This window comes from Rhinoraja longicauda, chromosome 5 (genome assembly GCF_053455715.1).
Source record: "Rhinoraja longicauda isolate Sanriku21f chromosome 5, sRhiLon1.1, whole genome shotgun sequence".
Taxonomy (NCBI): Eukaryota; Metazoa; Chordata; class Chondrichthyes; order Rajiformes; family Arhynchobatidae; genus Rhinoraja; species Rhinoraja longicauda.
In genome coordinates, this window is record NC_135957.1 from 26,112,283 (window position 1) to 26,256,461 (window position 144,179).

Consider the following 144,179-nt stretch of genomic DNA (forward strand, 5'->3'; position numbering starts at 1 on the left):
AGAACTGAAAATATAACAGCAATAAGAGCATAAAGAAGGGATTGGCGTTACAATTCAATCACGGTGAAAAAACGTGTACAGCTGAGCAAAACGCCAGGCCAGTTACAATCAAAGTTTAAACCAAAGTGAGGGGAGTTAATCAGTGCCTTAGGTGGAGTCCTGAAACAATAAAATCTGCCTTGTGTTCAGACCACAACATCCCTGATCAAAAGGAAAGACCATGAGGTGGAGGAGTGGGGAGCAGGGGTGGGGGAACTGAAATGTCATGGTCATGTCTTTGATGATTATATAATATTTTATGCATTTACTGGATGCCTTGTCTGTAGGGTATGTTATGCTTTAAGCTTATGGCATGCTTGCTTTATGATTGCACATCTGCATTATTGTTGGGGTAGTTTTGAACATGATTTAAATTGGGAAAATTCCTTTGGCTCATGACCTGGAAATACCATGTAAAAAAAAAGGTAATTCCTGAATATCGTAAATTTATATAACAGCATGAATATGTTGAGTATGTTCACTTTAATTTAAGTTTGCACATCTACAAGTGAGGACTAATTATGGTTATCTGCAATTTACATTTTCATAGAGGAAGACAGCACAGTCAAAAAAATTGTTTTAGTTTATGGAGTTTAGTTTAGTTTAGTTTAGAGATACAGCATGGTAACTTGCCTTTTCAGCCCACCAAAATCAAGCTGACCATTGATCACCTGTTCGCACTAGTTCTCTGTTATCCCACTTTCACATCCGAGACACTAGGGCCTATTTTACAGCAGCCAATTACAAACCGGCACGTCTTTGAGATGCAGGAGGAAACTGGAGCACCTAGAAAAAGCCAAGCGGTCACAGGAAGAATGTACAAACTCAGTACAAACAGCACCCTCAGTCAGAATTGAACCCGGGTCTCTGGCGCTGTGAGGTAGCAGCTTTACCAATTATGCCACAATGCCATTCTTTAACTTCTGGCCATTTTCCATGATCCTGGATTACTGTAGAGGTCTTGACAAGGTGGGAGATGGCCACTCCCTGGTTTGTCTTGTTTTCTGACTTCAAAGAGTGGTTGAAGGCCAGGACCCAAGCCGATTATTTTCAAGTCAATTAACATCAATGAAAGACAATTATAATTGATGGAGTAAAATTTATTATTGAAACTACTCCTGAGTGAATTATAAATTGTCGCTGGCCTGTTGTTTTTGTGACTGTAACAAGTAAGGCATCGAGTAGCAGGGATCAAATGAGATTTTGGTGCTAATGTTAATTGGATTGAAGATAAAAAGCAGCCCTGCTGAAACTTTGCAATGTGCTGGCTGTCATGTTGTTTTACTTCACAATTATAGGGAAGATGGAATATAAAGAAATTATAAAGTTGCAAGGCCTGGAAGGGTAAATGATCAAGTTACGAACCTACCTGCCAGCCAATCTATTCTTCATGTAATTAACTTTCAGTAAATATTACTTGTGCAAGTGATTGCATGAAAACTGACTGCACTCTCAGATTCAGAGGACTGGCATATTGTGGCACTGTGGAGCAGTAGGTGAAACTGCAGCCGGCTTCAGTTACCCGGGAGCACTCCTGACTGTGTGAAGTTTGCATGTTTTCCCTGTGACCGTATGGGTTTTCCCCAGGTGCTCTGACTTCCTCCCACATCGCAAAGAAGTGCAAGTTTGCCGGCAATTTGGCCGATAGAAATTCCCTTTAGTGCATGGGTGAGTGGTATATTCTTGGGAGTTGTTGACAGTAATGTGGGAAGAATAAAATGAGATTGGTTCAGGATGAGTAAATACATCTGGACAGATACGTGGATAGGAAAGGTTAAGAGGGATATGGGCCAAAGGCAGACAGGCAGGCAGGCAGGCAGGCAGGCGGGCAGGCAGGCGGGCGGGCAGGCGGGCGGGCGGGCGGGCGGGCGGGCGGGCGGGTGGGCGGGCGGACGAGGATACAAAGAATCACCTGCACTCTAGATCCTAGACAAGCAGTCATACCAAGCCTAGAAGCTTCTCAGAGGCAGGTGACCTGGGCTACAGTATTTGTAAGGACAACAAACTGTCTCGGGGCGCTACATGACATAGAAACATAGAAAATAGGTGCAGGAATAGCACCTATTTTGGCCCCTCGAGCCAGCAACCGCCATTCAATATGATCATGGCTGATCATCCAAAATCAGTACCCCGTTCCTGCTTTCTCACATTATCCCTTGATTCCGTTAGCCCTAAGAGCTATATCTGGCTCTCTCTTGAAACCATCCAGTGAATTGGCCTCCACTGCCTTCTGTGACAGGGAATTCCATAGATCCACAACTCTCTGTGTAAAAAGTTTTTCCTCATCTCAGTCCTAAATGGCCTACCCCTTATTCTTAAACTGTAATCCTTGGTTCTGGACTCCCCTAATATCGGGAAAATGTTTCCTGCATCCAGCCTGTCCAATCCCTTAAGAATTTTATGTTTCTATAAGATCCCCTCTCATCCTTCTAAATTCCAGTGAACATAAGCCCAATCGATCAATTCTTTCATCATACGTCCGTCCCTCTATTGCTCCATCATTTTTTATGACTCTGCAGTATCCCCTTGAGGTGGATTTATGCAAGATTATGCAAACACAACTGATGGAGAACTTTCTCATTGAAACACGGCCACGTACTTAAAGTATGAATTGAATTGGTCTGATATTTCTTTGTCTATGTCCCAAACGACCCTGAAGAAGGGTCTCGACCCGAAACGTTACCTATTCCTTCTCTCCAGATGCTGCCTTACTCCAGCTTTTTGGGTCTATCTTCGACCCTAACTAAGTTCTACAGATGCACCATAGAAAGTCCCTTGTTTCTGGGTGTGAGGGACCAACATTTGGCTTCAGTGATTTTTTCCCCCTGCACATCTATGGACATTTTCACAGTCCATTACATCCCCTGCAAGTTTACTCTTGTACTGTATTTTTTTCTTTCTAATCACTTAATATTCGGCTGAATTATAAACTGCTCCCGATCCTCGGGTTAGTTACTTTTTTGTCTTTTTTGTATTTTGGATCTGTGCCGGTTGGCACAGTGGCACAGTGGCACAGTGGCACAGTGGTAGAGTTGCTGCCTTAAGGGCCTGTCCCTCTTAGGCGATTTTTTAGGCGACTGCCAGCAACTCTCAAAGTCGTAGCAGATCGCCGAAATTTTCCTTTACCCTACGACAATGACCACGACAATGCCAGGTCAGGTCGATACAAGTCACTTTTTTTGTGAAACTAGCACCTGGCTAAGAGATTACACTGTCTTTGGAAACATCGCAAAATTCCCACGCTTACCTGACCGTCAAACTACCTGTCAAATGTCCTGACGGTAAATAAATTGGTTAAACACAGGTATTTTATGGTATCTTCAAATTACTTTACTTAATTTAATATTACGTGCTTCTAAATGCATCTGCAACAACCTAGCAAACCTGGGAACAGCATGTGACAGCGCCTGCAATAAGCAACGATACCTGGCGACAAGCCAGCTGTCGCCGAAATAATTCACTCCGGTTGATTTCTCAGCGATGCGCTGAGATCCACTACGATTCTTGAAAAACTCCTCATGATCATGCCCGTCAGCGACAGCCTAATCGCCGGCAGTCGCCTTAAAATCGCCTAAGTGGGACAGGCCCCTTTACGGGTGCTGTCTGCACGGAGTTTGTATGCTCTCCCTGTGATCGAATGGGCTTTCTCAGAGTGCTCCGGTTTTCTCCCACATTCCAAAGACTTGCAGGATTTTTAAGTCAATTGACTTCTTTAAATTATGCTAGCGAATAGGATAGAACTAGTGTGCAGATGACAATGGTTGGTATGGACTCAGTGGGCTGCTGGGTCTATTTCCACACCGTATCTCTCAAAGGTAAACTAATTTTTTGGACTTCATGGTTGAACAACAAGATGCCGCATAAGAAATAACCTTGCCAAATAAAATGTCAAATTAAGTACAGAATCTGTTAAATAACAGTAACACCTGTGCATTGTTTAATGTTAAGTAATGCGCAGTAGATGAAATCCTGCATAACAATACCCTGGCAATGAGCTTAACTGCCTGCCCCGTGCCACATTCTTTCGCCCTATTAGTTCCACCCATCACCCTCTCTTGCCTTCTTTGCGACCCAGACTAACTAATTTCTCTCTTTCTCAGTTGCGATGAAGGGTCTCAGACCTGAAACATGAAACCATTTCTCTCTCCACAGATGCTGCCTGACCTGCTAAGGTCTTTCTGGCAATTTCTGTTTTTATTTTAAATTTCTCCTGCATTTTCCAACCTGAAAAGTGGTGGTGTCTGTCTTTTCTTCCATGCACACTTAACAACTCGTCATCGTGAAATCTGTGCACGCTGAAAGTTATGCCGTGCTGTGCAATATATTGCACAGCAGAGTATGACATCAGGCAATCACTGTAATAGGTGCATGTCAAACATTATCATCAGCCTTTAGCATAATCTAAAGCAAATGCTTCTCGTTCCATTGACAACGTTTGCAGATGTAATTGACTGGGTGAAATATTTCCAGGCCCTCATTCATATAAGGGAAGAATATTTGTGCAAGCAAAAAATTCCTCAAGAGAGGTCATTTCACACAAGATGATATCCATATATAAAAAAGAACTGAAAACCCATGTGCAGCATATGGCTCAAAATTCATTCCCCATCATAATTCACTGGGAATACTCTCAGGTTCGAGATTGAAATAGGAGCTGGCGAGAAGGAAGGTTGGTGGGAGGGGGTGGGAGCAAGCCATGTTTATTGCCATGTGCACAAGTACAGCCAGATGTATACATGACAAAAATCTTGCCTGCTGCAGCATCACTGGAACATAGACCAGGCAATGCAGTAAATATATATATATCACTTACAAATTAATTTTACAAGACATTGGAAAGAAAAAGACTGTGCATGAAACACAATATTATTGCAAAACACAATTAGAAACACAAGTCCAGGCATAGCCTGTTGTGTTGCATTGGTGAGGTAGGATTAAGGGTCGTGCAGGTCAGTTCAGGAACTTGAACTTGATATCTACAAGAAAGTAGCTGTTCTTGAACGTGGTGGTGTGGGACCTTAGGCTTCTGTACCTCATGCCCACTTGGTGGCAGTGAGAAGTAGGCATGGCCTGGATGGTAGGGACCTGCAACTTGGTGCCAAGACAGAAACCTCTCCCTCAATGTCAGCAAGACAAAGGAGATAGTGATCGACTTCAGGAAGCAAAGTGGTGCACTCCAGTCTACAAGGCGCCAAAGTAGAGATGTTTGAAAGCTTCAAGTTCCTCGGAATAAATATCCCCAGCAATTTATGCTGGACCAGCCATATCGAAGCTATGGCCAAGAAAGCAAACAATGTTTCTACTTCCTTAGAAGGCTTAGGGAGTTCATCATATCCCCAACAACCCTCACTGACTTATACAGATGCACTTTAGAAAACATTTTATCTGAATGTATCACAACTTGGTGTGGGAACAGCTCCATCCAAGACTGCAAGAAATTGCAGAGAGTTTTGGATGCAGCCCCAACCATCGTGCAAACTAACCTCCCTTCCATTGACTCCATCTACACTTCACGCAGCCTCGGCAAGGCCACCAGCATTGTCAAGATGCTCACCAGGGTCTCACCCTGGCCACTCTTCTCCCCTCTCCCATTAGGCAAGAGGTACAGAAGTGTGAAAACGCATTAGTCCAGATTCAGAGCCAGTTTCTCCCCAGCTGTTATCAAGCAACGGAAAGATCCTCTCGTCAGCTAGAGTGTGGCCCTGACCTCCCATCTACCTCATTGCAGACCTTTGAACTTTAATCTGACTTTATCAGATTTTATGTTCCACTAAATGTTGTAGCCTTTATTCTGTATCTGTGCATTGTGAACCTCTTGATTGTATTCATGTGTAGTCTTTTCTTTGACTGGATAGCATACAAAGAAAATATTTCACTGCACCTCAGTAAACGTGACAATAATAAACTAAACTAAACTAAACTAACTAAACTCTTGGTTTCGATGCATGTAGATGCTTTCAATGGTGGGCAGGGCTGCACTGTAATGGACTGGGCTGAGTCTGCCACTCTCTGCAGCCTCTTGCATTCCTGTGCATTGGAATTGCTGCACCAGGCCATGATGCAGCAAGTGGGATATGGGGACTGTCTAGCTATGGTTCCCAAAGCTTCTTTTGTCATCAGTATTATAAACAATCTAACATTACCATGCTGTCCAAGTCAGTTCCTGCTTCCCACCATTATCTTTGTATCTCACACACTAGTGACTGGGCTTCGTCCTCTACAATGTTTTGCTGTATTGGATGGAACTGTTCCCGGACCAGGAAAACTCAGCCTGAAAAGATGGTAGGGGACGGGTTCATCATTAACTTCTGAAATGGAATTGGACCAGTACCCATCCAGGATCCCTGACAGTCCTTTCACATGAGGCAGAGTTTCACTTTCACCTCCTCCAACCTCTTCTACTGTATCCGTTGTTCTCGATGTGGGCTCCTATATATTGGTGAGATCAAGCGCAGACGGGGTGATCGTTTCACTGAACACTTACGCTCAGTCTGCCTGGGCCTACGTGATCTCCTGGCTGCCAAATATTTCAACTCCCCTTTCCATTCCCATACTGACCCTTCTGTCCTGGGCCACTTCCACTGTCAGTGTGAGGCCATATGCAAATTGGAGGATCAGCACCTCATATTTCGCTTGGACAGCTTTCAACATTGTGTGAACGTTGATTTCTCTCATTTGAAGTAACCCCTGCATTCCCTCCCTCCCTGCCCCTCCCCTACCCTACTGGTCCTACTAGTTCTACTGTTCACATCCTTGTATCACTTCATTATCACCTCTTCCCCAGCCAACTATAGGTCATGATGGGCTCCACCCTTCCTTGGCCATCTTTTGCCAGCCCTGCTTTGTTCTGGCCTTTACTTCCAATTCCCTCCCCTCTACTGAAGATAGACACAAAAAAACTGGAGGAACTCAGCGGAACAGGCAGCATCTCTGGATAGAAGGAATGGGTGTCGTTTTGGGTCGAGACCCTTGAAGATTCCTTCTCTCCAGAGATGCTGCCTGGCCTGCTGAGTTACTCTAGCTTTTTACATCTATCTTTGGTTTAAACCAGCATCTGCAGTTCCTTCTTCCACATTCCCTCCCCTCTACTTTGAAGAAGGGTCCCGACCCGAAACGTCACCCATCCTCTTTCTCCAGGGATGCTGCCTGATCCGCTGACTCACTCCAGCACTTTGTGCCTCTCTTATGTATGGGTTCAATTGTCCACACAGAAAGGAGTTTATTATTCTTGCAATGGCTGTTGAGCATGCCATTCAAATGCTGTTTTTCTTGGGAATTATTTGGAACATGTGAATGTCAAAATGAATTGTAGGCTAGTTGAGGTAGAATGAGCTTGTGGTCGGGGTAATGTGCCTACAATGTTGAGCAGACGCTGTGAGGAGCTTGTCTTTCAGCAGTAGCACATGCGAGTCATAAAGCACCATCTGCAAAACTCTGCCAGCCAATCTACATACCGAGCATCAAATATAATACAAAGCAGGAACGGCTCAACACATCAATGGCAGTATTCTCAATCAACTGAGAAACATATTAAGCATTAAAGTGTAACGTGAGACCTCTTTTCCATGATCGTAACAAGGAACATTTTTTATTCCCTCATTGTTTGCTCGACAGATCCTATTGAACCATGCTGAAGGCATCGGTAAACAAAATGTGCTCGCCTGCCTTTTGTACTGCACTGTTGATTCTGTTCAATGTGTTCATTAAACACCATTTGGGAGTGATTATTCAGTTTAATCTGGGTTTCCTATCCGGCTTCATGGGAAACCCTACAGAGCAGATAATGTGGCAGTGTTCTGTCACCATAGACGCACAACATTCCCATCAGCGTTGCCATCGGCTGAAGCCATTCGTCATCTGAAGTAATAATAAAAAGTCCTTTGAGTGTAACCAAACAAATATTTCAGTTGTTTTAAGCGAACCCATTATTAAAAATTGATTAAATAACAAAAACATCTTGTTAAAGAGTTAAGAGGAAGTTAGGGATTTAGGGTTGAGTTGATGTTGAGGCTGCCAATTGTAACAGGGGATGGCAAAGGCCTTGCTTGTGATCACTACTCCGGCCTGTGTAACGAGAGGGAAACCCATTAATGACATGTGTAATATGTGTGCTTGAGTGAATTAGTTTCTTTCTGCCATCACACACAAATGCACATCCCAACACACACCAACATACACACTCACAAACACACGCGCACGCATGCATGCAAGCAAACACACACACACGCAGGCGTACACATATCCATTGTAAGAGTCAAACGTGCCTTGTTATGATTTGGACACTAACATATAACATAGAACAGTATAGCACAGGACCAGGTCCATTGGCCCGCAATGTCCATACTGAACATGACACCAGGTTAAACTAATCTCCTCTGCGTGTACATGATCCATTGTCATCTATGCCTCCACCACCACCCTTGGCAGCACATTCCAGGCACCCAACACTCCCTGTATAAATAAAATTTGCTCAGCATGTCTCCTCGATCGGCATGGATTTGGTGTACTGAAGGGCCTGTTTCCACACTGTATCTCTAAACTAAACCTTAATTATACCTCGACAACGGATCTATACCTCGACAATGACCACCTCTTGCACAACTATGGACAAGTTTTCCAATTATATATTTTTGCACCAAAGTCTTGTTTTGTTGCACTGTCTTTTCACTGTCTTGTAGAATTCATGCTGCTGCAAGTAAGTAAGTAAGAATGTCATTGTTCCGTTCCAGTTTGTATGACCATAAAACATTGAGCCACTCTAGAGACCAGCAGCAATACCCAGAGAGGCAGCACCTCCTTGTACAATGCCAAAGAGAAGCTCTGCTCCAGAAAACCCTCTGACAGCGTTGCCAGCTGGCTAAGCCCCAGCTTTACTGGCTGTCAAAGCCAGAACAGGAACACAAGTAAAAAAAGTTCCCGACCCAAAAAGTCACCTATTCATTTTCTCCAGAGATGCTGCCTGACCCGCTGAGTTACTCCAGCATTTTGTGCCTATCTTTGGTACAAACCAGCACCCGCAGTTCATTTTTATTACAAATAAAAAGCTAATGGTCAATATGAACACAATCATAAAACAATCAGTGAATGCCTGAGCTACATAACAAGGACTACTTTCCTATTGTTTAAAATCATGTTTATTACAATTATTTAGCATTTAACAATAAATTATTTAGTACAATACAGTTATTAAAGTTAATAAAGCTACTGAAAAGAAATACGTCCACTGAATGTCGTACACATTAATGCTGTTGGTAGGAATTTCCACAGTGGGAATGTGGTTGAACGTTATCTTGCATGTAGTTTCATTTTTGCAACCTGTCTTGTCAAGCAAAGCTCGTTTCTGGAAGTCGAAGACTAATTTTTGGCCTTCTACCCATGGCTTAAATCAAGTATAAATTCAATTGATCAAATAAGTTAAGCAGGAGAACTTCGAAAACCTAACCACACAAAAAATAATTACACATGCATAGGACGTGGCACACGCAAAACGTCATGAGAACTGTATGAGATTTTTCAACCAGAACATTTACTCCAACGTTGCCAGCACTTGAGTATTTTTGTCTTCGTTTAACATGTAGAACTTTTTGCAGTCTGTTCAGAAATCTTGGATATTCTGAAAAGAAAAGCAATTGTGTCAGTGCATTATTCTCAAAAACGCTGAATCAGATCTGAACACAGCTGCTGAAATAATGTTTCCACCCAGCGAATACGTCTTGTAGGGCTGTTTTGCTGTTAAATAAGTACATTTGCAAATATCACTTGAATGCCTGCTGTAATCTGACCTAAAATACTGTTCTGTGCCAGTGTCAAGAGTGCAACTTTGACCCTAAGACATTGGAGCAGAATTAGGCCATTCACCCCATCGAGTCTACTCTGCCATTCAATCATCGCTGATCTATTTTTTCCTCTCAACCCCATTCTCCTGCCTTCTCCCCATTATCTCTGATGCATTACTATGCAAGAACTATCAACCTCTGCCTTAAAAATACCCAATGTCTTGGCCTCCACAGCTGTCCGTGGCAATGAATTCCACAGGAATTGTCGGAATAAAATCTGGTTTCATTGTTCACTGAGGCAAGCAACAAGGGTAGAGTCGCCAGCAAAAGATCTTCTCTTGAAGGCAGTGACTGGTGCAACAATGTATCAAAAGTCGTAGATAGACACCAAATGTTGGAGTAACTCAACGGGTCAGGCAGCATCTCTGGAGAGAAGGAATGGGTGAGGTTTCTGGCCGGGACCCTTCTTCAGACTTAAAGTGGTGGGGAGGGAACTGGAGGTAGGAAAGGGCCAATCAAGTCATACCACAAGGTCCCACACAGTTCTTAACACAAATATTAAGGAAAGAACCTACTGCAGGAACATGTTGATAATCTGCATTGTTGTAGAAACCCCGACAGCTTGTCATCCGGAGGTGGTCCCCGTGCTGCCCTTTAACCTTCCCGGGAGTCCATTCTCGCACTCTTAATAAAGCAATGGAACACTGTTCCCACCCTTCTCAACCCACTGAAGCCTTGTTTGCAGCACTCTTTTTAAACTCACGGGGTTTAGTTTCCTGCATTCTCTTTGAAGTCCCAACGGTGCAACATCTCGACAAGGTGAATTAAAAGTGTGGTAGGCTAAAATTCAACATGTCTGTACTATCCATGTCAGGAACTGGTAATTCCAAAATAAACTCATAACTCTCCAGATATTTAAGTACACTGGATTAACATATGCCTTCAAGACTTCTTAATAATACCTTTGTAAGAGGCGTCATGCATTGTTATTGGTGCCAGCTGAAAGGCATCTGATCCCTTTACCTCCCCCCTCAACTTCATCCAAGGACCCAAACAGTCTTTCCAGGTGAGACAGAGGTTCACCTGCACCTCCTCCAACCTCATCTATTGCATCCGTTGCTCTAGATGTCAACTTCTTTACATCGTCGAAACCAAACGCAGGCTCGGCGATCGTTTCGTTCAACACCTTCGCTCAGTCCGCCTTAACCAACCTGATCTCCCGGTGGCTGAGCACTTCAACTCCCCCTCCCACTCCCAGTCTGACCTTTCTGTCACGGGCCTCCTCCAGTGCCATAGTGAGGTCCACCGGAAATTGGAGGAACAGCACCTCATATTTCGCTTGGGCAGCCTGCAACCCAGCGGTATGAACATTGACTTCTTCAACTTTAGACAGTTCCTCTCTTCCCTTCCCCCTTCCCAGTTCTCCCTTTATCTTCCTGTCTCCACCTATATCCTTCCTTTGTCCCGCCCCCCTGACATCAGTCTGAGGAAGGGTCTCGACCCAAAACGTCACCCATTCCTTCTCTCCTGAGATGCTGCCTGACCTGCTGAGTTACTCCAGCATTTTGTGAATAAATACCTTTGATTTGTACCAGCATTTGCAGTTATTTTCTTACAATACAAAGACACTAGATTATCCCCTCCCACCCCCCAAACAAAAAAACCCTTGACCCCCCTTAGGGAAAATAAAAGCGCTTTCTAAAGGAAGAACTGAATATCTACCTTGTTTGTTCATCAAGATATAATAATTTCACAGTTTCATCCAACCAGCTACAGATCATTCTGCTCCATTTCTATCAAGCCCCATTTATCTCAGTAGCGATCAGAGGAGTATAGCTCTTGCAGCACATCAGCCTGAATCCTTTTCAGACTGAACAAAGAATGTGATCTGTAATTACTGTTTATTTTTTCCAATTGATGCGTGTTCAATCGAGCATTGCCTATAGGTCAACATTGGTAAGGAATAATACAAACTATTTCCTTTTTAGATATTCAGCTCTACTCTGCCAAACCTACACAATAAATGATTTATGGGTAAATTAGTTAGTGCACTGCAAACACAATTATTGCATGAACCTCGTAGTAAAGAGCAATTAGTTTTATATTCCGTCATGCCTCCAAGTTCTGCAAGGTAGAGAGCAATAATTACACAGCTCTTGAAGCTGTAAGAGCCCATCTGTGCTGATGCTTTTTTTATTCCAAAAAACATCTGTACATATTTATAACTAAATATACTTGACATAATAGGCTCCTCCTGCAAATCACTCTTCTGACAATAGTGAGAATGATGATCAGCCCATAAATAAACAGATCTAGTAATGTGACTGCTTTCACACTGTATTGATTAGCCTGACATTGATTGATAGAAATAATGTCTGGCCTAAATCTAATAGTAATTCTGTTACCACCTCAATGTATGATGTGAAAAGGGTTTCAACCAACATTCCCATAAACCCAGCTGGTAGCAAAATAAAGTTTCGCTTGTGAGGCAACCCCACGACAGCTTTGTTCAGAAATATTTAATTACAGGCTGAAGAAAGGTGATAATTGCTTACCTTGTCTTGCATAAGATGACAGTAATGACAACCCCTAAGACCAAAGAGACCACGCAGACATAGGTAAGCGCACATATTGTTATACCTGGGGGGAAAACAAGGATGCTAGATTAATGTTCTACTTCGTGCCATGAATTTTTGTTGCCATTGGAATTTTAAATGTCCGAAGAAGGATTCCAACCTGAGACGTCACCTTTCCTTGTTCTCCAAAAATGCTGCCTGACCCACTGAGTTTCTCCAGCACTTTGTGTCCTTTTTGTGTCCTTTTTCTGAGAATTTCAAGGGATGCGTCACACATGTAAGGTCTCTGACATGGTCATTTTGGAAATACCTTTTAAGTTTCACATGTGGGATGGCATCGACTGTGTGATTTTTTTTCCAATGCGAAGGAAGAATAATGCAATTAGTGAGAGCAAGGAAATTATATTACTGTTCGTTAATGGGCCATTCAGTCCTGTAAGTTCAGAGGCCTCTCAATCCCTTGGTCTACCCATAATGAAGACAGTGAAATTGTCTGTTACTTTGGCATAGTGAATAGGTATCATATGCCATCACCTTTTGACCTTTTCCCATTGCCTTCAGGCAATGCAATCCACTTAAAGCAAGAATGCTTTATAAAGATAATAAATTGTCAGAAAAATGATTATTTAAAAGGTAGTAAAACTGAAAAGAAGATGGAACAATATTAGGTTCAAAGTAAACAGCGCTGTGATTTATCTTTGGCCTGTTTTAATTCCTTATATTTAAGATTGCTGTCTTTTACAAAGACTCCCTTCTCCTAAGTGACAGAGTTTGGGCAGATTGCCACCGAGGCAGTTTATTTCATAGTTTACAGACTTGTGCGAAAATGACAAACACCTGGTTTAACTTTTTCTAACCCCTCTACAAGGGCTTCTGAAAGGCCTTTTTCATTAGAGTTTTATTGGAATTCCATATGCAGTTAATAATAAAAAGATCATTAAAGAAATAATGGCTGCATCAACCTGGTTAAATTCTATAGTGTATTTTCCTTTAACAGTGAACAAAGGCAGAAATATTCTCAGGCATGCTGGCCTAGATTTGTGTTCAAGGCAAACATTTAATGTATTTCTTCATTGCATATTGTTGGGAAAAGGCTGTTTTCAAGAATAATCCTCTGACTAGAAAAACATACACATCTGGTCTCCTGCTTCCATTTTCTAAATGGAGAGAGACAGGGCGATCTAGGTTTTACATAGAACAGTACAGCACAGGAATAGGCCATTCAGCCCACAATGTCCATGCAGAACATGAATCTAGTTCATGAATCACACCATTTTAAAAGGAAGGTGTCATGAAGGCAAATGGCATGTTGTCCCTTATTGCAAAATGGTTGAAGAATAGGGAGATTTTGTCAAGTTAAGTAGATTTTAGTTTAGATCAGTTAAGCTTACTGTTGTCATACTGTTGTCGGTTGTAAATTTTCCCGGTGTGGGACGAATAAAGGAATATATTATTATTATTATTATTATTATTATTATACAGCGAAAAGCTGCTGTTGAAATAAAGATTTAAAAGTGGAACGATTGTAATGTATGAAAGCACATCATCTTCTGGGAACAGCAGCAAAGAGGCATAATGTTCCAGCACCATCTTCAAGATGAACTTTTGCACTAGTATTGTGGTTACTGATATTTTGAATTTCTTTAAAATTATATATTATCTTTGAGTATTGTGTTTACCCACTGACTGCATGGTGACCTCCCATTTACACGAATCCTATATTTTAATTTCTCTCCACATTCCCATCAAATCTCCCAGATTCTACCTCATACCTACATATTCGCCACAATTTACAGTGGCCAATTCACCCAATAGCCCGCATGTATTTAGAATGTGGGTGAAAACCGGAGCACGGGGAGGAAACCCATGAGTTTACAGGGAGAATGTGTAAACTCCACACAGTTAGCACCCAAGGTCAGGATTGAACCTGTCTCTGGCACTGCGCAGTTGCAGCTTTTTACTCACTGCTGCTATGCTACCTCTGCTATTCTGCTCCAGCATAATCAAGGAATTTCAATTGATCTCGATACTGGGAATACATCTCACAACATCAAGAGCATATTACAAGTAGTTAGAAATGACATGCCTGTTTTTATGAAGAGACATTACAAGGAGAGGATGTTAATGATCTAGAGAAGGGAATTGAAGACTTGGTGGCAATGTTTTTGGATGATACAAAGAAAGGTGGAGGGGCAGGCGGTGTTTAGGAAGCAGGGAGGCTGCAAGAGGATGGACAGGTTGGGAGAGTGGGCAAAGAAGTGACAAATGAAATACAGTGTAGCAAAGTGTACAGTTGTGCACTTTTGTAGAAGGAATTAAGGCATAGACGACTTTCTAAATGGGGAGAGGATTCAGAAATCGGTGCAAAGAGACTTGGGAGTGCTGATGCCGGATTCACAAAAGATTTATTTGCAGGTTGACTCAGTGATAAGGAAGGCAAATGTAATGTTAGCTTTCATTGCGACAGGACTGGAATATAAAAGCACGGATGTAATGATGAGGCTTTATCAGTATTGTGAACAGTTTTGGGCCCCATATCTGAGGAAGGATGTGCTGGCTTTGAAGGGGGTCAGAGGATGTTTATGAGAATGATCCCAGGGATGATTGGGTTAATATGTGATGAGCATTTGAAGGCTCCAGGCGTGCAGTTGCTGGAATTTAGAAGGACAAGGGGAGATCTCACTGACACTATCAGATAATGAAAGACCTAGATAGAGTGGAGGTGGAAAGTATCTCTCCAGTAATGGGAGAGTATACTGTAGAACCAGAGGGCACTGCCTCAGAATAAAATTATGTAACTTCAAAATGGAGATGAGGAGGAATTAATTTTGTTAGAGGGTGGTAAACCTATTGAATTCATTGCCATAAATGGCTGTGGAGGCCGACTTAGGGTATTTTTAAGACAGAGATTAATAGGTTTTTGATAAGTAAGGCATCAAAGGTGACGGGAGAAGGTAGGAAAATTGGGTAGAGAGGGAAAAATAGATCAGTCATGATTGAATGGTGGATTAGACTCGATGGACCGAACTGACCTAATTCTACTCCTATGTCTTATGATCTTATGGTCTTATGAAGAGAACTGAGCTTTGAAGAACTAATTCATTAATTCTTCTGACTTTTCCATGCGTTCAGTAGAGATGCACCTGGTAGAGATGCTGCCTCACATCGCCAGAGATCCAGGATCGATCCTGACTTTGGGCGCTGTCTATGTGGAATTTGCATGTTCTCCCTGTGACTCCGTGGGTTTCCTCCGGGTGCTTCGGTTTCCTCTCACATCCCAAAGGCATGCAGGTTTGTAGTTTAATGAACCGCTATAAATTGGCCCTAGTATATAGGGAGTGGATACAAAAATAGGATGACATAGAACGAGCATGAACGATGGTCGATGTGAACTCAGTGGGCTAAGGGGCCTGTTTCCGTGCAATATCTTTCAATCAATCAATTCAATCAATCAATCTAAAGTTATGTCTGTTTTCATTCTCTTTAGACCGTAACATTCAAGGCAAACAAGATGTAGAAATAGCAGATTCAATTTCAGGTTCTTCGTGTAGTCTGGTGCTTCAGATGTGGTCTGAGAAATCACATTCAAATACTTCACGTTTCTGATTTCAGTGATGTAAAATTTGGCTTTGGAAAGCTGAACCAATTTAGAAAATATGGTTAGGATTAGGAATTGGCTTTGGATTGTTCAATGGCCTGAAGCAGCTCATGTGCAATAAAGGATGATGATCTGGAGGTCTGCCGCCCTGTTTGAACAGCAATCTACATTTATGTAGCCTCTTTAAAATAAGGCATGTTGCAGGCAACATTTTATTGAAGGCATATGGTAAAGGAAGAGGAGACAGAGGAATCCGAGTATAGATTCTCAGAATAGATTTAGATTCTGAAATCTTATAGATTTAGCAATAAGAAGAGTTGGACAAACACGGGATTGTTTTTTTTCTGGAGCGTCGGAAGCAGAAGGATGACCTGATAGAGGTATATAAAAAATATGAGTGGCATAGATAGGGTCAGAAGTCAAAACCTTTTTCCCAAGATGGAAATGGCAAAGACCAGAGGGCATTTAAGGTGAGAGGAGCAAAGTTTAAAGGAGATGTGCAGGGCAGGTTTTTTTGTACAGAGAGTGCTGTGTACCTGGCACCACCACCAGGATTGGTGGTGGAGGCAGATATAACAGTGGCATTTAAGAGGCTTTTAGATAGACATGTGGATATGCAGGGAATGGAAGGTTATGGATATGTGCAGGCAGAGGAGTTTAGGTAAACTCGGCATTGTGTTCAGCATGGACATTGTGGGCCAAATGGCCTGTTCCTGTACCTGTACTGTTCTATGTTTTATGAATATGAGGAAGAGAGATTTAAAACTAAGGTATCATGGACAAAGGTAATTGAGAGATAATGGATGAGTGAGTAATGAATTTACTATCTCAATCAAGCACTCAAAGCACGACCTTAGTATCAAAATTAAATACTTCTGTATCTCCCCATTCATTTCCTTTCTTTGTAACTGATTGTCATCAGTGGATGTAGTGTAGTCACCCTCACATACTGCAACAAAAACACTTATGGGTTAAAGAAGTTGCTAATTACAGCAAAGTAAACAAAGTACTAAAAATGAACCATTATCCTTCTGTGAACTGCTATCACTGTTTGGTGCCTTGGGAAAGATTCCTTCTTAGATTACATTTGCTCAATTTCACCCTCAGTTTCAGATGTTATGTTGCAAAATTTTGGCACACTTTGGATTTCTTTTGGGATTTGTACAGATACATATTTAATAGGTTGTTTCTGTGCTGGATGACTCTGCGGCACTCTGGGAGTCCTCTTGGTTTGCTATTCATCTTCAGAAAGCAGTTGCTGTCAAAACAAGACTGTTGCATTGGAAAGTCTCCAACTGCTGTTTCCAGGTTTTAGTTAGCAAATTCCTAGTGATTCAGTGTGTGCTGTGCACCCGGTATCTCAAATCATGCAAACATAGCACGTTTAAATGTGAAAATTCACTGAAAATGTTTATCTTCACTGAATCCAGAGTGAAGAAAACATATCCATTGCACACTGCCTTTTTATCCCAGCCTATTGCCTCAATAATGAACTATCTTGTTCCAATCAGGATAATTCTCCTTGATGAAGACATCTCTCAGCAAAGAGATTAGAAAGGTAAATACAGAGAAGGCGATAAAGTGGAACGAGGAGAGGGTGTGGAATATGATTAGGACTATTCACAAGAGAAGTTTTAGTGCTGGAAAAGACAAAGTGCTGGAGTAACTCAAGCAGGTTAGGCAGCATTGCTGGAGTACATGGCTAGGTGATGTTTCGGGTCAGGATCCTTTTACAGGCTGATTTTAGTGCGGGGAGAAAGTTGGAAAAGAGTTGGGGGATGGACAAAGCTTACTTTTCTAATCTAATTTAAACTTTTCATATAGAGTCATAGAGTCATACAGTATGGAAACAGGCCCTTCAGCCAGCTTGCACACATTGACCAAAATGCCCCATGTACATTAGTCCCACCTGTCCATGTGTGGCCCTTATCCCTCTAAACCTTTCCTACCCACATACCTGTCCAAATGCCTTTTAAATGGTGTTATAGTTTCTGCCTTAACAATCTCCTCTGGCTGCTCATTCCATATACAACTGTGTGAAAAAGTTGCCTCTCAGATTCCCATTAAATCATTCCCCTCTCACCTTAAACCTATGCCCTCTGGATCTTGATTCCCCTACTCTGGCTAAAAGGCTTTATGCATCTACCCTATCTATCCCCCTCACGATCCTACACACCTACACAAGATCACCTCTCATACTCCTACACTCCAAGGAATACCATCCTAGCCTGCCCTACATTTCCTTATAGCTCAGGCCCTCAACTCCTGGCAATATCCACACAAAATATAGTTTTAACTAATATTTTACTACAAAATATTAACCTCAGTAAATATTACAGCTTTTCAGCTCCGTTTTTCACTTTCTCTGTCCTCAACACACATACATTTAGTCTCAGCAATTGTCCGTCAGTCTAGATTTCTGATCTGATATTTAGATCAATAGAAGGTTAAATAGTTAGCTGAAAAACCAATTTCCGTAGTCTCATATCATTCTCTACGTTGCAAGTATTCAATTATCTACGTGGATTTCCTCCCACTTCCCAAACACATGCAGGTTGTTAAGTTAATTGGCTGCTATAAATTTCCCTTTTGTGTGTAGGTGAGTTGTAGAATCTAGGGGAAATCCATGTGAAGAGAGGAGAGATGTGGGGAGAATAAAGTGGGATCAGTGAAGGGGCCGTGTAAGTGGGTGATTCATGGCCCATGTGAAGTCGATGGGCCAAAGTGCTTGTTTCTATTATGTTACGCCTCTGTGACTCTATGCCTGATTCTGCCGTTACTGTTGACTCCTGCTTTAGACTGCTCTCTTTATACTTGACCCAATTTTCATCCCCTCTCACTTTGCATCATTGTCCCTTTTTTCTATTTAGTTTCCCTTGTCTTCCACTAGATCTCGGATCATCACTTCCATTCTTTTCTCCTTGCAGCCCCACCTTCCCTGCCTCTGTACCCGTCTCAGTATCTATTGCATCTCTAACCTTTTCAATGTCATTTAAAAGCCACTGATCTGACCACATTATCTTTGCTTCTTTTATTCACCATTGATGTCTGACTTACTGAGTCTTTCCTGCAGCTCCTGCTTTTATGTCAGTTTTCCAGCATCTGTGGCACATTGTTTTTATATCGGTGGATGCACGGAACACTCAAAACTGATGAGAAAAATCAATTACTAAAAGTGGAAGGAGAGGGAAATCAAGTTCTGCCATTCGCAGGATTGAATGTATATTTGTAGTTTGGGCTTGTGAAATTAATGATGACATGGGAGCTCATTCCTATGTATGGATGCCCATAAGTTAGACATTCGGAACCCAGGGGTAGGCCTGCACATTCTGTATATGGAAACGAGTGACAAATGGATGTGAATAGCTTAAGTTAAGTTAATGGGCAAAACTACAGTGCGTGAAGTTCAAGATGGGAAGATCAAATTGCACTATTTTCTGACTTGCAGTGTTCAGGCAATGGGGAGGAGAAAATGGATTTGTCTACCCAAGAAAGATTACCAGGATAGAAAAATCAAATACTGCAGGGCAGAGCTTTAAGATGAGAAGAGCAAAATTTACATAGGTGTGCGGGGCAATTTGTTTTAACAGAGGGGGTTATAGGTGCCTGGTACATGATGGTGGTTGAGGCAGATATGATAGTGGCATTCAAGAGACTTTTAGATTAGGCATACGGATATGCAGGAAATAGAGGGGTATGGATTATGTGCAAGCAGATTAGAATTGGTCTTGGCATCATGTTTAACACATGCCTTGTGGGCTGATGGGCCTGGTCTTCTGCTGTACTGTTCTATGTTCAATCTTCCATCTTCTATGTACTACATTCTAAGGACAGAAATTATTCACCAGTGTTATTCTTGATGTGAAAAGGTCATAAGAAATAGGAGTAGTATTAGGCCATTCGGCCCATCAAGTCTACTCCGCCATTTAATCATTGCTGATCTATCTCTACCTCCTAACCCCATTCTCCTGCCTTCTCCCCATAGCCTCTGACACCCATACTAATCAAGAATCTAGCTATCTCTGCCTTAAAAATATCCACTGACTTGGCCTCCACAGCTTTCTGTGGCAAAGAATTCCACAGATTCACCACCATTCCTTCTTTACTTGCAAGCTGCGGGTGCTAGTCACAGTAGATGAGGCAACAAGTCGGTCCTGGGATGGTTTCATGTCATCCATCTCCGAACATGGACAGCAGCACTGTGTGGTGGGGCTGGAAGATGAAGCAGTGAGCGAGGGGGCCTGGAGGTCATTGGAAGGAATACCGCTTGCAATTGGCACTGATCTGGGAATTGCTGTCTGCCCAATTATCCACCAAGTTCTGTGATACAGCATGGAAACAGGCCCTTCAACCCACTGAATCCACGCCGACCATCGATCACCTGTTCACACTAGTTCTACATTCCCGCTACATTCTACAACTTGCGCTGAGTTACTCCAACATTTTGTGTCTATCTAGTTCTGCATTGTGCTTTGTGTCCACTCCCTACACGCTAAGGGCAATTTACGGAGGATCAATTAACCTACAAACCCGCATGGCTTTGAGGTGTGGGAGGAAACCGCGGCAGCTGGAGGAAACCCACGCGGTCACGGGGTGAAAGTGCCAACTCCACACAGACAGCACCTGAGGTCAGGATCGAACCGGGGTCTCTGGCGTTACGAGGCAGAGACACTGTGCCACTGTGCTGCCTCAAATATGCAAGACCCTGGATCTGAAATGTTAACACTTTCTCTCTCCATGGATGCTGTTTGGCCTGCTGAGATTTTCCATTACTTTCTGTTTTTATATATAACCTCTTATTCCTGTCACAGTTTGTGCCAGTCATTTTTATGTGGAATTCTTTTGATCTGAAGCCCTGAACTTACAAGCAAACACCGTGACCTCTAAATCACCCCAGGAGCTTCCCAGATGTTCAAATTACCTGGATCGGGTTACTTAGATCATATCCTCACAGGGTCACTACAGCGGTACCTTGAGGGGTTAGGAGAGATTAGCAGCTAAAATCACAACCTGTGCTCTACACCCCAGGCAACCAGCTAGGGCCACGCAGCAACAACTGTTTGATTCTTTTTTAAAGAAAGATTGGAATGATTTCAAGCTTGCAATCTCCCTCGGGGATTCGGGTTAAGAGATATAAATTACTCTGGTGGTTTATGACATTATTTGAACCTCACAATGAGATTACAATCATGTAATCGTTTCCATATAGCCTTTATCCTTTGTACACAGCAAATGTAAGATAGCAAATTGCTAATTATCGCTCTGCTTTATATGAGTTTAAATGTATTAAATCAATGAGATGAGGCAATTGTTAATGGCATTTCAGATTGCTGAAAATGGCTCTGAAACTTAATCACAGTCAATACCCAAATTCATTTATTTATTGTCGACGTACTTTAAATTATTTAATCGCAATATAGTATTTCTTAGCGTGAGTTCGGCATTTTAATCCTGGGATCTGCAGCCAAGGGAGTGGGATTGAAGATTTCAGAACTGGCCTTGGGGTTTGGAAGGGAGCAAGTGCACCTGTGATAGCCAAGAAAGGATGAAAAAGTAAACAGGGAACCAAAGATGAATTAATCAGACATTGGCAGTGGGGAGAAAGCTAGAATCTGGATGTGAATGCGGGGCATCCAGCGAAACACTCCACTGGGCAAAGTCAACGGGGATGTGTGAAAGGGAACTCACGTAACTAATCTGCTATTTTTAGACACACAAAGCTGGAGTAACTCAGCGGGACAGGCAGCATCTCTGGAGAGAAGGAATGGCTGACGTTTCGGGTCGAGACCCTTCAGTCTGAAGAAGGGTCTGAAGAAGGGTCTCGACCCGAAACATCACCCATTCCTTCTCTCCAGAGATGCCGCCTGTCCCGCTGAGTTACTCCAGCTTTTTGAGTCTCTCTTCGGTTTAAACTAGCATCTGCAGTTCCTACACATTTAATCTGCTATTTTTCTTGGATGTTCTACTCGGTAGACAAACAAGAACTGGAATTCTCAGAAAGCTTAAGGTACTGCAATTAACGTCAAAAAAGAAAATTACCCGCCATATGTTTTGTGGGTAAAATTATAGCAATAGGAAACATAGCGATGGAATAAATAGAACACAGAACAGGCCCTTCAGCCCACGATGTCTGTGCCAAACATTAGGCCAAGTTAAACTAATCGCCTCTATCTCGATGTAATCCATATCCCTCCATTCCCTGTATATCCATGTGCCCATCTAAAACCCGCTTAAATGCCACTATCATATCTGTCTCCACTACTACTCCCTGGCAGTCGTTTCAGGCACCCACCTCCCTCTGCGTAAAAAAACGGTCACATCTCCTTTGAACTTTGCCCCTCTCATTTTAAACTGTGCCCTCTAGCCCTTCTCACTCTGGGTAAAAGTTTTCAAATGTCTTCCCTGTCAACAGGGCCGTTTTTACAGCATTATGGGTCCCCGGGCAAAGCAGTGTACTGGGGCCCCTACCGTTACTCTCCCCCACTCCCCTTTCCCTACCAGCCCCCCCCTGTCGTGCCGGCAAAAAGCACTTATCGAAAAGCACTTAGCGATGGACTTAGGGTGCTACATTGTTGTGAAAAGCACTTACAGATCGCTGTGAGAAGCACTTAGTGACCGAAAATGTTGCGAAAAAAGCACTTATTGAACCTACATTTTTAAAGTAGTATTTATTTATTGCAAGTCACTTAACATACACAGATCAGGCCCATGCGTTAAGACGGCCCTGCCTGTCAATGCCTCTCATAATTTTATTTAGTCTCATAATTTTATCAGTCTCCCCTCAACTTCTGGCGTGCAGAAGAAAATAATTCAAGTTTGGGGTGTTGTTGACCTGTATGGATGTAGAGGCCAGTTGTAATGCACCCAGGTTTGATGAAGATGTAAATATGGGTTGGGCAGCATACTTGAGGGGAGTTGCAAATAGACTGCAAGTGGGTGTAAAATACAAAGTGCTGGAGTAACTCAGCTTCTCGAGGGGACATCAAAAGGTGAAGAGGACCTGAAGAACCCGCAACGTCGTCTATCCATGTGCTCCACGGATACTGCCTGACCACTGAGTTACTGCAGCACTTTGTGTTCTACGCAAGATACCAGCATCTGCAGTTCCTTGTGTCTACAGGTGGGTATAGATTGGTTAAGATTGATCAAGTAGCATTTGCCTGCTACTTGTGACTTCCTCCTGAGGAAAAATAATCTGTTTGGGGACACAAGTCCAGAGACTGCAGTTGCTAGAATCTGCAACCACTAACTATCTGCCAGCGGATCTCAGCATCCGTGAAGGGGAATGGAATTATCAATATTTTGGCTGGAAATCCTCTATTAGGACGTGGGAAATCCCGCTGTAAGAGCATTCCTCTTCTAGCTTTCTTTTCCCCCAAAAGCTTTGCATCTCTCGAGAGGTAAAGCATGTCTTTCCACCTTTAAATTGATACACTGGCCTTCTCAGAGAGTTGTTAATCAGTGAAATTCACTGCCTCAGAAGGCAGTGGAGGCCAATTCTCTGAATGCATTCAAGAGAGACCTAGATAGAGCTCTTAAAGATAGTGGAGTCAGGGGGTATGGGGAGAAGGCAGGAACGGGGTACTGATTGAGAATGATCAGCCATGATCACATTGAATGGTGGTGCTGCCTTGAAGGGCCAAATGGCTTACTCCTGCACCTATTGTCTATTGTCTATTCAGTGCAGCATCAAAGATTAGTTTAGTTTAGTTTAGTGATACGGCATGGAAACAGGAACTTTGGCCCGCTGAATCCATGCCGACCAGCGATCCATAGCTAAAATCAAACCTTTCCTCCAATTCGACGACACAGAAAAAATCATTCACGCTTTCATTTCCTCCCGCCTAGACTACTGCAACTCCCTATACACTGGGATCAGCCAATCTTCCCTGTCCCGCCTGCAACTGGTCCAAAACGCCGCAGCGAGACTCCTGACGGGTACCCGTAAAAGGGACCACATCACCCCGATTCTGGCCTCCCTCCACTGGCTCCCTGTACGGTACAGAATCAACTTCAAGCTCCTCCTATTCACGTATAAAGCCCTAAATGGACACTCCCCCCCCTACATCAAAAATCTTCTAACCCCCCTCTTTAACTCCAGGTCCCTCAGGTCGGCCGACTTGGGGCTACTCACTATCCCGCGGTCTAGGCTTAAGCTCAGGTGTGACCGCGCTTTTGCGGTTGCAGCTCCTAGACTGTGGAACAGCATCCCTCTCCCCATCAGAACTGCCCCCTCCATCGACTCCTTTAAGTCCAGGCTCAAAACTTATTTCTACTCCCTAGCGTTTGAGGCTCATTGAGGAGGCGCTGTGAACTGTTTGCGTGCTACTGTATGTTTCATTTTTTTTTTTTCCCATTGGAACCTAATCAGATGTACAGCACTTTGGTCAACGTGGGTTGTTTTTAAATGTGCTATACAAATAAAATTGACTTGACTTGACTTGACAAACGCTATCCTACATACACTAGGGACAATAATACAGTTTTACAAAGCCAATTAACCTACAAACCTGTTCGTCTTTGGAGTGTGGGTGGAAACCAGAACTCCTGGAGAAACCCATGCAGGTCATGGAGAGAATGTACAAACTCCGTACAAACAAGCACCCGTAGTCAGGATTGAACCCGGGGTCTCTGATGCTGCGCCACCATGCTGCCCTGATGTTTGCTTGTTACTCATGTAACTCATGTTCTGCTTCTGTCACTTGTTTAGTTCATAAAGATGTAGGAGGAGGCTATTGAGCCCATGGAGTCAAAGCCAGCTCATATTCGGCTTCAGTAGCTAATAACCCAAATGTATGAATATTGGATTCTCCAATTTTAGGTACCTCTAACTAACCCCCCACCAGCTAGCTCCTTCTTCTGCACATCCTCGTTACGAGCTTGTGATCACCTGTAACTAACATCGTAATGGACCTTCTGATACGCATCAGATAATTACAGTTAGCAGGCAGGGACAATATTAGTGTCTACAGTGCAATCAATCAGGGCTGATTTTGGTCTTCTTCTTTGCCCTCCCAGCACGCCAACACTCATTTTTTTGAGTGCAAACTGATTCCTATACTGCTGATTGCTATATACACTCCCATACAAAGATCCACAACTAAGGTTCTGTAGTAAGGCACAGCTTAGTTTACTAATCTAATCGTGCTCTGTATAGATAGGAAGGACTGGTAGGAGGATCGCTGATTGAATCCACATACCACTTAGTTTCATCTGGGTCCTTGTTACACTGAGTTCTTCTTCCATTTGACTTGCTTCTGCCTCAACAGCTGGGCTTGAAACCTGAGCTGTAATTAAAAGATAAAGGCAAAAGTTGTAGGGCAATTGTTAAAAATCAAATAAGCATTTACTTCTATTTTCATTGAGAGCAATTGGCTGTTATGGGCCCATGGTACAAATCATTTATTCCAAGAAAAATAATAAAATCTGCAATTATTCTTTAACGATCAGAGATCTAATATTGCCCAAAGGTTTAATGATACAATTATGTTGATGATACGTTGGCCATTTGAGGAGGAAAAGAGCACACTTAAAACAATTGTTGCTACAACCTTTGATGTGGCCAGCAAAAGTATTCATCTCACACTGTGATATATACTGTACATCACAGTGTGAGATGAATACTTTTGGTGGTTTCCAGTTTGTACAGCATGCTATTGGAAATAAATTGGATACTGTTAAAAAAAGCCTTTATCCGAAGTTGTTTTATTGCTAATGAGTTAACACTGTATATCAAAAATAAATTGCTTGAAACACTTTGTTTCACTGTTTACACTGATATCCCTTTCATCTGCTGTCTCGTAGTGTTATGGAGTTATACAGCACGGAAACAGGCCACTCAGCCCAACTCATCCATGGCAACCAATATGCCTCAAGCCCCACATTTGGCCCATATCCCTCAAAATCTATACCTTTTTTCTCTGTTCTTTTATCTCTGTTCTTGCACCAGTTCTCTTACTTAAATTAAGTGAATGAAATGATTTTTGGAAGCAGTGTAGGATCATAAGGCATAGGAGCAGAAATAGGCCATTCGGCCCATTGAGGCTGTTCCACTATTCCATCGTGGCTGATCTATCATTCCTTCTCAACCCCATTCTCCTGTCTTCTCCCCGTAACCTGTGACACACTTACTAATCAAGAACTTATTAATCTTTGCTTTAAAAATATCCCCAATGACTTAGCCTCCACAGTTGCAATGAATTCCACAGATTCACCATGCTCTGGCTAAAAAAATTCTTCCTCATCTCCAATTCTAAAGGCACGCCATTTTATTCCAAAACTGTGCCCTCTGGTCCTAGGCTCTCCCACTAGCGGAGACATCCTCTTCACCACATTCACTCTATCTAGACGTTTCATTATTCAGTAATGTGTATAACACAAAAACATGACCACATGGTGCATTTAACATAATCGTTGCAGGAATGACTTGCGAGTCAAATCTGCTTTAAGTGTCAGTCTGGAGCTTAATATCTATGAAAGCAACCTGAGGCGTCCCTTGGGCTCCCAGCAGGATGTAGCACAGTGGCACAGCTGGTTGAGCCACTGCTTCATGGCACCAGAGTGCTGGGTTCAATCCGACCTGGGGATACTGGCTGTGTGGAGTTTGCATGTTCTCCCTGCGACCAAGCTCGTTTCCTCCATGTGCTTTGGTTTCTTTCCAGGTACCAAAGATGTGCAGATCGGTTGGTTAAATTTGCACTGTAAATTTCCACCATAAATTGCCCCTAATGTGCAGGTGAACTTGAGCACATTGGTCATCTGATTCAGGAACAAGCCGTGGCTGACATCACTTTAACCTAGCTTAGTTTCTTTAGTTTATTGTCACGTGTACCGAGGTACAGTGAAAAGCATTTGTTGCGTGCTAACCAGTCAGTGGAAAGACAATACATGATTATAATTGAGCCATCCACAATGTACAGATAAATGATAAAGGGAATAATGTGATTAACGTTTAGTGCAAGATAAAGTCCAGACTTTCTGAGTTCTGACTTATTTATGTAGGTTAATTGGCTGGGTAAATGGCTGGGTAAATGTAAAAATTGTCCCTAGTGTGTGTAGGATGGTGTTAATGTGCGGGGATCGCTGGGCGGCACGGACTTGGAGGGCCGAAAAAGCCTGTTTCCGGCTGTATATATATGATATGATATGATATGATATTTATGATGAATAAAGTTCATGATGACCATTTTGTAGCTCTACCATCCCAACTGTCACAGACTGCGAGAGTCCCCAACAAAAATCCCCTCCATATTGATTTAGAGAGAGTTATGAAAATGATTAAATAGAAACAATATTTGAGCAGAAAGAACCTAGCTCTAGGATGAATGGATTTAATATTCAAACATTTCTCTGACCCTTTATATCCTGGCTTAGATGCAGAAGAAAACTAAAAATGTGACCATGGAGTTGAGTAAATCTTAGTTTGCTAATGCAACGAAAGAAAAAAATCTGCTGGGCTAATACTTTTCTGACTTAGTTATATTGCTATATCTCCATTTTGCATAATGACTTTTTCCAATCTATTGAATTTCAAGGATTATTGATATACATAATTTACAACCAAGCGATTATTTGATCAAACCAAAATGTCAGACACATGAAATTAAAGTGCTTACACGAGCTTAATTCTTAATTTCACAAGTGCTTGATTGTTAAGTAGAAATGTATTAATGGAAGTATTGGATTTCGTTCCATCCACAAGAAAGCCATATAATAATATCATTGCAAATAATTTGGAAAAAAAAAATGCCTAAAACAAAATAACAAGTGATATTGATCAAAGAAACATCAATGATGGCTTTTACTTTAAAACTCTGATATGAAAAATGCATTATCGTAAAATAAATGGCAGAGGGATCAGGTAGCAGAATAAATCATTGAACCTTGCAAAACAGACATAAGCCATTTGTTACTGTGTCAGCTCTTTGATAGAGCTGTCCCATTCCTCTGCCCTTTATCAATAGCCCTGCAATCCTTTCCTATCAAGTAAATATCCTTTTACTTTTGATTGTTGGTGTATAAACCATGGCCCCCAAACGTTTTACATCAGAATAACGTGCTGGAAAATAACGTGAAAATTTTGGATCCTTTCCCATTGCCCTAATCCTTTCAAAGCATTAATTGTCTTTATTAAGTCCTCCTTTACCTTCCTAATTCTAAACCTACTGCAGTGAGTTCCCCTGCATATACTTTCCAGCATTTCCTTCTCCGTCCTGGTCTTATTCCGCTAACATCAGCCCCTCTCGCTCCACCCTGACCCTTGAAGTTGGATGCAGTTTTCCAGTTGAGGCCAGCCTGTGTATGAGGAAACATTCACCCTTTTAGACTGACTCAAAGCCACTTTTGATTCCAGAGGACATTGCGGGAAACTAGCGAGGAAATTGCAGGGGCCCTGGTTGAAATTTACAAGTCGTCCTTAAATACAGGAGATGTGCCAGAAGACTGGAAGGTGGCATATGTGGTGCCTCTTTTCAAGAAGGGCTGCAGGGAAAATGCTGGGAACTATAGGCCGGTGAGCTTAACATATGTAGTTGGAAAGTTACTGGAGAGTATTCTGAGGGATACGTTATACAGGCATTTGGATGGGCAAGGGCTGATTAGGGATAGATGCGTACATGGATTTCAGTAAGGCATTCAACAAGGTTCCACATGGTAGGCTGCCCTGGAAGGTTAGATCGCATGGGATCCAAGGAGAGATAGCTGAATGGATACCAAATTGGTTCCATGGAAGGAAGCAGAGGGTGATGGTGGAAGGTTGCTTCATGGACTGGAAGCCTGTGACTAGTGGTGTGCCTCAGGGTTCAGTGCTGGGCCTGTTACTGTTTGTCATCTACATCAATGATTTGCATGAGAACATACAGGACAAGATTAGCAAGATTGCTGATGATACAAAAGTGAGTGGTTTTGCAGATAGTGAAGATGGTTGTGAAAGATTGCAGCAGGATCTGGATCGATTAGCTGGGTGGGCGATGGAATGGTTGATGGAATTTAATACAGAGAAGTGTGAAGTGTTGCATTTTGGGACCGAACAAGGGCAGGACCTACACAGTAAATGGCAGGCCTCTGGGTAGTGTTGTAGAGCAGAAAGATCCAGGAGTACAGGTGCATGGTTCCTTGAAAGTCGAGTCGCAGGCAGTTAAGCTAGTCAAAAAGGCTTCTGGCACTTTGGCCTTCAATTGTCAATAGACAATAGACAATAGGTGCAGGAGTAGGCCATTCGGCCCTTCGAGCCAGCACCGCCATTCAATGTGATCATGGCTGATCATTCTCAATCAGTACCCTGTTCCTGCCTTCTCCCCATACCCCCTGACTCTGCTATCCTTAAGAGCTCTATCTAGCTCTCTCTTGAATGCATTCAGAAAATTGGCCTCCACTGCCTTCTGAGGCAGAGAATTTCACAGATTTACAACTCTCTGACTGAAAAAGTTTTTCCTCATCTCCGTTCTAAATGGCCTACCCCTTATTCTTAAACTGTGGACCCTGGTTCTGGACTCCCCCAACATTGGGAACGTTTCCTGCCTCTAACGTGTCCAACCCCTTAATAATCTTATATGTTTCGATAAGATCCCCTCTCATCTTTCTAAATTCCAGTGTATACAAGCCTAGTCGCTCCAGTCTTTCAAAATATGGCAGTCCCGCCATTCCGGGAATCAACCTAGTAAACCTACGCTGCATGCCCTTAATAGCAAGAATATCCTTCCTCAAATTTGGAGACAAAAACTGCACACAGTACTCCAGGTGCGGTCTTACTAGGGCCCTGTACAACTGCAGAAGGACCTCTTTTCTATACTCAACTCCTCTGGTTATGAAGGCCAACATTCCATTGGCTTTCTTCACTGCCTGCTGTACCTGCATGCTTCCTTTCAGTGACTGATGCACTAGGACACCCAGATCTCGTTGTACGTCCCCTTTTCCTAACTTGCCAATCCCAAGATGGGAATGACAAGCTAATCCCATTTGCCCATGCTTGGCCCATACATCTCTAAACCGTTCCTATCCATGTATACACCTTCCCGATATACTGTTATCAGGGAATGGGAGGAGGGAGGGGGAAGGAGGGGGGAGGGGAGGAGGAGGAGGGAGGGGGAGGGAGGGAGGGGGAGGGGAGGGGGAGGGGAGGGGGAGGGGAGGGGGAAGGGGAGGGGGAAGGGGAGGGAGGGTGGAGGGGGGAGAGGGGAGTGGGGAGTGGGGGAGGAGAGGATGCTGCACCAATGCAGGAGAGGTGTGTATACACACCTTCCCGATATACTGCTATCAGGTCTCCCCTCAGACCCCGATGCTCCAGAGAACAATCCAAATCTGTGCAACCTCTCCCTGCAGCTGATACCCTCTCATCCAGGCAGCATTCTGGCAAACCTCTTCTGCACTCTCTCCAAAACCTCCACATCCTTCCTGCAATGGAGTGACCCAAACTGTAAGCAATTCTTCAACTGTGGCCAAACCAAAGTCTTATAAACCTGCAACAAGAAACATTTTGACAAAAAAAGTTGACATGAAAATTGGAATGATCTCACTGTGGTAATACAGGGATCCTGTATCACCTCGTTAAGTTGCAGCAAATGCTTTAACCTGGCAGCAATTGACTGGGTATACTTGATGCAATGATTACACAGCACGGAATGGCTATATTTTTATTGTCAGCATGTTCAGCCGTTCTCGTGACAGAACAGAATCTAATTTTCTTTAGAATGGAAGTCATTATATTGTGAATGGAAAGAATGTTATCTCATGACGAACTAGAAGAATATTCATCCCCTGCACTATCTCAGGACCACCTGAGTTATTCCTACAGTGTTTCTTATGTGTTCAATGTTTTGAATGGCATAAAATTGCCAGGGTGTTTGGTAATCATTCATAACCAAGGCTGGCGTAACCAGGAAGGTGGCAAAGCCAGGCGACTCTTTGTGTGTTGGTCCCAGAAGTGGATCTGCTATCATTCATTACAATCACTTCACTCTTTAAAATCTTTATTTGAACAGCAGCATTTCTTACACTAAATGTTGTCTTATTTGTCCTTTATCTGTATCCTGTGGACGGTTTGATTATAATCATAGTCTTTTCTTTGACTGGATAACACCCAACAAAAAGCTTTTCATTGTACCTCGGTGACCACATGGCATTAATAAACAAAACTAAACTAACAATAATTTACTAAACTAAAGTTATTTTTGTGTAAAGAATTCTGCACATCCCCATTAAACATTCCCCCGCTCACCTTATAGCCATGCCCTCTAGTGTTGGATATTTCCACTCTGGGAAATAGGTTCTGACTGTCTCCCCTATTTCTGCCTCTCATAATGGGCCACTCTTTACAGTGGAGAGGAAATGGTGCATGGGACCCAGGTACGTACATTTACTAATTTTTGTAATTCATTGACCTAATTTAAATGTTTATAATTCATTTTCAATGTTTCAAGTTTTTAAAACACGCCACCTGTTTTAATACTCATTCTTTTGAGGGAGCTGAGCATTTGACGGCACTGGGCCTGTACTTGCCAGGGTTTAGAAGGATGAGGGGGACCTCATTGAAAAGTTAAGAAAAGTGAAAGGCTTGGATAGAGTGGATGTGGAGAGAATGTTTCCACTAGTAGGTGAGTCTAGGATTAGAAGCCATAGCCTCAGAATTAAAGGACGCTACTTAAGGAAGGAGATGAGAAGGAATTTCTTTAGTCAGAGGGTGGAGAATCTGTGGAATCTTTAGCTACAGATGTCTGTGGAGGCCAAGTCAATGGATGTTTTTAAGACAGAGAAAGATGGATTCTTCATTAGGACGGGTGTCAGGGGTTATGGGGAGAAGGCAGGAGAATGGGATTGGGAGGGAAAGATAGATCAGCCATGATTGAATGATGGAGTAAACTTGATGGGCCGAATGGCCTAATTCTGCCCCCATCACTTATGACCTTATGACCTTATAGGTTTCTAGTCACCCAAAACATCCGCTTTATCTAATGCTCACTTGTGCCTCTTACGTAGATTATTATCATTCCTTCCAGGTCACAGTGGCGCAACAGTAGAGCTGCAGCCTCACAGCACCAGAGACCTGGGTTCGATCCTGACCTCGGGTGCTGTCTGTACTATTTGTAGATTCTGACCAGGTGTGTTTCCTCCAGGTGCTCCAGTTTCCTCCCACATTCCAAAGACATGTAGGTTTGTAGGTTAATTGGCTCCTGTAAGTTGTAAAAAATGTCCCTACTGTGTAGGTTAGTGTTAGTGTACGGGGTGATCGCTGGTCGGCGGAAGGAGGGGGGGACTCGGTGGCCGAAGGGCCTGTTCTTGCGCTGTATCTTTAAAGTCTAAAGTCTGTAAATTGCCCTGAGTGTGTAGGATGCGAAAGTGGGATAACATAGAACTTATGTACATAAGATCAATGATCGGAATGGACTCAGTGGGCTGAAGTTCCCACACTTTATTTGTAAAGTAAACTACATTCTTAAAGGTATTGTAATCTTTTGTTTTTGACTCCCAATCAGTGGCCAAATTTCACTGATGGGCATTTTAAGCTGAACTATTTCAAGCTTAAACCTAAGATGGACAAATGATTCCTACTTTTCTCTTTTCATCAGAAATGATTTCTGCAAACATATTAACTATCACACAGTTGTTCCTCATAAGATGAATCTGTGAATACACTGTAGTGTCAACAACTTCAGGAGGGAGGGATGGAATGGTCGTGGGAATGTAGAAATAATTACAGTATGACTTACTGAAACACACTTGATGATTTAGCATGTGCTGGAATAGTTCACAAAACGGTTGGTCATCTCTCGTGACACCATTGCACGTACATTGAACCTGGAGAAGAGTGCCTTGGGTACTGATGTATGCTGCCATGCACTCTGCATCAGCCTTGCAGGTCCATTCATTCCAGCTGAGCCCTGAAAGGCAGCTCAGATCATATTCTTGACTGCACATTCCTGTCAAATGGCCCCAACACTTTACTTGAAACAATTCATATCTTGATCTGAAAGCACAAATAACATGGTTATAGAACATAGTGCATAGTGCAAAGTGCATAGTGCATAGTGCATGGAACATAGAGCATAGAGCAGAGTGCATAGTGCATAGAGCATAGTGCATAATGCATAGTGTGTAGAGCATGGTGCATAGTGCATTGTACATAGTGCATCGTGCATAGTGTGTAGAGCATGGTGCATAGTGCATTGTACATAGTGCATCGTGCATAGTGTGTAGAGCATGGTGCATAGTGCATAGAACATAGAGCATAGAGCATAGAGAGTGCATCGAGCATAGTGCATAGTGCATAGTGCATAGTGCATAGAACAGTACATAGTACATGGAGCTTAGAACATTGTGCATAGAACAGAGCATAGAGCATTGTGCATAGTGCATAGAACATAGAGCATAGAACAGTAGAGCACAGGAACAGGCTCTTCAGCCCACCATGTCAAGGTGATGCCAAGATCAACTCTTATCTGCCTGCACATAATCCATATCCTTCCTTTCCCTGCATATCCATGTGCCTATCCAAAAGTCTCTTAAATGCCACTGTCATATCTCTGCACCATCCACCATCCCTGCAGTGCATTCCAAGGACTCACTAACCTCTGTGCAGACAATTTTGCCCCGCACATCTGCTTTAAACTTTGCCCCTCTCACTTTAAAGTTATGCCCACTAGTATTGGATGTTTCCATCCTGGGAATAAATGGTCTTGGTTGTCTACCCTATCTATGCCTCTCATCATTTTATATACTTCTACCAGGTTTCCCCACAACCTTGTGCACTTTAGAGAAAATAATCTGAGTCTGTCCAACCTCTCCCTGTGGCTAATACCCCTTAATTCAGATATCATGAGCAGAACAAAGGGACTATCTTTGATAGGGACCAAATAAGTTGATGGAGCAATTCAGAGCAGTCTGAAGAGGGGTCCCGACCATAAATGTCACCTGTCCATGTTCTCCAGGGATGCTGGTTGACCCGCTGAGTTACTCTAACATATTGTGTCTTTCCTATATTTCACCTTACTGACCTTTCATCAGACTCTGATGAAAAGTAATTGAACCTGGAACATCACTTTATTTTTTCACAGATGCTACTGAACTGGGCACCTGCTGTTTTCATTCCACATTTGAGGCAACATTCAGTAACGTCCTGGACAGATACCTTTTTAAAGGTGAACTAACCTGCAAATATCCTCGGAGAGGCACTTCTCCCTCAGTTGTAGGCACGTAGGAACGGTGTCCATGTGATTGGCACAGGAGTTGTTGTGAAGGGTTTCCTTTGCCTGCAGACAAAGATCATCGGACGGATCGCACCCACAGAACACTAACATCTGAGCGAGGTCTGGCGAGATCTTGGTGTAAAAGAATCGAATGGCTCTGTGACAATCCTCAAGGTTGCATTGCTTGCGGGCTTGAGGGCACGCTTTCTTCTGAGGAGTTAAATGCCTGTTGCACACGTCTTGATCCTTGATGCATTGCTCAATCACTTTCAAGCAAGACACGGAATTATTGTGGTCTAGATGCAAAGGGACCACAGTCACAGGCACATCATTAACGCTAGCATTTATGTTGAGAGGACTAGAATATGAAAACAAGGATGTAATGTTGAGGCACTGGTTAGACCGCATTTGGAGTATTGTGAGCAGTTTTGGGTCCCATATCTGAGGAAGGACGTGCCAAGTCAATGGATATTTTTAAGGCTGAGATTGATATATTCTTGATTAGTAAGGGTGTCAGGGGTTATGGGGAGAAGGCAGGAGAATGAATTTGAGAGGGAACGATAGATCAGCCATGATTGAATGGTGGAGTAGATTTTGGGCCGAATGGCCTAATTCTGCTACTATAACACTAACTTATCAACAGAAGGCTGGACTTGAGATCTAGGCTTCACTGTCCAAATCAGCGTTTATTGCCCAACCCAAGATCCCCTTAGAAAACAAGTTGGTTTAGGTAGCAGAGAAGGTGGGGGAGAGATGGGTAGAACAAAGGCACTGTTATTATATTTACAAAAGTCTTCAATGCAAAATTTTTTTAAAAAGAAATAAAAGTGATATCTGTAATGTTTTGACACTGACCAATTTCAGAAAATGGCTCTTTGTTATTTTACCTTTTGGCTTTCCTTAGCTATAGTCTACGTATTAATCAGGTATAATCAATGCTTTCTTCAATTAAACACAAATTAGATATGAAGTAATCACTGTGCTCAGTGGCACACACTTTTCTGACACAAAGGGCTGTGCCTGCTACATTTTTAAAGATGTACATGTGCAAAGCTTGTGGATGAACAAGAGTTTAAAGAGTCTTAGCATCTGAAATTGAGCCCAATTTCAGTTACAGAGTCATAGAGTCATAGAGTGATACAGTGTGGAAACAGGCCCTTTGGCCCAACTTGCTCACACCGGCCAACATGTCACAGCTACACTAGTCCCACCTGCTAGCATTTGGTCCATATTCCTCCAAACTTGTCTTATCCATGTTCCTGGCCCAAATATAAAACGTGTTCACCCTGTGACACCATTAGACTTCATTACTCAGCATTCAAATCAACAGCCCTTAACTTAACTACTGAAGCACTTTGATAAAGGTTCCTTGTTAAGGGACCGGAAAAAGCAACAGACTAGTTTTAATTTATCTTAGTTTATTGTCATGTGTAAAGAGGTACAGTGAAAATTTTTTTTATGGTATCCTATCCAGTCAGCAGAAAGACTATACAAAATTACAAACAAGTCGTCCACAATGTACAGATACAGGATCAAGGGAATAATGTTTAGTGCAAAATAAAGTCCAGTATGACCCGAAACGTCACCCATTCCTTCTCTCCAGAGATGCTGCCTGACCCGCTGAGTTACTCCAGCATTTTGTGTCTACCTTCGATTTTAACCAGCATCTGCAGCCCCTTCCTACACATAAAGTCCAGCAAAGTCTGATTAAAGATAGTCTGAGGGTCTCCAAAGAAGTAGATGGTAGATCAGGACCGCTCTCTAGTTGGTGATAGGACAGTTCAGTTGCTTTTTAACAGTTGGGAAGAAACTGTCCCTGAATCTGGAGGTTCCTTATTAAGGGACTGGAAAAAGCAACAGTCTTCTTCAGACATAAATCTGCAGGATGATACTGCCACCGCTCACTCACTTGATTCCCACCTATCCTTGGCCCATATCCGTGCTGGTCCATCCCTGTTGATGCGCCTCCCCAGGACACAATCAGAGCCCACAGTTCTGAGGTAGAAAACTAATGAGTCTGCTGAGCAAATATTTCACTGCCTTGCTTGGAGCCTTATCAGATGGAAGCAACATGCATTGCTTTGATCAAACCACAGTCTAATCTCTGTATACTCAATTAAATCATCAATCAATTCCTAACCTCATGGGAACATCAGCTTGATAAGTACAATTTCTCCTCATGATTTATTTTATTGAACCCTGGAAGCATTCTGGCTGGCCTGTGGTGTACCTCTTCTAAGGACCGCATATAGTCTATTGGGAACTGTGCTTAATAAGTGTGTAGATATGGCCAACCAAACAGACTTATAGAAAGTCATAGTCAAATCTCTGCAACCAAACGTTAACTTCCCTCTTTTTCAATTCCTACAAACAGTAGCTTTCTGCTGTAGAAACAAGGAAATGCAGATGCTGGTCCACAAAGCAAAACACACTAAGTACTGGAGTAACTCAGCAGGTCAGGCAGCATCTCTGGAGAAAGTGGGGAAGTGACTTTTCAGGTCTGGACTTTTCTTCAGATAGTGTGGGAGGCTGGGGGGGGGGGGGGGGGGGGGGGGAGCAGTGAAGAAATCTATAAGAGAGGAGGGGCAGGACAAAGTGTGACAGGTGATAGGTGAACATAGGCAGGGGAGGAGGGAGGGAGGGAGGGAGGGGGGGGGGGGGGGGGGTGGTGATAGGCAGATGTTTGGACAAAGGCCAGAAATGAAAAGAAGTGTGAGACAAAAGTATTGAAGAGTTGCGAATTGTGAAGCTTGAAGAAGGAATGTAAGCGGCGGGGAGGGAAGTTTTCTTCCGTTCTTTTGAATTGATTCTTGTACCAGTGTATCAGCCTTTAATGATTTCTGTACCAGAACATCCAGACCTTTCATGGACGAGGAGATGAAGCTTTGGGCAGATCAGCCCGTGACTGTACTGAATGGTAGGGTAGCCATAAGGGATGTGGCCTACTCCTGCTCTGATTTTCTTATGTTCTCATGTTACAGAATGGATAGATTTGCAATCCTTGAGAAATCATTTTGTCCTTTCCAAACCGCCCACATTAAAAAACTGCTCGGGCTTTATCCTTTGACTTGATCTATCCATGTCCTTTGTAACCTTACTCATATATTTGCAATGAATTGCATTTGCTCAGTAATATATGAAACCATTTATTGGTGAATTTACCCCCCCCCCCCCCCCTCCCTCTGTGTCAATGCTGCATCTTTCAGTCAATCATTTAAAAATGGGATGAGCAAGGGCAAATAATACTTATGCCACAATAAATGACAAGTGATGACCATCTCCAATGAGTGAGGTGGGGGAGTTGAAGGCTATCAGAATCCTGGATGCTACCACTGACCAAAACATAACTGGACCAGCCACGCAAGAACCATGGCGACACGAGCAGGTCAGAGGCTTGGTACTCTGCAGGGTGTGACTCCCAACGCATTTCCAACATCTACAAGGAGCAATTCAGAGGGGCAATGGAATATTGTGCACTTGTCTGCATCTATGCCATTCTAACAGCTTTCAAAATGCTCAACCACCCACATCAAAGCAGCCCACTGAAGAATCAAGAGATTGCAGATGCTGGAATCTTGAGCTGGGGGAACTCCCAATGTCATGAAGCATTAGAGATAATGGAGGGAAACAGCATGGAATAGTCCCTCTGGCCCACCTTGTCCAAGCCGATCATGTTGGCATCCTGGTTGCATCCGATTTGCCATATCCCTCTAAACCCTTCCTATCCATATAATCCGTTCAAATATCTTTTAAAAGTCATCATTGGATCAACTTCTATAGTTTCCTCTGGCAGCTCATTCGAGATACAGATTACCCTCTAAATGAAAAAGTTGCTCCTGGGGTCCCACTTAAATATTTCCCCTCTCACCATAAGTCTATGCACTCTAGTTTTAGAATCCTCTACCCTGGGCAAACGATTGCAAGCATTCACTTTAGTTAACAGCATTGTGGAGGGAAATGGACAGATGGCATTTCAGGGCAGGACCTTTCTCTAGGTTGACCTGGATTGACACTCCATGGACCATTCTCATGATTTATTTCAGCACTGGCACACAGTGGCTGCTGCACAAAACACATTGCTGGTACTCATCCCGGCTGCTGTAACAGCAGCTCCCAAAGCCGTGATCTCTACCACCAAGAGTCCATACACTGCAAACCTTTACACTGTAAATGGCTTGATTGCAATCATGTATTGTCTTTGCACTGACTGGTTAGCAGGCAACAAAAGCTTTTCACTGTACCTCGGCACACTTGGCAATGACGAAGGGCAAGGGTAAAAGGCACATGTGAATGCCACCATATTCAATTTCTCACCCAGGTCACACACAACCTTGACCTGGATACGAATCATATTCCATCATTGTCTCTGGATCTAAATCCTGAATTTCCATCCCCAACAGTGTGGTGGGAATGCCTCACCATTGTGATCAATGCAATCCAACAAGACAGCTCAGCGCCAAGACAGGCATTCGGCATTGGGTAATGAAAGCCCGTTTTGCCAGCAATGTCCAGTCCCCCATATTTTTGTTGTTAAATTGTTTTAAGCGGCAGGAAAGATTAAGTTACACAAATACATTACTGCATCAATTTAAAAGGAAAAATCATCCCGAGATCACAAGGTTGCATAAATAAACAAAGAACCTGCGTCGAATTAAGAGCAAAAATTTACATCCAGCATTGGATAAGTGATATGCCATTTAGAACTGGAATCAGGAGAAATTCCCCTCAAGGGGGTGAACCTGTGGAATTCTATAACACAGGAGGCAGTGGGGGGGCCAACCCAATACATTCAGGGAGGAGAAGATGTATTTCTTAATGTGAAAGGGAGCAAAGGACAAGGGGAGAAGCAGGAACAGGTGTAGCATGTTGAAGCAGGGCCGAATGGCCAATCACCAGTCCTGTACTCTAGGTTTTTATTTCTATCAGAGAGTGTAGGTTGATATCTGAGGTAAAATAGCAGAGACATGGAGTCATACAGCATGGAAACAGACCCTTCGGCCCAGCTTGCGCATGCTAACCAAGGTGCCCCATCTACACTACACCCATCTGCCCATGTTTGGCCCTTCCCTAAACCTTTCCTATCCCTGTACCTGTGCAAATGTCTTTTAAATGTTATTATAAAACCTGTCTCAACTACCTCCTCCGGCAGCTCATTCCAGGCAAGAAGGTTATGCTCCGCGTGAGATATAAATTTATGTAAATGCATGTTGGTGTGTATTCACTGGATTACTCCATTGGAGACATAGAACATTTCCAACACACAAGTTGTTATGATTGCAAAAAAAGCAGCCTGATTTATCTGCTATGTCTTGGACATCCAACTACATATCCAAGGGCTTCTTAAATACAGTGAGGGCTTCTGCCCCATCACCCAGTCAGCTCCAAAACCTCACCACCTACTGATTGTAAGGTCTTTCTTCATTTCAGGAGTAATCCTACCTCTTACTTTAAAACTATCCCCCGTTTTTTGGCTCATTGCATAATGGAGATAAGTCCTCCTCATTTACTCTTGCCCCAGGCCACCTGAAAATGTATACAGCTCAATTCAGCTCCAAGGGAATTAAGCTCAACCTATCCGATCTCTCCTGATAATTAATATTTTCCAACAGTCATTCTCTAGACTGTTGTTAGTTGAGAGCTAAGATTTTGAGGTCTCATCGAGTTAAATAGAGTTGGGCCTGGACATAGAGTGGGGTGTAACCGATGCACCACAACATAATTTCATTTACATTGTGAGTGTGCAAGAGCTTTGCAGGGTCAATCAGACCATGTGATTTTCAATGCTGATTCCAGTAAAAAGCTGTTGCTGCGTTGATTGCAAAATGCAAGGTTCAGCATCTGGTTCACCAGCAGCCAGCTTTACTCTCCCTTTACCTCTAGGGCCCTGGTTCCTGCATTTCCTTTAACACACTGGGGCCCAAGTTGCTATGACTCTTTAACTGACTGGGCCCTCATTTCCACACTTCCTTGCAGCTCATCAGGTTCTAGTTCTCAGACTTTATTTAAACCTGCTAAGCTCACTAAAAATAATGTATTATATTGCTGTCTTTTTTTAAAAATGAATTAAAACTGTGGAGTATTAAGCAGAATCATATCCAAAATATACTAGTTTGATGCTGCCAAAGACTCAAGTATGCTAGATTATTGTGGTTTTAATTTGTAACCTTTATTCTCATGAGTAAAGAGGGTCACTGGAAATCAATACGGATATTTACTCAACACTGGTGAAACTGCATAGTAATGATTGATTTACAATCATGGTTCTGAAGGCACACCAACACAATGGCAGCACAACTTTCAAGATAGATGGACTTTCATATTGGTTTAAAAAAAAAGAGAACTCAGAGTCGTACAACACAGAAATGGCCCCAGCACATCCATGCTGACATTTTTTGCCCATATACACCAATCTTATTTCCCCACATTATGACTGTATCCTTTTACTTCTTGCTTATTTAAGTATCTGTTCAAAAGTCTCTAAAATGTAGTAATTGTAATTGATTCCACCAAGTCCTCTGGCAACGCTTTCTAGACATCAACCATTCTCTGTGTAAAAAAAACAGTTCAGATCGTATTTAAAACTTTTCCCCCTCACCTTAAATCTACACTTCTACCCAGTGAAACTCCTATCATGAGAGAAAAAAGGTTCCGACCAATCCCCTATCTATGCCTCGTACAATTTTATACACCCGATGAGATCACCCCTTAACCTCCTTTGCTCCAGAGAAAACAAGCTAAGCCGATTCAATTTCACTCAATAACAAGTTTGTCAAAGCAGGCAGCATCCTCGTGAGATTCCACTGCACCCTCTCCAACTCCAAGGTGTAGTCTCACATCATCTGACTTTGGTGCCAAGTGTTTGATACTTGAAAACTATTCTGAAGCATAGCTTAAAAGTTGTAGGCAGCTCAATGAACTAGCTGGGATCAGTTTGTGCATTATCTTCGAGACCCCAAGTGTCAGCAAGACCTAACTAACTCCCTCTCAGCAATGGAATTTCAATGACTGTAAGCTGGTGAGCAAAGAGCTGAGTGAAATGCTCTGACCATGATTATAGAGTGATGAGAATCCAATGATAACATTTTGATATGTCACCTACACAATGCACTATTGGACTTTTAAGTTAATCTGTGAAATCTGCCAGTAAAACTAGCAATGCCGGCTCTAGACAATTAAAGTTTGAGCTTACAGCCAAACAACGTAAAGTCGAGAATCTAGAGGGGTTGTCTTGTCATTGATTACGGGATATTTATGTGCCGTTTCCGAATGTCTGCTCTTGACAGGCAAGGTGCTTATTTCCCTTACTTTCACTATTGTATGCGACAAGTGTGGTGGACTCTGCGGCTGATTTCCTGCCTCTCATGAACTCAGCTGCACCTGCAAGAGAAACAACAGTGAAAAGAACATAATGCACAAAAGGTGGGCCAGAAATGAATAGCAGACTCAAAACATGAAAGAATCAATGCTCAAAGGGATGGAAAGCATTGATGCCAATGCATAGTGTCCCCACCAGGAATATTCACTTCTTTTCCTTCATCGCTGCTTGTGTTTAACCTTGCAATTTGTACGCAGGCATTGTTGGCGAGGCTGGTCCGTATTCTGAGGCACTTTAATCTCCCCTGCCTTGAACAGTTGCAGCCAGCGAGCTTTGTGCGTTGCAATGCTTGCCAAGCAGTTAGACACTGTTGCCCTGCAGCTGGGATGCTGCAGTTATATTTTTTGTGCCGGCACATCTTCTTAAACCTTGCATAAACTGAACTGCAATTTGGGGATCTCAGACAGCTGTGTTTCGCTGACTGGCAATCATTGTCCTTCCTTGTGCTTTTATTTGTGCTCATCATCCTTAAGCGTCTTCTCCATTCTGGTGGTACTCCCGAGCTAAGGGAAGGTGCCCTGGATCGCTCTATGTGGAAGAGAGTAAATGTTCAAATGCCAAAGGCCATTAAAAGCTTATCCAAAACACATGAACACATCTCAGCAATAACTTTGATGCACCTGTTTAAACTCTTAACTCTATCGGCTAAAAGGTTTCTTTTTGATTTCCACTTCTAAAAGGCAAATTCTGCCATAGTTAAGGAACAGGAAAAGGACATTGTGCAAGAAAGTTAGCCTGTTTTTAGTTAATCCCAATTTTACCTCTCAATCCTTCTTTTCTTCAAAACTTGTCCTTTTAACAATGACCTTTTGCTCATAACTTGTTCCATATGTTTATTTATTGCCTTTAATGTGAAATAGCCTTAACCAAATTCCCTATTTACTCTTAACTGCACAAGGGTTTGAGCTGTGGGGTACTTTTTTGCTGATTGGTACTGTTCCAGTGTAAATACTTAACAACGCTTCTGCCAAGTTTGCTCTGCAATTCACAAACAGGTGTTAATTCTGGGTGAATCTGTCACCTTATTTTTCCATTGCTAGAGGTTGAAGAATGATCAAACATCAGCCTGTTTGCAATTTCATTGATCCCACCTCATTATACACTTGCATATGCTGCATTTACCTTCTTGGCTGCTGCACTGTGTTCCAAGTTGTCTGAAAAAGTCGCATGATTTATCTTCAAGGCAGCTGCACTCTCTAAATGCTGGGTAACTGTTGGCTAAGTGCTGAATGGTTATGTTACAACTGCTGTGATCCTTTACTGTGCAAGCGTCACCTGCAATGCATTAGAAGAATAATATATTTTAGTTTTTTTTTTGATTCGCCAGAATTCGGATGATTTAGTATAGTCTGAATTATTCAAAGCAACCATGGTTCAAATTACAGCTATGGAAATGACCCAACCAAGTCCATGTTTCAATTTTTACCGGTTCTGTGAAGTTGCCTTCAGAAGAGTCTTTCCATGTGAAATATCTCTTTTGGAAAAGGTTCTATGGCTTTCTTACTTTATTGTTTCCATCTCCGAATCAAGAACAAGCCGGATAAAATGCGATCCATTTCCCCACCCTGCTACTAAATTAGCTCCAGTCAAGCCTTGTCTGAACAAATGTAGAGAGATTGCAAAGTTAGTTCTTTTATTTTAGTCAGATACCTCAGCAATAGCTGAATCCCTCTGTCGATTTTAACAGAACTTCAGGTGTGTGAAAGATGTTTGCTCGGGGTTAAAAATCCACCCACATTCTTATCAACTCTCCCAGATTTTATCATTCACACCCACCAATTCACACATAACCATGTAATAACCATGTTTACTAGCTTTGACTGCAACCACAGTGATTATTGTGATACTCAGTTGTTGTTTTCAGTTTATGGAGAGATCAAACACTCTTATTCTGCTCCAGTCGTAGATTTAAGACAGCACACTGGTGCAGCTGGAAGAGCTGCTGCCTCACTGTTCCAGAGCTCTGTGCTCGCTCCTGACCTCCGGTGCTCCTTTCTCTTGCACCTTCTCTCTGTGACAGAGTGGGTTCCTCCGGATGCTCCAGTTTCCAATCACATCCCTAAAATGTGTGAATTAGTAGGTGCGAATGATAAAATCTGGGAGAGTTGATAAGAATGTGGGGTGGATTTTTTAAATGGGATAAAGCATAGGATTACAGTAATTGGGTGATTAGTCAGGACACACTCGGGGGGCTGATGGGCCTGATTCTGCACAATTTCTTTCTGTGAATTATTGTTCGAAAGTCCTGCAAAACTCTGCAGCAAGATAAATTCTGAAGACCTTTCCCAATGACATTCGGCATTTAGCGCTATCTTGGCAATGCTCTTGCTAAGGAAGGCACAAATAATCTCCCAAAAATACTAGGGGACCGAGGATCTAGTGGCAGGGAGGAACTGAAGGGAATCCACATTAATTAGGAAATGGGGTTAAGTAAACTGTTGGGACTGAAGGCAGATAAATCCCCAGGGCCTGATGGTCTCAAGGAGTACTCAAGGAGGTGGCCTTAGAAATCGTGGATGCATTGGTGATCATTTTCCAATATTCTGGATCAGTTCCTGTGGATTGGAGGGTAGCCAATGTAACTCCACTTTTTTAAGAAAGGAGGGAGAGAGAAAACAGGGAATTATTGACCAGTTAGCCTTACATCGGTAGTGGGGAAGATGCTTGAGTCGATTGCTAAAGATGTTATAGCAGCGCATTTGGAAAGCAGTGACAGGATGCACTGACATTGACAAGCAGTCAAAGTCAGCATGGATATATGAAGGGGAAATCATGCTTGACTCATTTTCTGGAATTTTTTGAGGATGTAACAAGTAGAATGGATAAGGGAGAGCCAGTGGATGTGGTGTATCTGGACTTTCCAAAAGCCTTTGACAAGGTCCCACACAAGATATTAGTGTACAAAATTAGAGCACATGGTATTGGGGGCAGGGTATTGACATGTACAGAGAACTGGTTGGCAGAAAGGAAGCAAAGAGTAGGAATTAACGGGTCCTTTTCAGAATAGCAGCCTGTGACTAGTGGGCTGCTGCAAGGCTCGGTGCTGGGACCCCAGTTATTTACAATATATATTAACGATTTAGATGAGGGAATTAAATGTGACATCTCCAAGTTTGCTGATGTTCCAAAGCTAGGTGGCAATGTGAGCTGTGAGGAGGATGCAAGGATGCAGGGTGACTTGGACAGGTTGGGTGGGTGGGCAGATGCATGGCAGATGCAGTATAATGTGGATAAATGTGAGGTTATCCACTTCGGTGGCAAGAACAGGAAGGCAGATTATTATCTGAATGGTGTCAGATTAGGAAAAGGGGAGGTGCAACCAGACCTGGGTGTGCTTGTACATCAGTCACTGAAAGTAAGCATGCAGGTACAGCAGGCAGTGAAGAAAGCTAATGGCATGTTGGCCTTCATTGCGAGAGGATTTGAGTTTAGAAGTAAGAAAGTTTACTGCAGTTGAACAGGGCCCTGGTGAGACCGTACCTGGAGTATTTTGTGCCATTTTGGTCTCCTAATTTAAGGAAGGACATTCTTGCTATTGAGGGAGTGCAGCGTAGGTTCACCAGGCTAATTCCCGGGATGGCAGGACTGACATACGAGGAAAGAAGGGGTCGACTGGGCTTGTATTCACTGGAATTTAGAAGGATGAGAGGAGATCTTATAGAAACATATAAAATTCTTAAAGGATTGGACAGGTTAGTTACAGGAAAAATGTTCCCTATGCTGGGGGAGTCCAGAACCAGGGGTCATGGTTTAAGAATAAGGGGTAGGCCAATTAGCACTGAGATGAGGAAAAACTTTTTCACCTAGAGAGTTGTGAATCTGTGGAATTCTCTGCCACAGAAGGCAGTGGAGGCCAATTCAGTGGATGTTTTCAAAAGGTAGTTAGATTTTGCTCTTAGGGCTAAATGAATCAAGGGATATAGGGGAAAAAGCAGGAACAGGGTACTGATTTTAGATGATCAGCCATGATCATATTGCATGGCAGTGCTGGCTCGAAGGGCCGAAAGGCCTACTCCTGCATCTATTTTTCTATGTTTCTATGTTTCTATAATAAAAACAGAAAGTGCTGGAAATACTCATCTGTGGGAAGAGAAGCAGAGCTAAGGTTTCCAGGTCGAAGACCCTGCCTCAGATCCATTTTGCTCCATGTGCCCGCATTGTGTTTAGGCCTCATTCACTGCACAGTTTCAATCATGTACATATAATGCCCAGGGCTGACCTTTGCCTTGAGCAGATGGACAATGCATCATTTTACAAACTTTAGGGAATATACCTAAAAACTGATTTGGAGGCATAAAATATTGCAGGTGCTGAAATCTGGACAGAAAAATGAGTTGCTGCAGGAACTCAGCATCTGAGGACAGTCGGGGGAAGGGGGTTGTCGGGGGAAGTCGGGGGGGGGGGGGTTTGGGGGTAGGGGGAAAGAGGGGAAGGAAGTCAGGCATATGTTGAAAGACTGGAGCGACTAGGTTTGTATACACTGGAATTTAGAAGGATGAGAGGGGATCTTATCGAAACGTATAAGATTATTAAGGGGTTGGACATGTTAGAGGCAGGAAACATGTTCCCAATGTTGGGGGAGTCCAGAACCAGGGGCCACAGTTTAAGAATAAGGGGTAGGCCATTTAGAACTGAGATGAGGAAAACCTTTTTCAGTCAGAGAGTTGTAAATCTGTGGAATTCTCTGCCTCAGAAGGCAGTGGAGGCCAATTCTCTGAATGCATTCATGAGAGAGCTAGATAGAGCTCTTAAGGATAGTGGAGTCAGGGGGTATGGGGAGAAGGCAGGAACGGGGTACTGATTGAGAATGATCAGCCATGATCACATTGAATGGCGGTGCTGGCTCGAAGGGCTGAATGGCCTCCTCCTACACCTATTGTCTATTGTCTATTGAGGAAGGAAGCTGGGCAGGCAGCTAAGGAAAGACATTGTGCCTCCACAGTGATGACAAAGGACTACGTCCCTGTGTGGACCTGGAACACCTTGTCACTATTGTTTAACATTGGAAATAAGCCTGCTGTGGGAGTCCACCTTGCTACAAGTGCAAGTGTAGTTATTGCTGATCCGGTATTGTGACCGATGCCACACGTCCCATCCATTCCCCTGAATTTTGCACACCTCAATCAGGTCTCCCTCTGCCTCTGCCAAGGAGGAGGTCTATCCGGTCTCTCCTTGTAACTAAAATGCTCCATCCCTGGCAACATCCTAGTGAAATCCCCTGCACCCTCCCCAGTTACTTCCGAAAGTGTGGTGACTGGACACAATAAATTCACACACAATAATTCAGCTGCGACTTTACCAATATTTCATAAAGCTTTAAGTGAGAAGCAATGATATGGACGACTGTTTATATTGCACTCGAAATTAACCAAGTCCCGATTTTCCCTCTGTCCCATTTCAGGATACTCTCTTGAAGTCTCCAACTTGCAATCTCTCTATCAATTTACAGAGGTGGTTGTAAACATTGCAGTACTGTGTTAATAATGTAAGAGTAAACTTACTGTGTAAAAGAGAGGTCATAGAGAGAAGCTATTTTCTCCAATCCCTGAATTGCTAATGACCCACATTTATTACCATTAAAAGAACGGAGGGAGTGATTAATTGGTTTATTTCAAGGAGAGTGTGGCCATAATATTTAACTTAACTATCAGGAACTGCAATGAAAGCAGAATGTATAATTTCCTTTAATAGGGGAGGAAATTATTTGAAAAATAACTTAAGGATATGGATGCAAGGGCAGGGAATGGGGCTATGAAATATCAAACACTAAACTAATGCAATAACAAAAACTTTACGATGCTTATTCCACTAATTAATGAAATAAACTTTATATATAATCATCGTCCACTTGAAATATCACCGAAGGAATTTACAAAACAAGAAAAACTAAAATAATTCTTTTTGCAATTCATATCTCTTATGTCTTCATGTTTCACATTTTAAACACAGAATATTACTTTCAATTGACCAAGATTTCATTCAATTTCAAATCAGCATTTTAATACCCCAATATTGTTCATTTAGAAATAAATTCTGCTTTTATATCCATTTAGGTGGCACAGGAGAAACAGCAATTTTTTGAATGTGGAAAATTAGAAGCTAAATATTTGCAACGTTAAAAATGACACCCATATAAACATAAGCTTTTTTCATTGTTTAAAGCAAGCATGTTTACAACACAACATTCATTTATGTACCTGTCTGGTTGCAGACATCTTCAATTAAGTACCATACATCCTTGCAGCCACCTGTGTCAGTGATGCACCATTTCTTTACCTGGAGACAGTCAGTGGTCTCCAGACCAGGAACATTGGTGATTTGAGATATCAAAATTGCAGCTGAAGAGAATAATGGAGAAACATTGTTACTAACACCATGTCTATCATGTTCAATCTGGCCTCAGTGGTTATATCTGTGCAGGATAACACCATTGGCATCAGCAACATTAGAAGGAGGGTGACATATAGTTCACCAAAACTTCTCTACCCTTCAATATCAGTGCAGATCCTCCCCTCTTATTCTTCATGTCACTTAATTTCTCCAATAGTCAAAAACCCATCACTCTCTGGCTTGGCTTTATTCAACTATGAAACATCTGCAATTGGTTGTATAAAACTGCACAGATTTACATTTCTCCACTGCACACTCCAAATTATTCTTCTCTTTTCAGAGCCAGGGGAAAGTTTACTGCTGATCAGAATCTTTTATGTTGTAACATTGTCACCTCTCAGTCTTCTAAACCCCAGGCAGAGACCATGGGCCTATCTTATTCAGTCTCTCCTCACATAGGGCGACAGAGTGGTATAACGGTGGTAACAATGAAGGCAGCAAGGTGGCAAAGCGGTAGAGTTGCTGCCTTACAGCGCTTTCAGCGGCAGGGACGTGGTTTCGATCCCGACTACGGGTGCTGCCTGTACGGAGTTTATATGTTCTCCTCGTGACCACATGGGTTTTCTCAGAGATCTTCGGTTTCATCTCACGCTCCAAAAACGTAGGTTAATTGGCTTGTTATAAATGTAAATTGTCCCTAATGTGTGTAGGATAGTGTTAATGTGCTGGGATCGCTGGTCGGCGCGGACTCGGTGGGAGGAAGGGCCTGTTTCTGTGCTGTATTTCTAAACTAAACTACACTGGTTAGAGCTGTTGCCTCACAGAGCCAGAGGCTCAGGTTCGTTCTCGGGTGTACCATTCTGTCTTCCAATTTAGTTTGTATTTCTGAGAGTGACGTTTAAACCTTAAAGCTATGCCCTCTAGTATTTGATTTTTCCATGTTTTCACTTCTTGTTTCCCCACATTACTTTAATGCAGAGAACCAAAAGGGGACGCTAATAAAACCAAAGTCCTGTCCCAATGTCCTCCTGGAGAAACCCACCCCCTGCATCAATGCCAGAAATAAAAGTTATTGGCGGGTAATTAATCAACATCACATCCTTCTGTCCCCATTGCTCCTGGTGACTACCAGCATTGACAGAGAACTTCCAGCATACCTAAAGGCAGATGCATCAGCTTCCAGCTCAAAACAGTGATCAAAAGTGTCTGAAACATACCACATTTGGAGAGGTCATGGATATAGAACATAGAACAATCTAGCACAAAAACAGGTCCCTCGGCCACAATCTCTGTGCCAAACATGACGCCAATACCATCACTTATCTACCTGCACATGATGCATATCCCTCCATTCCCTGCATATATATATATATATATATATATATGCCTATCCAAAAGTCTTTTAAATGCCTGTGTCGTATCAACCCTAACAGCACTCATGTAGAAAAATGCCCGACACGTCTTCTTTAAACCTTAAAGCTATGCCCTGTAGTATTTGATTCCGACTGTCTACTCTAATATCTCTCTATCTGTTTACACTTCCCTGTCTCCTGAGCATGTCAGAATCTTGCTCCATTTGTTGTCATCAAAGCAAAGTAATTTACTGTGATGGTGCAGTGGTGTATCGGCAGAGCCCTTACCTCACAGCCACCCATGTCTGATCCTGAAATTAGGAGCTGGCTGTGTGGAGTTTGCATGTTCTCCCTCTGACCACATGGGCTTCCTTCGGGTGCTGTGGTTTTTACATACATTCCAAGGACAGGACGGATTAGTAGGTTAATTGGCTGCTGTAAATTGCTCCCAGTGTGTAGGTGTGTGGTAGAGTCTGGGGTGAATTGATGGCGTTGTGTGGAGAATAAAATGGGATTGACATGGAGCTAATGCCATAGGGCGTGCGTTTGTCAGCACAGATGGTGGGCTGAAGGGGCCTTTTCGGTGCTAAATGACTCTATGATTGCCTTCCATAGGAATTCAGCAATATGATAAAATCATCTATGCCCTGTATCCTGGACAAGCAGCCATACCAAGCCTGGAAATAATGTTTCCCAGAGACTGTCATCTGCATGAAGAAGTGGCTGTGTAGGTGAGTTCCATGCAGTAAATTTGCAAAAGGCTGAATAGGTTGGGTGTTTTTTTCCCTGGAGTGTAGGATATTGACGGGTGTCCGTATAGGAATTTACAAAATCATGAGAGACATAGGTAAAGTGACTAGCCATGGGCTTTTACCCAGGGTTGGTGAGTCTAAAACTAGAGAAGGCTGAAGAATGGTCCCAACCTGAAACGCCAGCTATCAATGATCTCCAGGAATGCTACCTAGCCCACTGATTTACTCCAGCATTGCGTGTCTTTCTGAGTTTCACACTGGAGTGCACAGGTTTAATGCGAGAGGGGAAAGGGGACCTGAGGAGCCAACTTTTCCACACAAATGTTGGTGGAATCATAGAACGTGCTGCCAGAGAAAGTGGTGGAGGTGGGTAAAATTACAATGTTTGAAAGACTCTTGGACGGATACATGGGAAAGAATTGGAGATATATGGGCCAGGAACAGGCAAGTGGGAATAGCCCGGTTCGGTGAACTGGATGGCATGGAAAGGTGGGGCTGAAGGGCCTGATTCCATGCCGTGTCGCTCTTTGAGTCTAAGGTTAGCCCAAATTCCACTCCAGGAATTGCATCAAGTGCCACATGGAGTTGGCCAGCCCAGTCTGTGGCTGGGGTTCTGAAACCGATGGAAGACGAGTTTGGCATTCAGCACGGCTTGGTGGCACAGTGGTAGAGTTGTTGCATTACAGTGCCAGAGACCTGGGTTTGAACCTGACTACGGGTGTTGTCTGTGCAGACTTTGTACGTTTTCCCTGGGACCGCGTGGGTTTTCTCCGGATACTCCAGTTTGTACAGGTTTGTAGGTTAATTAGCTTCAGTAAAAATAGTAAGTTGTCCCTAGTGGGTGGGATAGTCCTAGTGTACAGGGTGATCGCTGATTGGCACGGGCTCGGTGGGCCAAAGGGCCTGTTTCCATGCTGTATCTCTAAAGTCTAAAGTTAAGGCACTCTGCCACAGAGTATAAAGGATGAGTAAAAATATAGTGGGTGACGGTCACTGGGAACAAACACAGCAACCTCCCTTCACCATTGTTTCTGTTTGCGGATTCTATTAGTAGTTGTATTCGGAAAGAGGTGACAGCCAGCCCCTTTAATTGCATCAACAGATGAGATTGCAGAGACAGCGAAGAAAGGAAACCATTGAGTAAGTTGAAAACAAGAACGATAATTTTAATATCAAGGTGAAAGTTAATTGGGTTAATATTGAACTGCACAGCATCATGTCAATTGGAAACACTGCATCGATAGTGCTGTTTCTGCAATAATTGAGCATTAGCTACGCAATTAGATAGACTGCTTAAGCAGCATCATGAGTTAATATGGATAAATTCCCAACCACTTTCTGTAGATGTTCCTTGCCGTCAGAAGCATTTAGAACACTATTCCCATTGAGAATCTAATTCTGCAAATTGTATTGTCAATTTTCTGTCCAATTTGCGCTGTTCACATTCAGGGAAAAGCTTTCATCTACTTTGTAAAAATCAAAATATAATATCACCTCGCTTACCCTAATCCAGTCAGTTGATTACATTCTCAAAGATGTTCATGAATGTTTTAATCACAGGCTACTATTCACTTCTGCTGGCTTTGCTTAATTTCTTTAAATCTCTCAAGCTGACTCTTAATTGTTTTCTTTCAAGGAGACACCAATATGTTTGCCACTATTATAACCCACCTGCCCAGTCTTTAATTCCTGTGACCTTTCTGTTGAAGAATCCAGTCACTTTAGCTGCTTTTCCAATTCTATTTCCACTAAAGCAGCCTATATTACCACCTTCGTTTATTTTAATTTTCACAACACAATTTTAAGGTATGAGCATCATTTTTGCAACTGATCTATCTCCACACAATTTGATGACAAGACTGGAAATATTGCTGACAACTAGAGTGAATAGTGATGCATACAAATAATTTTGTTACTTGTATAGGTGGTTATGCTTACTAATGAATCTTTTCCTGCTATGAGTACATCTAATGATGTTTTATGGAGACACAAGGAACTGCATAGGATGGAATCTTGTGTAGAACACAAAGTGCTGGAGTGACTCAGTAACCCATCCATGTTGACACAAGGATCTGCAGATGCTGGTTTACAGCAAAAGACACAAAGTGCTGTAGTAACTCAGTGGGTCAGACAGCATCTCTGGAGAACATGGATAGGTGACATTTCAGGTCAGGACCCTTCTTCAGACCCATCCATGTCTGCTAGAGATGTTGCCTGACTCCCTGAGTAAGGATGGAAAGTTCTAGATGGGATAAGAGAGTAAGGTCAGGGCAAATTATGACCGGTGTGCGAGGGGAGGTGAATACTGAAGTTAATACTGTATTTAAATGCGCGAAGTATAAAAAATAAAGTGGATGAGCTTGAGGCTCAGTTAGACATTGGCAAGTATGATGTTTTGGGAATTACAGAGACATGGCTACAAGAGGACCAGGGCTGGGAACTGAATATTCAGGGGTACAAACGTATAGAGAAGACAGACAGGTGGGCAGAGGGGGTTGGGTCGCTGTGTTGGTAAGGAATGATATTCATTCCCTTGCAAGGGGTGACATAGGGTGCAAGTTGAATCAAGAGCTAAAATTGGCATGTCGCAAATGTAATGCTACGGTGGTTATGGGAGATTTCAACATGCAGGTAGACTGGGAAAATCAGGTGGGTAATGGACCCCAGGAAAGAGAGTTTGTGGAGTGCCTCCGAGATGGATTCTTAGAACAGCTTGTACTGGAGCCTACCAGGGAGAAGGCAATTCTGGATTTAGTGTTGTGTAATGAACCTGATCTAATAAGGGGACTCAAGGTAAAAGAGCAGTTAGGAGGCAATCATAATATGATAAGGTTTACTCTACAAATTGAGAGGGAGAAGGGAAAATCGAAAGTGTCAGTATCACAGTATAGCAAAGGGGATTACAGAGGCATGAGGCACGAGCTGGCCAGATTTGACTGGAAAGAGGCCCTAGCAGGGAAGACGGTGGAACAGCAATGGCAGGTATTCCTGGGAATAATACAGAAGTTGCAGGATCAACTGTGAGGAAGATGCTATGAGGTTGCAGGGTGACTTGGACAGTCTGTGTGAGTGGGCGGATGCATGGTAGATGCATTTTAATGTGGATAAGTGTGAGGTTATCCACTTTGGTGGTAAGAATAGGAAGGCAGATTATTATCTGAATGGTGTCAAGTTAGGAAAAGGTGACGTGCAACGAGATCTGGGTGTCCTAGTGCATCAGTCACTGAAAGGAAGCATGCAGGTACAGCAGGCCGTAAAGAAAGCCAAAGGAATGTTGGCCTTCATAACAAGAGGAGTTGAGTATAGGAGCAAAGAGGTCCTTCTGCAGTTGTACAGGGACCTAGTGAGACCGCACCTGGAGTACTGTGTGCAGTTTTGGTCTCCAAATTTGAGGAAGGATATTCTTGCTATTGAGGGCGTGCAGCATAGGTTTACTAGGTTAATTCCCGGAATGGCGGGACTGTCATATGTTGAAAGACTGAAGCGACTAGGCTTGTATACACTGGAATATAGAAGGATGAGAGGGGATCTTATCGAAACATAAGATTATTAAGTGGTTGGACACATTAGAGTCAGGAAACATGTTTCCAGTGTTGGGGGAGTCCAGAACCAGGGGCCACAGTTTAAGAATAAGGGGTAGGCCATTTAGAACGGAGATGAGGAAAAACATTTTCAGTCAGAGAGTTGTAAATCTGTGAAACTCTCTGCCTCAGAAGGCAGTGGAGGCCAATTCTCTGAATGCATTCAAGAGAGAGCTAAATAGAGCTAAATAGATAATATACCACACTGAGTCCGTACACAAGAGTCGTCATGTTTTAGACACCATCTTAAGGTCATGTCATAAGGAATAGGAGTAGAATCAGGCCATTCGGCTCATCAAGTCTACTCCGCCATTCAATCATGGCTGATCTATCTCTCCCTCCCAACCTCCATTCTCCTGTCTTGTCCCCATAACTCCCCAAAGAATTCAACAGATTTACCACCCTCTGACTAACGAAATTCCTCCTCATCTGCTTCCTAAAAGAACGTCCTGTAATTCTGAAATTCTTGTAGTCTCAAGCCCAATATTTTTTTAAAAAACTTAGTGTCTTAACTTGGTCATGAAGGCCATTGGCCTGACAATGACACTGGGTCGTGTTGCAGGGCGCGGGCCAGGCAAAGTGTCATTATCGTAACATAGAACGAATGAAATTTGCAAGGATGTTTCTTGCATTGGTCTTGCATCTTATGTCTCAGAGAATTCTCACAAAGAGGCTCCCATTATAATTAATTACTTTGATGTACAACCACTCATGATGTGCAGATAAATACCACAAACAGTAATTGGCAGTGAATGAACAATTAATCTTTAATAGGAATGTGGAGCAGTGTGCGAAACATGTGGTCAGTCAGTCTGATTGCAGACTCCCGCAATCAAGATTATCCCAACCTCACTTTACCAGACAAATTCTAGTTGGAGTAATTTTACTTCCTTCTGAATTTTGGTCCTCAATCAGAATTATACCATTACCCTTTTTTCTCTCTCCTGTTCCATCTTCTGCAAACATTTGATGCAACTGAGCCACGGATTTTTAAGTTCAGCTAAGCAAGGCTGGTTTTCTCCGAACTTATGTGTCCTGTCTCTTATATACACTCTGCTACATAACTCAAAGAAATATCCAAAGGTATGATAGTTATACTAAATATGCGGCAATAGCCCATCCTCATAATTCATCCCTTCCCACCCAAACCAGGTAACTGCCCTTGCAACCGCAGATGATGCAACACCTGTCCATTTACATACTCCCTCGACTCCGTCCAGGGACCCGGACAGTCCTTTCAGGTTAGGCAGAGGTTCACTTGCACCTCCTCCAACCTCATCTACAGATCCGTTGTTCAAGATTTGGACATCGGCGAGACCAAACGTAGACTGGGTGATCGTTTCACTGAGTACCTTCACTCAGTCCGCCTGAACCTACCTGATCTCCCGGTTGCTAAACACTTCTCCTTCCCATACCCTCACAGGCCTTTCTGTCCTCGGCCTCCTCCATTGTCAGAGTGAGGCTAAACGCAAATTGGAGGAACAGCATCTCATATTTCACTTGGACAGCTTACAACCCAGTGGTATGAATATTGATTTCTCTCACTTCAGGTAGTCCCGGCATTCCCTCTCTCTATCCCTCCCCCAACCAAGTCACACTAGCTTCTCATTTTCACCCAACAAACAGCTAACAATGGCCTGCTTCCTTTATCATCATTACTTTTTTGCATATTTCATTCATTGTACTTTACCTCCCGACATCATCGTCTAGATCTCTCATTTCCCTTATCCCTAACCAGTCTGAAGAAGGGTCTCGACCTGACACGTCAGCCATTCCTTCTCTCCAGAGATGCTCCCTGTCCCGCTGAGTTACTCCATCTTTTTGGGTCTATCTTCACAATAGTCCACAAATAGTTATATCCAATAAGCTGCACACTAAAGTGTATGACAGCTCGATATATTCTGCTTCTGTGCCTGAGCAGTGGGCAATCCCAAAGGACTGATTGCATTAATTGTTAAGCATATAAAGCCGTCCAGCCATTGCTAGAATCGTCTGTTACTCTGCCTACATGCAAACAATTGGATATGTAACATTAATAATTCCGGATTAAAAAAGAGATTCAAATTATAATCCAATAAATATTTTATCACATTTTAATTATTATAAATATTAAAATTATTTAATTGTAACATTAAATAGGTGTTTCACTTTACTTTTTCAACAAATAAGTTATGTTGTTGCGGGACTCTTCCCGGATGAGCTCCCAGTGGCACAGTCTTGCTGCCTTACAGCGACAGAGACCCAGATTCGATCCTGACCACTGCTGTTGTCTGCACAGAGTTTGCACGTTCTCCCTCTGACCACATGGGTTTTCTCCGGTTTCCTCCCACACACCAAAGTTGTACAGGTTTGTAGGTTAATTGGCTTCTGTAAAATTGTGAATTGTCCCTAGTGTATGTAAGATAGCACTTGTTTACAAGGTGATCTTTGCTCAGCGCACACTCAGTGGGCCAAACGACCTGTTTGCACGCTGTATCGCTGAAGTCTAAAGTAAAGTCTAAAGATATGTTGCTTGGTCTTTTTCCATGTATTCATTAATTATATTCTGCCAAAAGGATGGACGCTTGTATTTATTTCAAAATTGTAATTGTCTCTTTGATCCAACTTTTTTTTCCCATCTATGATTCTCCACGCCATCTTTTCCAGGAGATGGAAGCAGGAAGGGTGAAAAGCTTTCCGTAGTTACCTCCATGATAGTATTCTTGAGGCAGCGGGCGGCAGAGCTCAAGTGGAGAAGGATCTTGACCCGAAATGTCACCCATTCCTTCTCTCCAGAGATAGAGCCTGAGTTACTCCAGCATTTTGTGTCTATCTTCGCAATAGACTTTGAATTTGCCTGTTAATTGTGGTATTGTCTTAAAATCAATAATTAATACAAATGGTCCAGCTACATATGACCATACACAAGTCATGGGAATATAGCATCATAAAGGCCCTTCAGCCCAACTTGTCCATGCTAACAAAGATGACCATAATTTTAGGGCAGACATAGTGGTGCAACTGGTCGAGCCACTGCCTCACTGCGCCAGAGACCGGCTTCAATCCCGACCTCTGGTGCTGTCTTTATAGCGTTTGCATGGTCTCTCACTGATCGTGAGGGTTTCTTCCGGGTGCTTCTCCCACATCCCAAAGATATGTGGGTTTAGAGATTAATTGGCCTCTGTAACATTACCCCTAATGTGTGGGGAGTGGAAGCAAAAGTGGGATAACAGAAATAGTGTGAACAAATAATCAACGGTCAGCGTGAATTTGATGGCCCGAAGGGCCTGTTTCTTTGCTGTATCTCTAAACTAAACTAGTCCATTTCTCATTCAATGGAATCTCAATTTATATAATGAATAACTTGTTATTAATAGAAGTTTGTATGTAAAATCATGGATTTTTGCTTCCTTTCACAAGGCAGATCAACTGATTTAACATTCATCAACATAAATATTCATTCATTCATTCATTTTACATAAACATTTTTGTATAAGGCTTTAACACACCCAGAAAAAGTAGTAGTAACTACTTCTGGATTGTTGCTGATGCAAAAGATAATTTCAATAATAATGCTGAGTGTACCATGTGGAAAATTGTCAATAACCCTAAATAGAGTTGAACTGAAGTCTGCAGAAGGGTCACAACCTGAAATGTCAGCTATTCATTTTCTCCAGAGATGCTGCCTGACCAACAGAGTTAATCCAGCACCTTGTGTCTAACTTTGAACTAAAATCTATATGTTGATAACTTTACTGGCCCAAGTCAACACACACCATTTGCTTAAAACCATTAACATTAAGTAACTTGTAACAACGTACTTTCCCTCCGAAAATGCAATTTGAAGGAATCGTAAAAACCTATTTGTTACTTTCAAAAACAGTCAGGTGAGGTTGGGATGTGGAACTCGAGGGAAAAGAGCATGAGAGTTGAACCATTGATGTTGTGATAATAGTATTGGTGAACACACTTACAATCTATTGTGGGGACAATGGGGACAAATGATCTTTAGTAAGTAAAACATAAAGTGCTGGAGTAACTCAGTGGGTCAGTTACACCGAGTTACTCCAGCACCTTGTCTTTTGCTCAAGATTCCAGCATCTGCAGTTCTTTGTGTTCTCCCAATTTTTACTACGCTTGCAGTTTCCTTTTCCAGATAAAGCCGGACAGTATTTACTTTCATAGTGGATATTGTCATAAGATTCCTGTTCCTTTGCTGCAACAATAAATATATTGGCTGGAAGGTGAGCTTCCACCATCATTGGAGTTAGTCGGTGATTTTCAAAAGCTGTTTGAGAAGCAAAGTTGGGAACAAATCCATTCAGCTATGGTCAAATTAAATGGCAGAACAAGGCTGAGAGACTGAATGGACTGTCTCTGTTACTCTGGCCTCTGCCTCTTCTGTGAGAGAACTCAGATTCTCAAAACAAAAAGAGTTACAGTGACCAGACAAAGATGATGAGGGATTTCTATCGAGAATGAACTTAATTTCTGGCTGAAAACAAGAGATGACTATAATGATCATCTACCAGCCCTTGCCTCACCACTCCCCCACTTTTCTTAATGGCTATCTACCTTGTCCACTTTCAGTCCTGATGCAGGATTTCAATCTGAAATGTCCACAACTCCTTTCCTCCCCACAAATGTTGGTGGATGCAATGCGTTCATCCTGCACTTTGTTAAATGCTCCAGATTCCAGCATCGGCAGTCTTTTGTATTTTCATTAGAATGACTTATTTGTGGTAGGTAAGACTAGACAAGACTCACTGTCTAGTGTGTAATATTATAGGGATGATGAACAGAACTGAGCAGATTGGTTTGCAGAAGAACAAAGGATGATTAAAAAGTTCCAGCAGGGATTAAAATGCAATGAATTCCAGTCACTGTGACTTATTTTGGGTGCTGTAAGCAATGACCCTGCTATCAGGTGCACAAACATGGCGGTTGTCTTTTAGAAGAGGCATAGGTTTATTATTGTCAAGTGTGGGGAGGTACAGTGAAAAGCATTCTTTTGCATGCTATTCAATCAGTTAATACCATACTTCAATACAATCGTCAAACCCAAGTACAATAGGTAGAGCAAAGGGGAAGGTACAGAGTGCAGAATATAAGCAGTTATCAGCATTGAAGACTGCATATGTTTAGCTTTCAGGAGCTGTCTCAACATAAAGCCTGCTGGAATCTTCATGCTCACCATTAGTGAACAGGACAGGCAGAGATAAGCCAGGAGCAGCAGTCTGAGCACTCACCCTGTGCTGATCTTGATCAGCACTGTATGTTCTGGGAAAGCAGGCTTTTACTCCCCACTAATGCTGGCTCCCATTCTCTAGGCCATCAAATCACTTATTTATAACATACTAATTTATCTAATGTAACATGCTCTTTTCCCAACAGACATTTAAGTGTTTTAGCAACTTCGTAATTTAACTTGCACATACTCTAGCCTTGTGAAATGCTACCAATCAGCAATGGGGGAGGGGTATTGAGATTGGTGGAGGGGAGGGGAGGGGGGGTTGAGAGGGGGGGGTTGAGGGGGGGGGGGTTGAGGGGGGGGGGGGTTGAGGGGGGGGGGTTGAGGGGGGGGGGGGTTGAGGGGGGGGGGGGGGTTGAGGGGGGGGGGGTTGGGTTGAGGGGGGGGGGGTTGGGGGGGGAGAGAGAATTGCTACCCATTGTTCTTTTTTAGTAGGCTGAGAAGTTTTGAGTCAAATGGCCTGAACTTTTGTCCAGTGAATAAAGAAGGTAACCAAAGTCTAGAGGACTTCACCGGTGGAAGCAATGCACCTCCACACTGACCGGTCATCAGATGGCATTCCCTCCAGAAACCAGTGTTAAATAATGGAGAGTAATAGATACAAGTTAAAGATTTATTAGCAACCTGAGGGGCAACTTTTTCCACACAGAAGCTGGTGGGTAAATGGAACGAGCTGCCAGAGCAGGTATTTGAGGCAGGTTTGATAAAAACATTTAAAAGACATTTGGACAAGTACATAGAAAAGAAAGGTTTTCAGGGATATGGGCCAAATGCGGGCAGTTAGGACTCGTATTGATGGGGCATCTTGGTTCGACATGGCAAGTTGGTCTCGTTTCCATGCTATTACTCTACGATCTTTCTAATCTAACATTTGTAATTGGTGGCTTAATGCTTTGGTGTTAAATTCAATTTTTAAAATGTTTAAATACATATCAAACTTACCAAATTGTATTAAAAATGTGAGCTAAGAAATTTCACACAAGTATTTCCACATTATCCTAATGAAGCATGCAAGATTGTGCAATCATAGAATTATAGAGACATACAGCACGGAAAGATGCCCTTCTGCCCAACTCCTCCATATCGATCCAAATGCCCCATCTGAGCTGCTCCCATTTGCTCGCGTTCAGCCCTTATCCATCTGGACCCCATCTATACATGTACCCGAACAAGGGTCTTTTAAATGCATTTATTGTACCTGGCTGAACTACAGCCTCTGGCAGCTGATTCCATATACTCATCACAAGTGGAAAATCACCCTGATGTTGTAGATACACTTAATGCTGTGAGATGTGCACCCCTACTCTGATTAAATCTTTAGGGTATTTAACTTTCTTTGAACAGTGATTGGGGGAAGAAGCAGTTAAATGTTTTGAAACGGCATCCCACCCTGAAGCATTCTACCAGCGCCTAATCCGATCTGCCCTTTATTCAGCGAGAGTGATTAACGAGTGCTGCCTATTTCAGAAACTTACACCGTCTGATTTTCTTATCCACGAACCTATAGTTCCCAATTGTCGTTATAATTGTGCCTAGAGTTAACATGGCGGTATTTCTATTGACACTAATATCCTGCATTAATCACTTTACGCGTGAACGATTCTTAATCATGAAAAACGTGGAATTCACTAAAAGGAGATTGAATTTTCTGGAGCATCCACCTAATCTCGCAACGACACGGGACAGCTTAGTTTTCCCGACTTACTTTCAAAACTTTCTTGGAATTGGCATATATGCAAATATTTTAAGAAAATAACTGCAGATGCTGGTACAAATCGATTTATTCACAAAATGCTGGAGTAACTCAGCAGGTCAGGCAGCAAATATGCAAATATTTCTTCGCCTTTACCGTATCTGGTCTGAATGGGGTTTAGATCCGCTGAGTCCCTCCAACAGTCTGTTTTATGTTCAATATTCCAGTACCATGTCTCCTCCGTATTTATTTTAAGTTAACATCATCAGAACAGAACAGCACAGATGGTTTGCCGTTTGCGGGAGCTTGCTGTGTACCAGCGCCCAGCCCTAATTTACAACTTATTCCGAAGATCTTCGGTTGTTGTGATAACTCTGGGACCTTCGGTTGTTCCAATAAAATTTCCATTCAGACCCTTACAGGCGAGCTCTTAACAGCAGGAACTGTTCACTAAGGGGCTAAAAGTTGAAACCGCAGTTCGCGACCGATGCTTGCAGCTGAAGAGTTTCACGGGTGCATTAAACATCTCTTAAGAGCACTTGTAGAAACATTTATATTTACCTCGGGGAAAAGACAGTAAGAACGCATCCAATGAAGAGATAAACAAATTCTCTCACTTACCGAGCATGACTGCGGGCCCCATAGCTGCGTTCCTGACTGGGAGAGTCTCTGTGTGAAGGTGTTGATTTGTCCTCACAGTCGGTTGAGTGGAACTGGCGGGTTTGTGATTTCAGCACTAAGATCGTGGACAGCTCAGGCACTTTTCACTGACGTCAGTTTCACTGTACCTCACACGCCCCCAACACACACACATTCATCATCTCAGGCACACCATAGAGTCAGTGAAATGAACACCCTTAACCCCAGCACTAACATGCTTACAATTCTCCTGGTTATCTATTAAAGACAAAATGAGCTGTCAAATTGATACGGTCATAAGTGACAAGAGCAGAATTATGCCACCCAGCCCATCAACTCTACTCCGCCATTCAATCAAGCCAGATCTATGTCTCCCTCCTAACCCCATTCTCCTGCCTTCTCCCCATAACCCCTGACACCCATACTGATCAAGAAGTTGAGTTACAGTCAAATGCCACAGTGAGATACAATACAGAATCTGGACCTTCGGCTCACCGAGCAAGGATATTTTGCACTAATCCTTTCTTTTTCATTCAATTTTTATTTTCCCCTCATTTCCACAAATTCCACCTCACCCCCCCCGCCCTTCCCGCCCTCATTCTATCCCTCACCCATGCACCAGGGATCATTTATCATGCCCATTTAACCCAACAACCTGCGCATCTTAAGGAAACAAGAGCACCTGGTGGAAACCTGCATGCTCACAGGGAGAACGTGCAAACTCCACACAGAAAACATTGGAGGTCAGAATTGAACCCAGTTTCCTGGTGCCACGAGACAGCAGCTCTGCCACTGTCGTTCCAAGGAAAGGTACTGGCACTGAGTAGTTTCTAAATTGACTTAGTTTATTTATTACTTGCTGCTGACATGCAAATTGGTGGAAGAGCAAGTTATGATGAGGGTAGACAAAATGCTGGAGTAACTCAATATATCAGAGAAGGAATGGATGATGTTTCGGGACAAGACTCTTCTTCAGACTGAGAGTCAGAGGAGAGGGAAACTATAGATATGGAAGGGTACAAAGAGCATACAAGGTGTGAAAAGGACAGATCAAAGCAGATGCCATTCAAGGAAATGTACAATGGTACATTGTTGGCAGGGGGGAAGGTGACAGCAAGGCACACAGACACTCGAGTCTGGGTTAAAGCATGGTCGTAGAGGTGGAGAGCAGAAAGAATCACAGTGGGGGGGGGGGGGGGGGCAGTGAGAGAGGGTGTTCCAGAACTCTAATCAGAGAGAGAAGATGACAAAAAGTGTAGCAAGGAACTGCAGATTACACTGAAGATAGACCAAAACATAACCCATTCCTTTCTTCCATAGATGCTGCCGAACTCAGTGTTATACCAACATTTTGTGTCCATCCAGCATCTACAGTTCCTTCCCACATATTTTGTCGGCTCCACTGCAAAATCTCCTACTTTGAAGAAATTCTCCTCCTCTCTCCGACAAGCTTGTTCCAGCTGCTCAGTCCTGGTCTTCGAAGGAGGAAGCGTGGCAATCTCAGGCTTCATCCTGCAGTTCACCTTGCCTTGCCACAAGAGGAGGCTCTGGCAGTCTCATGTTTATCCTGGCAGCTCAGCTTTGGGCTGAAAGAGGCAGCAGTGGCTGCCACTGGGTTATCCTGCTGGCTCCATCTTTGCCTCTGTGTGTGGGGGCACAGTCCCTAGTTATCCATGGCCAGGAAGAAGCACTGGCATCTCAGGCTTGCCTCAGCCACTTAGTCTTAACCTCAATAGAGATTCCGGCTGTCTGGGTTCTTCCCAGCAACTCAGCCTTGACCACACAGTGGTACTTGGTCGTCTCAGGTTTGTCCCAGTGGCTCAGTCTGCCTTGAACCTATGGTAGGAGGTCACAGCTAGGAGTGAGCTGCCCCCTCTTCCCTCTTCCCTCTTCCCTCTTCCCTCTCCCCTCTTCCCTCTTCCCTCTTCCCTCTTCCCCCTTCCCCCTTCCCCCTTCCCCCTTCCCCCCTCCCCCTTTCCCCTTCCCCCTTTCCCCTTTCCCCTTTCCCCTTACCTCTTTCCTCTTTTCTCTTTCCTCTTTCCTCTTCTGTCAAGGTTTCATAGGCAGGAGGCTAACAAGGTTCAAGTGTTCAAAACAATATCAGCCAATTGGGTCCAGCTGTTACCGGTGATGCTGAAGATTGGCCTCTCTTGGCTTGTTGGCCAGTGATAGGGATCTGAATGGCATCAAAGGGAAGGGGTACTGTCACAAAAAGTATTCCCATTGCTGTTTCCATTCCAACAACATCTAGAGCGGCACGACTGACAAAAAACTCAACCAAAATGGTCACATAAAAAAGCCATGGGTACAAGATCAGGTCAGAGTTCAGGTGTCCTGTCGTGTGTGACTCACCTCCAAGCAACCTCAATGCCTTTCCAAGGTCTCCAAGGCTCATGTAAAATGTCTGATGGAATACACTCCACGTGTGTGGATGAACACAGCTGCAATCACAGTCAACACCATTCACTATCAACCATCCCACGCGACTGGCACTCCATTCACCATTGTAAATATTCATGGCCTTCACCACAGTGGCTGCCATCTGTACTAACCACAGAGTGCAATGAAGTTTCTCATCTAAGCTACTCTGACCGCACCTCCCAAGTCCATAGGCTGTAACCCGCAGAAGGTTGGATGGTGCATGGACATGCCACCACCTGTGGGTTCCCTTCATATTCCTTCATCGTTACAGGGTCTAGTCCTTGGAACTCCATCCCCACCGCACAGTCGGAGCCAGAAAGACTGAAACAGTTCAGGAGGTGGCTCACCTCCCCGAGCAATTTGCAAAGGGAAATAAATGCTGGCCTAGCCCACATCCTGACAAAAAAAATGTTTTTCCATTTAAATCTGCTTTGAATTTTGAACAATCTCTTAAATCTGTTGTCTCACAGTCAATAAATTTTATGTCCTCAGCCGCTGCCCAAACCTGCAGCCCGGTGTCGCAAATGCAAGATTTATTTTTGTCTTTTAAAAGGAGATTTAGTTCCATAATCACAATTATCATGTGATTACATTACTTCAAATCCGCTATCCTTTGCAAACTACAACATCAAGTTAAAACACTGTTAATTGTATGCAGGACGCACTTGAGCCCTTGCGGTGCTCATCGTTCCCAGAAGGCCTTCAAAGTGCCCATGGACACCGTGTGCAACCTTTCCTGAGACATATAGACATGGCCAGACCCTCAAGAACTCTCAACTGCCCGTTACCTGGACCCCTGAATGCCCACCTTGGCCAGGCCTCACACATGCAGATGGCAGATATATAGGATGGAAACAGGCCCTTCAGCTCACAGAGTCGACACCAACCATCAATCTCCTGTTCACAGTCATTCTATGTTATCCCTCTTTCGCACCAATTCCCCACTCACTAGGGGCCAATTAATGTACACACCCACACGTCTTTGGGATGTGGGAGAAAACTGGAGCTTCCTGAAGGATGAGTCACAGGGAGAACATGTAAACTCCACACATACAGCACCTGAGGTCAGGATCGAACCTGGGTCTCCGGCGCTGTGAGGTAGATCAATGGTACCAGCCAACACTTAGGGTCAGCTTACTATATTGCAACAGAACCCATGGCAATTACACATAAGGTATTTGTGATTGAACTGTAGACTTCTTCTGTGTGGATCCCTAAAGGCGCCCCTGCATTTTGTTTAAAGTGAACTGTGAAGTGAATAAGATGAGAAGTTCAAGAGTGATTCAGTGTTTTATTTCTTGGATAATAGGTAACAAGACACAACAACTAATTTAATTCAAACAGTACAACCTGTCCTTGTCCAAATAGACAAAATAACTGAAAAAGGCTTGCATTTACATAAAACCACTCAGAACCTTATGTTGTCTGCACTTCTCAGATATATACTTTTGAAGTGTACTAACCCATGAGAAGCTGAAGTTTAGTTTAACAGTTTAGTTTGGAGATGCAGCGAGGAAACAGACCCTTTGGCTCACCGAGTCCACACCAACCATCAATCACCCGTACACCAGTTCTTGGGGGGAATTTACAGAAGCCAATTAACCTACAAACATGATCTACTTTGGAGTGCGGGAGGAAACTGCAGCACCCGGAGAAATCTAAAGCTGTGACAGGGAGGACGTACAAATTCTGTACAGACGGCACCTGTAACCAGGATCAAAGCCGGGTTTCTGGCATTATGAGAAGAGTATACGTATTAGTATCCGGATTAGTTTTGGAAGATGACACACAAAAGGCAATTTGATAATGGCCAGAAAATCTGAATTTTTAGCAGTATTGTCGGAGGGAGAAGTATTGCTTTAGACTTAAGTCCCAGACAAATATAGCACAGAAACAAGCCCTTCTGCCCACCAGGTCCACGCTGACTAGTAGCCACCCAGTTATAATGGTTCTACATTGATCTCATTTTATATTCTCTTGACATTCTCATCAACTCTCCCTAGTTATCATCCCTCATATTTACAGTGGCCAATGAACCTACTAATCCGCATGTGTTTGCGATATGGGATGTGGCAGGGTTACAGGGAGAATGTGTCATCACCACATGGACAAGGCGTTTGTCCTGAACCCAGGTTTCTGGTGCTCAGAAACACTAGCTTTAGACTTTAGCCTTCAGTGATTCAGCGCGGAAACAGGCCCTTCGGCCCACTGAGCCTGCGACGACCAGCGATTACCCTGCATACTAATACTATCGTACACACTGGAGACATTTTACAATTTTTTACTGAAGCCAATTAACCTACAAACCTGTACGTTTTTGGAGTGTGGGAGGAAAACGGAGCACCTGGAGAAAATCCATGCGGGATGCAGGGAGAACGTACAAACTCTGTACAGATAGCATCTGTAGTCAGGATCGAACCCGGGTCTCTGGTGCTGTAAGGCAGCAGTTCTTCCACTGCGCTGCCACTGTGAACAGCTAATAGTTCCACTAGCTGTGCTACTGCCTCATTGTGGAAAACCCTTTATCCTATTCTTCCCTAGTAAAACCATGAGATCTTTTATGGACCCTGGTCCTGACCAGACCCGTCATTCAGAGATGCTGCATGACCTGCTGAGTTACTGCAGCACTCTGTGTTTTCTTTTGTAAACCAGCAGCTGCTGTTCCTCATGTCTGTATGGGATCTTTTATATTCACTAAAAGAAGCTCCCTTTGACTTTTCACCTCAAAAAACACACCTCTAACCCCCTAAAGAAGGGTCTTGAACCGAAATGTCACCCATTTCTTCTTTCCAGAGATGCTGCCTGTGCTGCTGAGTTACTCCAGCATTTTGTGTCTATCTTTGGTTGAAACCAGCGTCTGCAGTTCCTTCCAACAAATCTACCAAATAGTGAAAGGCCTAGATAGAGTGGACGTGGAGAAGATGTTTTCAGTAGTGGGAGAGTCTGGAACCAGATGGCTCAGCCTCAGAATAAAAGGACATATCTTTGGAGATGTAAAAGGAGATGAGGAGGAACTTCTTTAGCCAGATGATGGTGAACCTATAGAATTAATTGCCATAGACTGCCGTGGAGGCCAAGTCTTTGGGTATTTTTAGAGCGGAAATTGACTGGTTCTTGATTCGTGCTGATGTCAATGGTTACATGGTGAAGGCCGGAGAAAGGGGTTGAAAGATAGATCAGGCATGATTGAATGGTGGAGCAGATTCGATGGGCCAAATAGCCTACTTCTGCATCTATGTCTTATGGCTCTATGAATTTATGAACACCCCCTTAGAAAGACAGTGTAGTGTCAGTGTAGATTCTGCACTCAGACCTTTAGCTTAAAAGGTGATGGTGTTACATAGTGAGCCACAAGCAAAAGCCTAATGAGCATGGCAGACGGCTCTGTGTGGTCCCAGGTAATCTGGATCACTGCACCCATTGCACTTGCACAGCAATTCATATGATAGATCACTTAAGGTATTCGCCACAGATCAATAATGCAAACCTCTCTCGTCAGTTCATAAAATGCTACTTAATTGACACCTGGGGAATGTAAGGAAATATATTTTTTATATTATTCGCTTTAATGTATATTTGAAGGATTTTGAATGCCATATCTACTGATGGACTTCCTCCTGGTCAGTTCATCAATTGATTTTAATGTTGAATGCTGCAGCAATTGTGAGTGAATAAGGATTTTTGTTACATTGACATTTCAAGGAAAACATGAAATTTAGCATTTGGTTCGCTTCTTGTACTAAAAACACTTTGCATGCCTGTTTAATGTAAAATGCTTTTGTTTGCAAGTTTATAATCGAATTTGCAACCTATTGCAGGGGTCAAGGAAAGAGCGTTCACGTCGCGACCCTGTTTCCACCAATCTTTCCACCATTACGCACAAGAAGCACAAGACGCCATTGTTTGCTGATGCCGAGAAGTGTGTTCAGCTCTGGCTAAACAATTTCTAATCTTGTGATGTGGACTCGATGAAGATGAAGAAACTATTGCACATGCAGTTAGTTTTTAGTTTTAGTTTTAGAGATCCTCGGCCTGCCGAGTCCACACCTACTGATGAACACCTAGCCACATTGGTTCCATGTTATCCACTCCCTACACACAAGGAATAATTTTACAGAGGTCAATTAACCCATGAACCTGCATGTGTTTAGGATGTGGGAGGAAACCAGAGCACCTGGAGGAAACCCATACGGTCACAGGGAGAACGTGCAAACTCCACACAGGGAGCACTCGAGGCCAGGATTGAACCCGGGTCTTGGTACTGAGGTAGCGGCTCTACCAGCTGAAACGGTTCCTTCTCTTCTAAAGACATACATTGTGGGATATGATATCCCTGTAAACCACAGCTTAGAGAATGGGATTATTTGCACAGGCACAATGTTGGAATTATCAGATAGAACACACAGAAATAATTTGTTTAGATTAGTTTAGAGATACAGCGTGGAAATAGGCCCTTTGGCCCATTGAGTCCGCACAGACCAGTGATCCTCATACAATAGTTCTATCCTACACATTAGGGATAATTTACAGAAGCCAATTAACCTACAAACCTGCACGTTTTTGAGGATGTGAGAGGAAACCAGAGCACCTGGAGAAACCCCACATGGTCACTGGGAGAACGTACAAACTTTATACACACAGCACCCTCAGTCGGGATCGAACCCGGGTTTCTGGTGCTGTAAGGCAGCAACTCTACCACTGTGCCACAGTGCTGTATTCTTGAGGATACTACCAGGACTGGAGGGCTTAAGTTATGAAGGGATAGGCTGGGACTATTTTCCCAGGAGCTTGGGTGAGCTGATGTTATGTTGGTAAATAAAATCACAAGGGACATAGATAAAGTGAATGATTATAGTCTTTCCCCAGAGAAGTTTAAAACCAAAAGGAGAGTGGGAAAGAAGAGTGGGAAAGGTTTCAAAGGGATCTAAGGGACAAATCTTTCACACAGAAGGTATGGGTAAACGGAATGAGCTGCCAGAGGAAGCAATAGGTACAACTACAATGTTTAAAAACATTTTTTAATGTTTTCAGGTGGGCAGAAAGATTATATGAATATGGGCCAAATACATGGGCATATTGACTATGGGCATATTGACTATCTTAGATGGACATTTCGATTTATTCACAAAATGCAGGAGTAACTCAGCAGGTCGGGCAGCATCTCGGGAGAGAAGGAATGGGTGACGTTTCGGGTCGAGACCCTTCTTCAGACAGAAATTTAGATGGACATGTTAATTGGCATGGTGAGTTTGGCTCAAGGGCCTGTTTCTGTGCTGTACGACACTACAGATGCAAGGCAAAAGTGGGCAGGAGATAGTTCTGGCAGAAAACATTAAGGAGAATCCAAAGAGATTTTCAAGTACATTAAGGCAAAGAGGGTAACTATGCTATGTAGAGAATAGGGCCCCCTTAGAAATCAAAGTGACCATCTCTGAATGGAGTCACAGGAGATGAGCAAGGTGCTCAATGAGTATTTGTCCTCTATTTCTACCATAGAGGAAGACATGAAGACTGGGAAACACGATAGTTAATGGAGATGTCTTGAGGATAGTGTGTATTATGGTGTGGGATGTCCTAAGGTTTGTGTATGAAGGTAGATAAATCTTCTAGGCATGATCAGATATTTCTAAGGACACTGTGGGAAGCTAGAGAAGAAATTGCAGGATCCTTAGCTGTGATATATGAATCATCATTAGACACGACTGAGGTGCCGCAAAACTGGAGGGTGCCTAATGTTGTGCCTCTATTTAAGAAGGCTTGCATGGAAAAGCTTGGGAACCATAGACCAGTGAGCCGAACCTCTGTGGTAGGCAAGTTACTGGATAGGATTCTGAGGGATAAGATACATATGCATTTGGATAGACAGGAGCTGATCAGGGATAGTCAGCATGCTTTTATACGTGGGAGATCATGTCTTATAAATATGATTGAGTTTTTTTGAAGAGGTAACCAAAAAGGCTGAGGGCAAAGCTGTAGATGTTGTCTATATGGACCAGCAAGACCTTTGATAATGTTCCACTTTGTAGGCTGGAAGGCTAGATCACATGGGATCCAGGGAGAGCTAGCCGACTGGAGACAGAATTGGCTTAATGGAAGGTAGCAGAGGGTGATGGTGTAAGATTGTTTTTCAGACTGGAGGCATGTGTCTAGTGGGTGGTATCATAGATAGTGAAGATGATTATCAAAAATTATAACAGGACCTTGATCAGCTGGTCAAATGACTGAGGAATAGCTCATGGACTTTAATATAGCATGTTACATCTTGCGAAACCAAGCCAGAGCAGGGCCTTCACAGTGAATGGCAGGGCCCTGGGGAGTGCTGTAGATCTAGGAGAACAGTACAAAGTTCCCTGAATGCCTACTTTTTTTTACAAGATGCTCTGAAAGTGGCATCACAGGTAGATTGGGCAGTCAAGAAAACTTTTGATGTAATGGCCTTCATCTGTCAGAGTATTGCATAGAAGTAGGGATGTTATATTAGAATTGCACAAGACGTTGGTGAGGTGGCATTTGGAGTACGGTGTTCAGTTTTTTGGTCACCCTGCTATAGGATGCATGTCATTAAGCTGCAACGAGTGCAGAGCTTTATGAAGATGTTGTCAGGACTTGAAGGGTTGAGCTACAGGGAGAGTTTGGGCAGGCTAGGACATTATTCCTTGGAGTGGAGGAGGTTGAGGGATGATCTTATGGAGGTATATAAAATCACGAGGGAGAATAGATAAGATGAAAGTTGTCTTTACCCAGGGAAGGAGAATCCAGGACAAGAGGACATAGGTTCAAGGTGAAGAAACAAGGAACTGCAGATGCTGGTTTACAAAAAAAGACACAAAGAGCTGGAGTAACTCAGCAGGTTAGGCAGCACCTTTGGAGAACAAGGATGGGGGACGTTTCAGATCGGACTCCTTCTTCAGACTGATGTAACCACCATCAGGGTCCCGACCCAAATCTACTATATTACACTCTTGTATTTATGTATGATTGCGCCTTTAGTTACTGAACTGTGAGCAAAAAAAGAATTTCACTGTACGTAGGCACATGTGGCAATAAAGTACCATGGAACCTTTCTGCCTGATGGGTGATGGAAGAAGAAAGAATGATTGGAGTGAAATTGATCCCTAATTATGTTGGCTGCTTTCCCGAAGCAGCATGAAGTATAGATGGAGGCGAGGCTGGTTTGTGTTGTGGTCTAGGTTCTGCAATTTCTCGCGGTTTTGGGCAGAGCAGTTGCCAAACCAAGTTATGATGCATCCTGATAGGATGCATTCTATGGTGCATCTGTATAAAATGGAAAGGGACATCGGAGACATGCCGAATTTCCTTTGAGTTTTTTGAAAGTTTCAATAGATGGTTTTTAACAAGTTCCAAAAGCAGCCATTTGTGTTTCCTCTGCGCAGACGAGGCATCGCCATATTCTACTGGGAAACAAATGGAAACATACATACTATAGTTAAAGGGAAGGGAGATGCTGTTATTAGTTTCTTCAGACATGAAGCATTTGCACCAGTGATCAAAATGGGTTTGTTTGAAGTAATTGTTGCACAAGAATGTACCAAGTCCACTGGAGCAAAGCTGGAGACTAGCAAGTGTCCGAACCCACTTCAAGGTGGAGTTGGTTGGTTTAGTGGCAAACTGGTGCAACAAAAAATCTTTTCATTGTACCTCAGTACATCTAACAATAATAAAGTAAAATAAACTAATCTAAACTACAGTGCCCTTCATAATGTTTGGGACAAAGACCCATCATTTATTTATTTGCCTCTGTACTCCACAATTTGAGATTTGTAATAGAAAGAAATCACATATGGTTAAAGTGCCCATTGTCAGATTTTATTAAAGGGTATTTCTATACATTTTGGTTTCACCATGTAGAAATTACAATGGTGTTTATACATAGTTCGCCCATTTCAGGGCACCATAATGTTTGGGACACAGCAATGTCATGTACATGAAAGTAGTCATGTTTAGTATTTTGTTGCATATACTTTGCATGCAATGACTGCTTGAAGTCTGTGATTCATGGACATCACCAGTTGCTGGGTGTATTCTCTGGTGATGCTCTACCAGGCCTGTATTGCAGCCATCTTTAGCTTATGCTTGTTTTGGAAGCTAGTCCTCTTCAGTTTTCTCTTCAGTATATAAAAGGCATGCTCAATTGGGTTCGGATCGGGTGATTGACTTGCACTCAAGAATTGACCATTTTTTATCTTTGAAAAACTCCTTTGTTGCTTTAGCAGTATGTTTGGGATCATTGTCGCTGTAGAATGAACTGCCGGCCAATGAGTTTTGAGGCATTTGTTTGAACTTCAGCAGATAGGATGTGTCTATACATTTCAGAATTCATTATGCTACTACCATCAGCAGTTGTATCATCAATGAAGATAAGTGAGCCAGTACCTTCAGCAGCCATACATGCCCAGGCCATAACACTCCCACCACCGCGTTTCACAGAAGAGGTGGTATGCTTTGGATCTTTGGCAGTTCCTTCTCTCCTCCATACTTTGCTCTTGCCATCACTCTGATATAAGTTAATCTTCATCTCATCTGTCCACAAGACCTTTTTCCAGAACTGTGGTTGCTCTTTTAAGTACTTCTTGGTAAACTGTAACCTGGCCATTCTATTTTAGTGGCTAATCAGTGGTTTGCATCTTGCAGTGTAGCCTCTGTATTTCTGTTCATGAAGTCTTCTGCGGACTGTGGTCATTGACAAATCCACACCTCCTTAAGGTTTGGCTCTCTTAACAGTGGGTATGAGTGATGTATTTGTGAATGGATTTGACTTCTATCCTACATACTGGATAAATCCCATATTTAAAGACTCTCACCCGGCGGTACAGTGGTGGATCTGGTGGAGCTGCAGCTTCACTGCCCTAGAAACGTGGGTTCAATCCTCACCTCAGTCACTGTGAAGTTTGCAGGTTTTCCCTGTGACCACATGGGTTTACTTGGATGGTCCGGTTTCCTCCACATTCCATAGACGTGTGGGCCGGTAAGTTAACTGGTCGCTGTAAAGGGCCCATTTCCCGACTGTAGGTCTCCATGACTCTAGAACACCTGGAAGCATGTGAAGAATGGCAAATGCAGCAAACCCGTGAAAAAATATATAGAATTTCCATTTATTTTGTGGATACACTCATTGGCGGATTTGCACAGTGATTTGACTGCATGTTTCCCGCCGATTACAATATCTCTCAATTACTGGCAATTGTGATAATCACTAAAAGTCCACATTTACCTAATGGAATTTAACTCAGCTGCAACGGATAAAGACAGTGAATTGAATCACCAATTAACAAATTCATAAGGGGGGTGGGGGTGGGGCATCAGACTAAATTAAGTTGCGTTAGATCATCAGAAAGCTTTTGACACGATCCAACTTTAGCAATTAAAATGCAATGAAGAGACTTGATTGATTGGAGCTGAAGTAATATTCTGGGTGAACCATCCATTTAAAACTGATGACAAAAAGTAGCCACACAGAAAGATAGTCATACGAAGACAAGGTGCTTCTTGGACTTGAATGAAATCTTAGGCTGAAATTTAACTCAAATGTTGAAAATGTTGGCGACACTTAGCAGTCAGTCAGTATCTGTGGAAAAAGAGAGTTTATGCATCTGATATTTTCCTCCGCGCTTCGGACTGAGAAGAAGTTAACGTTTCAGGTCAGAGATTTTTCATGAGAAGGGTCCTGAAGGTGAAACGTTTCCTGCTGTGTAGCCTTATGATCGGTCTTCGTAGTGCTGACTTAAGGGCCTGTCCCACTTAGGGGTGTCGCGGGCATGATCACGAGGAGTCTTCCAAAAATCGTAGTGGATCTCAGCGCGTCGCTGAGAAATCAACCGGAGTGAAATTTCTCGGCGACAGCTGGCTTGTCGCCAGGTATCGTTGCTTATTGCGGGCGCTGTCGCCTGCTGTCCCCAGGTTTGCTAGGTTGTCACAGATGCATTTAGAAGCACGTAATATTAAATTAAGTAAAGTCATTTGAAGAGACCATAAAATACTTGTGTTTAACCAATTTATTTACCGTCAGGACATTTGACAGGAAGATTGGAGGTGACAGTTTGACGGTCAGGTAAGCGTGGGAATTTTCATGATGTTTATGGCCATCAACGATTACATTTAAAGTAGGCTCCCAACCCAGATATGCAACCCAGAAACCAGATATGCATCTCCCGTACATTTTCAAAGAATGCCCACACTCCGTGCCCAAATGCCCAAAATCCATTTAACCACTTTTAAAATTAAATTTCTTAATACTGCTATTAGTAAACTGGAAGTCAATCCAGTTTATGCCTTGTTACCATGAAGCTTGGTTTTCAAGTAACTCGGGCAAGATGTTATATTTCAAAACTCTCAAGTACTTACCGACATGTCAGTGATTTCAGTGAAAATTAGGACGCCAGAGAAGCATTGACAGCGTGGGAATTTCACGATGTTTCTGAAGACGATGTAATCTCGACCTGACTCGGCATTGTCGTGGTCATTGTCATCTGGTAAAAGAAAATTTTGGCGATCTGCTACAACTTTGACAGTCGCCGGCAGTCGCCTAAAAAATCGCGTAAGTGGGATAGACCCTTTATGAATACATCTGTCAGTCCCTTTTATAATATTTTCATCACAGGACTGGCAGATGTAGGTCAGCTTGCAAGGGAAGATGAGAGGCAGATACACACACTTGCAAAAAGTATTTGTGGGGAGATTCAGAGGCCTCAGATCAGAGTAAATGCTTCCTTAGATGCTCCAGGTTTAGTTTTGTTTTGTTTACATCAGTTTAGAGCTACAGCATTGAAACAGGCACTTTGGTCCATTGAGTCTGCACTGACCAATGATCACCTGTGCCTAGTTCTATCCTGCACACAATTTACAGAAGTCATTTAACCTACAAACCAGCACATCTTTGGAATGCGGGAGGAAACTGGAGCACCCGGAGATATCCACACGGTCACAGGGAGAACGTATAAACTCCGTACAACCGGCACCTGTAGACAGGATCAAGCCTGGGTCTCTGGTGCTGTAAGGCAACAACTTTACTGCTGCACCACTGCACCACCCCTAGAGAGGTTCTGCAGGGTTTGTTAATGATTCCACGATAATGAGTTTATAAGTTGATGGAATAGTCCCAATCTCCCAGCCTACCTCATTGCATTGCTTGTATTTTTTTAATCTGCGCTTTCTCTGTAACTGTAAGGTAATACCGCTGTAAAAATATATTCCAAACTCTGGTATTTTTCACATTGCACTACCTATTGTGCTTGTTTATGGCTTGATTGCTGCTACCACTTCCCCCATTCCTATCAGGCATTAGATACAAAAGCTTGAAAACATGTACCACCAGAATCAGGAACAGCTTCTTCCACTCTGTTATCAGATCTCTGAATGGTCTAAGCTGGGACGGAGTGCCAATTTTCCAACTTACCTCGTTATGAACATTGGACATCAGTAACTGTAACACTACAATGATGAAAAATAATCTTCTGTGCTCTAGTCTATTTCTCTTTGGTCTTCCCATTGCACTGTATATGGCTTGATTGTTTTCATGTATTGTGTTATCTGATTTAATTGGATAGCACACAAGCAGTTTTTCACTGTATCTCAGTACACGTGCCAAGACTAAACCAAGATCAACACCAAGAGCTTGTGAGGAATAGAGGCACAAGAAGCTGCAGATGGTGGAATCCTGTGCAGAATACAAAATGCTGAAGGAATTCTTGTGAGAAATTCATGTTTATCTCTTCCCTGGTGCCTTAGTCTCCAGAAGACAGGGTTGTTAGGAAAGGAGAGGTCTGGGGAAACCCCCATCCTGTACATAGCTTGCTGTTGCAGAGGTGTTCTTGCTCACAGGTAATAGAGTAGGGGTTTGAAAGTTGTAGATGACAATTGACAATTGGTACTTTGGGGGGAGGGTGAAGTTTAAGATGGAGGACCTACCGTGCAAGCAAATGATTTTGCACAACAACTGACCTCCCCACCATCGAAGGGGCCTACGGTAATCGCTGCCATACAAAGGCAGCCGGCATCATCAGAGACCCACACCACCCTGGCCACACTCTCATTTTACTCCTGCCATCAGTAAGAAGGTACAGGAGCCTGAAAACTGTAATGTCCACGTTCAGGAACAGCTTCTTCCCAACAACCACCAGGCTATTAAACACTACAACCTCCCACTACGCCTCCAACTACATGCACTTGGGGACATTGCTTTTGTTGTATTATTATTGTTTGTGTTTTGTATACTGAACTTTTTTGTTGTTTATTAAAGTGTTTACAGGGTACCATGTTTACATATCTGTTTATTGTTCCTTTTGCAGGACATAAAACACTTTTGACTTGAAGACTCTATGTCATACAGAGTGGAAACAGGCCCTTCGGCCCAACTTGCCCATGCTGACCAACAGCCTCATTTACACTTGTCCCACCTGCCTGTATTTGGCCCATATCCCTCTCAACCTATCCTCTCCATGTGCCTATCTAAATAGGCTGTGATAGCACCTGCCTCAACTACCTACTCTGGCAGTTCGTTCCATACACCCACCACCCTTTGTGTAAAACAAGTTACCCCTCAGGCTCCTATTAAATCTTTCCCCCGTCGCCTTAAACCAATGTTGTCTGGTTCTTGATTGCCCTACTCTAGGTGCATTTACCCTATCTATTCCTCTCTTGATCTTATACAAGGGCAGCATGGTGGTGCAGCGGTAGCGTTGCTGTCTTACAGCGCTTGCAGTGCCGGAGATCTGGGTTCGATCCTGACTATGGGTGCTGCCTGTACAGAATAGGTAAGTTCTCCCCATGACATTTGTGGGTTTTCTCCAAGATCTTCGGTTTCCTCCCACACTCCAAAGATGTACAGGTTTGTAGGCTAATTGGCTTGGTATAAGTGTAAATTGTCCCTAGTGTGTGTAGGATAGTGTTAACGTGCGGGGATCGCTGGTCGGTGCGGACTCGGTGGGCCGAAGGGCCTTGTTTCCACATTGTATCTCTAAGCTAAACTGAACCTCTATGAGATCACCCCTCATCTTCCTGTGCTCCAAGGAATAAAGTCCTAGTCTGTTCAACCTCTTCCTCTAGCTCAAGCTCTATCCTGAAAGCCAAATCCTGCAACTAACACCCTGTTAGTTTGGCCACACTCCGTCTAGGATGTCTAGGTGCTGTGATAGACTTCCCCATCCAAGCAAAGAGGCATCTTAAATAGCTACGAAGGCAAAAACTAGTGCAAAGTGCTTCCAGTTTGACTGAAATGATTCCACCACAATCCTGGCACAAAAGTAATAGCCGATTGTGTGGAACTGATGTGTGGAAAATACCAGATGTACTAACGTAAATAGTCCACAGAAGTGCCCAGTCCAATTTTGTATCTGATGCTCTTCCATTTGGAAATAATTTCCAATTGGATCTACTTGAGGTAAAATCAAAACTGGATAGCGTAAGCATGTAGAGCAGACTCAATATGATTAGGTTTCCAGGCTACTGTAGGATTGGAGCACATTGCTGTACTGTGTGGCACTGTAGTCCAAAACTAATCCTACAGCCAGATGTTGGTGAATAATAGAATCTGGGGGTGCAGAACAAAAGGTTAGGAGAATGAATTGGGTTCGTGGAAACGGGTGCTTGATGGTCAGCACAGAGTTGCTGGGCCGAAGGGCCTGTTCCTTTCCAAACAAAGTAGGTTGAACCACTTCAGTCAGATGTCTTCACCCAGCACACACTAAGCAGAGACCAGACATCTCTCTGCTGGTGGCTGGGGGTGGAACAGGCGAGAGGGAATCAGATAGGAAACCAGATACTTTGAATCGTGAGCTGTCTTAATGAAAACCACATTTCCAAAGTCTTCATTAGGGTCTGATATTTATCTCTTGGAATGCTTCACCGCAAGCTCTTAAATGTGCTTCCTCTATAAAAACAGATTAAGCAGCTCATTAAAGCTAATCCCTTTGAAATGTTCTTTATATACTTTTAGTTCGATGCATAATAGTGCCATCCTGCAACATTTCTCGTTTAAGTACTGCAAAACCCACAGGATTGATGCTTTCCTTACAACAGGAAGCTTCACCTCAGCATTGGTTGTGTGTGTATCACAGCGAGGGGTCTGTCTGCTAAAGGCAAGCCCAGGTTAGAGTGCCCACCATTTTGTACAATGCTTGTTTCCTCAGTGGTCTTTACAAGGGTGCCATCGAGAGGTAAATCCAAGGGTCAAAGTCAGCAGCACTTCTTCAATAGTTGTCATTGAGAGACTCTGGGAACATGGAGCATCGAACGGTACAGCACAGGAGCAGGCCCTTTGGCCCACAATATTCACACGGACACCGATGCCAATTTAAACTGCACACCTGCCTGCTTGTGGTCCATTTAACTCTATTCCCTTCCTGTTCACGTGCTCTTAAATGATGCTATTGTATCTACTTCCACCATCAATCCTGGTAGTGCATTCCTGGCAACTACCAGATTTTGTGTTAAAAAACATGCCTTGTAAATATCTTTTAAAGTTTTCCCCTCTCACCTTAAAGCTCGGCCTTTAGTCCTTTCCACCCAGGGACAAAGGTTCTGACTCTGTGCCCTATCTATTACCTCTCATAATTAGTTTTTCTCCAGGCACCTTGCGTTTTACGCAGGGGTTACTTGCTTGAAAAGCAGGGTGTAATTCAAGTAAACTTATACGTGAGCACGCTGTCAGCAGTAAATTCAAAAATACCAGTGCATATATCAAGCTTCGCTGTTAAATGAACAAGTGCGCTATTTCAAAAAAGCATAAATAAAACGGGTGTAAAACGCGAGGTGCCTGTACTTCAATCAGGTCTCCCTCCATTTCTGACAATCCTGAAAAAACAAACCAAGTTCATCCAACCTTTTCTGAGAGTTAATATCCTCAAATCCAGGCAATATCCTGGTAAACCTCTTCTGCACCCTCTCCAAAACCTCCACATCCTTCCTGTAATGGGTTGACCAGAATTGTATGCAATACTGTAATTTTTTTTAGTTTAGTTTAGAGATGCAAAGTTGTTTCAACCCACCCTCAACCCACCGAGTCCACACCGACCAGCGATCCCCGCACACTAACACTAGGAACAATTTACGTTTATACCGAGCCAATCAACCTAGTGTGGAAGGAAACCGAAAATCTTGGGAGAAAACCCACGCGGTCACGGGGAGAACGTACTAACTCTGTACAGACAGCACCCTTAGTCGGGATCGAGCCCGAGTCTCCCATGCTGTGAGCACTCTAAGGCAGCAACTCTACTACTGCACCACCGTGCCGTCCATAATGCTGCCTGACCAATGTTGTATTAAGCTGCAACATGACTTCCCGACATTTACACTCGATTCCCTGCCCAATGAAGGCAGGCATACCGTGGCGGATGGAATAATGGAACTTTCCTGAACACAAGATCATCTCTAATATGTAATCAGTGAAGAACATTAGAAGATAGTTTGGAATATGAAAACTACATAAAAATGACACTTCTGCTGATTGATATGCTATCCAATTTTAACATGCACCACTCGGTAACATCTCATTTGCTTTTCACAGCTAACACTAATAGCTTTTCTCATCAGCTAATGCTGCAATAATCTTTAAAATCATGTGATGAGGGTTTTTGATGGGAACGCTGCCATGACCATAAGTCAGACATTGGTGCTTCTCCATGTGGCTTGCTTGAGTCTCACCATCTGCATATTTCAGCACATGAAGATGTGCCTGATAATGGTTGCATTGAAACGGAGACTCAAGGAACTGCAGATGCTAGAATCCTGAGCAAAACACAAAGTGCTGGGGGAATCTCAGTGGGTCAGGCAGCATCTGTGGAGGGAATGGAAAGATGACTTTTTGGATTGGCAACCTTCACTGAGATTGATCTTAATGTGATGGATTTTGAGGTAGTGTACAGCTTGCTGGCTGAAGGGCATGTTCACCTGCTGTGTGAGGCTCACTGAGAATCCAAGATGTAGAAACAAGGAACTATAGATGATGGTTTACATAAAAGGACACAAACTGCTAGAGTAACTCAGAGGGCCCGGCAACATTTCTGGAGAAGATGGATAGGTGATGTTCTGTGTTGTGTCTCTTCTTCAGACTGATTAAGGTCAAAAGTGATAGGGTTGAATTAGGCCATTCGGCCCATCAAGTCTACTCCACCATTCAATCATGGCTGATCTATCTCTCCCTCCTAACCCCATTCTCCTGCCTTCTCCCCATAACCCCTGACGCCCGTACTAATCAAGAATCTATCTATCTCTGCCTTAAAAATATCCACTGACTTGGCTTCCACAGCCTCCTGTGGCAAAGAATTCCACAGATTCACCACCCTCCGACTAAAGAAATTTCTCCTCATCTCTTTCCTAAAAGAATGTCCTTTAATTCTGGGGCTGACCTCTCTAGCCCTAGACTCTCCCACTGGTGTTGGGGGGGGGGGGGGAGGAGGGGGGAGCGGGGCAGAAATCTGCCAGGCTTTGTCCCACCTCTTCTCTTTCTCAGCTTTCTACCCCGCTTCCCCCTACAACCGTCTGAGGAAGGGTCCCCACCTGAAACGTCACCTATTCACGTTCTCCAGGGATGCTGCCTGGCATGTTGAATTACTCCAGCACTTTGTGTCCTTTTGTGCATTAACCAGCATTTGCAGTTCTTTGTTTCTACAAGGAGATGGAACCATGGGCCTCAATCTGTGCAATGCTGCAATACAGTCAAATCCTGCAATACAGACACGGAGAACATGCACGCTCCAAGCAGGCAGAATTAAACTCCGGTCTCTGGAACTGTGCGGCAGTGACTCCACTACCTGTATCACAGTGCCACCCCACCCAAGTTTCCTAGACCTTTTCCTGCTTTGTTGTCACAACCTCTGCTTCCACCCAGCATGTGGAGCTCCTACACCAAAGACATGGCTGCAGAGATGGTGAATCCTCAACAAATATGTGCTAAATGTCAACTATCTAATAGATTAATGGACATACATAGAACAGGACAGCACAGGACAGGCCCTTCAGCCTGCAATGTCTGTGCCGAAACCAATGACAACATAAACTAATCTCGTCTGCCTGCACATGATCGATATCCCTCAATTCCCTGCATATCCAAGTGCCTATCTAAAAGCCTCTTAAACACCACTATCTTATCTGCCTCCACCACCATCCCTGGCAACGCAATCCAGGCCCCCACCACTCGCTGTGTGAAAAATGTGCCCCAGCACAACTCCTTGAAACTTTGCCCCTTTTGTCTTAAACCTATGGCCTGTAGTGTTTGACATTTTCACCCTAGGAAAAAGCTCATGACAGCCTACCTGATCTATGCCTCTCATAACATTATGTACTTCTATGAGGTCTCCCCTCAACCTCCGATGCTCAAGAGAAAACAACCCAAGTCTGTCCAACCACTCCTCGTAGCTAATAGCCCCTAATCTAGGCAGCGACCATTCCAATGGTTCAATGGCTTAATGCTGCTTTTAATGTCACATGTGCTAAATGTAAACGCTCAGTGAAGTTCTTTTCTTACAAACAGTCCAGTAGAGTATTGCCATACCCAAGCACATTCCCATTGAGCAAGTATACTGAACCCGCATGCAAGAGGCGACATGTTTTGCCACCATTTTCATAGACCAGTCCGCGCTCTAGTGGTTATGAACGTGGCTGTTCCAGGCAAGCCCCAGGCTGCTGCGGGCCTCCAGCCATTGCCTTCCGTGGACGTGCAGATCGAGCAGCGAACCGACGTCCCTCTCCTCGCCCGTCCACCTTTGCTTTCCGGGGGCGCCTCCTGCAGCTGACCTCGTGGGCGGGGTTGGTCAGACCGCCGTTTCCTCTCCTCTCTGACCGGCCTTGCCCCATGATCGCATCCGTCATCATCACCGACTCCATCCTCCCGGTCTCTGCACTTCGGGGGATGAGCAGGGGCCAGATCGGCGGGTTCCCCCTTCCAGGCCGTGCGATCCACTGGGTCCCTTATAACAACTATAGTATTGTGATTCCAAATGTTGTAATGATTGATTTATGACTTTATTTTACAAGATTTGACATTAAAATCCCAGTCATGAGTTTTACCCAGTTTTGGACAGCACTCTTCAATGGTGCATTTCTTTGCGATGAGGACAGGGTTAAGGGAGATGGTGGTAAAGTGTGCCCTCTGGTGGCCCCTCTTCGAACTGCAGCCAGAATGGAGGAGGAAGTCCCCTGCCTTCTTACAGTCGCAATGGCACACGTCAGTTGGGAAAAATGTAGCGGCCTTAGCCCACCTATGCTTCCCGCAGTCCACAGGGAGAACAACAGGAAGGGTGTGCTCACCAAGGTCCCTGTGTTCTGCTCTCATTTGTAGAAAATATCACTGCCTTTTGCTCTCATCGAAATGAATGCAAAATGAAAGAACGAACGTGAACAATATGAACCAATTTTACAGCCCATTGCAGTCACAGAAGCAACCTTTCAACCTTAGTGTGAGGGTAATGTTGGGGCATTGAGCAGCCTCTGTCACACTTGAACAATACCTGCATTTAACAGGTGATGTTATGCTTATGGACCCTGTGGTAGTGGTGCTCAGTGGCTTGGTTTAGCATCTCAAGGTCCCATCCATTACATGGCGGTGGGGTGCAAGAGAGGACATCCCAAGGGGGCATCACAAGGTCCCATCCATTACATGGAGGTGGGGTGCAAGAGAGGACATCCCAAGGGGGCTACACGTCCTCAGAGAGAACAGAAGATAGGCCATGAAGGAGGGGTAAAGCGGGACAGGTAGACAAGGTGGTTGTTAGGGGAGCTGAGACGTGGAACCAGGGACAAGAGAGCACTGAGGAGGAATGCAGTGAGTTGCAATATGAACTGCACTGCCTGATGCAAGTCCAATGAAAGGTTTCACGTTCTGAGTGTGTATATCCCGTCTGAAAAAGTGTATTTAGCTGGCATGTGGTGAAAGTGAAGGGGGGTGCAACAGGTTGTCCAGGTAATTCGGTGTCACCGTGGTCACGAGGTTTCAGCAGCTCCCACCTATTGCATGCATTCTCTGATTCTTGTCCTTCCATCTCTTGATATCAGAGGAGGAATCTCGTTCTCTGTCACCGTGAGCTTTAATGATGTGATGCACAAGTCCAAAATATTGTCACCGATCACCACACACGGCCTCGGCTTTGTTCTTGCGATGCAGCGAGACGTCCTCGAGCGGATCTTTAATGGAGACGCACAGCATTGTCACGGTCACCAGTCTTTAATGGCAGTGAAAGTGCTGGACTGCAGCGTTGTCACGTTCGCAAGCACCACTTGCTCCGCGGTTTTGGAAACGTTGTTGTGGCAGGTCTGCGTGGTCAGCGACTTGCGGCTCCCCGTGCTCGCCCTCCCCCTGCTGAGTGGCTCCTCGCTCCGACCGTCTCTTTGCTCAAAGCAGGAAAACGCCGTTTTAAACTCTTCCCGGAATTTGCCTTCAAGAAAAAGAGCAGAACTCTCTCAATCAATTTAGTTTATTATTGTCATGTGTACCGAGCGAGGTACAGGGAAAAGCTTTTGTTTGCATCACTATCCAGTCAAAGAAAAGACTATACATGAATACAATCCACAGTGCACAGATAAAGAATAAAGGGTACAACATTTAGTGCGAGATATAACATTAAGGTCTCCCTTCACGCTTCTTCTCCAGTCTAACCGGGCACTAGTTTTTCAGACGGAATCAATCATGTCTGACGGAATTGATCAGTCTGAAGAAGGGTCTCGACCCGAAACGTCACCCATTCCTTCTCTCCCGAGATGCTGCCTGACCTGCTGAGTTACTCCAGCATTTTGTGAATAAATACCTTCGATTTGTACCAGCATCTGCAGTTATCTTCTTATATCAATCATGTAAGTGTTTATTCACAAAATGCTGGAGTAACTCAGCAGGTCAGGCAGCATCTCGGGAGAGAAGGAATGGGCGACGTTTCGGGTCGAGACCCTTCTTCAGACTGTAAGTGTTGGTGAATTTGTGGATACAAAGAACTGCAGATGCTGGTTTACAAAAAAAACAACGCAAAGTGCTGGAGTAACTCCATGGGTCAGGTAGCGTCTCTTCCGAAAGGTCCTGTCTGAAAACGTCACCTATCCATGGAAGGGTCCTGACCCGTAATGTTACCTCCATAAGTGCCCCAATCGCAAATATCACCTTCCGAAGGGTCCTCACCTGAAACGTCACTTATCCATGGAAGGGATCCAAAATGTTACCTGTACATGCTCTGCAGAGATGCTGCCTGACTCACTGAGTTATTCCACACTTTGTGTGTTTATTTGGTGATTTGTAGAGTTTCAACCCCTGCTGGATCCATGAGGATGCCAAGTTGGAAGGTAGTCAGTAGGATGTTGGCAAAGATTACCCAAAAAATTCTGGACTTCCCACATTAACACACTGTTATGCATCAATCTCAAACTTGTTGCCATTTAACCTCCAGCAATGCGGGCAGACTGCATAGAACATGAACACTTCCTCACCAAAACCTTTGCCACTGACCCATCCAATGTTTAAGAGGCCTATTTAGGAATACAGGGAAGTAACAAGGAGATTTAGTTTAGTTTAGTTTAGTTTAGTTTATTATTGTCACGTACTGATACAGTGAAAAGTGTCCGGTATCGTCTTTTCGTTGACTGGATAGCACGCAAGTAAAAGCTGTTCACTGTACCTTGGTACACGTGGCAATAATAAACTAAACTAAAAATAAACAAAACTAAAACTAAAACTAAACTAAAACTAATGCATTTGTTTGCATGCTTTGCAGTCAAGAAAAAGACTATGCATGAATACAATCAGGCCGTCCACAGTGCACATTTAATGGATAAAGAGTATAACAATTATAACGGCACTGCGGTGCAGTGGTAGAACTGCTGCCTTACAGCGCCAGAGACCCAGATTTAATCCTGACCTCCGGTGCTATCTGTATGGAGTTTATATGTTCTCCCTATGATCGTGTGGGTTTTCTCTGGGTGCTCCAGTTCCCTCCCACACTCCAAAGATTTACAGGTTTGTAGATTAATTGGCTTTGGTAAAAACATTTAAATTGCCCCCAGTGTGGAGGATAGTACTGGTGTGCCGGGTGATCGTTGGATGGCATGATGGGCTGAAGGGCCTGTTTCCACGCTATATCTAAACTAAATTAAACAAAATATTTAGCGCAAAGATATAACAATGAAGTCCGATAAAGTCTAATTAAAGAAAGTCCAAAAGGTCTCCAGTAAGGTAGATGAGAGGTTTGGACTGCACTCTCCTTTTGAAAATGTCCTATTACTTGTTTCAAGGTCTGCAAATCAATTTCTTTTTCAACATTACTTGTCATCTTGCCAAAATCTGATCCAGTGTGATGCCTGCTGAAGGAGTGTAATGGGAATCAATCTTGGCTACACATCAATATTCTCAGTGCTGTTCTCAGTCTCATCTCCGGGAGACAAGACTAGGTGTTATTGAACTGGAACAGTCATCTTGGTCAAAGAGCCTGCTGGCTATCAGCAACATTGTTCAAATCCTGCGCTTATCTACTTTGCCTTGTTCAACAGCGTCCCTAAAGACCAGCAAGTTCAATAATTCTCTTCAACCTACAAATACTTTTAGCAAATAACAGCAGGCAAAAACACAGTTTTGTATGTCTTCATCTAATACGGCGTTATCCTATCCAGTTTGTCTGAAAGGGTGAATTTTGTGCTCAATGTTATCAGGTTTCTGAACTGTCCTTCCATATGCTAGGATACTGTCCAATTCATCCCTACCCTATTGAATACGTGGATAGGAAAAGTTAAGACTGTGACCAACACCTTATCTATGCCCCTCGTGACTTTGTAAACCTCTGTAAGGTCACCCCTCAGCCTCCTTCTGTGCAAAGGAACTCATTATAATGAGAAAGACACAAAATGCTGGAGTAATTCAACGGGTCAGGCAACCTTTTTCAAGACATGGATAGGTTTTGGGTTGGGACTTCTTCAGACTCAGACCCAGACCTACGGCAGCACAGTGGCGCAGCAATAGAGTTGAGGCCTTACAGCGCCAGAGAGTGTAGGATAGTGCTAATTGTACCGGGTGATTGCTGGTTGGCATAGACTCGGTCGGGTGAAAGACCTGTTTCCACACTGTATCTCCAGAGTTTAAAGTCTAAAGGATCCCAGCCCAAAACGTCAACTAACTTTCTCAAGAAATTCTGCCCGACCCGCTGAGTTACTCCAGCATTTTGAGTCTTTCTTTGGCAAACCACCATCTGCGGTTCCTTGTTATTTCATTACAATGAGGCATCTCTTCTCTTTCCTGTACTTTCTTCAACCCTGAAATTGAACCTGGTACCATGGCGACTGCCAAATAGTTCATCAACTGCTTCAAATTTGGAAACATTACCGATGAACATAATTATTTCTTAAGCATTTGTTCAAATTCAAACAATGGTGCAAACAATTTGCGAACAATTTAAACTTAATTACAAATCTATGTTTAAAAGTAAATTCAGTTATTGAGGTAACACAAGCCAAAGAATTATAATAAGGAACTTACCACTCAAAAAATTATAAATGATAGGATTAGCTGCGCTGTTGGCATAGACCAGCCAGTGTGAGAAGGTGAACAATGCGTAGAGTGTTGCCCTGTCATTAATATTGTTGAAAGTCCCAAACACTCTGTGGAATGCGGAAACAAAAGGCAGAATCAGTTGCTGAGTTCCCATTACAGGGACAGACCACAAACGTAAATTTAATTTGAAAGGCCTTAAAGAGAATTCTACAAACACTGGCAGTACATAGCACAAATGGTAATGCTGCTGCCTCACAGCATCAGGGACCCAAGTTCGATCCTGACCTCGTCTGATTGGATTTTCACTTTCTAACTGTGCCCACGTGCTGTCTGATTGGATTTACACTTTCTAACTGTGCCCACGAGAGTTTCCACCGGGTGCTCCACTTTCCTCCCACATCCCAAAGACATGCGAATCTGTAGGCTAACTGGCCTCTAGCAGCAGTTAATTGCTGCTAGTATGTTGGGAGTGAATAAGAAAGTGGGATCGAATGAGTGCGAATGGGCGAAGGATGGTCAGCATGGACTTGGTGGCCTGAAAGGCCTGTTTCTATGCTGTATCTCTAAACTAAACTAAACCTCCAGCCTTTGCCCAAGCATCTGCTAATCAAACTCCCCCCCACACCTGTATCCACCTATCACGTCAGAATTTGACCCGCTTTCATCTCTCTTTTCCAACTTTCTTCCCTGCTAACTACAATCAGTCTGATGAAGGGTCCCGACCTGAAAGATTGCCTTTCCATGTTCTGCAGTGATGATGCCTGACCTGCTGAGTTACTCTAGTACTTTTTTTGTCATTTTTGGTAAACCAGCATCAGTAGTTCCTTGTGTCTGCCTCTTTCTTGCTGCAGTATGCAGTGACAATTATCTGGTTTATCATGGAATGCTTTTGGCAGATCACTCTAACGACTGGAGTGGGGTCCAGAACATTTTTGTTGTAGTTGTCACCTGGCCATGTTAGTCCTGAGGTCTGCATGCTTTTGATCAGGGTTTGATGCAAGAATTCGTAAATCTACATTGACTCACACAAATAAAAGCACCATCTCCAAAGCAATAATGAAATGTGAGATGAGATATGCATCTCACACTCACGGATAAATATTTTCAACAAAGTCATCAAATGCTTTGTTGGTTGCAATCTTTTGAAGGAGAAAAATAATATGGAATCCGTGACCAAATGAATGTTAAATTTCCCATTAAAGCTTCCTCACAAACTATTGTGCCATTTCCTGTTTTACAACTGCTTGATGGACAGATACATTTATTTAAGATAAGACCGGACATTAAAAATTGATGTCACATTTCATGCTGTTTATAAACTCTGTTGAACAAAGGAGATAATTAAAGAGCGATTAGTACCAAGGCTTTCTTTCGCTTTGCATACTAATCTAATTATAATTGAATTATTTCAAAGTTACAAAGCCAATAAAAGCAAGATTGGTGGCACAAGAGATGACAGATGCTGGAATCAGGGGGAGCTGCGGGAAGAACTCAGCGAGTCAGCAGCATCTGTGGAGGGAATGGCCAGTTGAAGTTTCAGATCGGGACCCTTCATCCACTTCAACTAAAGGGTCTCGACCACGATGGCGCAGTGTTAGAGTTGCTGTCTTAAGTTCCAGTGACCCGGGTTTGATCCTGACTAAGGGTGCTTGTCTGTGCGGAGTTTGTACGTTCTCCCCGTAACATACGTGGGTTTTCTCCGGGATCTCCGGTTCCCTCCCACACTTATAAGACGTGCAGGATTGTAGGCTAATTGGCCTGGTAAAATTGTAAATTGTGCCTAGTGTGTGTAGCATAGTGTTAGTGTGCGGGGATCGCTGGTCTGCGTGGACTTGGTGGGCCGAAGGGCCTGTTTCCGCATAGTATCTCTAAATGAAACTAAACTACATTAAAATGTCAACTGCCCATTTCCCTCCAGAGATGTTGCCTGGCCCTCTGAGTTCCTCCAACAGCTTTCCTTTATTTGCTAAAATCACAAGAATATTAGGCTTAATTGTGTAGCTAACATCCACCTGATAATGACCACAGTGTTAGTACTTTCAATCATTCACAATGTCCATTCCTAATTTACACTCTGATCAGTGTTGCGTTATTTTTATCTAACCAATACTGGTGAGATGTCCCAGGCCTCAAATTCCTGAAACCCTTTCATATGAACACCTACTTCTCAACATAATTCACTGTTCTTGAGATTGTGATGAAGATCCATTTGATAATTCCCTCAAGAAGTCTATTAATGACAGCAAAATACCAGCAGCAGTCAATTTCAGCTGAAATCAGTTGTCAAAGCTGCTGATTAATGTCTTTCTATAATCTCCTTTATTTTCAATTGACCTTGCAACTTCACTTTCATTAGATGAGCTTTTGGTCATATTGCCAAGGTGCTTTTTGAAAAAATACCGAATGCATTACTCTGAGGAAAGGTCCTGATCCGAAACGTCACCGACCCACATCCCCCAGAGATGCTGCCTGACCCGCCGAGTTACTCCGGCACTTTGTGATTTTTTGGTAAACTATCATCCACAGTTCCTTGTGTCTCCGAATACATTACTCTTAGTTAGTTAAATGCGGTCATTTTCAAAGATAATAAATAAGTTAAAAAAATACCAAGGGCTTTGCAATAATACCTGGTTTGTGTGGATGTATCATTGTACATCTGCATTGTGTCAGGCACTGTCTGGATGTATACTGAGTGAGAATGAATAAAGTTCCAACAATCCGCTATCCGATTGTTCAGAAATCCTGAAGGCACAGTAGCTGGGTGACCACGTTTAGTTTCCTGCACTCCTTTTAATCTAACTGGGACCCCTCCACTTCATAAATCTCACTAGGACCATGTTTTCCACGCTTCCTCTAGATTCTCCAAGGCTCCATTACTCGTGCTCCTCATAAACTCACTGGAGCCCCGGTTTCCCCGCTCCTGGCAAACACACCGGGACCTCACATCCTGCGATTCTTGGACCTCTCCACAGCTTGGTTTCCCATCACTCCCTTTAAACTCATGGGGACCCCGTTTCCCGAACTCCCTCCAAACTCACCCCGTTTCACTGGAAAAGGTATTATCCCACTCATTAACATCTTTTTAAAAAAAAGTGAATTAAAAGTGTGCTAGGTTTACTGAGTATTCAATAGTCTGTAAAATCAAGCCTTCTGGCACCACCAAAGGTAGCACTGCTGCCTCACAGTGCCAGAGACCCAGGTTCGATCCTGACCTCAGGTCCTGTGTGGAATTTGCACGTTTTCCCGGTGACCGTGCGGGTTTCCTCCGGGTGCTTTGGTTTGTGGGTCAATTTGCACCTCTAAATTGCCCCTAGTGCGTAGGGAGTGGATGAGAAAGTGGGATAACACATAGAACCGGTGCAAGCGGGTGTTCGTAGGTAGGCGTGGACTCGGTGGGCCGCAGGACCTGTTTCTACGCTGCATCTCTAAACTAAATTACAAATGTGCTCAAATTGGCATGGTATTTGCGTTCTCCTGAAAATGAATCCACTCACCTTTTCAGGATGTTTAGGACGCTGATTGGAAGGTAGCAAAGTGCAAAGAAAATCAAAACCACCACGAGCATGCGTGCAGTTTTTCTCCTCGCTTGGATCTGTTTGATTTCTGCTGCCACACAGCGGGTTCTGGACCTGGTTTGGTCTTTGCGGCCTCGTTGCGAGGGGCACTGCAGGGCAAGGGGCTTCCAGTTCCTCTGTATGACCGAGAAAGTGCCTGGAATCTGCAATTTCAGTGAGAGATCTCCATGAGTGGCGGCCTTTTCACTAACCCAACAACAACTTTCCTGTCGGTGGTGTTACCGTGAGCTCACCTGTCGGCACCAAAGCTTCCGAAATATTTGAAAGTAAGCCAAAATCATCAGACATAAAGGGCCCATGTACGTCACAATGAAAAAGCAGATATGATACACCTTGGCGTAAATATCATCTGAAATGGAACATCAAAGCATTACCAAAACCACGCCTTAAAATGGAACACAACTGCAATCAATGATTCTTTTCAGATTACAAAAGTACTGATCCGTTTCATGGTTTTAACCTAAAATTTTACTTCCTCTTGAGTGAATAAAACACCCAAGTGACACGTTTAAGAATAATTTATTCAACGCACTACACAAAATGAAACATAATATTGATGACTGATCTTAGTACCGTGTGAAAAGTATTAACAGAACATAACTCTGTTTGGACAATCTGGGACTTTTCATGAACTGCTGACTAAGCATGAGGACTTAGTATCCCAAAGGTGTTTTTATTTTTATAAGATAGAAATTCCACTTGATGAAAGAATTACAGCTGCAGCAGTACAGTCCAACACATGTTACGGGCCCTTTGTCCCATGAAGTTTGTGCTGAACATGATATCACATTAAACTAATCCCTTCTACCTGCAAAACATCTATGTCCCTACAATCACCCATTGATCCCAAGCATCTTAATCTTCTGGATCAGTCTACCACTAGGGACAATTTTTACATTTACCAAGCCGATTAACCTACATACCTGTACATCTTTGGACTGTGGGAGGAAACCAAAGATCTCAGAGAAAACCCACACAGGTCACGGGGAGAACGTACAAACTCCGTACAGACAGCACCCGTAGTCGGGATCGAACCCAGATCTCCGGCGCTGCATTCGCTGTAAGGCAGCAACTCTACTGCTGCGCCACTTTGCCGCCCCGTGTGAATGGGATGAGGGGGTATAATGTGGATTAGTACAAAGATGGCCGCTTAAGAGTCAGCATGGACTTTGTGGGCTGAAGGGCTTTTTTTCTGATTAAAACGTAAAATGATTATCATGGCAGTCTGCATTCTTATGCTATTAATTACAAAATCTGAGCTTTATTTCAGTAGAAATAGTATTTTACCTTTCCAATGCTCATCGCAGATGGTGAATAGAAGTGTTTTGTTGGCTAGTTCTGGCACCATGATGCTGCACTCCATGACGATTGCCTGGGGAATCATTAAGACACAGGACACGATCCATATCATGACTATGTTGCTCCGTGCTCGCTTGGCCGTGCTCTTGAACATCAGTGGGTGGCATATCGCATACCAGCGGTCCAGAGCGATGCAGCTGAGCGTCAGTACAGACACAGAAACCGCCACCGTCTGCAGCACACAAAACAAGGCTCATTACATCTCACCTCTTCAAAGTCGTTGTCTGTAAATGGCTTGAACGGGGCAAACATTTCAGGCAGAGCTTTCCCTCAACTTTCCAAGTTGGGCCGAAGGGCCTGTTTCCATGCCGCGTATGACTATTATATTTTAGATGGATGTGGGCCAAACAGGGGCTGGTGGGGCCAGAGTAGATGGGGCTTCTTGGTTGGCAGGGCAAGTTTGGCCGTAGGGCCTGTTTCCAGACTCTATTACAGTGGGTTATGGGCCAACTGCAGGCACGTAGGATTAGTGTAGATGGAGTATTTGAACACCATGGGCAAGTTCGCCCCAAGGGTCTGTTTCTGTACCGTATATGTCTCTGTAACCCATCAGTTTTCTATGTACTGCCCTATGTAAAACAGTAGCAGTGCTTCCAGGCAGAAACAGAGACCTGGATTAATGATCCAAGGGTTCATATCCTTCCTCAGCAGTTGGGGACAAAATGATGCTGGTTTACAAAACAAAGACACAAAGTTCTGGAGCAACTCAGCAGGTCAGGCAGCATCTCTGGTGAACATGGATAAGCACCATACTGGGGTCGAGTCTGAAGAAAGGCCCCAACCTGAAACATTTTCTCCGGAGATGCTGCCTGACCCGCTGAGTTACTCCAGCACTTTGTGTCGGAATCAGTTGAGGAATTTAACATCAGTTAGCAAAACAATGCAGACATTAAAACCCTCGTCTCAGTCACTGTAATGGTGCAATGACTGAACTGGATTAAAACTCCATCTGGTTTTGTTTTAGTTTGGTTTAGTTTAGAGGTACAGTACAGGCCCTTCGTCCCACTGATTCCGCACCGACCAGCGATTCCTGCACATTAACATTATCTACACACACTAAGGACAATTTACATTTATACCAAACCAATTAACCTACAAACCTGTACGTCTTTGGAGTGTGGGAGGAAACCAAAGATCTCAGAGAAAACCCACGCAGGTCACGGGGAGAACATACAAACTGCGTACAGACAAGCACCAGTAGTCATGATTGAACCCGGGGCCCGGGCTCCGGCGCTGTAAGGCAGCAACTCTACTACTGCGCCACCATGCTGCCCAGTGGTTCACTGGCATCTAAGAGAGATACAATTTGGAAATAGCCCCTTCGGCAAAATGAGTCTGTGCCGCCCATTGAGGCCACTGTGTCTTTCAGGTGAACAAATCCGATGTTCTTGTTGGAGGCTCCTACCATAGAAAAAGACCCAGAGGCAGAAAGGATTGAAGAAGCACTCTACATCATGGCAGGCCCGCTCTAAGGAAGGGTCCCGACACGAAACATCACTTATCCATGTTCTCCAGGAAGGCTGCCTGAGCCACTGAGTTACTCCAGCACTTTGTGTCTAAATCTGATGCTCTTCCCTGGCCTGGGTCTTCAATCCCACAGCAATCATCTTGACTCCTAATGTTCAGCTGACATCAGCTTAGTTTAGAGATAGAGTGGAAACAGGATCTTCGGCCCAACGAATCTGCGCCCACCAATGATCACCAATACACCAGTTCTGTCCTACACACTAGGAACAATTTACAGAAGCCAATTAACCTACAAACGTGTACGTCTTTGGAATGTGGGAGGAAACTGGAGCACACGGAGAAAACTCACGTGGTCACAGGGAGAACGTACAAACTCATATAGACAGCACCTGAGGTCAGGTTTGAACTCGGGTCTCTGGCAGTGTAAGGCAGCAACTCTACTGCTGTGCCAGTGTGCCGCCCATGTTACAGCACCCATTCATCTGCCCCCCACCACCTCCTCAAACTCACACAGAGATGGGTAATTTATACTGGCTTTGCCCGGGATAGCAACAGAATTGTTGGCAAATCAATTTCCTTCCTGGGATAAATAAAGTTCTATAGTATCATATCGTATCTTATGTTTGCTGCCACTTTTGCTTTCCAATATTCACTATCTAACTGTCAGTTCCAGTAGCTTGCACAGATTAAATTCTATTAGTTCATTTAATGAAAACATGTAGAATCAAGGAAATGCAGATGCTGGTTTACACAAAAGGACACAAAGTGCTGGAGTAACTCAGTGGGACAGGCAGCATCTCTGGAGAACACGGATAGGTAATGTTTCAGAAGGGTCCCAGCCTGAAATGTCACATATCCTTATTCTCCAAAGGTGCTGCCTGACCTACTGAGTTACTCCAGCAGTTTCTGTCTTGTAATGAAAGCTTGCATGGACATTGATTGTCACTTGAGTTTTATAATTGATTAATAATTACCTGTAGGTAAGGAATGACTTTGCACAGAACTTGGCCGAAGAACCAGGTCTCAGTTATGTCAACCACAAGACTGGCAGGCAGGCAGATAATAGTAACGAGAATATCGGCAAATGACAGATTCACGATGAAATAGTTTGTGACTGTCCTCATGTGGTGGTTCTTCCATACTGCAACACAAACTGGGAGAAAGAAAGAATTAGCAAGAGTAAAAGTAGCACCTCGGCTTCCTAGCAGTTGTGCTTTCCTGCAGCTGGTCTCTGAGGTCGGGCAGCATCTGTGGAGAGAGGAACCTGGTTTAGGTCAACGACTTCTTGTGAGAAATCAAATGGTAGCGGGCGAGGCATGTGGGAGAAGAAAGCGTGGGATGGTGGGGGGTGGGGAAGAGCAGCAAGGTGGTGGTGGAGTGAGCTGATAGAGGGAGGAGAAACAAGGACATAAAGTGCTGAAGTAACCAGTGGGTCAGGCAGCATCTCTGGAGCGAGACCAAGCAAAGACTCGGTGACCGTTTCGCCAAACACATGCGCTCAGTCCGCCAAGGCCTACTGGATCTCCCACTTGTCAGCCACTGTAATTCCCCTTCCTATTCTGACCTTTCTGTTGTTGGCCTTCAACATTGCCAGAATAAGGCCACATGCAAACTAGAGGAACAGAACTTGGGTAACTTACAACCCAAAGGTATAAACATTGAATGATCCAATTTTAGATAACCACTAACAACCCTCCCCCCCCCCCCCTGAACATGCACCTATTTCTCCCCTCCTCTTACCCCTCCCCCCCTGAACATGCACCTATTTCTCCCCTCCTCTTACCCCTCCCCCCCTGAACATGCACCTATTTCTCCCCTCCTCTTACCCCTCCCCCCCTGAACATGCACCTATTTCTCCCCTCCTCTTACCCCTCCCCCCACAATCCTTTCTCTCGCTCCACAATAAGCGGCTCTTCAACCCTTCTATCTCACACCTTCTTGTTTTAATCTCTGGCATTTATTCCTACAATCTGCTTTTCAAAACCCCCTCGCCTGTGTCCACGTTTTACCTGCCAGACTTTGTCCTGCCTCCCCTCTCTTCCAGCTTCCCCCACCGTCCCATAATCGGTCTGAAGAAGGGTCCCGCCCCCAAACGCCACCTACCCCAGGTCTCCGTGCAGGTGGAGGCTCCCGACATCGTTTCCAGGGTGAACATTTATTAGTTGGGTGGCACGGTAGCGCAGTCGGTAGATCTGCTGCCTCACAGCGCCAGAGACTTGGGTTTGATCCGGATCTCCAGTGCTGTATGTGGTTAAAGTGCGAATTGTCAGATTTTAATAAAGGCCTTTTTTACACATTTTGGTTTCACCATGTATGTGTTTATAAACAGCAGTGTTTATACATAGTCCCCCATTTCAGGGCACCATAATGTTTGGGACACAGCAATGTCATGTACATGAAAGTAGTCATGTTTAGTATTGTGTTGCATATCCTTTGCATGCAATGACTGCTTGAAGTCTGCAATTCATGGACATCACCAGTTGCTGGGTGTCGTCTCTGGTGATGCTCTTTTGGCCTGTGTTGCAGCCATCTTTAGCTTATGCTTGTTTTGGGGGCTAGTCCTCTTCAGTTTTCTCTTCAGCATATAAAAGGCATGCTCAATTGGGTTCAGATCGAGTGATTGACTTGGCCACTCAAGAATTTACCATTTTTTAGCTATGGAAAACTCCTCTGTTGCTCTCGTAGTATGTTTGGGATCTTTGTCTTGCTGCAGAATGAACCGCCAGCCAATGAGTTTTGAGGTATTTGTTTGACCTTGAGCAGATAGGATGTGTCTATACACTTGCAGTGTAGCCTCTGTATTTCTGTTCATGAAGTATTCTGCAGACATTGGTCATTGACAAATTCACACTTGACTCCTGAAGAGTGTTTATGATCTGTTGGACAGGTGTTTGGGGATTTTTCATTATAGAGAGAATTCTTCCGTCATCAGCTGGGGAGGTCTTCCTTGGCCTGCCAGTCCAGTGCGTTCTTTCTTCTTAATGATGTTCCAAACAGTTGATTTTGGAAAGCCTAAGGTTTGGCTGATGTCTCTAACAGTTTTATTCTTGTTTCTCAGTCTCATAATGGCTTCTTTGACTTTCATTGGCACAACTTTGGTCCTCAAGTTGACATACAGCATTAGAAGTTTCCAAAGGTTTTGGTAGACTGGAGGAAAGACTGGGTGCTGAGAGCTCTCTTCTACCTGCATTAAGGAGGCAATTAAACACACCTGAGCAATTACAAACACCAGTGAAGCCATGTGGCCCAAACATTATGATGTCTTGAAATGGGGGGACTATGTATAAACACAGCTGTAATTTCTACATGGTGAAACCAAAATGTATAAAAATTGCCTTTATTAAAATCTGACAATGTGCACTTTAACCACATGTGATTTTTTCTATTACAAATCTCAAATTGTGGAGTACAGAGGCAAATAAATAAATGATGGGTGTTTGTCCCAAACATTATGGAGGGCATTGTATCTCTAGACTCTAGATTCCAATTTTGTTTGAAGTTTAATGAAATGCACTGAGTTACAAAATGGAATTTCCATCTACTTCTAAAGCATGAAGATCAATCAGCACTCAGGCCTAATTTTGTAAGAAAGGACAATTTACTTGTTGAGTTTGTTTAAAAGCTGCATGCTGTCGGTCAGCCCACTGACTCCACGCTGACCATCCATCATGTTCTGTGCTATCCCACGTTCGTATCCACTCCCTCTCCATTCGGGGCAATTTTTCAGAGGCCAATGAAAAACAAACCTGCACATCTTTGAGATGTGGGAGAAAACCGGAGCACCGGGAGGCAACCCTCGTTGACACGGGGAGATTGTACAAACCCCACACGGACAACACCCGAGGTCAGGATCGAACCGGAGTCTCTGGAGCTGTGAGGCAGCAGCTGTACTAGCTGTGCCATTGTGCTGCCCAATATTCTACTACATTGCCCACAATCAAAATAGAAATCGATTTTGCCTTGTTGGTTTTCTTGCTTCTGAGATGCTTTAACAAATCAAGTTGTCAGCCTTGTGATTGTCCTAAAAGCAAGTTCTCTTGATTAATGATGCTGAACAACTGAGATAATTTACTTCTACTTATATCATTTTGTAACTTTAAAGGTCACCCAACAATTTTCTTCCTGATCCAGTGAAAGCAGCTGTAATTTTAAAGGTCTCCCTATCCAACTGTAACCCCCATCGCTGGAAATATCTGAGTGATCTATCCAAGCTTTTTCTGTTGTAAGCAAAACAGAAAGTGCTGGATGAACTCAATGGGTCAGTCAGCATCTGTGGAAGGACTTGACATGATTTTTTTTCAGAAGAAGGGTCCTGACCCAAAACGTCCTCTGTCCATTGCCTCCACAGATGCTGCCTGACATGCTGAGTTCCTCCAGCGCTTTGTGTTTTGCTCAAGATTCCAGCATTTGCAATTCCTTGTATAGGTCATAGATCGCGGGAACAGACCCTTCGGCCCAACGAGTCCGCGCCGACATTCGATCACTCAATCACAAAATCACACTGGTTCTATGTTATCTCACTCTCCACAACCTAGGGGCAATTTACAGAAGCTGATTAACCTACAAACCCAGCACGTCTTTGGAATGTTGGAGAGAAACCGGAGCACCCGGTGGAAACCCATATGGTCACAGGGAGAACGTACAAACTTCACACAGAGAGCTCCCAAGGTCAGGATTGACCCCGGGACTTTGAGGCCGTAAGGCAGTGGGTTTATCAGCTGCGCCTTCCAACCCTTCAAAATCAATTGTAGACTTAAAAGCTCAAATCCTCAGACCATGAAAGGCGTCTTAGAAATGCAAATTCTTTCCAAGGGAGGTCTAATCTCCAATATGTCTCATTCCAGTGGAGACAGTCGCTAAATTCAGTTCTGAGCAGAGTGGTTAGCTTGAAGTGCATGTGTACAGTCCAGCACAATACTACCTTCCATTACTGTAAACAAGGAGTGCGTTTTCACACCTCTGTACCTTTTGCCTGATGGGAGAGGGGAGAAGAAGGAGTGGCCAGGGTGCGACTCATCCTTAATTGTGCTGCTGGCCTTGCCGAGGCAGCGTGAGGTATAAATGGAGTCAATGGTAGGGAGGTTGGTTTGGGTGATGGACTGCATCCACAATTCGCTGCATTATCTTGCATTCTTGGATAGAGCTGTTCCCAAACCAAGCCCTTGATGCACCCCGATATCTCGCAACTCACGATGCGCTGATTGGTATATTGCACATTATCTCTTTGTTTTTACGGCCTATGAAATCCAGGTACGAAATAAAACATCTAATTGCTTTTTAATAGCCTTTTCTGCAGCCTGTTTAACCAAATCATAAATCTACCTTTTATAGTCCATTTGAACTCTTGCCGTTTAAATGCATTGAGCCATAGAGTAATCCAGTGTGGTAACAGGGCCTAGGGCCCAACTTGCTCATACTGACCAACATGTCCCATCTACACTAGTCCCACCAGCCCGTGTTTGGCCCAAATCCCTCTAAACATGTCTAATTGTGTCTAATTGTTTCTGAAAAATTGCGATAGTCCCAGCCTCAACTATCTCCTCTGGCAGCTCGTTCCACACACCCACCAGCTTTTGTGTGAAAATGTTACACCTCAGATTTCTATTAATTCTTTCCCCCTTCACCTTAAACCTATGTGTTCTGGTTCTCGATTCCCCTACTCTGGGTAAGAGACTCTGTGCATCTACCCAATCTGTTCCCCTCATGATTTTATACACCTCTATAAGATCACCCCTCATCCACCTGCGCTCCAAGGAATAAAGTCCCAGCCTACTCAACCTCTCTCTATTGCTCAGACCCTCGGGTCCTGGCAACATCCTCGTAAATCATCTCTGTACACTTTCCAACTTGACAACATCTTTCCCATAACATGGTGCCCAGAACTGAACACAATACTCGAAATGCAGCCACACCAATGTCTTATATAATTGCATTATAACCTCCCAACTTGTTACTTGCAAATACTATTACATGCCGTTTGTTCAGCTTACATAATCATTTAATAGAAATGTAAAAAAAACAACAAAATATTGACCCCCCACTTCAATCCACTTTCAAAGATTTCCCTCAACTTTAAAAATAAGTTCAGGACTTTAGTGCACGTGGCAAAACACAGAAGTTCAGAACTTATGGAACGCCAGAAATGTGCACTCGTTCTACCGTGGGACAAGTTCACAAGTTATAGGAGTAGAATTTGGCCATTTGGCCCATCCAGTCTACTCCGCCATTCAATCATGGCTGATCTCTGCCTCCTAATCCCATTTTCCTGCCTTCTCCCCATAACCCTTAACACCCGTTCTAATCAAGAATTGGCTATCTCTGCCTTAAAAATATCCACTGACTTGGCCTCCACAGCCCTCCGTGGCAATCTGTTCCACAGATTAACTACCCTCTGAATAAAGAAGTTCCTCCTCACCTTTTTAAAAGAGCGCCCTTTAATTCTGAGGCTATGACCTCTGGTCCTAGACTCTCCCACCAGTGGAAACATCCTTTCCACACCCACTCTATCTATGCCTTTCATTATTCTGTAAGTTTCAATGAGGTCCCCCCTCAACCTTCTAAACTCCAGTGAGTAGAGGCCCAGTGCTGTCAAACGCTCATCATATGCTCACCCACTCATTCCTAGAATCATTCTCGTAAACCTCCTCTGGACCCTCTCCTTCTGGACATCCTTCCTCAGATATGCAGCCCAAATAGTATCACAGTACTCCAAATGCAGCCTGACCAGCACCTTATAGAGCCTCAGAGGGTTGGATCTGGTGTAGAATCCACTCCCCTACTGATGTCAGTGCGAATTGTAGGGCCGGAGATAAGCAAAGGGAAAAGGATGGTCCTTCTTTATAAAAAAATAAGTTTGGCTTTGTTCGCCTTGTTAAATATCCATATGCATCTAGTTGTGGTAATTAACTTTAGTGCTTTGGACTTTTTGTTTGGAGAATCAGCATGGAAACAGGCCCTTTGGTTGAGTTGAGTTGAGTTGAATGGTTGTGTATCCCCACAGGCCCACCGGGTCCACGCTGACCATTGATCACCCATTCATACATTTAAAGTTATTTATTTCATTTTAAAAAAGTTTTCAGGTATTTATCACTTAAAGATATACTGCAGTTCTTACGTCTTTTACGCCAGTGATTTAGTTTAGTTTAGTTTAGGTATACAGCGCCATAACGACTGCACAGTCAGGATCTAACCCGGGTCTCTGGCAATGTAAAACAGCACTCTACCACTGCGCTAGTTTCATTACACATTTGATGATCCTCAGTGTTGTCAATTAACATAGTGCATTCACACTCAGGACCCTAGTAGATGGGGTTGGGTGTAGACATTGACCATTACATTGTGAAGACCTGATGCCACATTGAAACTCTGAGCAGCATAAACACTCACTGCATTGACTAATGGATCTCTATCAACTAGTACATTAAGCTGCAAATGTTTGCTTCGGCCCATTGCTGCATGCTCTGACAAATGAATGGTGAATAACAAATTTGTGTTTTTAACCTTGCATCGGTTTTAGAATTCACAACATGGCCACATGAGTTCTGGTGTGTTACGTTTACAGATCTCTCACAGTTGAGTTGGTTGAGTTTCCCACAAAGTCGATAATCCTGTTCCCACAGGGCCTGCATTATTTCTCCTCAGAAAGACATGTTGTTTTTCATGGACAGCTCCTGCCAATATTTAGACTCACTTCTCACTGATGTTTGTAACACCATGGAAGGTGGCCACAGAAAATGGAAAGAAACGATAGACGGTTATATATTTCTCTTTTCCACTTCTGACAAAGTTCCTTATTTCCCTGTACCTCTGCAACTCTCACAGATCCATTCACTTTCCTTTGGTCCTTCTAGTCATGCACCTACAATAAGGCTCATTTTCAGCAACTAGTTAACTTGTCAGCACATCTTTGGGATGTGGGAGGAAAACGGAGCATCCAGTGGGCGGAAACCCAAGTGGTCACTGGGAGAACTAGCAAACTCCACATGCAGATACCACCGTGGTTGGGATTGAACCCGGAACTCTGAAGTTATGAGGTAGCAGCATTAACTGCTGCATCATCCCTGATGCCTGCTATTACTCTCCACTGAGTGGTTCTCAGAGAAAAAATGTGCCTGGCATTGATTTTCTCCTGTGATTTCAGGCAGTGCAGTATCGTGCAGACTTTCCACCTGACTTACTCTATTCTCTGAATGTCAATGATCTTGCTAACTCAAACAGCACGCAGTCTAATGTCTTTTTCAATGGCTTTCCATTAAAGTTACTGTGACATGTGTCTTTCCATCTCACAGAGTGTAATCTAATGCGATCATATCAATGTGACCTATTCTGTTGTGGAGTAAATATTCACTTAGCGCCACTTTAATCCGCATGATGGCGATAATCTTTTATACATATCCTGCAGTTCTACAACTGTCAGGTTCTTGAACTAATCTACACAACCCTAATCCTACCCTGATAACAGGTCCTTTCCTTTATCCTGTATCTATACACTGTGGACGGCTTGATTGTAATCACGTATAGTCTGATAGGATGCTCGTTGTCTGTTTGGCGGAAGTACTTGGAATCAAAGGAGTACGTGCAATGTGAGAATCACCTCAGGTCTGCAGAAGAACACGGCAATGACTGGAACCTGCTTTAATTGACCTCCATGTAAGGAAGGGATTTGTGGCAACTAGTCATTGCAATGATCGTAATTGACACGCAATAACTAAATAGGGAGAAGTGCAAGGTGTTGCATTTTAGGAAGACAAACCAGGGTAGGATTTTCAAAGTGAGTGACAGGGCTCTGGGGAATGTTGTCGAGCAGAGAGATCTCGGAGTGCAGGTACATAGTTCTTTGAAAGTGATGGCGAGTCTGGGAAAAGGTGATGAGAGTCAGCGGCAGTGGCCCTGGCCCCACCTCCAGTTTAAATTCCATCTGGAATATTTTGGAGGACCAAAGTCCAAGAAACCAAGGGAGGTGGTGAAGAGTATTTGAATGGTGAAGAGTATCATCACAGGTAGGTAGGGTGGTCACGAAGGCTTTCGGGCCTTCATCAGTCAGGATATTGAGTAATGAAGTTGGGAAGTTAAGTTACTGTTGTACAAGATGTACAAGATGTTGATGAGGTCACATTTGGAATATTGTGTTCAGTTTTTGGTCACCCTGCTACAGGAAAGATGTTATGGAAAAAATGCAGAGAAGGTTTACAAGGATGTTGCCAGGACTTAAGGAACTGAGTTATAGGGAGAGGCTGGGCAGGCTAGGAATGCAGGAGGATGAGGGGTGATCTTATAGAGGTGTATATGATCATGAAGGGAGTAGATAGGATAGATGCACAGTGTCTTTACCCAGAGTAGGGGAATCAAAAACTGGAGGATATAGTTTTAAGGTGAGAGGGGAAAGATTTACCAAGAACCTGCAGAGCAACCTTTTCACACAGAGAGTGATGAGTATATGGAACAAGCTGCCAGAGGAGGTAGTTGAGGCAGGTACTATAACAGCAATTTGGACAGGTACAGGTATAGATAAGAAAGGTTTAGTGGGATATCGGCCAAATACAGGCAGGTCAGACTATTGTAGATGAGGCAACTTGGTCAGCATGGGCAAGCTGGGGTGAAGGGCCTGTTTCATGCTGTATGACTCTATCCATGACTCCACACGGAAGAGAATTTCCATCAGGATTATTTACAGCTGAACTGTTGGAGGTGGGCATGGGAGTGTCTGGCACTATTTTCCTTCCTATCAAATTGTCTGAAGTGGCAAGAATTGTGCCAACAAATAAATGAGAGACCATTACATGAGCTGGTGTTGCATGAGCAGGGGCATTTTTATACCTGCTAATAAGGTGCTTGGTATTCGTTTGTTCATGTCACATGTACCCTGATACAGTGGAAAAATTCGCCGATCCAGGTCAAAAGTCCCACACATAAGTATGTCAGCTATTGCAAAAGAGCAAATTAACTGAGAGCAGAATACAGGCCTACAACTTGGGCGATCATGGTGGTGCAGCGGTAGAGTTGCTGCCTTACAGCGAATGCAGCGCCGGAGACCCGGGTTCGATCCCGACTATGGGCGATGTCTGCACAGAGTTTGTACGTTCTCCGCGTGAGTTTCCTCTGAGATCTTCGGTTTCCTCCCACACTCCAAAGACGTACAGGTTTGTAGGTTAATTGGCTTGCCAAATGTAAAAATTGTTCCTGGTGGGTATAGGATAGTATTAATGTGCAGGGTTCGCTGGTCGGCGCGGACCCGGTGGGCCGAAAGGGCCTGTTTCTGCGCTGTATCTCTAAACTAAACTAAACTACAGAGAGAATGCAGATAAAAACAGAAAGTACAAGAGCACATGGGCCACAATGGAATTCATCTTGAGCTTATGAGAGGCCTGTTCATGATTCTGATAACAGTGGGTGGCTTTGTCCTACTAGATGGCAAGCCTTTAACGGAAAAGGATGAAAAATTTCTGGAATAACTCAGTGGGTCAGGCAGCATCTCTGGAGATCATGGATAGGAAATGTTTCTGTCAGTCTGAAGTAGGGTCCCTACCTGAAACATCACCTATCCATGTTCTCCAGAGACGCTGCCTGACTCACTGAGTTACTCCAGCACTTTGTGTCTTTTTGTGTAAACCTGCAGTTCTTTGTTTCTACATCTAGGCTTTTAATGGATCCCAATTGAAAAAAAATCACAATTTACTGGAGTAACACAGAGGGACAGGCAGCATCGGTGAAAGACATGAGATTTCGGGTCAGGACTTTTCTTTTAATGGATCCCTGCAGGTGGGAGAAATACTTGCACCACCAGCAGTGAGAAACCCGCTGGACATCAACCTTAAGTACACAGCCAGAATTCACGACACAACTCCAATTCTGGCTGTAAAACGAGCATCAGACTCAAACCTGGGAATTAAGATTTGAGTCTGGAGAATGGTTTGAATGTCCAAACAATGCTGATGCTTTAAGGCGTTTGTTAGACACTTCATCAAAAATAACACAGCTAATCATCAAATAACACAACTAATCATCATCCTTAATGATTATCTTTGATACTACCAGTATTCCCTGCAGTTTGTATTTTGATATGAATTCTACCAACTGTCACTTGTCAATTGGTTATTTTTCTTTACTGACATCTACCCTCTTTGAAATGAAACATCCTTTGATTCCTGCATGTGATACTGGTCTATAAGACCACAGCCCACACAGCTATACATGAAGGAATTTCGCTCTCAAAGGTTTTACATGTGAGTCATTCAAGCCCTTTGCTTTCCTGGTCCATGTGAACAATGTAGAGGCATCATAATCCTGGGACCAAGTTTGCAATGCATAAAGAACAGGTCTGAATACAGAGCTTTATTTGTCATTCGGTACCGAGGTACCGAACGAAATTACATTTCCAGCAGTCACACACAAAAAAAGAACACAAGACACATGACCCCAACACAAACATCCATCACAGTGACTCCAAACACCCCCTCATTGTGATGGAGGCAACAAAACTTCCGCTCTCTTCCCCACGACCACGGACAGACAGCTCGTCCCCGACCGACCCGCACAGTCCCCGCAAGGGGATGGAAGTCCCCGCGGCCGAGCCGCACCGGGCGCTGAAACATCCCGCGGCCGAGCCGGGCGATGGAAGGCCCCGCGGCCGTACCGTGCGCAGCTAAGTCCCGCGGCCGAGCCGCGCCGGGCGATGGAAGGCCCCGCGGCCGAGCCGCACCAGCGATGTAAAGTCCCGCGGCCGAGCCGCGGCGAGCGATGTTAGGTCCCGTGGCCGAGCCGCGCCGGGCGATGGAAGGCCCCGCGGCCGAGCCACGCCAGCGATGTAAAGTCCCGCGGCCGAGCCGCACCTGGCGCTGAAACCGTCCCGCGGCCGTACCGGGCGATGGAAGGCCCCGCGGCCGAGCCGCACCGGGCACTGTTATGACCGGCGGCCGAGCCGCACCGGGCGATGGAAGGCCCCGCGGGCGATGGAAGGCCCCGCGGCCGAGCCGCGCCCCGCGCCCCGCGCCGTGAGGAAGAGATCTAAAAAAGAAAGGTTTCCCCCAACCAACACCCCACCACCCCACACCCCCCCCCCCCACCCCCCCCCCACACCCCCCACACATACACAGCCAAAAAACAAAAACAAAAACCATCCCAACACCGACACACAACAAAAAAAAGGAAAAAAAGACGAACAAACTGCCAGAGAGCCGCAGCCGTTAGGCGCCGAGTGGTACCAGAGTAATTCTGTTGTTCGTTCTCCCATAACAGCAGCCCAACAGCAATGTGCATTGTAACTCTTCAGAGCATCAAATTATTCAATCAGACACACTATCTCACGTCTTTGCCCTATTTCAAGTCTGAATGTTGTCAGTGAAGTACGATTTCAAACCACTGGAAATATAAAGAACGTGGTAGATTTGCTGCCTTACAGCACCAGACACCCAGGTTCAATCCTGACAACAGGTGCTCTCTGTATGGAGTTTGTACCTTCTCTCCGTGAACCCTTGTGTTTCCCCGGGTGCTCCAGTTTCCTCCCACACTCCAAAGATGTGCAGTTTTTTCAGGTTAATTGGCTTTTGCAAAGATTGTAATTGTCCCTAATGTGTAGGATGGTGATAGTGTGTGGGGATCGCTGGTCGGCGTGGAATCGGTGAGCTGAAGGGCCTGTTTCGGCACTGTGTCTCTAAACTAAACTAAACTAAACGAAACAATTTTAATAATCTTTATGGGGATTTGGAAGTAATAGTGTTTATACAGAATGGGCTCCAAGTGAAACTGTGCCAAAGGACATGCTTAAATAAATGTATTTATTTTTGCCAGAAGGTAGAATTAAAGCTTGCATAAATAAGTGGGGATCAAATACTAATTAGACTCAGGCTCAAGAGACTGCAGATGCTGGAAATTTCATTAAAAATGCAAACTGCTGGAGGAGCTCAGTAGGGGTCAGTGGAGCAAAATAGACAATGGAAATGTCCTGAAAAGGTGTCCAAATCCAAAACATTGTCTGCCCATTTCCTGCCACTTGCTGCCTGATCCACTGAGATTCCCCCAGTAGTTTGTTTTTTTAGTTTATCAGATACATTTTTTCCCAAATTCCTGAAACTTTGCAATGGTAATGGTAACCAAAAGAACCAATCGGAAATTATGCATATTCAAGTTGAGGAGCACAACTGGATATCATTGCAGAAGGATTTTGCATCTGCCCTGGATATTTATGATGTGATGCTGATGAGGGTGTATTTTTTATTGATGCCTCTTTAACCCATCACCATTCAAACTTTATGATGATCGCTTATCTTGAATGGTGCTTTGTTATTCTTCTATTACATTCTTCTATCTCCCTCTCATTGCCTCCTCTTAATCCAGAATGTAGGTACAAAGAACCGTCTATTCTGGTCAATACCTATAAGGACATAAAGTGCTGGAGTAACTCAGTGGGTCAGGCAGTATCTCTAGAGAATTTAAAAAATATATATTTTAACCTCCAGAATAGTGAGGGCCATTCAGATAGAGTAGAAACATAGAAAATAAGTGCAGGAGTAGGCCATTCGTCCTTCGAGCCAGCACCGCCATTCGATATGATCATGGCTGATCATCAAAAATCAGTCCTCCGTTCAGGCTTTTTCCCCATATCCCTGATTCCCTTAGCCCTAAGAGCTAAATCTAACTCTCTCCAGTGAATTGACCTCCACTGCCTTCTGTGGCAGAGAATTCCACAGATTCATAACTCTCTGGGTGAAAAAGTTTTTCCTCATCTCAGCCCTAAATGGCTTACCCCTTATTCTTAAACTGTGACCCCTGGTTCTGGATTCCCCCAACATCGGGAACATTTTTCTTGCATCTACCCTGTCCAATCAAGAATTTAATATGTTCCTATAAGATCCCCTCTCATCCTTCTAAATTCCAGCGTACACAATCCCAGTCGACCCATTCTTTCATCATTCGTCAGTCCCGCCATCCCAGGAATTAACCTGGTGAACCTACCTGGTTGCACTCCCTCAATAGCAATAATGTCCTTCCTCAAATTAGGAGACCAAATTGCACACAATACTCCAGGTGCAGCTTCACCAGGCCCCCCCGACTCCATCAAATTGATAACAGGCAGTCTTGGAAGTCTATCCTGCCTAGTCAAACCGCATGTCAAAAACCTCGGCATGATATTTGACTCTGCATTAAAATTTGATAAGCAAGTCAACGCTGTGGTAAAAGCCAGCTTCTTCCAACTTCGAACCATAGCTAAAATCAAACCTTTCCTCCAATTCGACGACACAGAAAAAATCATTCATGCTTTCATTTCCTCCCGCCTAGACTACTGCAACTTCCTATACACTGGGATCAGCCAATCTTCCCTGTCCCGCCTGCAACTGGTCCAAAACGCCGCAGCGAGACTCCTGACGGGTACCCGTAAAAGGGACCACATCACCCCGATTCTGGCATCTCTCCACTGGCTCCCTGTACGGTACAGAATCAACTTCAAGCTCCTCCTATTCACGTATAAAGCCCTAAATGGACACACCCCCCCCCCCTACATCAAAAATCTTCTAACCCCCCTCTCTAACTCCAGGTCCCTCAGGTCAGCCGACTTGGTGCTACTCACTATCCCGCGGTCTAGGCTTAAGCTCAGGGGTGACCGCGCTTTTGCGGTTACAGCTCCTAGACTGTGGAACAGCATCCCTCTCCCCATCAGAACTGCCCCCTCCATCGACTCTTTTAAGTCCAGGCTCAAAACCTATTTCTACTCCCTAGCGTTTGAGGCTCATTGAGGAGGCGCTGTGAACTGTTTGCGTGCTACTGTATGTTTCTTTTTTTTTCCCATTGGAACCTAATCAGATGTACAGCACTTTGGTCAACGTGGGTTGTTTTTAAATGTGCTATACAAATAAAATTGACTTGACTTGACTTGACTGTACAACTGCAGTAGGACCTCCTTGCTCCTAAACTCAAATCCTCTCGCAATTTTTATTTGCATGTTGTTTACTTGCGAGCAAAGTTCCAAGGCAAATAAGCCTTGCAAAGCACATAAAATGTATTCCATTCAATTCAATTATTCAATTCAATTCAATTCAATTCAATTCAATTCAATTCAATTCAATTCAATTCAATTCAATTCCATTCAATCCAATTAAATTCAATCCAATTCAATTCAATGAAGGCCAACATGCCATTAGCATTCTTCACTGTCTGCTGTACCTACATGCTTACTTTCAGTGACTGGTGTACAAGGACACCCAGGTCTCGTTGGACCTCACCTTCTCCTAATCTGACACCATTCAGATAATAATCTGTTTTCCAGCACTTACTGCCTGCCATTCTGCAAAGGACGCGTTAATTCCTATTCTTTGCTTCCTGTCTGCCAACCAGTTCTCTATCCATGTCAATACCCTACCCCCAATACCATGTGCTCTAATTTTGCACACTAATCTCTTGTGTGGGACCTTGTCAAAGGCTTTTTGAAAGTCCAGATACACCACATCCACTGGCTCTCCCTTATCTATTCTACTTGTTACATCCTCAAAAAATTCCAAAAGTTTTGTCAAGCATGATTTCCCCTTCATGAATCCATGCTGACTTTGACCGATCCCGTCACTGCTTTCCAAATGCACTGTTATAACATCTTTAATAATTGACTCCAGAATCTTCCCCACTACTGGTCTATAATTCCCAGTTTTCTCTCTCCCTCCTTTCATAAAAAGTGGAGTTACATTGGCTACCCTCCAGTCCACAGGAACTGATCCAGAGTTGAGAGAACATTGAAATGTAACATATGCAGTCATGCAACATATGTAGAATAATATTCCAAAACAAAATCACACTAATTTAAACTTTGAACTCCCTTTGTGTAGCAGGGATGTTTGTTCATAAAAAGGTGACAAACTTTAGCATCACTTTCTTCAAGGAATATTGGTGTCTTGCTCAACATGAACTTACATCTGACTATTTCTTTATTAGCGTTCAGCTTCCTAAACTGTGCAGGATGGTTGGGTCAGCGATGGAGATAAAATTGCCTCAACGGTAGCCAACATTCTAGTCTGGTTTAGTTTAGCTTAGTTGTGAGATACAGCATGGAAGCAGGCCCTTTGGCCCACTGAATCCACGCCGATCAGCGATCCACATGCACTAACACTATCTTACACACTAGGAATACTAGGGACAATTTACATTTTTTACCAAAGCCAATTAACCTACAACTTGTACGTCTTTGGAGTGTGGGAGGAAACCGGAGCACCCGGGGAAATCCCACGTGGTCACGGGAAGAACGTACAAACTCTATACAGACAACACCTGCAGTCAGGATCAAACCCAGGACTCTGGCACTGTGAGGCAGCAGCTCCACCTACTGCACCACTGTGTCGCCCAGAGCCTGATATCTTTCAAGCTGTAACTGTCCTCTCTCAGCCGGCACAGCTCTACCACTGTGCCACCATGCCACCCCATTCTAATTGGGAAGTACCCGGGGAAGAGATGAAAATGTGGAATGATGTAACTTCCCGGGAATGAAGGAGATTACAAAAGGTGGTGAATACTGCCCAGTCCATCACGGGTACTGATCTCCCCGCCATGTAGCTTCTTCAGAGACCTGCTCTCCCTATAAATTCTTCAGATTATGTGGAATCTGTGGAATTCTCTGCCTCAGAAGGCAGTGGAGGCCAATTCTCTGAATGCATTCAAGAGAGAGCTAGATAGAGCTCTTAAGGATAGAAGTGGAGTTACATTAGCTACCCTCCAGTCCACAGGAACTGATCCAGAGTCGAGAGAACATTGAAATGTAACATATGCAGTCGTGCAACATATGTAGAATAATATTCCAAAACAAAATTACACTAATTTAAACTTTGAACTTTGTCAGAGGGTATGGAGAGAAGGCAGGAACTGGGTACTGATTGAGAATGATCAGCCATGATCACATTGAATGGCGGTGCTGGCTCGAAGGGCCGAATGGCCTCCTCCTGCACCTATTGTCTATTGGAGCATTGCTGGTGGGAGAGTGCATCAGAAGGTGGCTCTCTCTTCAGATTTGGGTGGCTTGCAAATGTTGTGGAGGTGCAGCAGTGTTTGACTACCGCTGGTAAAGTTAAAACGCTTCCAAATAAGATATTGCTTCTCTTTTGAAGTGTATAAGAGCACCCAGTAAGTAGGAAGAGATAAGGAAAGACACAAAGTGCAGGAGCAACTCAGCAGGCCAGGCAACATCTCTGGAGACCATGGATAGGTAACGCTTCGGGTCGGGACCCTTCTTTAGACTGATTGTAGGGGGAGAAGAAAGCTGGGAATAAGGAGCAGCAGGACAAAACCTGGCAGGTAATAGGTTGATACAGGTTTTTAATAGGCACATAGTTAGACAAAGATGGGTGATGAATAGTTAGAAGGTGAAAGACTAGAGGATTGAAGAGTTGCAAATTGTGACACTAGAGGAAGGAATGCAGGTGGAAGGGGGGGGGGGGAAGGGTTGAAATAGGTGTGAGTCCAGGTGGGGCTCAGGGAGACAAAGCGAGAAAATAATTAGCTATACGGGTTTTCTTTAAACACCATTTTTGTTAAATCTCAGATTCCACTACAGCTATATGCATTGTAGTGGCTTGTGACCTGATTGAGTTTGCAATTTGGGTAGCATCCATCAATTATGGGAGAGTATCTCAATGTCACATTCACTAGTGTAGCCAGAGACAAGATATCAAGATTTCCAAAAGGCTTTGGGCAGTTGGTGCTAGCTGGCGATGGAGATAGCGAGTGAAAAAAACACTGGGATCACAAAAATAAAGAAATATAATGAACAGAAAAATCACACTATCGACTGCCCATGAGAGTATAGCTGAAGATAGCTTCATGACTATGTGGTGTGACCTTGAGGAATCTATGCAGAGAAATGGTGTCTAAGAACAACCATTTTGCAAAGGGACTATCTGATGAGAAAGAAAATATGAATAAGGGACATTGTAATTAAGAATTCTCTTGCCAGAAGAAAAAAGATCTGTTTTATTCAGTCCTTGGATGGATAACTTGAAAGAAATGACCAGTCATAAGAGCATGTTAGAACAAAGGCTTCCTTTAGAAGACTGAAGAAAACAATTGCATAAAAGAAGGGTGGTATAGTGGCGCAATGGAAGAATTGCTGCCTGACAGCGCCAGAGACTACAGGTGGTGTCTGAATTGAGTTTGTACATACTTCCTGTGACTATGTAGGTTTTCTCAGGGTGCTCTGGTTTTCTCCCACACTCCAAAGACGTGCAGGTTTGTAGGTTAATTGGCTTTGGTAAAAAAATCGTAAACTGTCCCTAGTGTGTAAGATAGTGCTAGTGTACAGGGTGATCGTAGGCAGGTCGGTGAAGACTCGGTGGACTGAAGGGTCTGTTTCCGTGCTGTATCTCTCAAGTCTGAGACATTCGTAGTGACATCCCAGGAACAACCATTGCAAGAAGGAAGGCCCTGACTTCAAAGCTCAGAGAAGACTATCAACCCTCTCAGCAGTGTGAATCTGGCCGGTTCATTCATGGATTCAAAGACCAAGCTGTGAGGCTCATGATTTGGTAAAAGTAGTGATAAATTGGAAAGGTAAATAAAATGAGAAGTTATTTTCCATCAGTGGTTTCCTTGCATGTTCGGGTAACTCAAGTGCTAATTAAGATTAAGTTGTGCTATTACCTTGGTCTGGAGTCATTAGTTCAAAATATCAGTCAATATTTTATAGAGCTAATGGTGTGAAGATTAGATTTTGAATTATAAATCTGGTGGGAATATATGTTAAATGGTACATCAGAAAATTACCAATTTTTACAGCTAAACCAGTGAAAGATTACATACTGTTTGGGGGGGGGGGGGGGGGAGGTTAACATTAGCCAGAACTCTGATTGGAGTGTAGTCACAATCAACTTTTATACCGCAAGATAAATCTGAGGAGTCATCAAGATTTACAGCAAAACCACAAGAATTTAATAACGATCTGGGGAAATGAAGCACAAATGATGCTGTTGCAAAATATTTGGTAATGACCCTTTCCAGTTGCTTTAAATTTCTCACCTTTTTCAGTTTAAAAACTGGATGCTCCTAATTTCATTGACTCTGAGAAGGTTATTATACCTTTTCCATCTGTGCCACAATGTTAAAGTAAATCCATTTATTTTGAAGAGTTCATTCAATTACTTAATATTTTGCAACCAGGTGTATGGTTGGGGTGCCTTTGTGTTTAGGCTTTAAGTGCTCAGGTTCTGTGACTCCTTACATAAGTCAGATTTTATATAAGGCAGAATCCCAATCACCATCCCCATCCCCTGTCTGAAATAACTAATTGAGTCTTAATAAGGGTCTCAACTCAAAATGTTACCTATCTATGTGTAGGAAGAAACTCCAGATGCTGGTTTAAATGGAAGAGAGACACAAAATGCTGGAGTAACTCAGTGGATTAGGCTGCCTGCCCCGTTGAGTTACTCCAGCATCTTGTGTCACCTATCCATGTTCTTCAAGGATGCTGCCTGGCTCGCTGAGTTACTCCAGCACTTTGTGTACATCACTGAGAGTATTAACAGTCTCAGCAGTGTCTGGCTTCGTCCCGGGCACTTCCTGCAGCCGTGGCCTTCTGGGTAAGCATTGCCGGTCTGAGTCCCCCCTCACGGTTGGGGCACTTTCTGCAGCGCAGGGCCTTCTGGGTAAGCGCTGCTTATGTAAACGAGCGATTGCAGTGTCATGAAAATTACAATCTGCCAGAATTGTTTGTGTAATTGCGGTGTTTACGTACGTATTGCGTAAGTTGCATAGGTCATGGACCTACGTGGTCTGTAATAAAGGAGTCAACTCATTTTACAATCTGGTTCAGTGTTTAAAATCAATTTACCATTCCTTCCTTAACCTTATGACAAGCCCTTTCTTGCACTTGTATTGATGTTGTGTTTGGATTTTTGACCTAATGCCTATTGTCTTCCCTGCCACATTGCTGTTAATAGCCCTCACCACCCCTTCTCACTTGGCAAACCTTCTGCTTCGGGCTCCTATTTGCTCTTTCACTGTGGACATTGCCAACATTTCACATGATGATAGAAACTACCACACCACCCGAACACCCCACACACCACCATGCTCTCATATTGCTACTTTGAAGACGGCACAGTAGCCTGAAAGTCGAGATCACTAGGTTCAAGGATACCTTCTTCCCATCAATCTCTTGAACACTGCACAACACTAACCTCAACAACTATGAATATCTATGGACTGTGCCTTTGGTTGCATCATAGACTTTGATGGGGTTTTTTGCACTAGCATTATCTGAATGTGTTGGTTACAGGCTTGTTAAACTTCTGCAAGTAAGAATTTCATTGTTCTGTGGTCGATATATCAACACCCTATTTTCTCTGTATTCTGTGGCTACTCCATGAGAATGTATTATGTTGTTACAAAAGAATTAGATGAATCTAAATAATCTTTTTTTTTAAATGTCCATTTGTACTAACAGCTCATTCTGCTTGAAAACAGAATTTTTATAGATTTCCCTTTTTAATGTTACATAATTGCCAGTTGCTTTGGTGGATGTAATGAAGGGTTGGAAGAAAAGCCAGCGGGTCTGTAACGGTCTTCACGTGGCGGCAGTGAGCATGGAGTGTATTTATAGACAGTGATGGAAATGGGGGGGGGGGGTGCAGGGGGATGGCCTTCTCCTAGTTTTCAATTTCCAGCTCGGGTTTAATGAGTACTGCAGAAAGATTCGAGTCTTTTGTCACTTTATTCAACGCAGACGAAAACGATTTGTTAACTGCCACTGATAGCACTTGTTAACAGCCAGTAGTTAACATGTAGTAGTTATACAATGTGTCATCAATACATCGATCCATATTCCTCAGTAAATGTAATTGTGTTTTGACCATGTATTAATGGCACTGCATTCCTTTGAATAAAATTCAAGGGAGAATTTCTTAAACTCACTGTCAGGGCTACCGGGCCGCGAGCACGGGCTCAGGTAAAGTCACGTTATTTTATTATTCCATGTTATTTTATTTGCCGCTCTGCTGCTGTGCCTCTCTGCCGCTGTGCCTCAGTTGTTTCATTTAAATTAGAATGGATGGGGAGAAAATTAAATAAGTAGTACCAATAGTTTTTTTTCCAGCCTAAATCGTGAGTGGTGAATATTTTATTGTGGGTGGTTTTATTTAGCAAAACAATAGTGCAAGCGGAAATATTTTATTATATATCACTATCAAATTTTATTATATATCACTATCAAATCACTATCAAATATCTATAAATTTCAGATTTATGTACCCCTGTGAAAATGAGCATACTGAGATACTTTGAAAGACAGCGTCTTCAGATCGATGAAGAAATAAATGATAATGAAAACACTCAGCCAGGAAAGAAGGCAAAATTACTTGAAAATGATAATGTAACTGATGCAGCTGTTTCGCCTGATGCTGCTGCATGTGAAGACATTTCAAAAGATATTGAAAAATGTGATCTTCCAGACTGTTGGACCCAAGAAATGGACGAAGCAAAAAACAGGTCGCTTTTTTGGAACTGTATATAATATTGTACACAAAGGTAGGCCCTACACAGATATGTCTTCTGATATTGAACTGCAAGAAAGAAACGGCATCGACTTAGGGTATGTTCTACACTCTTGTAAGTCATGTGCAGATGTTTCTCACCACATAGGGAACCAGATGCGAAAGACAGTGGTGGAAAATATAATTTCAAAACAATCTAAAATGTCTATTATGATTGATGAATCTACTACTATTAATGGAAAAACTGTTCTAGTAGTCTGCTTGAGAGCAGCAGGTGGTGAATCTTCCCAACCTATATCATTCTATTTTGACAGAACATATGAAACTTGGTGCAAATGTAAAATCTATATATGATGGGCTTCTAAGTTGCTTACAAAGAGGTGGTTTTCAATACAGTACCTAAAAGAAAATGTGATATCACTTGTAACTGATGGTGCATCAGTAATGTTAGGACGAAATGCAGGGGTTGCAAAACTATTTCTTGATGATTTCCCTAATACAACTGTTTGGCACTGTGCCAGTCACAGACTTGAACCCAGTGTAGGTGATGCTATAAATGAAGTTGCAGGTTTGAATCATTTTCAGATATTTTGTGATAAATTGTATTCCTTGTATCATAGGTCTCCTAAGAATCAGGATGAGTTAACTGCGTGTGCTGAAGCTCTTCACTGTCAACAGTTGAAAATTGGTTGTGTTTTCATTGTGAGATGGGTTGCTTTGTCTTACCAAACTGTAAAGGCAATGTGGCAGTCTTATAAAACTATTTGGGAGCATTTTGGAAAAGCACACTGTGATGCTTCAAGATCTAGTGCAGAGAGAGCAAAGTACGAGGGGCTGAAAAAAGTATTAGAGTCATCAGCTTTCGTAAATAATTTGGGCTCATTGATGGACAGTTTGCTAGAGTTGTCTGGACTGTCACTTGAACTGCAGAACCGAAATTGTACACTTAGTAAAGTACATGAGGAGAATAAACGAACTATCAAGGTTCTTGAATGTCAAATAGAGAAGACAGGAAAATTTTATACTCAAGTGGAGAAAGCAACAAGCCAGATGATATTTAATGGAATAAATATGAGAGCTGGTAAAGTACCTACTATACATAGACAACAGCTTTTGAGGAGTTTGGTCAATAATATGAAATCCAGGCTGCTTGAATCTACAACAGCTTCCAATGATAAATGTAAAAAGTTAATTAACAAGTCAAAATATTTAGATATTAACAATATCCCAGAAGATTCACTTTTTACCTTTGGGGATAATGATGTAGAAGAAATGGCAGAACAATTTCGCTTAAATGCTCGGCTTTGTGTCAGAGCCTTCAGAGAATTCAAGGAATCTAAAGGTGCAGATTTTCAGCAGCTGGTAACGGCTGTAAATACAATTCAGGTATCAACAGCAGAATGTGAAAGAAGCTTCAGTGGCATGAATTTCTGCATGAAGAAACGGCATGCAGAAAGAAAGAGGAGGTGGCAGAAAAAAATGGAGGAGAGAGAGAGAGAGAGGGAGAGAGAGAGAGGGGGAGAGAGAGAGAGAGGGAGAGAGGGGGAGAGAGAGAGGGAGAGAGAGAGAGGGGGAGAGAGAGAGGGGGAGAGAGAGAGGGGGAGAGAGAGAGGGGGAGAGAGAGGGGGGGAGAGAGAGGGGGGGAGAGAGAGGGGGGGAGAGAGAGGGGGGAGAGAGAGGGGGGGAGAGAGAGGGGGGAGAGAGAGGGGGGGAGAGAGAGGGGGGAGAGAGAGGGGGGGAGAGAGAGGGGGAGGGAGAGAGGGGGAGGGAGAGGGAGAGAGAGAGAGAGAGAGGGAGAGGGAGAGAGAGAGAGAGAGAGAGAGAGAGAGAGAGAGAGAGAGAGAGAGAGAGAGAGAGAGAGAGAGATATGCCAGAAAGCAGCTATGACATATAATACACAATAAACTATATTATAAATACACAATAAACAAGTTATGCATTCTTATACTCTTACATGGGTATGACCGCACATTAAAAAATCCCCCCCCCCTTCCCTCCCAGCCTCACGGACCTTAGAGTACCCCTAGTTCCTAAAACCCATTTCCATCACTGTTTATAGATTCACAGAGTATACAGGCCTCTTGGCCTAGCTCATCCATGCCAACCAAGATGCCCGGATAATCCCATTTGCCTACATTTGTCCTATATTGCTCTGAAACTTTCCTATCAAGGTATCTCTCCAAAAGTCTTTTAAATGTTGTAATTGAACCTGTCTCAACCAACTCCTCTGGTCAGCTGGTTCTGTGTGAAAGGCTTACTCCTCAGATCCCCTTTAAATTCTTCCCCTCCCAATTTAAACCTATGCCCTCTAGTTTTAGACTCCCTTATTCTGGGAAGATGACTGTGACCATCCACCATATCTACACACCTCATGATTATATAAACCTCAATCAGGTCACCTTTGCTGCAGGGTGAAAGGTTAAAAGCCTATCCAGCCTCTGACGAGTCATGGCCTTTTCCTTCCAAACATGACACCACTTGCATGTGGGCAGTCAACTATTTCTGTACAACTGCATATTGGGGGTTGTATGGTGGTACTCTACTGGATTGTTTAAAAATTAAAAAAATGTCACTGTGTGTTTGCACCACACACGTGACAATTAAGCACCATTGAACCATTTCCCAGCACACTAGAATGGGCAGCAGAATGTCAGTGGAGGTCACAGGTGTACCCATTTGATGCCTGCTCTGCCACAGTCTCACCATTGAGTAAGTTCTGAAAGGTTGGGAATAATTCCTATCTGGCCCCGAAACTATTCCCAGCCATACTTTAGACTTTAGAGATACTTTAGAGATACAGTATGAAAACATGCCTTTCGGCCCACTAAGTCCACGCCATCCAGCAAGCACCTTGTACATTAATTCCGCACCGACCAGCGATCCCCGTACACTAACATTATCCTACAAACTAGCGACAATTTACAATTTTACCAAAGCCAATTAATCTACAAACTTGCACGTCTTTGGTATGTGGGAGGAAAATGGAGCACTGGGAGAAAACCAACATGGTCACAGGGAGAACGTACAAACTCCGTACGGATAGCACCTGTAGTCAGGATCAAACCCGGGTCTCTGGCGCTGTGAGGCAGCAACTCTACCGCTGCACCACCGTGATGTCCTCCGGATATCCAGCCCAGAAACGACATTTAAAAGGTGCATTTGCTTTTTTTTGTTTGTTTATTTATCTTTCTTTCAGTGTATATTTATGTTTATAATTAATCAACAGCAACTTGTCATGAAGAGTTTAGTTTAGCTTGGTTTAGTTTGATTTAGATTAGTTTAGTTTACAGCATGGAAACAGGCCCTTCGGTTCACCAAGTCCATGCTGACATCGATCACCCGTTCACACTAGTTCTATCTTATATTACTTCCTCTTCCAACATGGTCAACTTACATAGGTTAATTAACATTTAAATCCACACATCTTTGGGATGTGGGAGGGAACGGGAGCACCCGGAGGAAATGCACGCGGTCACAGGGAGAACGTTCACACTCCACACCGACAGCAACCAAGGTTATAATCGAACCCGCGTTTCAAGCTCTGTGAGGCAGCAGCTCTACCCGCTGCACCGCCGTGTTGCCAAGAGTCGATATCTGTTCAAGTGGCCTGATATCTTTCAAGCCGCCATTGCCCTCTCTCAGCTGGCACAGTTCTTTTTCTGATATCCTTCAATGCCGTCTGCTCGAGAGTTTTATGACCAGAAGGCAAGTACTGTGCATGGGACGCCTTTGATGCATCCAGCTCATCCATTGTCTGGAGCTGCACAAGTCACAGAGCTAGATATGTGAGGCAACAACCTGGTTCAAAGGCATGACATCCATCACCCCAAACCTTCACTCCTAGCGCCCCTAGTGGATAGGCTGCAGCGTGCGCTATCTACAAAGTGCCCTGCATCATTCACTCAAGGTTTTTCAACCTAACCCACCAAACATGGAATCTCTAACACCCAGAGGAAGGAAATGGACGAAGGAAGTTTGGCACGTTTTCAATGACTCTTAATCATTTCCACAGTTGCACCATGGAAAGCACTCTAATAAGACACGCCACAGGTTGGTTAGAGCAACTGCTCTGCCCAAGACCACACAGGTTTTCAGTGAGTTGGGAATGCAGTCCAGTCCATCACACAAACTAGTCTCCCCACATCGATTTCATCTATGCTACTCGCTGCCTCAGGAAAGCAGGTAACATAATTAAGGACCATTCACACCCCAGTCATTCATTCTTCTGCTTTTGCCCATCGGGCAAAAGCTTTAAAGTACAGATGAACAGATTTAGAAACAGCTTCTTCCCATTGTTAGGTTTAGATTTATTATTGTCGCAGTGCCGAGGTACAGTGAAAAGCTTTGGTTTGCATGCTATCCAGACAGATTAGATTTATGTACCATACATAGATACAATCAGTTCAATTTCAAGTACAATAGATTGAGTAAAGGGGGGAGATGAAGCGTATAGAATATAGTTCTCAGCATTGTAGCGCATCAGTTCCTTCGACAAAGTCCAATGTCCTCAATAGAGTAGTCCTCAGCAGTGAATCGAACAGTACCCTCATTTATGGAAGAACCCTTCATTGGCTGATAATGTTATTAGACTCTTAAATGGACGTAAACTAAGGATGTATTCCCAATCTCCCTCATTGTAGCCATTTTTCTCTTTCTTTTATCTGCACTTTATCCGTAACTGCAACGTTATACTCTGCACGGTTTGATTGTGACCATGTCGGGATGTTTTACCTGGATAGCAGGCAAAACAAAGTTTTTCACATATCTCGGTGAATGTGACAATAATAAACCAATACCTATGAACGATAAGGAAGTCACTGTATGTTCTCCAGCACGTCAGACTTAGAAGTATCACCATTCTTTCACCATGGTTGAATCCTTCAATGATTCCATGCGAGGACAGTCACTGAAACCACAACTGCAAAAAATTGCCTCTCCACCATCTTCTCAAGGATAATTAAAGATGGACAAAGATTGCTGGCCCTGGCAGATATACGTATCCACATTATAGAATTAAATAAGAATTAATCAGAACTGAAAGGAACAAGCAATTAGTAATAGGTGCAATCATTTTGCAGCTTCATTGTGATGCATTGAACCACAGTCTGCAGTGAATAATGCTTGTCTCTAAAGGTACAGAGGATGTCAGCATTCTTAACAACACCAACCTTTAATATCTTTTGAATTGGTATTGCTTTATTATTGCAATCACGTATACCAAGTTACAGGGAGCAGTGGAGCTGGAAGAAGGGTCTCGACCCGAAACATCACCCATTCCTTCTCTCCAGAGATACTGCCTGTCCCGCTGAATTACTCCAGCTTTATGTGTCCACAATGAGCAGTGTTATTTTGTGTGTTATCCAGGAAAATAAGCCAAATCTGAGTCCAGCGGTTAGTGCAAAAACATGTTAGAGGGTCATAGAGTCATGGAGTGATACAGTGTGGAAACAAGCCCTTCAGCCCAACTTGCCCACACCAGCCAACAATGTCCCAGCTATACTAGTCCCACTTGCCTGTGCTCGGTCCATATCCCATCAAACCTGTCCTATCTATGTACCTGTCTAATTTGTTTCTTAAACAATGGGATCAGCAACGACTGTTCTACCTAAGAACACTGAAAAAGTCTGGTCTACCCCAACAGCTGCTGACGACATTCTACCGCTGCACCTTAGAGAGCATCCTAACGCATGGCATCCCTGTGTGGTACCTCAGCTGCACGGAGGCAGAAAGGAAAGCTCTTCAGCGGGTAGTCCATAGAGCTCAGAGGGCCATCGGAACACAGCTACCAGACTTGGAGGGCATCTACAACACACGATGCCTCAGAAAAGCCACCAGCATCCACAAAGACTCTTCACACCCCTGCAACAGTCTGTTCGAACTCCTTCCATCGGGCAGACGATACAAGGCCTTCTACGCCCGCACCTCCAGACTCAGGAACAGCTTCATCCCCAGGGCCATAGCAGCTATGAACCGGTCCTGCTGAGACGGATGGTCACATCGCACAGTGAACCGGCACAGATCTACTTGCACTTTATTCCGTCTTAAAACTGTTACCATTTGTTTCGTTGGGTTGCTGTTGTTTAAACTAACTAAATTATTGCATTGTATGGGAGGCGCATTCCCAATCTCGTTGTACCCATGTACAATGACAATAAAGATATTTTGTATTGTATTGTATTGTATTGTATTGTATTGTATAGTCCCAGCCTCAACTACCTCTTCTGGCAGCTTGTTCCATACACCCACCACACTTTGTGTGAAAAAGTTACCCCCTCGGATTCCTATTAAATCTTTTCCCCTTCACCTTGTACCTAAATCCTCTGGTCCTCGATTCCCCTACTGTGGGCAAGAGACTTTGTGCATCTCCCCAATCTATTCCTTTCATGATTTTGTATACCTCTGTAAGACCCCCCTTCATCCTCCTGCGCTCCATGGAATGGGATATTCCAGCATACTCAACCTCTCCCTATTGCTCACACCCTCTAGTCCTGGCAACATCCTCGTAAATCTTTTCTGAATCCTTTCAAGGTTGACAAAATCTTTCCTCTAACATGGTGCTCAGATCTGAACTTAATATTCTAAATGCGGTCTCACCAACGTCTTATACAACATTGGAAGACACATTTCAATTTTCATTGTATACTGTTCAGCAATTGAGTTTTTAAGCAGGCTACACAACATTCAATATATCTGGATTCAAAACGGGTTACATAATGCTCAATGTAGTTTAATTTAAAGTTTAGTTTAAAGATACAGCTTGGAAACAGGTCCTTCGGCCCACTGAGTCCACGTTAACCACCTGATCACTTGTTCACATTAATTCTGTGTTATCTGTGATAGCGACCCCCTTCCTCAGATGCCACTCAGATCCTCATCACTGGCTGACAGGCCAATCTCCAGCATTATCGGTAACTGCTGGGTCCAATTAGCTGATATTGGTTTGGCCATATGAACCTTGTCAGCCTCCTCCCTATAAAACCCAGGCATTCCCAGAGGAAGGGGTAGCTCTCTCTGCAGGCTGCGTTTCTACCATAGTTTTGAGGAAGACGGAGTCAAAACCTGAGACCACTAGTGCCACTGTCTGGTCAAGACTGGACTGCCAGGAAGAAGCCCCTGACAGCCAGTATCTCAATAGAGGTTGTGTGGCTGAGAAAATCCTGAGACACCAGTGTCTCCCCCTGCCCATGGACTGTGAAGAACCATGCCCAAGCATTGAGGCAAAGACTGAGCCACGAGGATAATCCAGAACTCTCTTGAAGCCCCAAAGCTGAGCTGCCAGGATATGTCTAGGACCACCCTCTCAAGGGAAGGGTGAGCTGCAGGGGGAAGTCTGAGATTGCCACACTTACTCCTTTGAAGACCAGGACTGAGCTGCTGGGACAAGCCTGAGATTGCCAGAGCCACTGCACATGCCCTGAAGGTGAGGGACAGCACCCTGATGCAGTCCTAGACTTTTTACTATTGTGAATATAATGTATACACAGGTTCTTCCAACTGTGAGTGTCGGTGTGGTCACTGCCAAAACTAGTATTGCCCCTGATGCCACATATCACACTTTCTCATCCACAGCTTACACACTAGTGACTAGGGGCAATTTACTGAGCCCAAATAAACTACAAACACACGTGTCTATGGGATGTGGGAGAAACCCAGAGGAAACACTTGCAGTTGCAGAGAGAACACGTAAACTCCATACAGACAACAGCCAAGAGCAGGATCAGCTCTACCAGCTGTGCCACCCTCTCCTCTGTGCCTCCTTTGTATGTGCTTGCCCTACAGGTGATACGGTGCCCAGTATATATTTTATTTCAAAGCTTATTGCATGTCATCTTTCAATGCACAATCCGCAATGCTCAACAAATGTGCTTCTGTGATGGTTCCTATCCTTTAGCAGGATGATGCAATTGTTTGTGAATAGGTCAATAAATGAGGAGGCAGAATCCACAGGAAACTTCCTTATTTCGAAAAACAACTATTATAGTGTTCCGGTTGTTCTAAATTGTTTGTCACCTTGCATTCTGTAAAAAACACTGCAGCACTCTTCCTGAATGACTAATCCTTGTTATCAGTGAAAATTGAGTTGTTTATTAGAGTCAGAGAGTCAGAGTGATACAGTGTGGCTTCTGATGTTCTAATAAAGCACTTTTAAAAAGCAGAACTATTGCAATGCAGGGTGCAAGGAGGAGATTTGCTTGCAGGATGCTCCTAGAAACAGCAATTTGATTATGGACAGTTCATATTGTTTGGCCCAACTTGCCCACAACGGCCAACATGTTCCAGCTACACTAGTCCCACCTGCCAGCTTTTGATCCATATCCCTCCAACTTGTCCTATCCATGTACCTGTCTAACTGTTTCTTATATGTTGGGATAATCCCTGCCTCAACTACCTCCTCTGGCAGCTTGTTTAATATACCCACCACCCTTTGTGTGGAAAAAGTTACCCTTTAGATTCCTATGAAATATTTTTACCTTCACCTTGAACCTATGTCCTCTGGTCCTCGATTCTCCCCCTGGGCAAGAGACACTGTGCATCTACCTGATTTATTCTGCTTATGATTCTGATACAGTGCTGAAACAGGTCCTTTGGTCCACCGAGCCCACACCGACCAGCGATCCCCACACATTAATGCTATCCGCATATGCTAGGAACAATTTATAAATAAACCAATTAACCTACAAATTTGTATGCCGCTGGAGTTTGGGAGGAAACCAGAGAGCCCAGAAAAATCCCACGTCACTGTGCCGCCCATATCTGCTAACATTTCAGGAGTTTCAATGCTTTTGGAAACCTGTGAAATGCACTTTGAGTATTTACATTCAAAGATGTAAAATCCTCATGGAGATAGATGAAAGGATTCCATTTCATACTCGGGTTTTTTCTCCAGCTTCTGATGTTCTAATAAAACACTTTCACAAAGCAGAATTGTTGCAGTGCAGGGAGCACGGAGGAAATTTGCTTGCAGGATGCTCCCAGAAACAGCAATTTGATAATGGACAGTTCATATTGTTTGGTCTTCACCTTGATCCAAGAAAGAATACTGCGTAAAGTCACAGAGGGCCATACAACATGGAAACAAGCCCTTCAGCCCAACTGGCCCATGCCACCCCATCTAAGCTGGTCCCATTTACCCACATTTGGCCCACATGGGGCCAATCATTCCTAATCAATTCCTAAACCATTCCTAATCACGTATCTGTCCAAACACCTTTTACATTTTGTAATTGTACCTACCTCAACTATTTCCTCTGGTAGGTTGTTCCATAGAGCCTCCACCTTCTGTGTGGAAAAAGTTGCTCCTCAGGTTCCCCTCTCATCTTAAACATATACTCTTTAATTCTTAATTTCCCTAAAAAGGGGAAAAAAAGACTGATTTCACCCTATCTATTCCACTCATGATTTTATGCACCACTACAATATCACTCCACCGCCTTCTCGCAGCTCCAAGGGATAAAGTCCTTGCCTGCTCAACCTCTCCCTATAGCCCAGGCTCTTGAGTCCTGGCAACATCCTTGTAAATCATCCCTACACGGTGAGATTTTAGGAATGATTCATCTGCTGCTTCCTGAAATAACCATGCATGCGTTTGTGTCTTTCTGAAATGTTTAACGTCTCATACAAAAGAAAGCAGATAGCATTTTCTTATGACTGCAGCAGCCTAGATATTGTCTGGAACGTCAAGCAGATGTACCAACAATAGTGTGCTGTGTGCGATTTAGATACCAGAGAGGGAGGCTTTGTGGTTTGAGGCAAACCTCCCATAGTCGTTTGAAGAAAGGTCCTGGCCCGAAATGTCACCCATCCTTTTTCTCCAGAGATGCTGCCTGACCTGCTAAGTTACTCCAGCAATTTGTTTCTGCCTCTCATTACCCTACCTGAACACCAGCATCTTTGTTCAAGATTCACATGGTCATAAGATCACAAAAGGTAGGAGCAAATTTGGGCCATTGGTCCCATTGAGTCTGCTCCATTATTCGATCATGGCTGATCTATTTTCCCCTCTGAACCCCAATCTCCTACCTTCACCCCGTAACCTCTCCTGGATATCTTGCTGCGTTTCAGCCATATCCATGCCACCAACAGCCTTGCATTCAGCTTGCCTCACCCCCTGGTCTTGTGCACCCTCTCTCACCTTTAACCCGAGTAATCAAGATTAAAATGATAGGCAGAGTGGACGGATCGAGCAGGTCATGTTCACTGTTTGGCAGAGGGGCAATGTAATCAAGGGAGGGAGGGGAGCCTTTTCAGTGAAGACAGGCACAAAAAGCTGGAGTAACTCAGCGGTCAGACAGCGTCTCTGGAGAAACGGAATAGCTGACGTTTCGGGTCGAGGGGGTTCAGACCATTTTTTCAGTACTGTTTGAGTTGCCAGACAGTCTCATGCCCAAATGCCAAGATCAAGTCTTCATTCGCATCTCAACCAAAGGCATTCATTAACTTCCACGAATACCTCACTTGCCACTGAAGGGTGGCAATCACTTCTGCATAACGCAACTCCTCATCGGCTGACATTCAAACATTGCACCAAGGTTACCGGTTCCGAGCGCCCTGCTACTGACAGGATGCATATACGGTTGTGTACAACGAGGGAGACAAATTAGCAGGGCGCAATCTCCGGACCCGACTGCGAATAACAATGGGGACACAAGAAACTACAGACACCGGTATCTTGAGCAAAAACAGACTGCTGGAGGAACTCAGCGGACCAGTATGGGGGTTAATTGGCGGGCAGAAGAAGGGTCCCGAGCCGAAACATCCTCGATCCATTCCCTTTCCCTTCACAGATGCTGCCTGACCTACTGCGTCCCTCTAGCAGTTTGGTTTTCTATTGCGCTGTGAATTAAAGTGCTTGAGAATAACATACAGGTTGCATACAACTCCTTGAAATAAATGGTAGGAACCAAAGGGTTCGGAACCCGAAACGTCGCCTATTCGTTTTCTCCAGAGATGCTGCCTGTCCCGCTGAATTACTCCAGCATTTTGTGTCTATCTTCGGTGTAAACCAGCAATCTGCAGTTCCTTCCGACACAGATGCTGGTTGATACCGTCTGAAGGAAGGTCCCGATCCGAAATGTCACCAATCCCCAATTTCTCCGGAAATGCTGCTGAGTTACTCCAATAAATTGATGTCTTATCTTTTGCATCAAAATCCAGCTGATTCGCACCTATGTCGACCTGGGAGAGGGTGGAAGGTGGACGAGGAGGGCGGGGGGTTGGTACAGATGGGGGGTTGGTACAGATGGGGGGGAGAGAGAACGGGGTGCCCCAATAACAGAGGTAGCAAGGCATCACTCACCCAGTATGTTCCCAATCAGAGCGACGATGAACACAACAATGTAAGCGATGATCAGGACCCACTCGTATTCCTTCGGGTACAGGTATTCCCTCCACAGATAACGGATGAACTCCTGGTCGTAGTCGGTGTTGGGATCCAGGGCTGGGCTGCCGGTGGTATCGTTGGTCAGGAGCTGACCCACAGCAGTCCCCGCACTCTGCATCTCTCTCTCTCTCTCTCTCTCTCTCTGGTCTCTCCACCCACCCACAGCCCGGGGAACCGTCCGGCCCCTTCCCGGGCAAGATGTGTGTGTGACTTGGGACGAAGGCAGATCAGCCCGAGGCTGCCCTTAAGCCAACTCCGACCATCGCTTCCTCCAAGCCAGCCTCCGAAACTTTGCCCTTGGAGTATTTGCAGGGCACTCAATACCCCAGTCTCCACCTCTGCGAGTCTGTCCGCAGCTGCAAAGACTCTCCGCAGGCGCCGCTTCCACCCAACCACTCAGCCAGCTCCCAAACCCCCCACTTCGACAATTTAACAAGATATATATATATATATATATATATATATATATATATATATTTTAAAGCCGAGCTGTTGGAAGCGGGGTGCACATCGGAGCCCTGCTCTTGTCACTATATATTTCAGTTAATGCCTGGGATGGTGTGTGGGGAAGTGCGGCGGGAATCCGCAGGCATGGAGCGAAAGACATGCATTCACGCGGGAAATCTGCATCTCAGACTCAGGTGCACTTACACACGGAGAAGAGGCGGAACTCGCATTCACGCAAAGGTTTGCAAAGTCACAAGGGGCACGGAGTGTACCTGGGAGACATGCACTTGCATATGTAGACTGGGACCATGCACTCTTGCATATACCTGGGGGCAAGCACACGCATATATACCGGGGAGCATGCATTCTTGCATATATACCTGGGGGCATGTACTTTCATATATACACTGCGAGCATGCACTCTTGCATAGATACACTGGGGGCCATGCACTCTTGCATATAAACACTGCGAGCATGCACTCTTGCATAGACATCGGGGCATGCACTCTTGCATATAAATACAGCAAGCATGCACGCTTGAATATATACACAGGGGGCATGCACTCTTGCATATAAATACAGCAAGCATGCACGCTTGAATATATACACAGGGGGCATGCATTTTTACATACATACCTGGCAACGCTCTTGTATATATGCCCTGGGAGCTTGGACTCTTGCATATTTTGGGAGCATGCACACTTGCGTACACTGGGGGCATGCATTCTTGCTTATACAGTGCATTCAGAAAGTGTTCAGACCCCTTCAATTTTTCTACATTTTGCTACGTTACAGCCTTATTTAAAAATGGATTAAATTATTTTTATTTATCATCAATCTACACACAATACCCCATAATAAAAAAGTGAAAATCGGTATTTAGAAATTTTTGCAAAATAATTAAAAAGAAATAACTGAAATATCACATTTACATAAGTATTCAGACCCTTTACTCAGTACTTTGTTGAGGCACCTTTGGCAGTGATTACAGCCTCAAGTCTTCTTGGGTACAATACTACAAGCTTGGCACCTGTATTTGGGTAATTTCTCCCATTCTTCTCTGCAGATCCTCTCTAGCTCTGTCAGGTTGGATGGGGGGTGTCGATGCACAGCTATTTTCAGGTCCCTCCAGAGATGTTCGATCGGGTTCAAGTCCGGGCTCTGGCTGGGCCACTCAAGGACATTCACAGACTTGTCACAAAGCCACTCCTGTGTTATCTTGGCTGTGTGCTTAGGGTCATTGTCCTGTTGGAATGTGAACCGCTGCCCTTGTCTGAGGTCCAGAACGCTCTGGAACAGGTTCTCATCAAGGATCTCTCTGTACTTTGGTCAGGTCATCTTTCCCTCGATCCTGACTAGTCTCCCAGTTCCTGCTGCTGAAAACCATTCCCACAGCATGATGTTGCCACCACCATGCTTCACCGTAGGTATGGCATTGGCCAGGTGATGAGCGGTGCCACTTAGCATTCAGACGAAAGAGTTCAATTTTGGTTTCATCAGACTGGTGAATCTTGTTTCTCATGGTCTGAGAGTCCTTTAGGTGCCTTTTAGCAAACTCCAAGTGGGCTGTCATGTGCCTTTTACTGAGGATTGGCTTCCGTCTGGCCACTCTACCATAAAGGCCTGTTTGGTGGAGTATGCAGATATATTTGTCCTTCTGGAAGGTTCTCCATTCTTCACAGAGGAACTCTAGCTCTGTCAGAGTGACCATCGGGCTCTTGGTGACCAAGGCCCTTCTCCACAGATTGCTCAGTTTGGCCAGGCGGCCAGCTCTATGAAGAGCCCTGGTGGTTCCAAAGTTCTTCCATTTAAGAATGACGGAGGCCACTGTGATCTCCGGGACCTGCAATGCTGCAGAAATTGTTTTATACCCTTCTTCAGATCTGTGTCTCGACATAATCCCGTCTCGGAGGTCTACGGACAATTCCTTCATCTTCATGACTGGGTTTTTGCTCTGACATGCACTGTCAACTGTGGGACAGATGTGTGCCTTTCCAAATCATGTCCAATCAATTTAATTTACCACTGGTGGACTCCAATCAAGTTGTAGAAACATCTCAAGGATAATCAATGGAAACTGTATGAATATAAGCTCAATTTTGAGTGTCACAGCAAAGGGTCTGAATACTTATGTAAATGTGATATTTCAGTTATTTCTTTTTAATTACTCAGCAAAAATTTCTAAACACCTGTTTTCACTTTTTTTATTATGGGGTATTGTGTGTAGATTGATGATAATTTTTTTTTAAATCAATTTTAAAATTAGGTTGTAACGTAGCAAATGTGGAAAAAGTGAAGAGGTCTGAATACTTTCTGAATGTACTGTATATCCAATGGCATGCCTGCTAGCATATATACCCTAGAGAATGCACACTTGCCTGGGACAGTTTAAGGCAAAACTGTGTTTAATGAAAAACAAACATTGGTGAGGCCACATTTAGAGTATTGTGTTCAGTTTTGGTCACCTTGTTGTAGGAAAGATGTTATTAAGTGGAAGGGGTGCAGAGAAGATTTAAGTGGATGTTGCCAGGACTCAAGGGCGTGAGCAAAAAGGAGAGGTTGATCAGGCTGGGACTTTATCCCTTGGAGCACAGGAGGATGAGGGGTGATCTTATAGGGGTGTATGAGATCATGAGAGGAATAGACATGGTAAATGAACAGAGTCTTTTACCCAGAAAAAGGGAATCAAGAACTAGAGGACATATGTTTAAGACGAGGGTGGGTGGGTGGGGGGAGGGAAGATTTAATAGGAACTTGAGGAGCAACTTTTTTACTCAAAAGGTACATGGTCCGAGCTGCCTGAGGAGGTAGTCAAGGCAGCTACTATCAAAACGTTTCAGAAACATTTGGATAGGTACATGGATAGGATAGGTTTAGAGGGCGTGACACTGACATCCTTCCTTGGATATTGCTATGATCCCCATCATTGGCTGACAGGAGTGGCCAATCCTCAGCATCATTGGTAACAGCTGGGTCAAATTAGCTAACATCAGATTGGCCACCTGAACCTTGTCAGCCTCTTCCTTATAAAACCCAGGCCTTCCTAGCCAGGGAAAGGAGGTTCAGGTGTCACAGGTTTGAGGAAGACGCAGTCACTGGGACAAACCCAATACCATCAGTGTCACCATGTGGTCAAGATTTGGAAGTAGCTAGACAGCTAATGTTTTTATTGAGACTGAGTGGCTGGGGCAAACCTGAGACGCCAGTGCCCTTTCCTGCCCACGGACAATGAAGGACTGCGGCCACACTCCAAGGCAAACACGGAGCCAGCAGAATAATCCTGAGACTGCCTCTTCAAGCCCAACCCCAAGCTGTCAGGATGAAAGCTGAGACTGCCAGTGGCCTTCTCTCCAAGCAAGTGTGAACAACAGGGAGGAAGAAGCCTGAGATTGCCACGCCTCCACCTTCGAGACCAGGACTGAGCTTTTGGGACAAGCCCAAGATCCCCAGTGCACTGCACACATGCCCAGTTGGTGAGGGACAGCACCCCCCGTGCAGTCCTGTCCTTTCTTACCACTGTAAGTAAAATATATTAGGTGAGTTTATCCTATTGCGAGTGTCGGTGTGGTCAACATCCCCAATGCCACAAGGGAAATGGGCCAAATGCAGGCTGGTTGGGCTTGTGAAGATGAGGCATGTTAGTTAGCGTGGGCAAGTTGGGCTTTATGACTCTAAATCTAATAACCTGGCAGCATTTATCATGAGGTGGGTGTGCAGCGTAGGTTTACTAGGTTAATTCCCGGAATGGCGGGACTGCCATATGTTGAAAGACTGGAGCGACTAGATTTGTATACACTGGAATTTAGAAGGATGAGAGGGGATCTTATCGAAACGTATAAGATTATTAAGGGGTTGGACACGTTAGAGGCAGGAAACATGTTCCCAATGTTGGGGGAGTCCAGATCAAGGGGCCACAGTTTAAGAATAAGGGGTAGGCCATTTAGAACTGAGATGAGGAAAATCTTTTTCAGTCAGAGTTGTGAATCTGTGGAATTCTCTGCCACAGAAGGCAGTGGAGGCCAATAGTGGAGGCCAATTCTCTGAATGCATTCAAGAGAGAGCTAGATAGAGCTCTTAAGGATAGCGGAGTCAGGGGGTATGGGGAGAAGGCAAGAACGGGGTACTGATTGAGAATGATCAGCCATGATCACATTGAATGGCGGTGCTGGCTCGAAGGGCCGAATGGCCTCCTCCTGCACCTATTGTCTATTGTTTATCATCCCATGAAGTACCGAATTTTCAAAGTGGATTTAGTGCTTGTCAGCCTATACCTCTATGGCTCCTGTAAAGATAAATAAACAACAAAATATCTTGACCTTAAGCAGTGAATTTTATTTTCATAAAACTGGGAAATGCTATTCTAGTCCATGCAGAGACTTCTATGGAGAGCTTAGTCAGGGATGGCCTAATGCTTAAACTAAAATCGCTTAATTCCAAATGTCAAAAGGGCAGTGTGGTTTATCTGCTGTGTTCTGGGCACTCGAGCGGTATTTCGGCAGGTTCAACAGAACTTTCATGAGTGAAAAGATGTGGAGATTAACACCCTTAGAAAATTTAGCTGGCTGCATGAATATTCAGGCTGAATAAGTACTTAATGATGGAGGATTTACTGTATTATATTTAAAAAATCATTGTGTTCCTGACTGCCTTTTAGTGGAAAAAAAATATCTACAATCCTTTCCCAGTCTGACCTCTGTGACTTCAGACCCGCAGTTAATGTTAGACATGGCCTTTATTTTTTATAAAGTGCTGGAGGACAGAGATAGGAATTAAAGCCCAAATACCACTGGCTCTCAATACAGGTTTCACAGGCACTGAACAGCTTATACACTGTAGAGTCCCCTGGGAAGCTGAACTTGAGGGATGCTGCCCTGTCAAACGTGTCCTTTAGACGCAGCTTTAAGTGGATCATTTAGTCTCTCTTGGGTATCTCAGAAGATTCCTATGGGGCAGCTTCAGACTTGGGTGTGCAAAGACATTTAGATTTATAGTCATTCGAAAGGCCAAGCACAATCAAACTGAAAATTGTACAGTGAATATGAGTGCATGCATTTGACCCTCGCTTTCTACATTTTTGTTCATTTATTAGGGTTGTGCTCCTGCCTTGTGCCCAACCCTAGTTTAGGAAAGAGAGGGAGAACTATTTCCAATGCCTTGCCCCAGTATTTATGCGTAGCAGCCACCATTTTGAAAACACATTGCCTGTTTCCGGCTGTATATATATGATATGATCATCCTCAACCAAAGTTTGGAGAGCTATCTCACAGCTATCTCGGGCAGCACAGTGGTGGTGCTAGTAGAGCAGCTGCTTTACAAAGCGAGAGACCCGGGTTCAATTCTGAGCTCGGGTGCCATCTGTGTGGAGTTTGTGTGTTCTCCCTGTGAACACATGGGTTTCCTCTGGGTGCTCCAGTTTCCCTCCACATCCCGCAGATGGCAGCTTAGTAGGTTAATCGGCCTCTGTAAAGTGCCCCTAGTGCATAGGGAGTGGATAAGAAAGTGGGATAACTAGTATGAGCAGATGATCGATGGGTTGGCATAGCCTTTTCAGGCTCTATCTCTAAACTAAATTAACTAAGGTCATGTGATCGGAGCAGAATTGGGCCATTCAGCCCATCAAGTCTCCTCTGCCACTCAATCATGGCTGATCTATTTCTCCCTCCTAACCCCATTCTCTTGCCTTCTCCCCATAGCCCCTGATACCTGTACTAAACTAAACTTGACTTGCTATACCCTGACAGTCATGTTCCCAAACTCTATCTTCAGTCAAAATCTTTGACGACTCCTTCACCGTAATAAGCTAGACCTTGTCCAGGGATTAGCTTCACTAGAGTGGGTAGCATTGAGTGTAGAGTTTGGTGGGAATAAGCCAGGGTTTCCTTCAGGCAACACTTCAAACCTGGGCAGGAAATCTCCACCTGGTTTAGGTTTGGATTTATTATTGTCACGTGTACCGAGGTGCAGTGAAAAACATTGTTTTGCATACTATCCAAATCGATTGGAGATATCTTGCATAAATACAATCAAGTCAAACTCTAGTAAATGGATAAATCAAAGGGGAAATACAGAGTGCAGAATATAGTTCTCAAAGTTGTAGTGCTTTGCAGTGCATCAGTTCTAGAGACAAAGTCCAATGGGTGAGGGGTGAATCGAGCAGAACCTTAGCTAATGGAAGAACCATTCTGAAGCCTGATAACAGAGGGGAAGAAGTCTTTCCTGAGTCTGATACGTGCTTTCAAGCTTCTGTACTTTCTGCCGGATGGGTATCCTGCCCAACAAATGAGGGGAGTAAAGCGAATGACCAGTGTGTGAGTGGTCCTTGATTATACCTTCCCTGTAGATAGCTGTTGTCTGGCATGTTTATGACATAGATGTAACTTGCCACTTATCAGCCCAAGCCAGAAAATTGGCTGGATCACGGTGCATGCAGGCATGGGGCTGTGTCATTTGCCGAGGAGTTGTGAATGGAACTGAACTTTGTGCAATCTTCAGCAAACTCCCCATTTCCGACTTTATGGTGGAATGACAGTAATTGACAAACCAGCTGAAGATGATTGAAGCTTGACACTTCCCTGAGGATCTGCTGTCGTGATGGGCTTGGGATGATTGACTACAAAACCACAACAACCCCTTTTGTGTAATGTTGATAGCTTTTGCTGTGTAAACTGTGTGTGTGTGGTATTTTGCAGAGATGATTTTTGGTTGAAGAGTGTACAGCAACTTAGTGTTAAGCAGCAGGCACCATTTTGCAGAATCACATTTGTATGTTTGCTGTTCTGACTCAGAAATAATTTGCTATGATTTTATTTTGCTGGTACTTGCTTTTATCTCCCTGACCTTTGAATTACACAAGTTTGATTCAAGAAATTTCACTGATCTTCAGTTTGCATTTTGCCACAATCTACAAATTCTCATTTGACATTAAATCACAGAGGATAGGAGGATAGCAAAATGCTAACCCCGCATCGTAATCGCAGAGGCATAAACCTGTCGAGTGGAGGCCTTCTAAACTAGCTCTGGAAACTTGCTGGGATGCATTGAACAATGGGTGTCATCATCTATGTTGTTCGAGAATACCTCTGCTTTATGGTGCAGCATCCAATGTACAAAGTCACAGTCCTTATGGGAAAGGTGCCGGTGAGGAATAAATTCACTTTTAGTCACGTCCTCGCTTTGGACTCTTGACTGCTAGGAAAATAAATGAACATTAGTTTATCCATTTGCAGAAACTTGAAATGCCCACCATGATCGTGTTACAATTTGCACCACCCATTCTTACAATACAATACAATATATCTTTATTATCATTGTATAGGGGTACAACGAGATTGGGAATGCGCCTTCAGTATACTGGTTAGCTAATCAGTATAAATTTATACAACCCAGTGAAACAAAATTAGAAACAGTTTTAAAACAGTATAAAGTTCAAGTAGGTCTGTGCTGGTTCACTGTGCAATGTGACCATCCGGCTCAGCAGGACCGGTTCATAGCAGCTATGGCCCTGGGGATTAAGCTGTTGCTGAGTCTGGAGGTGCGGGTGTAGAAGGGCTTGTAGCGTCTGCCCGATGGTAGAATTTTGAACAGACTATTGCAGGAGTATGAGGAGTCTTTGTGAATGCTGGTGGCTTTTCTGAGGCATCGTGTGTTGTAGATGCCCTCCAAGGCTGGTAGCTGTGTTCCGATAGTCTTGGTAACTGCAATTAAAAGTTGATTAAGCCAATGCTGATTGAGCACAGACAACATAACAATGACAGAATTTGCCAAAACTTAATAAATCTCTGCCTCAGTTTCAACAGGAATATTGGGTATAATTTTGGGGAGATGGTGTGAGTCATGAGCCATGTTCTAAAAGCAAAGGCAAGCATTAGTTTTAGCACGGAGAACATAACAAAACAATGGCATTTATGCCTAGAGTTTATAAATCTCTGCCTCAACATCGCAGGGAATGTTGGGTTCAATTTTGGGCATTAGGGAATCTGGGAAGGATGCAAAGATCTTGGTGGGGGGGAGGGGGAGGAAATGAGATTTATCAGAAGATCGAGGATGTGGTGCTTCATTTACTTGGCGAAGTTGGGGAAGCTGAGATCATTCTCGGAGCAGAGAACATTGTGATGAGATTTAGTGTTAAAGTTTGGGAAGAGGGTTAAACTGTGTTGCCCTGGCAGAAGGGGCAGCAATCACAGCACACAGCTTGAAGGTAAACCATGAGTGAATAAAAAATGAAATGAGTTTTTGTTAAAATTCTGGATCCATTGCTTGAAAATCTGATGGGATATGTTCCGAAGCAACATTCAAAAGCGTCTGGTAAATAATATGAGTGGGGAAAAATGACATTGTAGATGGGCCTTTCAGTGTCCATTCTATCCTGTATCATCACAATTCTCAACTAGCATTACTGGATTTACCACTCTATTGAGAGCTGGATTAATGTTTTATACGACTTGTCAATGCTTTAGGCAGCATCTGAAACCAATTTTTAATATTTAAGGCACTGATACCAACATTTACACTGTTCAGATGCCCATTTTATTCTCCCCCACATTCCCATCACCTCTCTAGATCCTATGACTCATTCACAAGCAAGGGGGAATTTACAGGGGCAAATTAAGCGATGTCTTTGATGTGGGAAGAAACCAGCGCACTGGGTGAAATCCATGCGGTTACAGGGTGAACGTGCAGACACCGTGCAGACAGCACGGGAGGTTGGAAATACGCCCAAGGGAACTTTGAGGCAGCAGTTCTACTTGCTACCATCTAGTGGGTCTGTTAATGTTGAATCTAAATGGATGAATTCATTGAATTCCTGTAGTAATAAGACGCAATGCTGCATTATTGATCCTACAGCAGAGGCCTTTAAGCTCGGAAGAAAATGAACAATAGCTGGCACAATAGCACAAGATTGTACCTCAAGTATGACAGATAATGGCATGCATCCAATGAACCTGCTTACGTTTTTCTTGTCTCCTATCAACATCTCCTTTCTTTGAATTAATATACAAGCCAGGTAGTGTTGATGGTGCTAAAGCACTTGCTGTTTTGTGTTTATGGACTTCTCAAGAAGCTAGTATAATTACTGCCATGATCCTGGTTTCAATCCTGACCTCCAGTGCCATGTGGACTTTGCACATTCTCCCTGCGGTTGTGAATTTCCCCAGATGCTCCGGTTTCCTCCCACATCCCAAAGAAGTATGGGTTGGCAGGTTGATTGGGTTTTCTTCAGGTGCTCTGGTTTCCTCCCACACTCCAAAGACATACAGGTTTGAAGGTGAATTGGCTTTTGTACAGTTGTCCCCAGTGAGTAGAACAGCGTAGGCACATGGGGTGATTAGTGGGTCGAAGGGCTTGTTTCCATGTTGTATCTCTAAATTCTAAGAGTCTAAAGATTGGTGTATAGGGGTTTGATGGGTAGCACAGACTCGGTAGGCCAAACGGCCTGTTTCCATGCTGCATCTCTCTCTGACAATGACATTCAATAAAGCACAGCCTGACAGATAAAGCACAGTGTTTGCAAAAGTGAAGCTGCTTGCTTCAAACAGAACAAAGCAGTTAAAGAAATGGTCACAAATACAAAACTGAAGTGAATTGTCATTTCCTCCTGGGAAGGAGGAAAATATTGCTTTTTTTATGTCAGTGACTTGGATTTCAAAGTTTACAGACAATGCAATATTCAGAAATACAGTGAGAAAGATTAGCAGAATTCTTTAGGAGGACATGGATGCTGTGATGCAACAGGCAGATACATATCTGCTATAGTTTAAAAAAGAAAAGTGAAGTGTTGTCATTTTGAGGGCAGAATAAGAGGAGCAGCATTAACAAAACATTGAAATTGGTGGAGAGATGGTAGGAGTTGTGAGCTATGTTCAAAAAACAAAGGCAAGCATTAGCTTTAACGCAGTGAACATAACAAAACAATAGCATTTATGTCAAGATTTTATAAATCTCTGCCTCAGCCTGGAATAAAGTCTCAGTTTCAATTCTGGGCACTGGGAAGGATGCCAAGACACTGGAGAGAGCATGGGTGATTTATTAGAATATCATCGAGGATGAGATACTTCAGGTATGTGGTGAGATTGGGGACAATGGGATCATTTTTCTTGGAGCAAAGAACTGTATGACGATAATTAGTTGTGGTGTTGAAAGTTGTGAAGAGGGATGATTTGTGTTGCAGTAGAAGAAGGGGAGTAACCAGAGGACACCATTTTAAAGGTAAAGTTTGAGTGAATAAAAAGGAAGATTTTTGTCCGCACAGTTATGATCCAAAATATATTTGATAGCAACATTCAAAATGCATCTGATAGATAATATGAATGGAAAGAATTGTATTTCTATGGATTAGATGGGACTTTCACGGTGTTAGCAGAGGAAGAAGGACCATGCTATACTGCATCACCACATTTAAATATAGAAACATAGAAAATAGGTGCAGGAAGAGGCCATTTGGCCCTTTGAGCCAGCACCGCCATTCATTGTGACCATGGCTGATCATCCACAATTAGAAACCTGTGCCTGCCTTCTCCCCATATCCCTTGATTCCACTAGCCCCCTGAGCTCTATCTAAATTCAATCAAGGTTACTGAATTTATCACTCTGCAAGTTTGGATTCAACAGCTGGATATAGATTTGGGGCACTAGTAACTTTAAATAAGGTACAAAATGTACACCATTGATATACATTTTGATTGATAAAGTGTGGGGATAAATGGGTCCCTTTCAGAATGGTAGGCAGTGATTAGTGGGATACCACAAGGCTCGGTGCTGGGACCACAGCTATTTACAATATACATTCATGACTTGGATGAAGGGATTAAAAGTAACATTAGCAAATTTGCAGATGACAAAGCTGGATGGCAGTGTGAACTGTGAGGAAGATGCTACAAGGTTGCAGGGTGACTTGGACAGTCTGAGTGGGCGAATGCATGGCCGATGCAGTTTAATGTGGATAAGTGTGAGATTATCCACTTTGGTGGTAATAATTATTGTTATCTGAATGGTGTCAAGTTAGGAAAAGGGGACCTACAACGAGATCTGTGTGTCTTAGTGCATCAGTCACTGAAAGGAAGTATGCAGGTACAGCAGGCAGTGAAGAAAGCCAATGGAATGTTGGCCTTCATAACAAGAGGAGAGGAGCAAAGGGGTCCTTCTACAGTTGTACAGGGCCCTAGTGAGACTGCACCTGGAGTACTGTGTGCAGTTTTGGTCTCCAAATTTGAGGAAGGATATTCTTGCTATCAAGGGCGTTCAGCGTAGGTTTAGGTTAATTCCCGGAATGGCGGGACTGTCGTATGTTGAAAGACTGGAGCTACTAGGCTTGTATACAGGGCCGTCTTAACGCATGGGCCTGATGGGCACTTGCCCGGGGGCCCACGAGCATAGGGGCCCCATGCTGATCTGTGTATGTTAAGTGACTTGCAATAAATAAATACTACTTTAAAAATGTAGGTTCAATAAGTGCTTTTTTTCGCAACGTTTTCAGTCACTAAGTGCTTCTCACAGCGATCTGTAAGTGCTTTTCGCAACAATGTAGCACCCTGTCCATCGCTAAGTGCTTTTCGGTAAGTGCTTTTCCACGGCACGACAGGGGGGGCTGGTAGGGAAAGGGGGGTGGGGGAGAGTAACGGTAGGGGCCCCAGTACACTGCTTTGCCCGGGGGCCCATAATGCTGTAAAAACGGCCCTGATTGTATACACTGGAATTTAGAAGGATGAGAGGGGATCTTATTGAAACATATAAGATTATTAAATGTTTGGTCACGTTAGAGGCAGGAAACATTTTCCCAATGTTGGGAGAGTCCAGAACCAGGGGCCAGAGTTTAAGAATAAGGGGTAGGCCATTTAGTACAGAGATGAGGAAAAACTTTTTCAGTCAGAGTTGTAAATCTGTGGAATTGTCTGCCTCAGAAGGAAGTGGAGGCCAGTTCTCTGAATGCTTTCAAGAGAGAGCTAGATGGAGCTCTTAAGGATAGCAGGGGGTATGGGGAGAAGGCAGGAACGGGGTACTGATTCAGAATGATCAGCCATGATCACATTGAATGGTGGTGCTGGCTCGCAGGGCCGAATGGCCTACTCTTGCACCTATTGTCTATTGTTTATTGATAAATTTTAATTTAACTTCAGTAGCTCAACTGAATTTGTTGTATTTGTATGAGAATTTGCCATTTAACTGTATTCTGATTAGTCTATTCAATCTCAATTTGTATTAGAGGACTTTGGATAGGCTGAGGGGAGAGTTGATAGATGTATGTAAAATTATGAGGCATAGGTAGGGCAGAGTCAGACCCTCTCTTCAGAGTGGAATTGTCAATGACTAGAGGGCAGAACTTTAAGGCGAATGGCCTCCTCCTGCACCTATTGTCTATTGACTGTACGGAGTTTGTATGTTCTCCCTGTGACCGTGTGAATTTTCTCCGGTTTCATCCCACACTTCACAGGCGTAGGTGAATTGGCTTGGTTAAATTGTCTCTAGTGTGTGTAGGATAGTGTTGGTGTGTGGGGATCGCTGGGCAGTGTGGACTTGGTGGGCCAAAGGGCCTATTTCTGTGTGGTATCTCTAAACTAAAAAAAATCGACACAAAAAGCTGGAGTAACTCATCTAGTTAGACAACATTTCTGGAGAAAAGGAATAGGTGACGCTGTGGGTCGAGCAGTCTCAACAATGGTCTCGAACCGAAATGTCACCTATTCTTTTTCTCCAGAGATGCTCAGTGACCTGTTGAGTTACTGCAGCTTTTGTGTCTATCTTCAGTTTAAACTATCATCTGCAGTTCCTTCCTAAACTAAAAAGACTGACTGTATAACACAGCACACTGACATTATGTGCATTGCAATTTCTATCCGCTCACCATTCTGATCATGGTCCACAAATCTCGATAGCAAATTAATTCCTGCTTTAGACAAAGATTTTAAAAATATTATTTGTCAAAGAGATCTTAACTGCTTCTGGCAGCTTTAAGATTCTCATTGTAGGATCGAATTCCCAGTTAGTTTATTGCTGTTAATATTTGGGCCAAACCATCATGTTTATGGCTGAACCATGCTCTTACTTTAAATGTTCTGGTGAAAGAAACAATAGATTATTTCTGGAGACAGCAGAAACAGCAGGTGCTAGAATAAACAAACTGCTGGAGGAACTCAACAGGTCGGGCAGCATCTACGGAGGGAATGAACAGGCAATGGTTTGGGTCAGGACCATTCTGTCATCTATCTATTCCATAGATGCTGCCTAATCCAAATCTTTGCTCAAGATTTTTGCTCAAGTAGTTTTTGGAGTTGATTTTGAATTTACATTTTTGTGAAATTGATCTGGTTATATTATCTACTGGCTACATATTCTTATAATATAACCACAAAATAAGTTTCATGTTGAGATTTAATTCACAATCTCATTATACATTAATAAAATGACAAAAGAATGTTGTTGGATTAAGTAATTTAATTTGGATATTCATTTTGAAATAATTTGAGATTCATGTTTATTTTCTTAGACACAGATAAGGATATGCAATGCTGTTGTGAAACTGTGGATAGATTATTTGATTTCCCAACCAAGTAGATATCCTTAATCTTTCAATGACAAATGGCATGTAAATTGCTTGAACTTCAATATGTTAATATTGAAACACCTATAATCCACCATCATTGGGGTCTTGGTGGTGCTGGACTGTCGGAGGTTGGATAGAGTCATAGTCATAGAGTGATACAGTGTGGAAACGGGCCCTTCAGCCCAACTTGCCCACACAGCCCTGCACTTGGTCCATATCCCTCCAAACCTGTCCTAACTGTACTTGCCTAACTGCTTCTTAAATGTTGGGACAGTCCCTGCCTCAACAACCTCCTCTGACATCTTGTTCCATACATCCACCTCCTGTGAAAAAGTTACCCCTCAAATTCCTATTAAATCTTTTCACCTTAAACCTATGTCCTCTGGCCCTTGATTCTCCTACTCTGGGCAAGAGACTGTGCATCCACCCGATCTATTTCCCCTCATGATCTTGTACACCTCTATAAGATCACCCCTCATCCTCCTGCACTCCAAGGAATAGAGTCCCAACCTACTCAACCTCTGCCTATAACTCACACCCTCTAGTCCTGGCAACTTCCTCGTAAATCTTCTGTACCCTTTCCAGCTTGGCAATATCTTTCCTATAACACGGTGTGCAGAATGCCATATCCCACGGCACACAGGTGTTGGGGGTTATGGGGAGAAGGCAGGAGAATGGGGTTAGACGGGAGAGATAGATCAGCCATGTTTGAATGGAGGAGTAGACTTGATGGGCTGAATGGCCTATTCCTTGTGACCTTCTGACTTTCCAGTTGCTTACATGTTACATAGTTGGTGAATCTAGTGAGTGTCCAGAGAGGTAGGTGAAGGGTTGCTGGTGAGCTTCAAGTGAGTGTGGGATACAGGGGGTTTGAGAAGTTTCAAGGGGACATGAGCAAGAATGGTGGACCAGATGCCAAAACATCAGAATTTCTGAAATCGGATTGGGGATTATTAGACTTTTAGGCCGCACAATGTGTATCATTTCCTTTCCCTTTCTTTCGTTCAGCAACTTTTGCTCAAGTGAAAATTCACATCTAACATATTTGCCCATCGCTTGTATACAACTGGAACGAGCTTGCTGACGATCAGATCATAAGCTGACTAGACTATTTTCCTCTTGCGCATTTCGTGGAGAATTGCATTTGTTTTCATTGTATCAGGATACAAAGAAATAAAATTATAAATAGAAATTTATAAGTGGTCGAAAACTATTACTTCAAAGCAATCCATGAACATTTACATTGAATGAAAGCCGGAAGACATATCGGTAGGTTGGGCTGGACAAGTCCTACCGATCTGAATCTTTATTTTTTATTTTCCTTTTTATTTACTTCTGGGAGTAAAGGACTTGTCCAGCCCAACCTACCGATATGTCTTCCTGCTCTTACGTTCTTCTATCCATGTTCCTTTGTCTATGTTCTCACTCTCTAACTGCTCCCATTCACTCATTGACCGGATAACCTTGTTTACAGCTCTAACGCATGGTCACCAAGATGTTACCCTTTAAGAGACAGACCCTTTCTTCACTCTTCTAGTTTAACAAGTTTCCTGCCTTTCCTTCCCAGTTCTGACGAAGGGTCCTCGACCCGAAACACGGACTGTTTCTCTTGCAGTAGATATGGTCTGATCCGCTGAGTACATCCAGCAGTCTCTAAGTAATTTGTCCTTCAGATCTCTTCTTTAATGTCACCCACTTGATACCTATGCTAAGTAGACCGGATCCATATTCTTTAATGTTTCAAAGTGACCACATTGAAAGATTCAAACTTTGTACGAGGGCTTGTCCAAGTTATTGCAGGATTAATGCCTCTTGTTGGACTGTTACGGTCTCAGGCTATTTGGAACTGAGATAACAAAAAGATTTATTCACCCATATGCAAAACAAAGAATATCACTGACCTGTCAAATGTGACAATAAATAATTCACTCATTCATTCTGTTCCTTTTCTTCTGAGATGTTGCCTGACCCACTGAATTACTCCAGATTTTGTGTCTATCTCAGGATTAGTGGAATTCTACTGAAAAAGCAGTGGCCGTAAAACTGATCCACGTAATTTTTACAAGTCTGGAGAAAATGGATGCTTTGATTTTTGGCCTCAGCCAGATTAAAATATTGCCGTTGTCCCATCATTCTCGTAGTTTTGAGAGTCACTGCCAATTGTGCGAGAGGGAGATACTGTCAATGAGTCTAAAACTCTCCCCCTTCAGGTCTGAAGTTGTCTGCCCTCATTCTTGCATCCCTAACTCTACTTTCTTTCATCCCGTGCCCATTTTTATGGTTGTGCCACCATGAAGTGCATTAGGGTATTCTCCTTCATTACAAATGTTACATAAAATTGTCGTTGCTGATGGTGGACTTTGTTGCCAGATTAGCACAAATCTGACTACTTTTATTCTTCCCAGCAAATACAATTTTCAGTTCATCCGTGTTTCAAACAGCAAGCTAGTGGGAGAGTCTAGGACCAGAGGCCATAGCCTCAGAATAAAAGGACATTCCTTTAGGAAAGAGAAGAAGAAATATTTCTTAGTCAGGTGGTTAATCTGTGGAATGCATTGCCACAGAATGCTGCGGTCGAAGTCAATGGATATATTTAAGACAGAGAAATAGATTCTTGATTAATACAGGTGTCGGGGGTTATGGGGAGAAGGCAGGAGAATAGGGTTGAGGAAAAGAGAGATCAGCCATGATTGAATGGCAGAGTAGACTTGATGGGCTGAATGGCCTAATTACGCTCCTATCATTTTTGAACTAAACTAAAGCATGTGTCCTTGTTGTTTGGCAGAATGTCATGTCCTGTGCTGTCATTTTTCTCTTGCATGGAATGGTGGACATCAGATGCAAGAATGATTAACAATAGATGTGAAGAATAAGTTAAAGGTTTTGCATGAATCTGTTAACTAATGCAAGGCAAATCCTGCACTATGTGGAACATCTGCTGGGAGTGAGAAGCACACATCACGGGTGTGAAACTCCCCCTTATACATTTCTAATGGGGCTGGAAATGGAAGCAGGCACTGTCAGAAACATTCCAAAAACATTTCCAAAATTAAGCAATCAAATTTTGAGATTGAGTAATATGTTAGCAATTGCTGTTTGAATAATGTTACCATAATTGAATGCAGGTTCCATTGGATATCTGCATCAAAACCAATTATAAGGAAAACAATTGGAATTGGGTAATAACATTAAAACTCCATTCTATGTGTTTCATTCTTTCTATTGAACTCCTGAGTTCTTTTGCTGCAAAGCACTGCTGTATGAACACAGATGTAGATAAACATTTTTGTTTTAGGAGTGGAAATCGCTCAGAAGGTTAATTAAGTGATTAGAGTACATCTCTTCTGAAGGCAGCCGAGAAGCATCCAATTCCAAATATGTTTTACACCATTATTTAACTGTCCTTGCTACTGGTATGAAATAGCCTTTGGGTCAGTTTACAGCATAATTGAATTAATTTTCTTTCATGATTTAATACAGACAAGGTCACTGGCCTTGCATAGAGGCACATCAAGGCTGCATGCTCAGTCCCTTGCTCTGCTCTCTCTAAATCCACAACTGTTTAACTGACAAAGCTACCATTGATGGAAGAGTAATGGGTATCGCTGAGTCGGGGTACAGGAGGACAATTGATAATCATGTTGAATGGTGCCGGAACAACACCATTGCTCCCAACATTAGCAAGACCATGGAGCTGATGAATGACTTCAGGAAGGGAAAACCTCAGCCTGTTAGAGACAATGTTTGCCATTTACTTCATGTATCTGTTTTCCTACAACCTGGGTGTAAGTTCTCATTAGTTCACAAGTCATAGGAGTAGAATTAGACCATTTGGTCCATCAAGTCTACTCCACCATTTAATCATGGATGATCTTTGCCTCCTAATCCCTTTTTCCTACCCTCTCCCCATAACCCTTGACATCTGTTCTAATCAAGAATTTGTCTATCTCTGCCTTAAAAATATCCACTGATGGCCTCCACAGCCCTCTGTGGCAATGAATTCCACAGATTAACTACCCTCTGACTAAAGAAGTTCCTCCTCTCCTCCTTTCTAAAAGAGCGCCCTTTAATTCTGAGGCTATGATTCTCCCACCAGTGGAAACATCCTTTCCATATCCGCTCTATCTATGCCTTTCATTATTCTGTAAGTTTCAATGAGGTCCCCCCTCAACCTTCTAAAGTCCAGCGAGTAGAGGCCCAGTGCTGTCAAACGCTCATTGTATGCTCACCCACTCATTCCTGGAATCTTTCTCCTGCAGGCGGCTCTGGCTGTGTGATGGCCCAGACACTGAGCCATCAACTCCAGTGACTGCATCAACTCTCTGATAAAAGCTGGCTTCCCTCAGGAATTTGTCCACAACCTAGTGAACTGCACGGTGGTATTGCAACCCTCTCAAATTGCTCGAGATTCTTGGCAGGAACCAAAGACTCTTCCAGGCACCATTTATTTTAAAAGCTCGGGAAGATTCGAGCTGGAAGAATGAAAACAAGTATTTGTGTTTTCTATACTTCTTCGCCATCTTGGCCCATCATGTCTCTGCAGTTCACAGAGCAATTCTCCTACTAAATTTCCAAGTAACCTATTCTCCTGACATTCTCATCAACTCTCTCACCCACAAACTAGGGGCATCTTACAGCAGCTAATTAACTAACTGGGATTGGGATGTGGGAAGAGACGAGCACCTCGGGAAAACCCATACAGTCACAGGGGGATCGTGCAAACTCCATGTACGCAGCACTGCCCTATACAATTGCATTAAGGCACTGGAGTTTATGGTCAGTAGAGTTGCTGGCCTGAAGTGCCCGAGACCTGGATTCAATCCTGATTTTGGCTGCTGTCTGTGTGGAGTTTGCACATTTCCCTGTCACTGCATGGGTTTCCCCTTGGGTGCTCTGGTTCCCCCTCCTATCCCAAAGATGTGTACGTTGTTAGGTTAGTTGGCCACTGTG

The 144,179-nt window shown here is 43.6% G+C and overlaps 2 protein-coding genes across 2 annotated transcripts; both read right to left on the reverse strand.

The window, feature by feature from the left end:
- Nucleotides 1-9,606: 9,606 nt before the first annotated feature.
- On the reverse strand, nucleotides 9,607-61,124 carry gfral (GDNF family receptor alpha like). Its single transcript, XM_078400034.1, has 11 exons — nucleotides 61,103-61,124; nucleotides 57,715-57,825; nucleotides 47,741-47,881; nucleotides 42,666-42,818; nucleotides 41,679-42,071; nucleotides 41,474-41,545; nucleotides 34,131-34,464; nucleotides 32,693-32,949; nucleotides 25,190-25,276; nucleotides 12,371-12,404; nucleotides 9,607-9,652 (listed from the first exon to the last, which is right to left on the reverse strand). The coding sequence occupies exons 1-11, from the start codon at nucleotides 61,122-61,124 to the stop codon at nucleotides 9,607-9,609; spliced, it is 1,650 nt and encodes a 549-aa protein (XP_078256160.1).
- A 20,510-nt stretch (nucleotides 61,125-81,634) lies between these two features.
- On the reverse strand, nucleotides 81,635-125,423 carry hcrtr2 (hypocretin (orexin) receptor 2). Its single transcript, XM_078399172.1, has 7 exons — nucleotides 125,162-125,423; nucleotides 93,388-93,566; nucleotides 90,875-91,118; nucleotides 89,821-89,936; nucleotides 89,507-89,730; nucleotides 85,998-86,119; nucleotides 81,635-82,926 (listed from the first exon to the last, which is right to left on the reverse strand). Exons 1-7 carry the CDS (start codon nucleotides 125,361-125,363, stop codon nucleotides 82,706-82,708), a joined length of 1,308 nt encoding a protein of 435 aa, XP_078255298.1. The 5' UTR covers nucleotides 125,364-125,423; the 3' UTR covers nucleotides 81,635-82,705.
- Between the last annotated feature and the right edge of the window lie 18,756 nt (nucleotides 125,424-144,179).

Coding starts and splice junctions, on each gene's coding strand:
- gfral (XM_078400034.1), bottom strand. CDS start 61,124: ATGGGGCCCGCAGTCATGCTCG. Junction 57,826..61,102: donor GGGGCCCGCAGTCATGCTCG/GTAAGTGAGAGA, acceptor CTTCTCAAACAG/CTTTTGAAAATCACCGACTA. Junction 42,072..42,665: donor ACAGTGCAGCAGCCAAGAAG/GTAAATGCAGCA, acceptor TCTTCCACATAG/AGCGATCCAGGGCACCTTCC.
- hcrtr2 (XM_078399172.1), bottom strand. CDS start 125,363: ATGCAGAGTGCGGGGACTGCTGTGGGTCAGCTCCTGACCAACGATACC. Junction 91,119..93,387: donor AAGTCATTCCTTACCTACAG/GTAATTATTAAT, acceptor TGTGTGCTGCAG/ACGGTGGCGGTTTCTGTGTC. Junction 86,120..89,506: donor GTCCTAAACATCCTGAAAAG/GTGAGTGGATTC, acceptor CGCATTCCACAG/AGTGTTTGGGACTTTCAACA.